This window comes from Nelumbo nucifera, chromosome 1 (assembly GCF_055504915.1).
Source record: "Nelumbo nucifera cultivar China Antique chromosome 1, China Antique-T2T, whole genome shotgun sequence".
Lineage (NCBI taxonomy): Eukaryota > Viridiplantae > Streptophyta > Magnoliopsida > Proteales > Nelumbonaceae > Nelumbo > Nelumbo nucifera.
In genome coordinates this window covers 53,254,948-53,380,000 of record NC_142649.1, presented here as the reverse complement: position 1 = coordinate 53,380,000, position 125,053 = coordinate 53,254,948, and the positions used below count along the sequence as shown (strand labels likewise).

Genomic DNA, 125,053 nt, shown 5'->3' with positions numbered 1-125,053 from the left:
TAATTAATGTAATTATAGTAATTAATGAGAGAGGGAAAGAAATTAATTTGAAGGATTAGCAAGAAAAGGAAGATTAATGAGAGAGGGAGAGCAATTAATTAAAGTAATTAATTTGCAATGTATCGTCCAGTACATTAGAGTATTGGCTCGTATCAGGCCTGTATCGGTTTATATAGACCGGAAACAATCTGATACAGTCCCATATCGAGTTCACTTTAATTTGGTTGTTTTGAAAAACATCCTGGCTGTTTTGAGAGCCTCAGCACATGATACCTGAGCTAATTCAGGTCCTCATTTGTCTTTTCAACTAAAAAAAATATTGAGTATAAATACTTTTTTGTCCATGCTCATTATGAAATGTCATTCACAGCAATCTACCAAAACAGCCCAGGCTGTTTTTTTTTTTTTACAAACAGCCAAAGTTTTTCCTAACTCCCATATGGGCCCGATATAGGCGAAAGAGGAATAAGACAATTGGTTTCTATATATTCTGTGTATCGGGCATTTAATGGAATGCTATATATCAATCGATACATTGCAAAATTTCGAACCTTAGTTTTAGTGAATATTAAGTTTTATTCTTCCGTCTTCGATCAAGAATGAGATTTCGAACCTTAGTTTTAACCTTCCAAATCATGATCTATCAGAAAAAGGAGTGATGTTCTAAAAGATTCTTTGTATTAAACCTCAATTAGGGCAACTTTAGAGATTAAACCTCTACCTCCTAAGAAAAAATCAATGTGGTGAAGAGAAAGTGAATGGCTTCTTTGTGTTAGTGACCACATTGTCGAATTGATACTCTCTTGGCAAACATTTTCTGATGGAAACAAGCTTGAGGTAATCCCAATTACTTGATCTTTATCTTATGTGTCTTAGTGTTCTGTTATGAACTTGACACATGAAATTAATTGTCCATTGAATAGAGAAATAATTCCCTCTATTCATTAATGCTTAAATTAGTTGTCCATTGGATTTCATCATGAGTTCATTTGGAGTCTAAGGTCAGCAAGAGTTTAGGTTCCCACTCTTTTTTTTCTTTTTTTTCTTTTTTTCTCACTTCTGCCTTTTTTTTCAAATTCCAAAAAATAAAAGATTAATCTAATGGAAGTTTTACCATTTGGTCTCACTTCATACATGTGGACAGGGTCAACACAAAACGTGTTCGTTTGTGATTCAAAGTACACCCCCACCTACACTATTTCAAGTGCAGGAGATCAGGACACAAGTGTTGTACCTTTATTTTAATTTTCAAGTAAAGGTTAAGGGCCCGTTTGGGAGGCTTCAGCTTTTGATGAGCTACTTTGGTTGAACTATTCATGAGTTCGGAATAGAGTAGCTTCATGGAAGAGTCACTCAACTAACTCAACCAAAGTCATTTGTTGGCTTTAGATTCTCACCAAACGTAACTTTTGAGCTTTCCATGCAGGGCCACCTTAAAATGCTACAAGCTACCGGTATTTCATGTTCATTGCAAATGTAGGATGACCTTTTGTGCTCATCGCAAGTGCGCCTTACATCACTTTGATAGAGGTGCCCCGGTTGAGATTTCTCCATATGGTTTTCTTTTAATATCTTCGTCATAGCACCAATGATGGTAAACTACATGTACTTACAATAATTTAATAATTATTAATTATTTAATTAATTAGTATCAATAAAATTAAAAAAATATTAACAAAATATAAATTAATAAAAATAAAACATTAATTAATATTAATGTATAATTAAATAATTATTATAATTACTTAATAAAATAATAAATAATTAATAATAAGAAAATATGCAATAAAAATATTATTAATAAATTAATAATTAGTATTGGGGCTGATTTTTCCACTATTTTCCCTTTGCAACCAAACAATAGAACATGAAAACTTTTCACCCATTCTCCCCTTTCTATGTTTTTCCATCCTACCGAAATCTTCCCTCAAAACAAACACAGCCTAAAATTATGTCTGATTTGGTAGAAAATGAAAGAAAAAGAAAAGGTTGAGCATATCTTCTCTTATTTTCTATCAATAACCAAATGTACTTATGTAATGCTTATATTGTAATGTCTTAGTTAGAAACAATGAATGTAATACCATGGTATTTTTTTATAGACCCAATTATAGATTAATGGGGTTAGTAACAGGTGCACATTAGGCACATGGATAGGGGTGTCAATTGGACTGGATTTGGTCCAATCTGATCCAGTCCAATGTGAGCCCATTACAAATGGAACAGGTTCAGGTCCAATCCAATCCAATGAATATTTTCGACTATTTTGAACCGGTTCAATTCAATGTTTAGACCATTTAATCTATTCAAATTCATTTTAATTTAGATTAATTGGTTTCAATCCAAACCTGATCCATTGATACCTATATTCTTATTTTATATCAATGGACCAGATAGTCTCTAACCTAATAAATATTTTAGACCAGATTGATCCAATCCAATGTCTTATTGATCCATCAAAATTGACACCCATACACATGGGCACACCAACGTGGAGAGCCTGGCTTGTGTGGCTTGAGCCCCCACTTAATACAAGGGGTGCTTTATGACGAATTCGACACTCAGTGGATTGACATGGTCCAGTCTTGAGATGCCTGACATTCGAATCCATACACTTTTTTATTCATTTGTTCTACACAATCCACATTTTCTGATCCAATCCAATGTCTTATTGATCCATCAAAATTGACACCCATACACATGGGCACACCAACGTGGAGAGCCTGGCTTGTGTGGCTTGAGCCCCCACTTAATACAAGGGGTGCTTTATGACGAATTCGACACTCAGTGGATTGACATGGTCCAGTCTTGAGATGCCTGACATTCGAATCCATACACTTTTTTATTCATTTGTTCTACACGATCCACATTTTCTGATCCAATCCAATGTCTTATTGATCCATCAAAATTGACACCCATACACATGGGCACACCAACGTGGAGAGCCTGGCTTGTGTGGCTTGAGCCCCCACTTAATACAAGGGGTGCTTTATGACGAATTCGACACTCAGTGGATCGACATGGTCCAGTCTTGAGATGCCTGACATTCGAATCCATACACTTTTTTATTCATTTGTTCTACACAATCCACATTTTCTGATGCTAGAATGCTTTTATCTTTTGAAAGGCAACTTTCCTAGACAAAAGAGATGAACATTGAGCATGCACCACACAGCATGGCCATTCTAACTTGTTTGAGGTTCATGAATCATTGAATGGACAGAAACTTCAATTAGGGTCAGAGTAAAAGGGATTTAGGTGGAAGCAATAAGAAATGATTTCAGCAAATATAATTTAGCAATGAATATGGCATTGAAGATAGTGGAATGGCAAAATAAGATTCATGTAGGGGATGCCATAGAATTGAGTTTAGATAATGATGATAATGAAGATACTTGATTAGGTGCATTTTATGGACACTTTTAACTGTAAACTGGAGAGAAAACTGGTGTCCTCTGGGTTCTTCCAACATGTGGCACACAAAATTTGTTTGAGACCCATATGATTTGAGGGGTTTTAAAAAGAACTAGTAAGTGCACATGCTCTTTGCACGTGATATTTTTTATGATGATAGCAAATAATATTTGCATGCCCAAATGATTTTTATAAAAGTTTTTGTATTTTTTATACTTTGTTTGTTTTCATCTTTTTAATTTTTATTATAATTTAATTATGACATCAAGGGTTTACATATTTGATATCTAAAAGGTTGAATTGTTTATTCGCCACCAAATATGAAAACAACTCCATTTTTTGGTTGGTTTTAAATTTGTATTTTATTTCTATTATCTAGAAAAATGATTATTCCTTGTAACACTTATTTTTTTTAATATTAATATTGATATGATCAACTAATATAAGATTCAATGAAAGAATGTGAGTTAATATCTTAAATATAAGACTTAAAAGGAATTGAATGAGGAGAAATTTAATAGTTTAATTGTGCCCCCATAATTAGAAAAAGATCAAATACAAAAATAGGGGGTATTATGGTCAAGAATAGGATTCAATGAATGTTAATGAGAATTAATACCTTAAATATAAGACTTAAATGGGAAGGAATTAAATGAAAAGAAAATGATTGTCAAAATTATATTTCTATCCTTACAACGAAAGAGAGACCGACCAAATTAAAAAATTAGAGTATGTTAATCAAACAAAAGTTCTACACTCACATTCATACTCTTAATAGTAATATTAATCATCACCCATATATTCTTAATCACCTAATCACCATACCCACCCAAGTACTTTTAGTCTGCCCTAACTTTTCTAATCCCTTCAACTTGTAATCGATCATCTTTCCTAACAGAGTAACAGGTGCAAACATGGAATTATTTATAATGTAGGTTATTGAAAACGTAGAAAATTGAGGTGATGAACAAATCCTCAGTAACTGTTGCTATTTCAAAATGGGAAAATATATGGGTTGGCTTTGATATTATTACCCTACATTAGCGGTGACATCCCCTGCAATCGATTTTCTAGATACTAAAGAAATGTGTATTGAGGGCTTCAATCTTTTTTCGTTAGTTTGATTGACAATTTGTCATAGGTCATTATTAGACCATGGTTTTGACCATTGTTTCAGGGTAATTCTAAGGGGCCGTTTGATGGAAAAAAAGAGGTTATTTAACTAAATGATTTGCTGTAGTGAATTTTACCTTCTTCAGTTTCAAATATTAAGGCTGAGTTTGAAAGGAGTATAAATGCAAATATGTAGAATGTAAAACTTTATATTTTGTATTATTTTGTATGTAATTTGTACTGTATATATTTGTATTTGTATTCTTTCCAAACGAAAGAGTATAAAATAAATGCAAATATAAAATACATACAAAATATAGTTCAATTAAAATACAAAGTTTTGCACTGTACATATTTGTATTTATACCCCTTCCAAACTGAGCCTAAGTAGTTTACGACTTCATTTAGAACATGCACAAACACAAAGGATTAAATTTTTAGGGTTTGTTTGGTTTGCAGTAAGAATTGAAATCAGAATGATCTGTTCCCATAGTCTGTTTGGTTCAAACAAGAACTGGAGTGGAAATTAGAATCAGTTGGAAAGAGATTTTATTTCCAAGGGAAGGGGAAAGAATGGGAGAATGCCATTCCTGATGAAATGAGAAAGGGATTCCGATTCCATCCAACCAAACAGTTGGATCCGATTCCCAAACAGGACCTTAAATTAAGCAACTTCGGCTTTTACCAAATGGCTCCAAGAAAGCAGCAAACAGTGACTCTGAAAATCAATACAATAACGATATTTTAAATCTTGACCAGCATCAGCATGTTGCAGCAAAGGAAACCTCATAAGATGTTCCCAAACTTGGCAAATATCCTTTGGGCGTGATTGTTGCTCCCCAATCTGTACAAAGTTTAGATGGTTGCTTTCATCTAAGAGAGGGTTAATACTTGGAATCTCAGGAAGTGGGCCTTTTGAATGGCATGGCTCCAAGGTTGTCTACTATGGTGGTTGCTTTGACAGAAGCATTAAGAGTCCGTTTGGTTTGCGGGAATAGGGGTCATGAATCGGAGTCAGCCTTTTCGATTCTAACTGTTTGGGTGGGAGGAATCAGAATCTCATTCCCATTTCTGTTGGATGGCGTTCTCCCATTTGAGGGAATGGCCATTCTCTCCCCTCAGGAATGAAATCTCATTTCAACTTATTCCTATTCCGATTTTGATTCCTGTTTGAACCAAACGGACTATGGAAATAGAGTCAGAATGATCATTTCTGGTTCCAACTATTTGGGTGGAGGGAATCGAGAGGGAATGGCCATTCTCCCATTTGAGGGAATGGCCATTCTCTACCCTTCCCTTGGGAATGAAATCTCATTCAAACTTATTCCAATTCTGATTTTGGTTCTTGTCTGAACCAAACATGTTATAGGATAGAGTTAGAATAATCCCATGGTTCAAAAGTTCGCAACGTATCTTGGGCCAATAGGTATCGTATCTTTAAGGGGCCAACACGGGAAATGCTACAAATCATTTGTATCGTGTCTTTTCATTGTGCCAAACCTGTATTGTGACCATATCGGGGCATATCGAACCTGTATCAGGGTGTATTGGCTGATACATTATGATTTCATGTAAGCAAAAAACAAATTTAAAATGTTTGAGAAAAAAAAAAAAGACTTATAGCTATTTCCAAAAGCCTTCTTTCTCTCCCAAATTCAACAAATCATCCTTGCACATTCTTGGATTGTAAAATCTTAAAAACAAGTACCCCAAAAACAACCTCCAAAACTCAAGATTTTTTAAGTTTTTTTCAACTTTTTACAAAAAAGTGCAAAATAAATATATTTTTTTCAATTTACTTGATAGTATGTTAAAATATTTTGTGTATTTTTAATGCTTATATATATTTATATATATACACTCTCCTTATGTTGAAAATCCTATATTTTTTGTGCTTTAAATAGATCTATTTAATTTTTGAAGAAATTTAGGAAAAATATAAAATAACAACAAAAAAACATTATATTTTTGGTGTAATATGCCCATGAAGAATAATTGTGTCATAGATCTATGGGTGATCTACCATATCCATAGATCTATTGAATTTTCTAAAATATTAATTTTTTTAATAAAAATATTTATTGTTTCATTACTAAAAATGAAAAAATGTTTATTTTTAAAAATTTTTGTACTTTTAGAATAAAAATATTTCATTCTATTTTTTAATTCATATATTTTTTGATTTTTTTTGCAAAAAAATTGTTTTCTAATTTTTGGTGTAATCTAACCATAATATTCACCTTGTTGTAAACCTATGGATGATCTATCACATCCTTAAAAATTATTTTTGTTACATTTTACTTTTTAATTTTTGTTATAATTTTGTAATAAAAAATAATATACTTGTTTGTGAAGGGAAGGAGATCCATCATATGGATGGCCGAACCATGTAGGGTGGATGGGCAAATTTTCAAAAACTTCTTTCTCCCTTTTGGGAATCTTATTCCCTAATTTAGAAAAAACTGCATTTTTCAAGGTTCATTCTTAAAACAAACCGGACCAAATCTGAAACTAAGATTAAGGGAGGGATATACCTGATACGGAATCCACGCAAGTAGCTCCCAATGTAGGTGTTCATGCCCACCAAATCCCACCTCCACTGAAGATGACACAACTTAGGATGAGGTAGGATCAGCAAAGCAATTCTTCAGCAAGAATTGCAATCCTTCAGCAAGGATCACGTAGGGGATGTGAGCACAACTTCAGATCTGATTCTTCTGGCAATAATCAATCTAAGACAATGGAGATCGAATTGGGTAGGGCGGCAAGAATAGAGATAAGATATAAGATTTGCAAAAAGTGTTTAACAAAAGGATTTAGCCCTCTATTTATAACCTCTCTGGATCAGCTTCCTAATCCTATCAAGAAAGGGTTCTTTGATACAAATCTTTATTTGGATCAGAACTCTTAAGTGGATAAGACATATCTTATCCTCTTGATGATCTAGAAGCAGATCTAATATCAAATTCGCCCATAATTAATTAATCTAATTAGCCCAATTCGAATTGGGATTTAGGCCCATTAAGTCATCAGGCTCACTTCCCTTTTAATTCGTTGGCTAACTTGGCTCTCTTTGTATGGCGTGGGACCCTAACATTGATCTCCACAAAAGACATATGGGTTCAACCTAACATCTGTTACAAGGCCTGGTCGAATTCACTACTAAACACAGTGAACCCCTAAGCCCATCAGTATGGGCTCTTAGCAGGCCCAACATTTACACTAAATGGTCCTTGGGTCCAGCCACCTTATGAAGGCCCAAGGACTATGGACTTAAGTGAGATTAGCCCTAAATAGTCTTACACTTAACCTCTCAGCCCATAATGATCAAACACTACCCAACAAGAGATGACCTCTCCCTCGGCTACAAGGTGTAGTGTTGCACTCTCTGCTCACATGGATTCCGGGAATTAAAACATTTTGCAAACAATTTGTGAAACCATAATATATATGTATATATCTCTATATAAATATATTTTGCAAAATAAATCTCAACAAGTTTGAAATCAACTACCGGCAGTTTAGGTTTCCATCAGAGAGAGTGCATTCCCCAATCATTCACTTTGTCCGACAAAGGGGCTGATTCTGTTAGTACAATCACCCACTCAGGTGAACTCTCAGACTGCCCCAACATACCCAGGTTTTGACCCCCGCTAAGGATCTCACTGATTGGCATATCAAAGACAACTCAATCCAACACCTAGTGCAGTACCATAATCGAGTCTAAGGGTTAGGTGTAACTTTCTAATTTTGCACATTTATCTCCAAGATCTAGGGCATAACTGGAAAATGGTCCGGTTCAGGGTTTCAAGCAAACCTACACTACATGTACTTCAGGTCTCACCCTGACAGCTGAGACAAGCCACCCCAACCGACTTGACAGCACATTAGTGTCAGGCTTGGCAGGTTAAACCTCCCTAGGTCTATCCAACGGCTATGAAAATTCTAAACTAACATAAGTCTCATAAGTGTCTAATTTAAAGGTACTATATAGAAACACACCATAGATAATATGAATCAATTATGTACTTTATTCATTTACAATAAATGTCAAAATGTACATCAATCTAATTGGAGCTAAGGGCATATACTGTCTTACAGTTTGAATAAGAAATAAATATGTTTAAAAACTTATAAAAAGTGTTTCGTTAAATAATTATTAAGCTTATATTTTATAGTTATAACATTACTAGAGAATACCCTTATGTTTCTGTATGTTGATCATATATATATATAATGTTATTGATGCATATTTACGACTCATTGGAATATTTATAGTGTTTCCATGTGTTTTCATGCATATCTTAATTTTTCGTTTGTATCCATGCATATCCAAGATATATATCTCAATACGTCTCTTAAATTTGTCTTTCTGATACATTTAGTATTTTTGATACTTTGAACTTTGAATAATGCTTTCCTATTCCAACTGTTTGAGTGGGGGAATTGGAATCTCATTCCCATTCCTGTATGAATGTTTGGGGGAATGAAATCTCATTCATTCTCATTCCAGCTGATTCCGATTTCGATTCCTATTTGAATCAAACAAACTATAGGAATTTGATAATTTTAATTTCAATTCCAAGAGATTTTGATTCTGATTCCAATTCCAATTGCAAAACAAATAGATCCTAAGAATTCATTGGAAAGTGGGCATCAATGCTCTGTGCAACAATTATTTGAATGATTGATCATCATCGTTACATCTGAGCCTTATACAATAATTATATGGGCTTAGTTACATGAATCCTGTACCACCATTTCGTTTAACGCTATATCCATTGTCAACGAATGAGTTTTCAATTATTTTTTATTACTTTGGGCTCATGTCTTATTTTGTTCTATACTTCAAACTTTTCTACTCCTTTCAACTCGTCAAATTACTTCTGATTACGAGTGCTATAGGTGATGTATGCAGGTGAAATTGAATTTGAAAGTTAACATAATAATCGTGTTTCAGGCATGGATTAGCCAGCTGAGTGTTTGGAGAGATGGCGGTGGTTAAAATCGAAAGTTTACATAATCTTGTGTGTCGACAGCTTACCTAGTAGTCAAGCCTAAAAGGGCTGCCATTATGTCATGGGACTAGTCGTTGGGGCCTTATGCGGCACTCGAATGTGACAAATAAATCTAAACAATAAGCAATAACATAAGAAAAGGCAACAAGATGACACACGAATTAGTCAAAAGGTTATTTGTATTATATTAATGGATGACAAGTACAAGTAAAGTATCGAGGGAATCTCATACTTAACTTTTACACGCTCTTGATTCACTCAATGACACAAAGAAACATCAAAATAGTGAAAAATCATATTACGAAATTACAATATTAACATTAACATTCCCCCATACAAAATACATACAATACCCCACTCAAGACACACACTTGGACACTTGAATGGCGACTACAGGCACAATGAATGGCACTTGATGGCGTGACAAAAAATACACTTGTGACAATTAGGCCCGTTACCATCTTAGTGGCCAAATTTACACAATATCTTTACACGATGGACAAGGCTTGTGTTGTAGTCAATGAGCCGAACAGAATAGAGTGGACCAAATGAAATTTCTTTCATTAAGGCTGAGTGTCTCCTTCCCTTTATCTCCTATTACATTCCGGTACAAGAAGTCATGGAATTCAAACACTAAAAATACTAATTCACATAAGAAGTTAATGCCACCAAATTTCATTTATGTAATTTTACTTGCCTCATTGAATAAATTTCAACTATATTGTAGCAATATATGTGAATCTTTGACATCAAAATGTATAGGCACCGTGAGCAGTCATACATTACAACACAGGCACCTACGCTTCCCAAAGCGTTAGCAAGGCAAAACTAAAGTTCATATTCTCTTTATTTGAATATATGAGACTGAAAATGCTTCCCTCATTCAGATTTCTTATAAAATACATCCTATGTTGACTGTCGTGTGCCTCCATGTCTCTCCCATCACTGAGCTTTCAAACTTCTCAGTAGTTCCCATCTAACATGAAAGGAAAAAAGGATTAAAAACATTATGCTGTGAAGGCAATTAAATAACTTCATGGCTTGTCTGAAACTACTGAAGCCATAAGTTTGTGGTTGTTTGAATTTGAATGATGATCGCCCATGGCTTGCTTCTTTTGAGCTTTCCCTAGCAAAGATCATTCATCCATCGTCAATGCTACGGAGCAGATGTGAACAGCAGGGATGCATTTGTCCCACCAAAACCAAAGGAGTTTGACAGAGCTGCTCTAATCAGCATCTCCTTTGACACAGTTAAAGGCATGAAACCATCACGAAAGATGGGATCAGGATGACTGAGATTGAGTGTCAACGGTACAATCCCCTGCAACAAGATGCCACAAAAGCTAATACGAGATGAGCAACCATTTTGGAACATGCAGGAGGATTCACTTGCAAGCTTATAAAGACAACAATAATTACAATTAGAAAAAGAATTATTTGCACAATTAACTGGAGTTGAGTTGAGCAGGAGAAATGCAAACTCATGAAGACAACAACAATTGCAACTTGCAATAATGAATTGTGCAATTCTAAATAACAAAGGGTACACGTATGCATGCTCAAAGTATGTCTTGTGTGTGGGGGAGGGATTGGAAATAAAATCTTAGAACTCAGGTGGGAGCAAACTACTGGAGTGTCAAATGACAAATCTGCTATTAGAGTTTAGTGAAAACTGTAAAATTTGAGCAACTTGCAATGTGACCAAAGAAAACTTATGTTTCATGCAAGTTCAACATTCAATATTAAAACTTTTTAATAGCCAATGTGAAGAACACTAATAAAGGTGGGGTATAGGGCTAATGTGAAATGGAGGATTGAACAGGTGGTCCAGAAGATACCCTACTAGGTGGATGGCTCATATAAGCCACATCATCCCTCCATGTGGTAAAAAAATGCTAGGTTGTGTAGGGAAGATCCCTACATTAAATACAAGGACCACAACAAAGGTAATCAGTGATTTGTTTTTTTGATGTTTATTCTTGAGCATTTAGCATTAAATAGAAAGGAATGATGAAACAGGATTCATGTAGCCAACTCCCCTGTATAAGGGCTTGGATAATGATGATTCTTCAGCATTATTGGTAATTTTAATGTGAAATGTGATGTGTGAAGCATAGTGTACATTCGCAAACGGGATGAGAGAGGTTGATTTTGGGGGTAGGTGGAAAATGATGGTATTCACTGTGGACAGGGATTCCATGAGTGTGTAAAGGAAGAGCAGTAGCATGTGGGCAGGTGTGCAGCATTTGTATTAGGAAAAGAAACAGGTAAGGGAGAAAAAGGTTGGAATCTATTGGACATTTCTGAATCACAAGTCAAAAATTTGTTAATCACAGTTTAATGATGTTACTGATTCAAACTTGAATCAGTGCAAGAGGCATATCAGTTACATGGAAGTGGATCTCCATGGTTGTGAGCAGTAGGATCCAGACATCCTATGTAGAAAACCCACGTGAATGACCAAGTGCAAGAGGCATATCAGTTACATATGTGGAATACAATAAGGTGGCGCTCGATAAATCTGAAGTCTGAAGTCTGAAAGGCAAAAAACCTCTAAAAAAGCTCTGAAAGCATTCAGTTGATGACCAAGTGCAAGAGGCATATCAGACATCTGAATACAGTGGATTTGTTAGGTAATCTGAATGCTTTCTGAAAAAGTTATATTTTACAAATTTACCCCTCAAATTATTTAAAAAAAGTAAACGAAAATGATTAAAGTAAAATGATATAATAAAAAATAGTATAAAAATAATAAAAATAAAAATATGATAAAAATCAATAAATAATATTAATAAAATAAAAAACAATGTTAAAAATGATAAAATAGTAAAATTTATTATAAAGTATAATAAAAATGTATAAAAAGAAAATAATAATGGTAATAAAAAATTAAACATATAAAAAGATCATTTAATAATAATAATAATAAATAATAAATAATATAAAATATAATAGAGAGATTTGCAAATAGTAAAATAATGTAAAAAAGATAAAATAGTAAAAAATTATAAATATAATAGTAAAACTTATTATAAATATACTAAATAATAAAAATAATATAAAATAAATAATATTAAGATAGGAGATCATTTTGGATTTTTCAAAAGTTTAAAAGGGTATCACTAGAATTCAATTTCCGTGCACTACCTCCGCATCTGCTCAGAGGTAGCTTAATGTCTGAAATATTCAAAGGGCTTTTTGGTGTTCAGTGGCTCCGTTAAGATGCACAACCAAACTACCACCAAACACTGGAAACCAAAATTTTCAGTGTTTGGTGGTCAATTCGGCATTACTGAACGTCACCTAAGTGGACTTTATTTGGAGATTGGAGTTTGCTTCATGGTTTTGTTGCTGCTTTCTGTTGACAGTTATAGAACGAGCTTTATGAGCCCAGTTTATGTTCTTTTTATCAGTAGTTATGTTGTTTTGTTTAGTTATTGGGCCTAAGACCACTTGATTGTTGTTTTTATTTCTTTTAGTTTGCAGTCCCTTTAGTTATAGCCACCCTATTAAGGGCTGCATGGTCTTTGTACCTTTTAGTTTTTTTTTTTTTATCAATAACAGAGTTTCATTAATTTAGAGGAAAATTACACAACAGAGGAGAGGTAACCTTTCTTAACTCTCCTCACCAATTTATACAAATTATAATTGTGCCCAAAGCAGTTGATTTCTTCCCACCCCTTGTTTTGCTAGAACATCAGAAAAAACATTAGCAGTTCTTTTAACCCAACTGAACTTCACCTCCATATTTTGACTTTTTGAGTTTCTTCTTCTCATCACTGAAGATCCAGAAACCACTTCCCTCCTTTTGCAGCCAATCCATTATCAGCTTTGAATCACCTTTTATAATCAGCTTTCTCACATTCATATCCTTTGCCTTTTGCACTCCTTCCATGACAGCCAGAATTGTCTCCCACACCAATTGGACCTGAGAATAAACCAAAACCTCTGCCTTCCTTACTCCTAAACACACCACCAATACCAGAAGGACCTGGGTTAACTGCACTACTCCCTTCAAAATTGAACTTGATATAATTATTAGCTGGTGGAGACCGTAAAGACCTTACATTGGCGTGATGACCTGAGAACTTTTTGCCTCTCCTCACCTGAGAACTTTTTACCTTTTTAGTTTAATATAAATGATAAGAGAGGAGGTGGCTAGAGAACTTTTTGCCTCTCCCCTCACTATTCTCTCATTCTTTCTCTTTTCTTCCTCTTCTTTTTTCTTCTTCTCCACAAGAACACTGCCACTCCTCTCAACATTAATTTGTCTACCATGTGACAGTTTTGATGTACAACAGCCCAGGCCTAAAAAGAAATTTTTGAGGACTAATGATTGCCATATTATGGAACTGGGGAAAGAGGAGACTTGCTGTGTTGGAGGATATCAATTGATTGAAAAAAGATTTAGCAGTAAACTGCCTTGATGAGTTCTTCACTTCCAGATTTTAATATCTTCTTGATCTAGCTTAGGTTCTACGGCCTGGATCTACTGCATGAGCTCCAACAAGGGTCCAATTTCCCAACCATTTAAAGGTCTTCTGAAACCTTGTATCCAGACAAATATGTTGTCATGCACATAACAGCAATCACTCTCTGTAGTTTGTCATGCACTTAAGTTGAGGGCATTTTGTTCAAATTGGGTGTTAGGATGTCACTTTGCTTTGAGGCAGCTATATAAGCCTCATATTTGCTTGTGGAGGCATCTTATATTGTATTTCAAGCCCTAAACACAGATATCCTCCATTGGAGTAGCTGCTTTAACCTTTATTTGGGGATTTTCTTGTTCCATCTTCAATTTGTGCTCTCTCTTGAGATTTTTCATGTGGTTCTTGTTTCTTCTAGCTTGACCTCCTTGCTGCATCACAAGGTGAACAACAAGAATAAGGATTTTTTGTGTGTGTGTGGCTGGGGGATCTATTTTTCCTTCAAATATTTATCCATTGAGAGATTATCTTTTATTTGATCCATTGCTCTCTTGGAACCCAAGAAAATCCCAAATCAGGCTGAATTGTCACTGACCAATAATACCATGTCTAACTCTCACCAAATCCTTCATGAAGTTAACAACACGAAAGCATTTTTGTTCTGAAAATAATGGCCAAATGAACCAAGAAAAAGCATGGACCATGAGATCAAAAACAAAAGGCAGATCCACCATGCTACAGTACTTTAGAACTCCCCCCATAATGGCTTTATAGACAAAGAATGGTTTTTAATTTAAGCAGTGAACACTTGAGGGAATATCCTTACGTGATATATAGCTAGCACTGCAAAGATTGCTTCCACTGCTCCTGCTGCTCCAAGAAGATGACCAGTAGCACCCTGAATTAAAACCAACTTATGATTATAATTTTTTACAAGGACGAAATATTTGTATTAACTGAACTTCCAAAGCCCATTTGTGTGTGTGTGTGTGTGTGTGTGTGTGTGTGAGAGAGAGAGAGAGAGAGAGAGAGAGAGAGATTCTGAATAGCATTGGAGAAAGATATGCAACCCATATCAAATTTTTGAATCATGGTAATTTTCTTCCAATTATTGCAAAAGTTTTTTTTCTATTTGAAGCAACAAATTCCCCAAGGATAGACATCAAAAATATATATCAACTTCTCAATCTTTTTTTTATGAATAATAAAGCATTTCATTAAAAATATTTTAAGATGGGTTTACAACTGATGCAGCATTTAGTTTTCCCTCCATTCAAAATCATCATATAGGATAAGGACATTGATTTAAAAGGCACACCTAGGTGCACAGGCAAGGCACATTTTAGGCTATGTGCCTTACCTAGGTCCCAGGCACACCACATTCAGAAGGCACATGCCTGATGCACCTTGTGGTTCAGCCAAAGTAACACCTTTTGAAAATTTGGGCATTTCTGTTTTTTTATGCCCATCATCTTGGCCTCCACCCCTAGACCCTCAAGGCAATCCCAAGCATGTCCATATTAGGGTCTTAAATTCTTAATCCCTATAAAAAGGTCCATATTATGCCTCTAAAAACCCCCTACTTGTTAACATTGCTCATTCACTCATCCTAATGAAAGATATTTTAAAAGATGATCCCTTGTGCCTACGACCCCTCTTCCTCCCAGTTCAGATCATCCCACAACTGCTCCTGTAAGTGATACTTCTCTTTTAGGATACTATTCGTATTTCAGATACCACTCTTAATGTTCCTCTTCATTAGTCTATTTGTATCTCTAGACCTCCTAACCGCTATGGTTTCACTTCCAACCATATCTCTTTCTCTGCTATTTCATCCTTCACAGATATTCCTTGTTCTTACTAACAAGCCGTCAAAAGTTGTCATTAGAGGGAAGCCATGGATGTCGAGATCAATGCCCTTTATGAAAATGATACTTGGGACCTTATACTTGCTCCTCCAAATGCTTCCATTGTTGGGAGCCATTGGGTTTACACTATCAAGCTAAAATCAAATGAATCTCTTGATTGGTAAAAGGCCCATTTAGTTACCTAGGGATATATAATCAAGAGTATGGCACCAATTATGAAGAAACATTTGCCCCAATTGCTAAGGCCACAACCATCCATGTTCTCTTAGCCTTGCCTATTGTTCAATCTTGGATCATTTATCAACTAGATGTGAAGAATGCACTAGATGAAAACATTGGATGACTTCCAAATCTTTCACTGAATGATATTTTGAGAACCTAGAAAGAGGTGACCTCTGAATGATATTTTGAGAACCTAGAAAGAGGTGACCTTCTCAACCCAAGTAAGGAAAAGGCCAATTATGGATTGGAAGGCCCCAACCCCAATTTATGGTCAACCCAAACCCAACCCTAAAATTTGGGCTTAAGGCCCAAGCCTGAACCAAGCCCAAGGTCAAGCCTAATCTTCCCAACCCGAGCCTAGCCCATATTGTAATTTGAAGCACTAGGGTTGGGCTCGGGTTGGTCAATGAACCCGCTCTAAAATCATACATGTATGTATACATTTTATGCAAATATGTATATATGTAAATATGTATTTATATATGTAAATACATATCTATATATGTATGTTTATAATAGGGTCGGTTTTGGGCAACCTAAGGGCTAGGCCGAAAAATAAAAAAATCCTGAATTCTTGGGTCCGAGCCCAGCCCATGTAAAATTTCGGGTTGGGTCCGTTCAAGCTCAGATTGGACCCACCCAAGTTGCACCCCTATTCTCAGGTAGTCATCTCTTGGACTAGATTCAGTACCTAGATTCCTTGGGTCTTCCAAAACAAATTTAGGGAGATTGAAAGCTTAATAAGGGAACTAAATGTCTCTTTCAAGTGGGTGAGAAGAATAGCAAATGGAATGACTCTTTAGCCAAACAAGGAGTTGTAAGACATACTATCGGGGGTGTGGGGTAGGAGATTCACATGCATCCTAAAAAGGAGCTGCAAGACATCAAATATTTTGGGAAAATTTTTATGTTTTGTTGTTTGGGGTGGAAGTTACACTCAACCTCTTGTAATTTGTATAAGTTTGATTCAATAAAGTTTTTTCTTGCTAATAGAAAAATGCCTTCATGGCCAGTTGAAGGAGACAGTCTACATGAAACCTCCTCCTGGATATTGCAATGATTCCTCTCTAGTCTTCGCCTAAAAAAATCCCTATATGAATTGAAATAGGATCCTCGGGTAGGGTTTAAATGTTTTCAAGATGTTGTTGCTACTGAATATAACCGAAGTTCCTCTTATCACTTGTTGGTTCGGCTGTTATTAGTGTTTAAGTTAGTCTTATAAGTTAGTCTTATTTGTGTCTTATGTTCTTAGTTATTGGGCCCAAACATGTTTAATGTTTTAATTGTTTTATTTGTCTAGGTGTCCCATCACTAATCAGGGGCATTCTAGTCTGTTCATGTAATTATTTTATAATCATTTATATAAACTTGTTGGGCTGGCTGAAGAGTACGTGCCGCCTCTCTCAGATCCTCTTCTCTTCTTCTTCTTCTCTCTCTTCTTCGACTGTTGTAATCCAGCAAACATGGTATCAGAGCAAGGTTCATTTGTCTGATTACAGCCGCAACCTTTTGACCCTTCTTTTTTCCTTTCTCTTCCCTTTCCTTTTTCTGTCTTGGTCACTGTGAAGAAACCCTAGGGCTGACTGTAGAGCACAGCAAGGTCTGTATCTAGGGTCCCTTGGTTGTAGGGCCCAAGGGGAGTTTGTTCCAGAGATCGATGCCCTACTAGACACCTTACAGCAGGTAGTAGCCATTCGGCTGCTAAGAGAGGTCTGTGTGGAACAGATCCAGGTGGAAGGGCTGACTTCGACAGTCCTAGTTCGGTTCGTACAGTTGGTCACAGTCTACTATAGCAGAAATCAAAGTCCAGTCCAGTCCAGAAGAGTTCAGCACTATACGGAAGTGGAGTGTTGTTGGTTTTAGTTCTGTTACATGGGTTTTTTCAGGCCTGCAACAGCTTTGGCAAGTCTGAAATTGTGCTCTTTGTACTGAGTTTTTCAATTGTGATCACTGTAAGAGGAAGGAGATGTCTTCAATATCGGGAGAAGTGTCTTCTAGGGATAATAGACCTGGTGGGAGGTCTCCTAATCTGGAAAATCCAAATCTGCACAGCTTGCAGATCACTAGTGTGCTGTTAGATGAATATAATTTCAAAGAATGGTAGGGAAACACTGTTAATAGCAAAGAGGAAAGCACGGAAAGAGGGTGAAACATTCTCATAGGATAAGGAAAGAACCATTAGGTGGTGTGTGGTGCATGATCTAACACCCTTCCTCTTAGCAATAGGAAGATCCAGATCACAATTATAAGTATCAATATCAATGGGTTCAGGGACATTAACTGGAACAATAATACCTAGATGCAGTGATGGATTCAACCCCTGAGAGTTCGATGGCATAGGTTGCACAGCTTCAGGATGCTCTGTGTCTATTGAACTTTGGGATCTAGCTTACCACGGGTAGGAGACAAATCATGGACAAAAGACTTACACCCAAAGACACGCATAGGAATAGGAAACAACGGAGTTGTAGGAAAGATGAGTTGATGAGGGGACTTGTACTCCAAGAGACGAGATGGCATCCGATTGATAAGATAAGCCGCAGTCATAATAGCATCCACCCAAAACCTTTTGGGAACATTCATTCATGTGTATCAGCAACCCCCGAGCAACTTCTAGAAGATGATGATTCTTTCTCTCTGCAACCCCATTTTGTTGAGGGGTTCTAGCACAAGAACTATGAGGAATAAAGCCACAAGTTTCAAAAAATTCTGTGAGGTCACCATGAAAATACTCTTTGGCATTGTCTGATTGGAAAATTTGAATCTCTGTTTGAAATTGTGTATACCATACGTTGGAAGGCTTTCATAAGTTTAGGAACTTTGTCTCAATAGTGCATAGGGTACACCCACGTATATCGAGAGAAGTCGTCAATGAAAGATATGAAGTATCTGTAGCCATTCTCCGTTGAAATATTTACAGGTCCCCAAACATCAAAATATGCAATGGAAAAAGAAACATTTGATCTTTTATTACGCAAAGAAAATGAAGTTCTACAATGTTTGCTTAGCTGACACACTTTACACTGAAAATCATTAACTGACATAACTTAAAAAATTCTGGAAACAAGCACTTTAAAGACTCAAAGGACAGATGACCCAAACGATTGTGCCACAAAGTAACCTGACTCTTATTTGAGTGACTCAAAGACTGCCGCAAGACCAACTTTATTCTCCAATACCAGTGTTTTAAAAGCACAAGGAGCAAAAAAGGCACAAGGGCCACTTTGCACCTAAGGCGCAAGGCAAGGCACGTGCCTTTTTAAGAAAGGCACAAAATTACAAAAAAAAAATCTAAAAAATAAAAATAAAAATCAGAAAATTCAAAAAAATGCCAAAAAAATTTAAAAAATCAAAAAATATTAAACATAATGTTAATAAAAAATAAACATAAATTTTAAAATAAATGTTTTAAAAACCAATTATCTGAAATTAAAATACATAAACATAACATGTAAAGCAAATGAAAAATAAAAGCGTATTCAAATGAAAATTAAAAAATAAAAGCAAACATATAAAGCATTTTCGAGCATGTAAAACCCACAATCTCTTTTTTTCCTTAATTGCATTGCTTCAAGTAGCTAATGTGATCCAAAACATATTGCATTCTTGATTCTATGAGTTGCCTTTGTACCACGCCCCTCAAGGCAAGCCTGAACTAGTGAGAACCCCCTATTTGCTAATGTTGTTCATTCATTCATTCCAATAAAATATCCTCTTAAAAGGCAATTAAAGTTATAAAATCATTATTTTTATGTGAGAAATAAGAACTTCAAACCCTAACATATGACTTTGTTTGGGCTTGCCTCGAGGGGTGTGGTCGGGGGTCCAGAGGCGGAGCCCCTGGCCCAGCCATTAGACTCAAAAAAAGGTAAAAAGCGCAAAATCAGCCCAGCCATTAGACTCAAAAAAAAAGGTAAAAAGTGCAAAATTTTAAAAAGGTGCACGCCTGGGCTAAGGTGCAAGGCACATCAGGCGCACGCCTAGGGGCACCAGGCGTGCGCCTTTTGAAAGGGGTGCAACTAGGACTTGGGCGAGGCGCATACCCCAAAATGTGCCTCGCCTGTGTGCCTTGGCATGCCTGAGGCGCGCCTTTTAAATCACTGTCCAGCACATAGAGACCATTCACCATGTTCCCTTTACCAATCGTCCTCCCGGAGGCCAAATCCTGAAAGACACAAGATTAAGGAAAAAATGTTACTAAGCAGTTCAAAGAGTGTATAATGCTGCTAATAGATAGCAAATTAATAGGTAGTTTTGGAACATGTAAAACATTTGATAGAGGTAATCCAAATGGCAAAGATATAGATCTTCGACCAGCAATGGAAGAGAAGGATCCATCAGCTAACCTCACTTTATCTTTGCCAGAAAAAAGGGTGTATGATTAGAAAAAGGTTGACTTACCAGTCATGTGATTGGAAGCACCAGAATCAATAATCCATGGAGATTCGGAGTATCAGTAGACACATGGAATGCAAAAGCTAAGTTACCTGGGGAAGAAGCAAAAGAGGTTGAAGGAATAGGTCCAGAATCTGCTTGTGTGAGAACCCTATAGTGCCCCAAATGGTCACGAAAGGCAATGATAATATTTTCCTTGAGATCAAACCTAGGGGAGGGGGGAAATCCTGAGAGTTCACAATAGTTCCTCCACTTTGCAACTCATGAGAGGCCAAGTTAGCCGAGGTGAACCTCTTCTCATTTGATTTCTTGTTCTGTTCTTGTGCTGATTTCTTATCTAGGTCTTGTGCCCACTTTGACTTGCCATGCAATTCCCAACATGTCGTCCATGTGTGTCGGGATTTCTGACAATGAGTGCACCACAGTTTATCCTTATCATCAACCCTTTTCTAACCGTCTCCCTTTCTTGCTGAATTGGTATTACCTCTTGCAGCTAAAGCAATGGTCTTCCCCTTGGGGGATTCATGGCAGATTTTCTACTTTCCTCGGATTGAACCAGTGCATACACCTCTTGGACAGAAGGAAGATCCTTACTACCCAAAATTTGAACTCGAATGGGTTCATATATGGGATTAAGCCCTAACAAAAAAGTAAACACCCACTACAGTGACACTAACTGTTTGTAGGCTTTGGCATCCTTTTCACTCTCCCAGTCAATGTTCTTATGGTAATCTAACTCTTTCCAGATAGATGTGAGGGCAGAGTAGTAGGTGGATAAGCTTCTTTCCCCTTGTTTACATGTTGCAGACTCGACTTGCAATTGATAGATTCTAGCATAGTGTCTCTACTCGGAGTAAGTTGACCTTGCTTGTTCCCATATTTTCTTGGCTGTCTCAGCCCACATAAAGTTTTGTTTAACTGATGATAGCATAGTAGTCAAATACCATGACACAATCATGCAGTTTTCCTGGTCCCACTTATCATATTCAGCAGTACCAGTCCTAGGTTCCTTCACTTTCCCATTGATATACACTGCCTTACCCTGGGCTGTGATGTACGGCCACATCTCCTTAGACCATGTCAAATAATTTCTGCCATCTAAGGGAGTAATGGTTGTTGGAAAACTCATAGAGTCAAGACTGTTGTTCATTCTTCCTTGGTTGAAAGAAGTTCCAGAGGTTGCAGAGAGTCTTCAGAAGCCATAACAAAGGCTGCTATCGGAAGTTTCAGACCTACAACCCTTCTCCTGCGATCCACACACTCACAAACACACAACCCTCAATGTAAGGTTTAAAATCAAATTGCAGTCACAGTAACACAGCACCTGCTGTCACAGATTTACAGGTCTAACTCATCTCACAAGGGCTAGTTTAAGCCACACATAGCATCTACAATTCTGCCGATGTATTTCTCCATCTGAACCAGGTCACACATGACCTATACAGGTTCTTCACCCACACAGTTTTGGATCACCAACCCACAAGAAGTTATTAAACAAGCCTACACCATTCGGCTAGGGCAGATTTTAGGATGTTCTTGGTAACAATACCAAGAACCAATGAAAAAAAAAACACTTCAGTCTAGGTTCCTGATCAGTTCGACTGACTTTTGGAAGTTACAGTCCAGAGAAGAATGGGAGAGAAGAAGAAAAACAACCACCGACCTCTATAAAAGCTCGGTCAATCATCTGCCGATCTTTGAGAGAGATTTTCTTTTCAGTTTCTGTTTAAAAAAGGATAGAATAGGGTCCACCAACAATTCTCAGTGCAAGGTCGAACTTGTTTTCCCCATTCTCAGTCCAGGTATGATTAGTAAGACCTTTGATCAGATAAGATGCCTTTTACAGAGCGCTGTCCTGCTCTGATACCATGATTTCGATAAAGAGTGAAGTAGAGAAGAAGAAGAAGAAGAAGAAGAAGAAGAAGAAGAAGAAGAGAGAATAGAGAAGAAGATTGAGACCAAAAAGTGTGGCTGGTGGCGCCAGTCTTTGTATTTAAATGATAGGGCAACAATATAAAAAAATAAAAACATGAAAAGACAAAAGTGCCCTTGCGGCACATAACCAAGATTACATCACATGGCTCAATCAGTTAGCTACGCTGACTTTGCCTCTTCCTAAAATACTGCCTGACAGTGGATTTGACCTGAGGGTTAGGGTCATGGATCTCCACAATAATAGCTTCTTTCCTGATTGGCACTAGGACCCCTCCTTGCTGGGTTTGGATCTCTGATGACTCGACTGGTGTCCTAACAATATTTCATCATGCAAACATATTTTGAATAACTTCAAGGATTGAATAATTGGAATGTTGGACTTTGTAGGCGAATGTAAAAGTATTTTCAGAAACAGATGAGGCTTAGTTCAGACCTTCAACAGTCATCTGAAGCTCAACTCTTGGCATCCAAGGCCTCACAGACAGAGATTGATGGCACTTATAGAGATGGTATACTTCCATTAGTTTGAAAGTAAGCTAATGGAAAAAGTATTTTAACATGTAGGGGAAACCAAGTGCCTCTAAGGATTGAAGATTTCCTTTTTCTTATTTTCCTTTTTTTTTGGTTGGGGGGATTCTTAGATAATGAAACTAAACTGATATTTAATCATTCACTAACTAGCCGTACAAGTGAAATAGCCACAGATGCAGCATACAGTTGTTAGATTTTAAATTTGATCAAGGACTGAGCACTGGTTAGAGAATGGATGAGAACCACCAGACATTTGTGCAAAGCAATGTATGAAAACACATGTTTTGGCTACAAGGATGTTTCACTCCTTTCTTTTTTAATCAGTATTTTGCTCCTTTTTTCTTAACAAAACTGCCTTCAGAGTTACCTTTGTGGACGACAATGCCAAAGCACCTGAGGTTGCATGATCAGAAAATACAGATTTGATAGCGTTGGCTTCTATCATATCACCTGCAGAGGTAAGATACTTTAGCAATATGGAATTGCACCTAAATCAATTCCTATGGATTTCAATTAACCAAATTTCACCAGTTCATAGTATTATCATGCATCAGCTTGTAAGGAACCAAAAAAAACACCTAGAGGTGTGGATGTAGCATGAGCATTTATATAATCCACTTGATCAAGATGAAGACCAGACTGCAATCATTGAAAGAAAGAAAATGACTTACTTCAGTACACCAGAAAGAAAGCTGCATATACATATATCCATAATTTAAGAAAAGACAGTTGCTTGTAGAACAATAAAATTATTGCTATCTATAACTACCTAGTTAGTTTTCAGGGTTGCATATTGTGTACCAAAGATTTTCTTCAAAAACACTGTTTGTTTACAAAAAGCAACCAGTTCAAAATCATTTGTTTTTGTTTACCTGCTTTAGTGCATGTGTCATGGCTAAAATCGCACCTCTCCCATCATTGTGTGGCTGAGTAATGTGATATGCATCACCTAGAAAATATAATTGTCCAGTTAAGAAACTAGTTGAGAATACTATTCACAACTATAACCATATTTGTATTCCAAAAAAAAAAAACATATTTGTATTCAAAAAGAGGACCTGACAACCCATAGCCTCGAATCTCTGCATAAATTTTTGCTCCTCGTTCTTGTGCATGCTCAAGTTCCTAGTTCATGACAGAACAGTATTATAATTATTTTAAACAACAGCAACAGCCTCAAGATGTTAAGCCACAGCCTATTTTTACCAAGAATGACAAAATGCAAGATTGCTGAAAAGAAAAGGTTAGACTAGAAAAAAGTTGAAATGAAAGAACTTGGCAACAATTATATGAATGTTCATTTTCAGACATTTGGGGTTCCTTATCACAAACAAAAACAAGGTCAAATAGGACAAAGCTTTATTGTAATTCATACCTATGCTGTTTCCTGAACCTTTTTGGGTGAAAGAAATACTAGAATATATGGAAACAAGGCTAGTTCAGAAGAGGTACTTTTTAGAACTATCAGCCAGCTTCAATCAAGGTGTCAAGGCAATTCTGGGTCATAGAGGGTACCTAATCACCTAGGTGATAAGAATTTTATAAAATAAAAAACTATATTTTACACCTGTGGGAGAGACATCCAATTTTACAGTTACAATGGGTCTTCACCAAGGCTCAGACTTAGTCCTTATTTATTTGAACTAATCATAGATGAATTGGCTAAACATATCCAGAAGACCAGAAGGAGGTTCCAATTGTTCTTATTGTTTCCTGATGGCATTGTATTAATTGATGAAACTAACAAAGGATTAAATGCATAATTAAGTTTATGGACAAATACATTAGAAACAAAAGGTTTTAAGATAAATAGGACCAAAACAGAATATGCTATGTAAATTAAATAATAATAGGAGTGCAAACAAGTGTACACCTAGGATTGGATACCAAGAGGTAAATCAATTTTACCTTTTTCGTTACCTTGGTTCAGTAATTAATAACAAGGGAGAGAATGAGGAGGATGCCACCCACTGAATTAAAGCAAGATGGACAAATGGAAGGTTGCATCCGGAGTATTATGTGATAGGTGAATTCCATTTACATTTAAAAGGAAGGTTCTATAAAACAGTTGCAAGGCCAACAATGCCATATGGAGCAAAGTGTTGGGCAGTCAATAAACATGTCCAAAAAATTAGTGTGGTTGAAATGCATATGCTGAGATGGATGATTGGAAAAACTACAAAGGATAGGGTCTCCAATTGGTGATAAAATGAGAGAAAGTAGACTAAGATGCTTTCACACCAATTGCCTAGATGACCATCTACAACACCTGTAAGAAGTAATCTATTGCAAGTTGAAGGGACTAGAAGGACTAGTGGCAGATATAAGGACACGGGTTATTGATCAAAAAAATAAAGGACATGGGTTGAAGTAGTAGGAAATAATTTAAGCACTCATAATTTTAACACTGGATATGGCACTAAACATCATGATGATGATGACAATGACAATGATTATGAAAGAACCACAGTAAGGATTGAATTGTATTAGCCTCAGAAAGCCCAAAAGACCAATCTGGACTAATTTAGGGCTGAGCCTGAACCTAAATCCCAGACCTGAGGTGCAGGCCAAGCTGGGCTCAGGCTTATGTGACCCTCATACTAGGGGGCATGCCCAGCCTGGGCTTGGCCCATGATCATTCTTACTGTCCACAGAAGAATAACCAAGATTAGACCCCCAGCAAGGAAGCACTCTAGATTTAGGAAGAAAGACGATAAAGGTTGCTATTGGAACATACAGTAGAATGATATCACTTAAAGAAATAAGTAGAGGGAGATAGAGAGAAAGAGAACAATGCATGGACATAACTAGAATGCACTCAACTAAACTTTTATTCATCAAATTGAATCAACACAAGGGCTTCTATGTTTACAAATGAGAAACAATTCCTAATTTCTTTATAACAAAGACAAATACATATATAAACCTAAGCACATTCAAATATGGACTTTCACTCCTAAACCAACTCTAAATCCACACTACTAATCTTATTAAAACTAAACAACCCAAATAAACTCCAAGACAGAGCCCAAAAAATTAAAATTTTCAATCATGTCACATAATAAGACCTCATTAACTGAATGGCACTAATAAACTACTTTCAGATGTAAAAGGTCTTGGTCTCATTGGATAGATAATCTAATGACATCACAATCTAGTAAAATGGACAAGTTTTGGCCCCTAAATAGGCTGAAAGAAAACTGAGGTGATTGCATCATAACCTTTCCAAAATTATATAAAGCTCTTTACTAAAATTCTAAACTACTTTTGCCCCTTTAAGACAGCTCTATTCCTAATACACTAGCAAACTAGAAAATAACTTCTAGAAAACTTAAATTAACCAAAAGTTGAATCACCCAAAAAATAACAAAATGCAGTGGGTGCACAAAACTATAAAGAAAATTGAGGTGATTGCATCTTAACCTTTTCAAAATTATATAATGCTCTCTACTAAAATTCTAAACTAATTTACCCCTTTAAGACAGCCCAATTCCCAAGACACTAGCAGAATAGAAAATAACATTCAGAAAATTTAAATTAACCAAAAGTTGAACTACCCCAAAATTACAAATTGTAGTGAGTGCAGAAAACTATAAAGATTTGATTTATTCTTTTGAAGTTTCTTTCCTTTGTTCCACACCTGCACCAACATGTAGCAGTTACAGGACTCCAAGTATGCCTTTTTCCTAAAAATGCTGAACAAATGCCTTTCACATTCACCACCCATAAAATGTTAATGCAAGTTTAACCAACACAACTGTTGTAACCAAATAACTAAACCAAGATCCTTTTTTACACTTTCAAGGTTACATGAACATCAGATTATTAACTCTTACAGAAACATGCATTTGTGCACAAGATCTTCTACCACATCAATGGATCTGACTCAATTTGTGTATATTTGATGAGATAAAAGACAACTTTATTCACTGCCTGGTGAAAGCATGCCAAAACTCACCTCCAATACCATAACACCAGAACCCTCACCTATCCTGTATTTCGAGGAAAATGATATGTTGGCAACAGAAAATAACCAAAAAAAATCAAGCCAACAAAAACAGGAAACAATTTAGAAGGGAATAAATTGAGTATTAGGAGGAGTTCCATAACTGCTTCAATAGGAGGCGAAAGCAGAAGCGGAAAAGTTTCCAGATTTAAAAATGTCTCATTCAGCATTTGAGCAACTCAAGAGGCTATTTGATAATAGCTAAAGTCACTAAACTGAATGACTTATCATTTTGCCTTTTAGTATATAAAACAATCAAACAATAAAATATTCAAGGGTATAGTAATCGACCCAACTTCAGACTCAGCCTTTAAGAAGCAAAAAATTGCCTTAATAACTTGTTCACTAAAAGGCAAAGCAATAAGCCAATCAGTTCAGCCACTTCAGCTGTTATTAAATAACTCCTTAATTGCAGGACAATGAAGGGATGAAGCACAGCATTGAGGTGATTATTTTATCCCTAAAATATACCTGGATTTAAGTCATTTTTAAGTTTGGAATCTTTTCCACAACCATTTCAGCCATTACCAAACACCACCTTAGTACTTGTGCACAAAAGATAAGTCCTGAAACACAAAAATTGGGCACTCATAACATGGGTAGCATGCACCCACATTGGATAGGTCATGTTTGAATTTTGATAAACATTTACCTAATATTTAACAGATAAAAACATTTACTTCTGTTGGCAAAAGAGGGAGATAATATACAAAATTCTTCAGGTATCTTTTGTTAAAACTTAAAGACATTTTCTATGATACCGGAACATATGAAACCTGAAGAACTTTATCCAATCAAAAACATATGTGAATTTGAACGAATGCCGGTTGATTGGTTACCAATTGGCTGATACAGGTTGATTGGTTGCCAGTTTTTTAGTTACCATACCTTTTTGGTATCATGGTTGGACTCTTCTTAAAATCATTTTTCCTTTTCTTCTTTTTCTCGAGGGGAAAGGAGATTGCTGAAGAAATGCTTTTATACCTCCTGGAATTTTAACAAAACTTTTTGTCTTGTTCCTCTGACATTATTTTGAGAACCTTTCCCCCACCCACCATGGGCAATTGGTAGCGACCCTTGGTAGCAACTTGCCTAAACCAGATGTAGGTGATAAAATCCCAGCCTAGCAAATGGTTACCTAAGCATTGTATTTTGTTTAAAGCATTGTATTACTATTAGTAATGCCTGGATCATACTATGGTGCCCATATTTTGTGGTTAAGGATGGTATGAGTGTTGAAATTCTAGACTTCCCCTTAAGAATATTACACAAATCCATCTCGACCACAATCAAAAGGTCGTGAAGCTTCTTGTGGGACAGAATTGCGCTTTGTACTCAAGGCCCTTAACCTGCATATTTAAAAAAAAATATTTGATTCAAGAGTAAGAAAAAGAAATAACATAAAAAAGTGAAGAATTCCAGAAAAAGAAGGAAAAAAGAGTGGTGGAACATGGAAAGCAGAATAATTTCAACATTGAGGATGTTATGTGCCCAACAAATTAGCATACAGATAAGCATAGTCTGATAACTAAATGAATGTTCTTTTTGCAATAAAGCAAGCTTTTGCAGCATGATCAGAGAGATAGATGAAACCAATAAACCACAAGCATGAGGGAAACCATGCTATGACATCTCTTAGAGAAACACTCGTAACTTTTTTTCTGTAGTGCACAACATAAAAGAAACAAGCCCAACACTTTTTCAACAATATTGTTAACCACGCCAGATAAGATGCTAATTTCTTTGTAGAGAAATCAGTGCAAGATAAGTTATTGACTGGTGCAGCAAGGTTATAAGATAGTTTCCTGCTCAAAATGTGAAGCTGGTAGATTTACATACCCTTCCTTCTGGGTGATAAAGCTCGATTCTAATGGATGTTCTATGGTGATTCCTCCCTTCCACCATAGGCATCACGTGCATGGATAAAATGGATGAATTATAGCATATTACAGCTTGTGGAGCCATCAGTGATGCAATTAGCGCCTTGGCTTCTACCCTTCTTTAATTTCTCAATGTCTCTTTGTCTATTGTTATCTACTTGCAGGTTACCACAATGAAGGTGATTTAAGAAATAAAATAATTAGGGCATCTAGTACAAGCCATAGTTGTTTTGCTTTGCATTCCTCCCTAGGGCAATGATTTAGCAAGCTCCTTATACAAGGAAGGGGGTGTTAAAGCAGAACTGTATAAAGGGTTTGGAAACCCACTTCTATATTGAGGTTTTAGGGCTTACCCAGTATGCCGACTATTTTTGTGACCCTTCTACTTCCCCTTTCTTCCCCAATGTAATCTTCCTCTTTTTTTTTTTGTTTGTTTCTAATAAAATATATCATTTTATCAAAAGATATTGAATAACGAATCAGTATTATGCACTATGATAACTATAATGTATCAAAAGTAGTAAATATTGGAGGAAAAGCACAAAAGACCAGTTTGATGAAAAAAAAAAAAAAAGAGATAAAAAGAACACCAAAACAGAACTCAAGGGACTCGCCATGAAGGATGGAAATGTAAAACATTTGTATCCAGAGAAGATATAAACCAGTGAATCAAAAGAGTTTATACACATATGGTACAAATAACAGAAAAGTAATGCAATTTCTGGACAATCATGGACTAAACTGTGCATCTTTGTTTACTTAAAATAGTTCATAGAGAAGATCAAACAAGATAGAAGGGGAAAAACAACTAAGGATCAATTCTCTAGTAAAGATCTCTTGAAAAGCACAAAAAACAAGTAAAATAAGATGGTAGATTAATCAATTTTTGTTACCTACAAAACCCTGCTATTGATAAAGCGTCAATGCTAGACTCTGTTCCTCCAGCAATCATAATATCCGCATCTCCAAACTGAATCATCCTTGCAGCATCACCAACAGAGTGGGCACCAGTAGCACAAGCTGTTACTGCAGCATGATTTGGTCCCTAGATTCATGTGCAAGACTTAGCAAAGTGTTTTTTGCATTTCAAAAAGGTACATCAATTATAAAGACTTAAAAATGAAGGCAATGAATCCTGCATGCTATTTACCAAGTCATTGCTCCCATAGATTAAATTGGCCGAACACATCCTGTAGGAGGTATCCCACAAACAATGGGCCAACCTATCTCACTTAACCACCCTTTTACAGACCTTGCCACAACTCTTAGAAATGATTCTCCAAGCCATCCATGTTTTAGAACTCATTAAATTATCAAAATTATTGGGAGTGTTCTATCACCATGAGTCATTCAAGAAATGGAACAGTAGCTGGATGGTCCCAAGCAATAAGTTGTAATTTGTGCCCGCTCTCATCAACAAAGACATGTTATATTATATATATGAAAGCAATGCATAAAATCAAGTACCTTGAATCCATATTTCATGCTCACGTGGCCTGCTGCCATGTTGATCAATATTCGTGGAACAAAAAAAGGACTAAGCCGGCGTAAATGCTGTTTTCAAAAAGCAGAGCAATCAGGTTATACTGTTGCAACAGCCATGTTGGTCACATAAATGCCTGTCATTAAGACCATGATAGATGCATCATTTCAAATAAAGAGAGATATTAATGCAAAGTCTTTATGGGTAGTAAATAAATGAACCAACCAACCTTCTCACAAACCATTTGGGATGCATTCAAAATGTCACTGATGCTACCAATGCCCGCACCAATTGAAACACCCTGGTGATCTTCAAGTTAGAAATGTAAAAGTAACCAAGATCACTAAAAAGATCTGAATAATATTCAATGATTACTAATTATCAAAAAAATATTCAATAATTACCGTCCTTTCTTTCTCCTTTTCAGTGGGAATCCAGTTTGCATCTTTAAGAGCTTCCTCAGTTGAGCATAGTGCATATGCTATGAACCTTGCAACGGATCTATGCTCCTGGGGGTAGAGGGTTACTTAAGTTTACTAAACATTTATGATTGTGAAACATCAAAGACTTTTGGTTCAGAAAATAAACTACAAAAGTCCCAAGAATTTGTTAAAGAAGATCTACTGTTCAATGAGCCTTATATTCAACCAAAAAAAACATTCCCAATTCACACCATAGATTATTGAGAATTTAATAATATTGAGGAAAGACAAAATTGATCTAGAAAACATAGAAAAGCCTAGAAACGGCTGATAGATGTATAGAAAGATTTGCTGTTTCTTTTGCCATTGCCCACCTTCATCCCACAGTCTCAGTTTCTCTTGGCGTTTCCAATCCATTTTTTAGCATTTCTTATCTGCTTACAATTTTCTGGATTTAGTAAAATATTTAGGGGAAATCCCCATTTCTCTCTCTCTCTCAACATTCCCAAACCCATTCTCATTTCTCTCCTTGATGACCATCAGTGAGTGAAAATATAATTAACAACAACAACAAGAGCCTTTAAAGGACCACCCAATGTTGGTGCCGGTTAACTGGGTCTTAGGAGGGGTAAACTGGCTGCGGACCTAACTTTTTGCATCTATTGTACGAAGTGAACAGTCTCAGATTCAAACCCTTATTCTCACGCTTATCAGCACAATGACCCCTAATAGTGATAACGAGAGGATCATCTGTTCAATATTTTCCCCGATGGTCAATAGAAAAGGCGGATGAATTGCACTAGTGTAAACAGTTAAAGTGTGAACAGATAAAGAGCTCGATCTTAGGGAGATACAGCTCTTATGAGTAAGGCTTTGGGAAATAAATTTTAAATTTTGAAGAAAATAAAAATTCTACTAAACACATCTGACATCTCTTATTTTTCAAAAGCCCAAAAGACCACATCTCTACACGATGTCCTCCAAGAGCACTATTTCCAAACTACTTCCGAAAAAGAATAAGAAGCATGTCATCTAATAAATAAAGAAATTTCCAGACATTAGAGACTTGAGAATGAAAACTGAAAAATTAGTGTTTTATGACAAATAAATGAGCTCCATCCAACCTTACAGATTACGCTTCGACCAAACTTATATTTGAACAATGGGCAATTTACCTTGGAATTTAACCATAATTCTTCATTAAATTCACCAGCATTGTCTCCACACGGCACCATGGCAGCCACTTTGGATGTCAATTGGTCGAATGTATGCAGTTGCGTTTCCCTGTCAAGTACATCCAGCTTGAGATCCTCAGGCGTAAGTGCCCTTATTCCGCAACCCCCCTCTACAAGTCGCTTCCACGTAGTCTCCACTCCGCAACCAAGCGGAGTCACCATTCCTAAACCTACAAGTTCCATTCCAATTCACAACTAAACCATCTAAGGGGAAAAAAAAAAAAAAAAAACGTTCCCAAGCCACAACGAATGAATCAAAAAGAAGCATCTTAACTTTAAGAACTAACGATAAGGATTTACCAGTAACAACTACTCTTCGTTGAGGAGCACGAGGAGGGGGACCAAAAACTTGAGATACAGATGATGAAAAGGATCTTTTGATTCGGAAATGAGATCGGAGAAATTGTGACCAGTAACTCTTCACCATCACTTTGGAAACTCGAATTTAATGCGAAGCCACAGTAGCTCCCAGAGGAAGCCAGCAACCGTCGCAGTAGTATGACTTCTTTGATTTCCGAGTGTCGATGACAGAACCGCAACCGCGCGCGTTCACAAGTCACAAATACCAATTTGGTGTGCAACTCGGGTCTCGGGTGGGTTTGGGCGGGTTGAAGACTTGAAGATCAACCCGGGCCCAACCCGAACTTAACCTAAGACAACTCGATTTCGGCCGGTATATATATTTTTATAACCATCTTCTATTAGGCTTTATGGCCAACGCAAGAATGAAATTGATTGAAAATATTAACAAATTTCATTTATAAATGTGTGCGTGTATATATATATATATGGGTCCAACTATGATATCAAAAGGATAAATTTCTTAAATATTGTCTTATGGTTTAGTTAATTGATTAACACTATCTTTATTGTTTATATATTGTCTTAAAGTATCTTTAAGTTTTCTAACAATTAACATTGTCGTTAAGTACTTACAAAAAAGTGAAATGCCGTTAAGTAATGCTTCAATTCTTCAAAGGAGAGCTGGCGTTCTTTAGTCCATGAAAGTCTTTCAGCTTCTTGATAGCCCAAAAGAAAGGAAGATAGCGGTCGGCCAACTTCGACATAAAGCAGCTGAGGGCGACCACTCGGCTGGTGAGTCTTTGGGGCTCCTTAACCAACCAAGGTGGTGCCATGTCTAGAATGGCTTGGATCTTTTCCAGGTGGATCTCTATGCTCTGTTGTGTGATGACAAAGCCTAAGAACTTGTCCAAGGTGACGTCGAAGGCACACTTGCTGGGATTAAGCTTCATCTTGAATCTCCACAAAGTGTTAATGGTCTTGGGCAGGTCCGAGGTGTGTTGGTCGGCCTTCAGGCTTTTCACCACCATGTCATCTACATAGGCTTCCCACATTTGACAATCAATTAGGGTAGTGATGTAGTGTACCTCTCAGATGAAGCTGACGTCGAGTAGCTTGTCAACATCTTCTCCTATAGCCTTCCAACACTCTAGTGCAAAGTTCATCTTTCTTTGTCAAACTAGCCTAGAGCTCGGGTCCATGCTCAGCTTGTGAGTAATGACTGAAGGGTCAATACCAGGCATGTCAACGGCAAACCAAGCAAAGATGTCGGCATTAGTTATGAGGAAACTTACCAGTTCAGATAGGCTTTCCAGGGAAGGTTGGACCCGACGTGGACTGTCTTCTTGGACTTGGCCTCATCTAGGGGGACCGAGACAAGGTCCTCGACTGGCTGGCCTTGGCTCGTTAGTTCCTCCCTGAGGTCAAGGCCCTCCCTCAAGTGGCAGGGTTTCTTTATTCTTGCCCTTCAGTGTTGCCACATAACACTGGCAAGCAACTTGCTGGTCCCCCTGAACGACTCTGATGCCGTGTTCGGTGGGGAACTTGAGGGCGAGATGTTAGGAGTAGACGGATGCCTTGAGTGCATGGAGAGTCAGCCTCCCTATGATAGCGTTGTAGGGGGAGCCGATCGTTACGACCAGGAACTCGTTCATCCTCATCACATGCCGAGGCTCTATTCCTACCGTGATGGGTAGGGGTGATTCTTCCTTCCGGCCTGACCACATTGCCGGAGAAGCCAACGAGGGGGATGTCAACCAGCTTCATCTTCTCGAATGCGTCATAGAAGAGGAAGTCGGCCAAGGAGCTATTGTCCACTAAGATCCTCTTCATCATGAAATTTTCTATGACGGCCGAGATCATGAGCGCATCGTCATAGGGGATTGTGACCCCCTTCAAGTCCTCGTCGGTGAATGCGAGGGCTTCTTCCTGCTTCAGCTTCTTGGGGGCCGGCCCCCAGATGTTCAACTGCCTAAGCCTTGCGGCCCAAGGCTGAGCCCCCGGTGATGACGTCTATGATGCTGACGAGTTATTGGTGTTATTTCTACTAGGGGCGTACTGCTTAAGGTGGCCATGGCAGATGAGGGACTCTATCTCGTTTTTCAACTTGTAGCAGTCCTCGGTGTTGTGGTCGGTGCCACGGTGGTACTTGTAGTACTTCTTTGGGTTTCCCCTCTTAGGGTTCCTCTTCATCTTATCGGGCCACTTCACGTACTCCTCTTTCTCGACTTGCATGAGGATTTGCGTGCAGGTTGAGTTGAGCGGTGTGTACTGGTTGTAAGCCAAGGCCGAGGCCGGTGGCTTTTTATGGTCCCGGTTGTTGTTGTTGTTGTGGTTGTCTCCATTTCTTCTCTTTTTCTCTGGGCCTCTGTGGGGACGGTCGGCTTCTCCTTCCTAACAGTCATCAATTGAGGCCTCCTCTGCAGCGATGTACTTCTGGCCTTCTTAAAAAATTCTACCTTGGACTTCGGTGGGGTCTTGGCTACCAAGCACTTGAGGGCCGAGCCGGGCAGGAGGCTGTTGATGGCGGCATGCATGGAGACCATGGAGTCGAGGTCTCAGACCTAGAGCTCCTCTTTCTTGAATCAGTCAATGTAGGACCGCAGGCTCTCACCACGCTTCTGCTTGACTGCCATCAGGCTCTCACCGCGCTTCTGCTTGGCTGGTTGAGGCCTTTGCTCGGCTTTCTTTGACTTGACGGAGCTCATCTTTGATGGCTCCAAGCTATTCTTGAAGGTCGATGATTTTTTGGTTGAGGGGTGCCTGGGCCCTGCCCTGGTCTTCTCGGACTCAGTGGGTGTCGGCCTGGACTCCCGAATACTCTAATGTGGGCCCGTTCTTCCTAGCTCGCCTGTCATTTAGAAGGTCTTGGAGGTCTGAGATGCATGAGGGAGAGGCACGACATCGGCCTTCGGCCCTCAAGAGGGGGGCTGTGGTGACCTGAATGTCTGCCATCATCCCGAGGATTCTCTCTTCGGCGGTGATGATGTTGTTCTTGGTCTCAATGATGGTCACAAGACTGTACTGATTGTTCCCCTCTTCGACTAGGGGGTTGTGCGGTCCTCGATGGCTAACTAGCACGTTGGTTGTTGCCAGACTCTAAGGAGTCGGCCCCATTAGGGTTGACTGGGCTGAGGGCTAAGGGGTCCAGAGATACTCTCTCGCAGCTATGCCCCAGGCTCCCAACAGGGCAGCCGCCTTGGGGGCGGCCTCTTGCCGGGCACCCCACCTCGTCCAACCTTCGGCCGAGGTCGTCGAGCCTATCGAGGACCATTTGGTGTTTCTGGCCATTTCGGCTGAAGCTTAGGCGTAGGAGTTAATTCTTTGAAGTGTCAAGAGTGTAGTTTAGGGAAGTCTTAGCAACGTTCCCACAAACGGCACCAATTGTTGATGCTCAACATATGCTGAGGTCAACACTGTCAATTCGCTCCTAAGTCGAGGTGAGATCAAGTTGCCCGAGGTCCAAGGTGGTCGAGGGCGGGTAGATCGGCCTTGCAAAGAGTGGAGAGAGAACACGTCAGAGGCCTCGGGTTGATACCAGAGGCAACGACTCCGGTGGTCAAGTTAGTACGAGGTTGGTATGAGATGACCAAGATCTGAGGTATGAGGATTCAAATGAGGTCGCAAGGGAGAATAAGAGTTCTCAAGTGTAGCTCAAGACTCTTAAGTTCTGGATCCCTTAGCTTGAGGGGGTCACCTCCTATTTATACTAGAGGCTACCTAGAGGCAGACGAGCTCAGACGAATTGACCGGGGAGGAAGACTTCCTCCCAAAAATCACTACAACAAGGGTAGATTTTAGACAATTGCCGAAGAACTTAAGTGTACTTTAAGACAATATGTAAACAATAAGAATAGAGTTAGTCAATTAGTTAAACCATAAGGGTAGTTTAAGAAATGTGCCCATACTAAAAAGATAATTAAAAAAAGTTAGATTATTTAAATGTTTTAAAGATTTAATATGTGATTTGGTGAGTCTCATTTGAGGCTATCAAACCACAAAAATAAATAAATAAATAAAATAGAGTTTTGGTCAAAATAATATATCAATACTTTGAACCTTGATAGAAGTAATGATGACTCGGGCAACTCAGTGGTTAGAAACCTAGAGAAGGAAGTGCAGCAATTGAAAAAAGAGTCTCATTTTTTAGACTGGTGCTTTTCCCGCATATGTCACTGAGCTGACAAGTTAGTCAACGAATTTTAAGCAATAGGGGATGATTCGATAGGTAGCGACTCGGGTAAGAGACAAAGGATGAAAATAGAGATTAGATTCTAGGATGGTGATTCAGGTTTGAACTAGGGAGTGGATAAGATTTTTTTAAATGATATGGGTCTAGATTATGGGGGACCCAAATGACTCGCTATTTTGACCTATAGGCGTTTTTTGGCTCAAACCTATGTATATATAACTTGCTCTTTTGATACTTCTTGGTTGATTTTTATGAGGGACTTATAGGAGAGTAGGAGAGTAAAGGGAACAAAGGCTTCTCCTCAATTGCAAGCATGTGTTTTCCTTTTTCTAATAAAGTGGGCGGTGGTGGGTAACTCATAACAGCCACACAGGGGCCATGAGAATTTGCAACTACAACTACCGGGGGAGTAGTCGACCTCTGGTAGTTCAAGGCCTGAAAGACTTAGTTTCTAGGTGGAGTCCCAATTTGATCTTCCTTAGTGAAACTAAGACTTTTTTGACTCAGACTTCTAAGTTAGTTTCCCTCCTCCGTTTCCCAAATTTTTCTATTGGTACTTTAAATGGTCTAGCAAGTGGGCTTCTTAGTTTTTGGAAAGTTGGTTTCAATATTTTTATTCATTTTGCTTCACAAAATTACATTATTTTGAAAATGATGATAGGTCCTACCTCCTCTCCGTGGTTACTTGTTTGTATGTCTGGGGAACCAAATAAAAAGCTCATATGAGCCTTTTGGGAGACCATTTATAAGTGTATTCCTAAAGTTGAACTCTAACCTATCTCTAATTCGAAAAGTTTGGGCCCTCATGGTGATTCCTATGTATAGGTTGTTCCTTTGGTGGTTAATGTGAGGCTTTGTTATTACCTCTGAGATCATAAATCTTAGAGGCTTTACTTGTTCTTCCATGTGTTTCTTTTGTAAGTCTAAAAATGAATCTCATCTCCATCTCTTCTTTTTGTGTCCTTTTGCAAGAGCAATCTAGTTTTCCTATCCTCTGAGTTTCATAACAAATTTGGTTGCAAATTCTATCTTGGAGACTATTTCTTCAATGTTAGCTTCCCTTTTCTTTTTTTGATCAATAACAATAGATTTCATTAAATAATAATAAGGTTACAAAAAATAGGGGAGCTAAAGAATCTTAACTCCCCAAGGAAAGGATAAATCTCAAACTAGAATAGAACAAAACAATTATATCTGAGCCCAGAACCCAGAAATCCTAGTCACTCCTTGCCTAGACAAACCATCAACAAACGAGTTTGCACTTCTCTTAACCCAATTACACTGAACTTCCATATTCTTGGATAACCATTCGAATTTCCTCTTCTCATTACTATAACTCTAGAGCTTAGAATTGTCTTCTTTCAACCAGTTCACTACCACCTCAGCCCTCAACGAGTTCCCCACTCCAATTGAACTAGAGAACATAGCTGTTATATTACCATTTTCATCTCGTAAAACCCCCCAATACCCGAGGGCCCTGGATTCCCCATGCTACTACCATCAAAATTTAATTTGATAAATCCATAGGGTGGAGGATTCCATGCAGTATTCAGGGTTTTCTTAGCCGAGACTGAACTTGCAATTTCTTTCCATTTTCTTAACATATCATTTGTTGAAAAATCTGTGAACTCATCCATTGTCTTCAACCAGTGTATTACCCTTATATGGATCACTTTCAACATATTTTCCAACCCTCTCTCCTTTTTTCGGAAAAATCCTTGAATTCCTTTCTTCCCATATTCTCTAGCAAACAACAACTCTCACACACCTCCACATGGTCCTTGATCTTTTTGTTGGGCAGTTAACAGAGGAAGAAGTAAACAAGCTTTGCACATTCGTTGGGGGATTCCACTTGCACCCAAACAAAGAAGCAAACCATTCCCAAATATTTTTTACCAAAACACAGGATATTAGTAAGTGATAACCAGACTCACCAGCAACTCTACAGAGAATACACCAGTGTGGAGATAAACAACTATTGGGTCTTTTTTCTTTGAGGTAAGTCACCTGTTTTAATTTTTTCGAGAAAAGCTTCCCAACAGAAACTCCCAATCCTCGAAGCTATAGGTCGACACCACACATCCTTGGCAGGGAATGACAAGCCAATAGAACTTTCCAGATGCAATAGGGCTTTAAAGAAGGAGGCATAAGTAAAGGATCCAGAAGGAGACAAGGTCCAGATCCTACTATCTGTTTTTGTCGGCTCCAAGAAACCCCATCAAGAAGGGACAGGAGATTAGAGGTACAATTCAGTTCTGTGTCCCTGAGGGCTCTTCTCAATCCCAAGTTCCACCCAAACCCAGAATTTGAATTTGAGGGAACAAGGAAAGTGGTAATTGTTTCATTTTTTGAAGGTGGAGTTTGCAAAAAGAGCCGAAAATTGGTCTTTCAACGGATGATCCCCAATCCACACATGTTCCCAAAACTTAATTGAGTTACCTGAGTGCAAATCATACCTGATCCAATGAGAGAATAGGGAAAAAATAGCATGGATTGATTTCCATGGTGATGCTCTTGTTGCCAAAGCCATAATCCCAGAGTCCCATCCATTCTCTACAAGCATGTGAATACTACCAATTATCTTAGCCCACAACTTTTCCTTTTCCAATGAGAATCTCCACAGCCATTTCCTTAGTAGAGCCAAGTTCCTCTTCCTAATATTCCCAATCCCTAAGCCTCCCTCCTGCTTACTTCTACACACCACTTCCCACCTAACCCTATGATCCTTTTTCTCCTCCCTAGGCTCGCACAAAAAATCTCCCATCAACTTTTCCAACTTGTTAGCCACCCCTGCAGGCACCTTAAAAACAGAAAAGTAATAAACATGCAGGTTAGCTAAGGTAGACCTAATTAGGGTGATTCTTCCTTCCAGAGATAAATAATTCTTCTTCCAAGATGCAAGTCTCTTTTCAAACCTCTCCACAACCGGAGTCCAAAAATTTCCTTTATGAGGATTATCTCCAAGAGGAAGACCGAGGTAAGTTAGAAACTAATCCGACACTTCACATTCCAAAATGTTTACACATGCAAAGATTTCACTTTCCCCCATATTCACACCCACCACACAACTTTTATCAAAGTTAACGGTCATGTCCCCTCCCTCAGGAAAAAGAATTGTATCATCTGCAAACTACAAGTGTTTGAGTGGTATGTTCTCCCTGCCTACCCTCCACCCTTTGATTAAGCTCCTACAGTCTGCCCTAGAGATCAATCTCCCCAAGACTTCAATAACCAAGGTGAACAAAAAGGAGAAAGGGGTCTCCTTGTCTTATACAACCGGGAAGAAGTCCACCACCGTTCCATTCACCAAAATAGAGTAATGGCAAGTCCTAATACACCCTACTACCCACCTGCACCATCTATCCCCGAACCCAAAATTGATCATCACCTCCAGCAAAAAGGACCAATTTACCAAGTCATAGGCTTTTTCCAAATCTAACTTACAAACCACACCCTTTTTCCTTGATTTCTTGAAGTCCTCCACACTCTTATTTGCTATAAGTATTTGATCAGTTATCTGCCTATCTCTCACAAAAGCTCCTTGATTATTTGACACAATGGTATTGAGTACTGTCTTATTCTAAGAGACAAGACCTTCGCAATGATCTTATACAAGCTATTTACTAAACTGATTGGTCTATAGTCCCTTGGGTGTGTTGCTTCTCTCTTTTTGGGAACCAAAGCAATTAAAGTAGAATTCAACATCGGATTGATCTCTCCTCTACTGTGAAACTCATCAAAGACCATCATTAGTTCATCTTTCAAAACTTCCCAACAGTCTTGATAAAATGCCATCGTAAAACCATTTGGTCCTGGTACTTTTGATCTATCCATAGAGAATATTGCCTCTTTGACTTCTTCCATTTCAAACTCTCTCCAACCACTCCCTATCCCTTCCACTTAGATTTGGCCACTCCATTCCCTCAATCCACACTCTATTACTTAAAGGCTTTCTATAGATGGATTTAAAATGGTTTGCAAAATTCCTAGCAATCTCACCATGATTAGAAATGATTGTCGCCTCCACTTCCAAGCTTGAGATGAGATTTTTTGTTCTTCTCCCACTTGGCATAGCATGAAAAAATTTGGTATTCCTATCCTCCTCCTTCAACCATTTACATCTTGACTTTTGTTTCCAACTAATTTCCTCATTGAGTAATTCATCCTCCAATTGTTTTTGCAATTTTCATTTTTGTTCTTTGTCCTCTTATGTAATACAACCCCTCCCTTCACATCCAGATCTTCCAGTTGTGCAATCATAGTTTGCTTCCTTTCTTCTAGCCTCCCAAATTCAAGTTTATTCCATTCCTTAATTTTTCCCTTCAAAAATTATAACTTCCTATAGAACCTCATCCCATACCATTCTACTGAGGGGTCACTTTCTAACCACCATTCTTTGATTTTATTAATAAAACCTGGGTGGTGTAACCACATATTTTCAAATATGAACGGGGTAGGCCTTGTATTTCCTAATTCTTCCTCTCCAATCATAATAGACCAATGATCTGAGGTTACCGTAGGAAGTGTCCTCGAGATCAAATTACCCCAATGTTCATCCCAATCTACTGAGAAGAGAAATCTATCAAACCTAGAACAAATAGAATTAACTTGTAGATTGGACCATGTGAAATTTCTATGCACTATAGGAATCTCTTTAAGTTCAAACACCTCCATAAACTGATTAAATTTCCTCATGCTTGTAGTCACCCTCTACCTAGGATTATTTGTTTCTTCTGTAAATCTGACTACATTAAAATCACTTCCTATACACCAAGGTCCTTCCCACAAACCCCTTATATCCCCTAATTCTTCCCATAGAACCCTCCTCTCTCTATAATCATTAGGCCCGTAAACATTTGTTAAAACCCACTCAAATCCATCCTCCACCTGCTTAAACTTCAAAGATACTAAAAATTGGCCTATCAACTCTTCCAGTCCTACGTAGACCTCATTTTCCAAAGTGTAATTATACCCCCTGCAGACCCCCAAGAAGGTGCAGTAACCCAACTGATCCCCCCTAGCTCTCCAAATACACCTGGCCCATCTAGCATCAAATTCTGCTCTCTTAGACTCCTGTAACATAACTATATTTGGGTTTATCTTTTTAATCACCTCTTTAATTACTGCTCTTTTCCTAACACTTCCCAATCCTCTATCATTCCAACTAACAATTTTCATTCCGCTCTCTTGTTTTCCTCCCCTAAACCCAATAGGTCATCACTTAACCCCCTTCCTTCTTTCCCCTTTGACACCCAAAAGCTTATCCCCCCCAGCATCCCTTATCAATCTTTCGGCCTTACTCAGTTTCCTCTTCCTCCTCCTCACCTTCCTCCTTCCTTTGCAAGAAAATCTTCAGATCATTTGGGTTTTTCAAACTACACCCCAGGTTCCTCACAAAAGTTGCCACGGAATCCTCACTATTCCCCCCATCACAAATACAAAACGTCTCAAGCTCATACACAAAGCGAATCCATGGGCCTCATCATCACTAAATAGGAGCCCAAATCCTCTAAGCATACACATAGCCCGAATGGCCTACTGGCATCACGCTCTGCCCAAAAGGGTCTACTAGTGTTGCATTCAGCCTGATAGACCCATTAACACTGCTGCTCTTGCCTCATGCATTATAAAAACCAAAAGGGACCACAATTAGCAAAAATTTAAGGAGAAATCAAATTACACAAGAATAAAACCAAATTCTCTTTCATTAAAAAATCTCAATGTTTTTTTACATGATATAATGTTACATATACATCTCAATCAGCATACCACTTGCTCCTCATACGGGCGATCTTTGCTAAACTTTGCATTTGCATTTCAATTCCTTTTGCTCCATTTCATACTACGATACTACCTTCCTTTGGTGAGCACACTCGTTAAGTAGGGCGTCTAACTTTTCTGTGGCTATCGCTAGATTCGATTCGACAACCTTGAGGCACTGACGAATCTCTTTTGAAGCTTCAATAGTTAGGGGATGGGACTCCTTGTAACCAACCTTCCAAAATACATGGGCCAAATGAACCACCCTCTCCTCGATATGGTCCATCTTGAAGCCCATAGCGGAAAATGACTCACAAGTCCTCAACTAGTGGGCAAACCTAGACCATGAAATATCATCTATGGATTGGTCCATGATGCAATTCATCACCGTCGCTATCATATTCAATGATGTCCCTATAACCACCGGAGGGATGTCACCAGATGGTAGCCAACCTTTCTGAATGATTAGAGTCGCGGTCTTCGCTACAAAGCTTGAAAAAAAGTACTTTTCGTGTCTGTGAAGACATTGAATAGAGACTAGATCTACGACGTAGTAGCCAAGAGGCACGACATCATGCTTTTTATAGTATTCTTGAAGCTCCCAGCGCACCAATGCAAGCTCTTCGTCATGTGATAGAGCCTCGGGCAACGATGATATCTCAACATCCATAAGACATGGCTAGTGGTTACAGGTTCCTCTTCATGATGAGATTCTAGTATCGTAGCCTTACACACCTACTCAGGCAAAACAACAATAGGTTTCTACTCTTGCTATTCCTTAGTGGGCTGCCCTGAAACAATGTCTGGCTCCTGGGTCGACGATTCACATCCATCGGACTCCCAAAGTGATGCCTTGGCATTGTAACTGTTGGTTGATCCCCTTGGACATCCTCAGTATGACCCACCGGACTACTGGGGGGCTGCTCCTGCAAGCCCATAGGAGTTTCTTCTTCTCGCGCAGGAGCAACCGATGCAGAGTCACCAACATTCTCCTTCTCATCAGCCTTGGCATCTCCCAAGCTGATGGGACGCTCCTCAGTTGCTTCTTGCTCCTCAAGAGGGAGTTGAAGAGACTTCAACTCTTGCACCAAACACCTAATAACAGGCAAAACTACCACATCAACAATGTTGACATTGAGAACTCCCCGCGATAGAACAAACAAGATGCAATTAATGTAAGGAAATAAAGAACAATGCAACATCAAATAAATATCTAAACGACACATACCTTTTTCACCCACAATGCCCTCAGGTGGGACTTGTGGAATTTAAACCTCGGGGTGAGTCTCACTGACCTCCACCCGCTTCAGTACAATGGACTGTAAAAATAGTACAAGTTAGCACACATAGTAAAAGAAATAGTAACCTAAACACATCACAAAAATTGTATAAACTTACCAAACCAACCCTCTCAGACTCCCTCCTACGAGGACGGGGAGCAAGCTTCTTTACCCACCCACTGGCAATAGGAACAAAAACAACTTTTTCAAGAGGAACTTGCACTGCAGACTGCATCGATTCTGCATTAACTACTTCCCTTGACTCAGAAGCTGGGGCTAGAGGATCTTGTACAACCACCTCAAGGTGGTCCCATGGAGAACCCCTAAATTGGTGCTCCTCAGTCCAAGATGATGCAACGTCAGACCTGGTTTCACGAACCTCCCCTGGTATTTGCAGCCATAAACATCTGCATCCCACCGAACAATGAGCACATATATTTTGAGTGCAAGGATTTGCACTGCTTGACCCTCTCGAAACCTGTGATAGGGAATCGGGAGACATTTGGAAACGCTAGCACATTTCGACGTCTCCAAAACACATTCTCACCAAAATATCTTAAAAACTACAAGCCCATACCATCATATTCGAACTATTGGAGAAGCTGATCAGGACGGTAAGCTGCCACCTGCGCCTCGCCAGCTCGATCAAGATACACAACGACACTAGGCCATACATAGCACAAGACGAGCCACAAGGGCAAGAGGGCTATCAGCTTCCACAATGCATTGTTGGTCGTCGTCCTCAAGAACATTGACACCAATGTAGAATGGCATTGAATTGCAGACTCCTCGTACAAGCCCCCCCTCTAGAGTAGCGATGGCAACAGTCATTGGGGACAAACGACGAGGGGTAACACTTAGTTGTAGACGCTCGCAAGATAACATGAACAAAAAGGGGTCCAAAACATAGTTTCGGCGCTGCTTGTAGCTAGGATCCATCATCTGATGGACAATGTCATCCATTTGGTAAAATAGATAACCCAAAAACATGGAGTCCAGCGATAGTTGATGATCGCCAACAGCAATAACAATAAGGGGAATCAGCATTGTGCGTAAGCCATAATCCAGGGTACTTGGGAACAAAAAACGAAATGCCACATAGAGAACAAAGGCTACAAGGTGACACAGGTTGTCTTCCCTTCAGACCATAATGCCACTTTGGCTGTTGGCATTTTCCCACGAGCAGCCGATTCGTCCACTTAAGATTTGAAATCTTGGACTTCCTTCATCAAGTCTGCACAAAGATTAGACAGGTTGGCAGGGATGAACTCCGTAAACTACAAATGATGGGTAGACACTGCCCTACAAACTAGAAGTGACAAAAGCGCAGCAATGTGTATAGGTACATAGTGGTCACTCAGACCAATAGAGCACAAAGGGTGTCGAATTAATACCACATAGATTCTTGTAACGAGTCCATAACTCATCACACATTTGTGATGGCGATAAAATCATACCTGAAATGGGTCGTGGTGATCTTTGGCCCGCATAAATCTGCGAACACAGACTTGCGATGAGCTTTGCACACGTGCAGATCTATGATGAGCTTCAAAGTTATTACAGAACCACGGTAAGCGCATAACTACTACGAACTAGGAATAAATGCTAGAAACACGTGTGTGATGGGATGCTTTGTGGGCCTAATAAGGGCGCGCCAGGTAAATAATGATGTCATTCACACCACGTTGGTTAAAAGGGTCACGAAATGAAGTAGCACACGCAGATTATGAGAATCCTCGAATGAAAGGAAAGTTCATCCTTGAGATATCTTGTGAAACACGTAGTGAAACCCTAGTAGTGTTCCCTGACAAACTGGCAACAAATCCAATATTCCCTTTCCCAGTGGGAATCAAATGCTTTTGGCTCCTTCCTTTCAGGACCTCGGGATCTCTCCCGATAAATAGGGGTCCATTTCATAACAAAATCATCTTATCATTCTTATTTACCATAGCCTTTTGCCTACCTCCCGCACCTAGTATTCCTTTGTCCTTCAAGGAGACCCTCGTACGTAGCCTCACCACCACACTTACATTAGAATCTTTGGTTAGTTCCTTAATCACAGAGGATGGTTGCTTGTAGGATTAACCTCTCTCCCATCCTTGAAGAGCATGAAAACACTAAGGAGAATGTTAACCCAAAATTTAAGGACCAGTATGGTGTGCAGTCAACCGAATAGGTTGACGTCGAAATACTCTCAAACAAGGTCTATGAGTTTAAGACCCATTTTGATCACTTAGAGGAGATGCAACAAGAGATGAGGGCCACTCTGCAACTTCTCCTCCAACAAACAGCCAGAACTGAACAGTCCCCTTTCACCCTAGCCGCTCCTCCTGCATCTGTCCCCACCAGCCACCATTCCACCAATTTAAACCCCATCGTGTTGAGCAACCCACTAGAGTCAACCCTGTATCCGTACAGACCAGTCAACCCACCATCGGACAATCCCGAGTCGCTCCTCAGATTGACCTAGTAACAGAGTCACCACTTAGTCGCGACGAATTAAAGGAGTATGTCCAAGGACTGATGGCGGAGAGTCAAAGCCGAGCCCAGTCCTCACTTGTCTTACAAAAGCCCTACTCTAACAGGATCCTCTATAAACCTTATATCCTGTTGGTTATGTCCCTCCCCAATAGTGGCCACAGTACGACGGGCAGAAAGGAAGCCCACCAAAGCATGTGAACAAATTTGAGGATGTCCTCGGGTTCTTTGCTTTCGACGAATACTTGAAAGTTAGAGAGTTCTCTAAGTCCTTGACAGGGTCGGCATACACCTGGTTCGTTAACCTCACTGCGGATAGCATTGACTTGTGGGCGGAGTTGGCCAAAAGGTTTTTGTCAAAATGGTTCACCTTGGAGTGGAGGCTAACGATGGCCGACCTACACAACATGGAGCAACATATGAGAGAAGATCTTCTAGCTTATGTGATGCGATTTCAAAAATTGACCCACTTTATTTTTGATGAACATGTTATCGATAAGAGTTTTGTCAAACAATGCGTGCAATGCATGCAACCCGCCTACAAGATAGGCATAGAGAACATGGAGATTAAAACCTTTAGCAAGTTATGGAAGTGCAAAGAAAGGACGACGCAAACTGTTAAGAGAACTGCACCCCAATCTACACCAACCTTGGGGTAGTATGGAAAGTGTAGGTGAGGTGGCTAGGCTACGTAGGAGTGGTCTCCTTGAAAGACAAAGAAATACCAAAGCCAAGAGGTAGGTTTGAGGCTAAGGCGAATGGGAATGATAAGAGAGGGTAGGATCGAATGAGTGATGGAATGAAGATCTTGTTATGAAATGGACCCTCATTTATACGGAGGGATCTTGAGGTCCCGAAAGGAAAAAGCCAAAATTATTTGATTCCCATTAGGAAAGGGAACATTGGATTTGTTGTCAGTTATTAAGGATCACTGTTAGGGTTTCACCACGTGTCTTATGAGATCTCTTAAGGATGAACTTTCCTTTTGTCCGAGGATTCTCATAATCTGTGTATGCTACTTCCTTTCGTGACCCATTTAACCAACATGGCATTGGTGACATCAACATTTAGCGGGCGCACTTTTATTAGATCCACATGGTGCCTTATCACGCGTGTAACTTAAAGACGCACGTGTAACCAATATTTATTCCTTGTCTACAGTGATCCCGCAGTTCTGTAATGGTCTCAAATTCATTGCAACTCCTCGCACGTTCAAATATCATCGTAGAACCGCACACGTTTAAAGTTCATCGCCGGTTCATGCTATCGTAGTTCATTGTAACCCATCTCAAGTACGAAATTGTCGCAATCGTGCAATGTCATATATTATTCATCGCAAATGTTTAATGAGTTATAAACTCATCACAAGCCACTGATGAGTTATGAACTCATCGCAAGCGTCCATGTGGTATCAATTTGGTATCCTTTGTACTTTGATGGTTTGAGCGATCACTATGTACCTACATTAACCCCCTACTTATCATCAGTAAGTGGAATCTTACTGATAAACATTTTGCCTTCAGATTTTCCTTAAGGTTTTGTGATGGATCAATGTAGAGAGGGGTCAGTGGCATGCTAATTTTTTGTGCGTTGGGCCTGGTGATTGTTCCTATTTTGATTGGGTCTTTTGCGGGTAAAGGAAAATTCGTTTGGATCTTTTGTTAGCCCCTTGCTTGTTGACAAACTGCGAGCTAGTCAACAAGCAGTCATGCATTTGGCTTATTGATAATTTCGAATGGGGATTTTGGGTGTTCGTTTTGGGTTCGTTTTTCATCCATTCTATGATTCGCCCCCCTATCTTTTGATAATTTTCTTTCTATCGGTAGGCAATTCTATGCTTGGTTTGTTAGCGAAGTTCTAAGCCCCCTGCCTAATAACAGGAAGGAATTTGTCAAAAGACAAGCAAAAACAATAAAGTATAGGCGTTCATCCCCCCTGTGTTTGTCGAAGTGGTGTCTGTTGTGGATATACAGTGTGAATTGGTAATTTTTCACTTTGTGACTTTTCGCATTCAATTACCGTTGAATGGGACGGGAAAGATGTTATGTGTCGATGACGTGGTAGTCATCATTATGACGTTTCCTAACTATCGTATCTTCATAAATGCAAACTGTCCATGCGTGTGGCTCAGATAAGAGATTAAACATTTAAAGTAGCAGTTTCTGACGTTGTGCCTCTTTTAAATTAATGTGTTGTTTTGTCTCGCCCTTTTGAGGCATAGTCATAAATTTATATACCTTGTTTTTTCGTTAAGCATTGGCTGAAAGACTGTAATCATGTCTATTAGTTTTCCTCGACGCCGTTTGGCATTCCCTACATTTGTGAGGGTTTTATAAAAGGGTGATACGCATTCTATAGTTCCCCTTTATATTCTTAGTTATTTTCGATCATTTCGCTTTCTCTGTTTCTGTCTTTAGCTTTCTTTCTCTATCAGTTTCCTTCCTTATTCTACTCCTTGCTCATTCATCCTTTGACCATGGCTCCTCACCAAAAGAACACTAAGTGCCCGTTCGTGGAATTTGTTAGAGTTGTTGATACAACAGAGATGCTATTCGAGCGAGAGGCGGCCAGGGTGGCCGACGGTGGTAAGGGTTTTTGGCCCCCTATGCCAGTAGCAAGGGGTGTGGGTGGGGTTTTTGATGCTGTTGACGGTAGTGAACTGATGTGCCTTTACAGATGCTTGGATCGGTCGATGTCATTCAGGTGTCTGGAACCAAGGACCGATACCTCAAAGTCCCTAGTGAGTTATTCGGATTGGGCGTGCTATGTGTTGGAAAATCCAATATACTGCTGTCTGCTGCAAGATGCTGAACTCCTCTGTTTTGTGGTTTGCTACATGGATCTTCCCGGCAAAGAGGGGGTATAGTATGTGAAGCCCCTTCTCGAGTATTGGTGTTGCCGGACCCATACATTCGTGGGGGCATCTAGTGAATTCACTATCTCCGTAGAAGACGTTGTTGCCTTGTTGGCATTACCCGTTGGTGGGTCGGTGTTTGCCCACCACCTATAGTTTCCCACGTTCAAAGCCCAAGTCGATTAGTCAACCGCCTAGGGTAAGATGCCACTCGAGGCATGGGTGGAGTATTGGTTTGAGACCCATGGTAGGGGGGATGTGATGGTACAAGGGGCAGATAGCCAGTGCCATCTCGCTGCTTTCATTTTGTACATTGCATCCTGTTTTCTCTTCCCCGAGTTGCTCGATTACGGCCTGTGCATGACATTGGTTTCGCTTGCCATGCTCCCTGCCAAAGGTCATCAACTCCCATTGGCATCTATATTCTTGGGGTATTTATATGAACAAATGGATGATACAGTCCAACAAATGATGGATTTGAGTTGTAAGAGACGGATCAGCTACATTTTTGCTCATTTCCTATTCATATACATGTGCGAGTGCCTTGACCTTTCCTATTCATAGTATGGGCTGATTTAGCAACATGAGTTTGGTCTTGGCTTAAGCCCAACCTAAGTGCATCAACTTCCAATCTGGTTGGATTTGGGTTTGACAAATTAGGCTTGGGCTCAGGCCTTATAGCTAATTCTTAGGGGTTGGGCTTGCGTTGAATTTAAATCCAACCCAAACCCACCCAACTTGCACCCCTAATGATTCAACTATTTGGTTAAAATGGGTCAACCAATGGTGTCATATTTAAATAATAACTATTAAGATATATAAATTTATCACATTAAACAAAAGATAAGTGTTATAAACAAGAACTATTTTTTTTTAAATAAATTACAAAAATATAATAAAAATTTTAAAGTTGCACAAAAATGAGATATTTTTTCTTTCAAATCAAATGGTTAACAAATGATGTCATTATAATACAATAAAAACTCAACAAATTGATAAAAACAAAAGAATAGAAAATACAAAAAAGTGTGCACATATCCAATACCATACATTTATCATATTAAACACTAATAGACATGTATTAACAATGAAAATGAAAATAAAAAATTTAAATCTACAAACACACAATACTTTGATTATTTATATTTTTATAATGAGTTTAGATAAAAATACTGAAATTATCATTTTTTTAACTATTAATGAAATTATGCACAATTACTGGTTCATTCGGATGGCGCAAGCATTGATGAATTAAGTCATGAAACATTTCTGCAGAAAAAAACGAAAGTCATGAAGCATAATGTACAAGGAATCTCGTGTAGACCCAAATTTGAGACCCACATGACGTCCATACACGTCGATCATGTGCGTTTTTTTTTTCCTAATTTCTCATCGTTCCAAAGAAAAAAGAAGAGCTCCCCATATTATTGCATGATTACATTACCGTTGGATAATCCGGATTTTTTGGACAGATAATCGGATACTGATAAAACCGTGCACGTTAATTACACCGAAACACAAAATCATTCTTTTCCGAAAACCCGGCTGGACCAGATCGTCAATCTGCTAAGCTGAGCCTCCTCGTGGGTGTTGAAAGCGCCAACACTGTACCTGCTTGACCAGTGGGCAAGACCAGACTGGTCCAGCTGACACTTTCAGTTCTTTTGTTTAATCGGGTTATACTGGACCGATCAAATCGAACCAGACCGGTATCTTTGAAGAGTGAAGACCTTCGATCGGGTAGTGTGGGCTTCCCCAGTCCCCACCTTAACGTGGATAGTTCCGGAGACGGTAGACCGTCTGTTGGGTCTACCATTGAGGGTAGTCTATGAGATCCTCTCCTGGTATGAATGGGAAGTAGTGAAGTATTAGCATGTGCAATAGACCTTCTCTTAGTTTTATTGTCAAGAAATACCCAAACTACCCCTCCTCGAAATAAAACCCATAGTCTTTTCGTGGGTGGTTGAACCGGATTTGTTCAGCTAACAGCTGAACACCCGTAAATATTAGTGTTTATTTTTCGAAATGCCGATGTGGTCGCTTCTGATTGGCGGGTTCAAATATCCCGTGAACCCACAGGTGCACAGAACGTGGACTTTCATAATCCAGGCTTGGGACCCAACTTTACACTATCTCGGCTTGGACTTCCGGCCGGGTCCATTAGAATTTTGACAAAAGCTAGCCCGAGCCCGACCCATCAACAGGTTTCGGACGTTCTAAAAATTCCGTCTCTTTTTCTGTCTGGCTGCTTAGTCCCGTTTTGATAAGTATTTCTGTCCGGCTGCTTTGGATGGAGGTGAAGGACGTGGTAATTGCCGAAGGCCACCACCGCTCGATTTCTTTCTGTTAGAATTTTAAACATAGCGTTGTAAGAATCGTGGTAGTTATTCTGCAACCTTTGTTACGCTTTGCCCTGTCTTTTAAATTGATTTTGTAACGGTCTAAAGCCCTATCAATCGACGTGATCATCTAGTAATTACTATAAAAGAGTTGGTGTTTTCCATTCAGAGAAGAGGTCGATATCATGCTTCTAGAAAAGAGAAAATAGAGAACAAAACCACTCGATTTCCTCAGACTTACCTGCGAATGGCGATCCATGGCTCCAGAGCCAGTTCACTCAGGTGGAGCTTTGCAGCTTGAATTCCTATGTGAGTAATCCTCAAAAACCCAAAAACCCAAGTAGCTTTCTTGTTTGTGGGTTACTTCGATGTTTTGTCTGTTTTCTTGGTCTTGCATTTGAACCTGCAACGTTGGCGACTGGTTTCTGCAGTTCCTCTCAATGAGGAGGGAGCTCGGGCGAGTGACAATTAGACACTTGCCTTCCAGGACGCCGAAGCTGAAAACCGTTGGAGAGTCTTTGACTGAGGAAGAGAGGGCTGCGTGTTTGCTTGAATCGTATCGGGACATGGACGAGGATGTAGAGGATTTTTAAGTCTTCCTTCGGGTGAGTACTATTATAGGATCTGCAGCTTGAATGCGTAACCGTTGAATTTGAATTCATTTTTTTTATGCAGTTTATGGTTTTGGGTTGAGAAATTGGTACTGGGGTTACGGATTTTAAGTAGAGTGAGCAAATCATATCGTTACAGGTCTATTTGAAACTGCAATCGCATGTGAATGCTGGAATTGGTAGCGGAGCAAAGAATTCGACTGCATTTCTGAAGGCTGCTACGATGACATTGCTTCACACCATCAGTGGATCTGAGAAAACGTCCTATGTTGCTCATATAAACAACTACCTAGCAGAAGATCAGTTCTTGAAGAGATATCTTCTATGGTGATTTCCCCGTTAAGCCCTTTGCTTTAATTTGAATTTGGAGATGGTTTTTCTTTCTTGGTTTTGGGGCTTTGTAATCTGAAGGCATATTCTTTGATGTAGTAAACTTATCAATGTGGCAGTCCCTGGGACCACCGATGAACGGGCAATCAATACAAAGAGGGTGCTGAACCCTTGGGAAAGGAATGAAAATCTTACACTATCCCTCATTTCTGCTAAGGCTATTGGGTGTACAGTAGTCAATATTGGCACGCAGGACTTCATAGAAGGGTAAGTATACATGTTGTTTCAGTTGTTAGTTCTTTTCAGTTTTCAAGATTATTTTGGTCCTGTCACTAGTTTTTTGATAGTTTTCTCAATATTCTGTTCCATGCCAAAGTACAAAGAAGTGAAACCTATTAACCTAATATTCTATTAGGTTCTTTTCATATGAACCCTGAAGATTATCTAAAAAGTGCATGATAGAAAGCCTGTAAACTTCAAACAAGATTGGAGTTTGCTATCTATGTTTATTTCATTATTCTGCCCTTGCTTGTACAATAGTCGATACCATATGCTTGTTAAGTACAATGTTAAGTTACATGTTTGGTGCTGTTGTAGTGCACATTCTTTTTTCTTTATTTGGTCCTTCTGATGACTTTGGTTGGATTTTTGTTATTTTCTTCCTCTATAATTACGTTGGTATATTGCAATCTATGAACAATGTATATTTGAGATGGATTTTTGTTGCATCTTGTTGATTTTGATTAAATTTATTTTTTCCCTCTACTAAGTTATGGAAGCTAGTAGGGTGCTCCTTACTTGCTAGCAGTTTCTGGTCAGTACGAATATTAGTATTCTCTGTGGTTTTTATTTTCACTGTCATCTAGTACTTGGGTTGATATCTCAAATCATTAAGGTATGCTCTGGTTGTCATCTATAAGTCACTATTATATGAATGAAGTTTGAGCTTTGTTTAGACTTTAGAGTGTTAAGTCTTGATTCTAGATTGTAATTATTTGAAAACCATTTTTCTATTTTGAGCACATGATGCTGATACAAACTGAAAATTATATAAGTAATATTTTCTGTAATTGAAACAGATACTTTGATGTTTTAACCTTAGATAAAACTATGGGCGGACCTCAACTTGAAGAAAACACCTCAGTTGGTGGAGTTAGTTGATGATCGTAAGCATAGTTTTCAAGGCACCAAGGCGAGGCTAGGCAACAAGGGGGCGCCTTGTCGCCTTGTCGCCTAGGCGATGGATTTTTTTCAAGAAAAAATATGTATCATAGGGTAGTTCCCTAGGTTCCACAATCATATTTCCTTGATAATTATCCATAATTTTCATGAGAAAAGTATAAACTTCATGTTAAAGTATAGAAAATCAACATATTCCAACATATTCATGAGAAAAAAAGAAGAAAAGAAATTTAAAAAAATATAAGGGCTGAACCCCTATTTTTGTTATAGGAAAAGAAGAAAAGAAAAGGTGGAAGAAGAAAATTGGTATATTGTATGGACACACAAAATTAGTAAAGAAAAAGAAGTAAGTGTGTTGATTAGACAATATTTTAAGTTCTTCCTTACTTATTGGTTCAGGTTGAAGTCTTTCAGGGTTCAATACAACATTTAGCAATGTGTGTTGATTAAAACCCTAACAAATAAGAAAATAATAAAAATAAATTAGTATTTAAACACACAAAATGAATATTTTAGTTTAAAAATGTCTATTTTAAAATTATAACCTCAACAAATTAAGAATATAAAAGTTTTGTCTAACACACTATAGAAAATGGCTTGGCGATTAGGTGAGGTGAGCCTCCAAGGGCGCCTTGTCACCTAGGCATTGCCTTGACAATTATTATGTGGAATAGCCTTTTTATAGAAGTTTTCTACTTATTTGTGATTTTTATGAAATGTTATTTGCTACTTTTTAGCTCATATGTTGTATTTTGTTCATAAATCATTAGGATGTGGAGGAGCTGATGAATCAACCACCTTAGAAGATCTTACTGAGATGGATGAACCTTCAACTGAAGAAAGTTGGCTACAAGAGAATAGTTACAAACTTATCATCTAATGTGAAGGTAAGTTAAAATTGGCTTAATGGATTCCCCTTTTCTTTATTTTGTTTGTGTGTTCATAATCACTATAACCTACCTTTGACTTTCTCAGCATCTTGAAAACTTAACATGGTAGTGTACTATCTCAATGTGGATATGAGATATCTGAAACAAGTGGTTGTTGATTCATTGAAACTTGGAATCCCATTTAGTTATATCTGGCAATTAGAACTAAAAGATGTTTTATAACTCAATTTTATTCCGTCCCACTTGGTGCTTGAATCCCAAAAACCAGAAACCAGAAACCAGAAACGAGGCTGAATGTTTCATTGAGTTAGTTGAAATCACTTAGCAGTAAGCACTTTCCAGTTTCCATACTTTGACCGCTAGAATAGGCCTCCTTTTCTGATCAGTAATTCAAAGGCCCTCTCCCTCCTCCTTGCACAAATATAACAAAAGAAAGTGTGCAATTAGTGAGCATATTCAATTGCAACTTATTTAAATCTCAACATTAGGACAAACTCTTTGTAGTAACAGCATCAAATGCATCTTTAGTTTATGCTAATAAGTCATTTGCTCTAATTAACTTTAAAAATTCTGAAATCATTGCTGTCCAAAACCAGTCTTTGGAAGATTTAAATAGCTGGTAAATTCTTGGGATCTCCAAAAATGGCAAAGTGATATATTGTCTTCTATACCGAAAGTATTCATTTGGCAAGAGAGAAAATCAAAGAGTTTTTAATAATAAGAAGATGCAAAGGGATGAAGTACTTAGGAATATCCTCTAGTATCAGTGGTAGAGGCTTCATTGAAGTAGGTAAGGGATGATAGCACATGCAATGAAGGAATCAGGTGTCTTGATGTGGAGGGCAGTGCTGTTCTTCAAAGGAACAACAATGTTTTCCAGTTGAGGAAGTTTTAATTGGACGGATTGGTGCCAATTTGGGAATGAATCCTAGAGGATTAAGTAAATCTTATTTGGTGCATGCTACTAAGGTTTTTTCGTGGTTAAAAGAGGGACTTGCTGGGATTGGACCCAGTAATAAATATAAGAGAGTTTTTTCAAGGAAGGTTGGTTCTAGAGCTACGAATCATAAGGTTCTTATTGATATTAACTCCAGTGATCAAATTAATATTGATGATAGTTCTGAAGTTGGGGAGTTGAAGAAAATTGGAGTCCTTGAGGTGAAAGGAAAGGAGGACAAATAATGGTGTTTAGAACTTAGATAGTGGGAAAAGGAAGAGTGGAGTGGACTTAAGGAAACTAGTGGAGAGGGATATTGAAGTTGGTAAATCTGTAGGCCTGTTCTTTTTGGGTGGTGAGGCTTTTGCTAGAAGGGCTTTTGAAAGAGTTTGAGAAAAAGAACAGGCGAAGTGAAAGAGCAACACTCAAGAGGAAGGTGGAGAGGCATGGGATGAGGGAGAGGGTCAGGATTTCAGGCGTGGAGGACTAAGTGCGATTTATGGGAGGAGTTGTGGAAGTTTGATCTGTTGGTTTTTAGAGGAGGCAGATGCTGTTGTTTGAAGTGTTCAAGAGGGTTGGTTGGAGATTTTCTCATCTTGATCAGGGCTAGTGTTGCTTTGTTTAGTTCTTGGAAGATGGTTTTAGTTTGGTTTTGTGTGTTGACCTTGGATTTGTGCTGTAATTTTATTTTATTTTATTTTTATCTTTTGCTGTTTATTGTTGTGGGAGTATTGTTTTTGCTTTCGGATGATGTTTTATCACCTTTTAATTGTAATCCCTTGTTTTCTTTTTTAATGAAATTTACTCGAAAAAAAATCCTTTGTTCTCTAAGCTCCTGCTCATATGGTGTTAAATGAGTTCAAAGACTACTGCTTAGAAGGTGTTCTTTTTGCAGATAATCTGTGGGGGTAGTTTTGTAGTTTCCTTGTCCACCTTACTTGTGTTTCTTCCATTTTTTTGAAATACCTTCTCTTTTGTTTTTTTTTTTTGTACAGTTAATGTATAGGAGTTCCTAGAATTTGGAGTTTTAAATAGCTATTGCCCATATGCCTAATCCATTCTCAAATATATATAAAAGGCGATGTTTGCATGAATTGAAACTCAATATTTTAAAAATTGCCTTGTTTACATGGGTATAGGAAGGTAAAATTAGTTTGAGAGGAAAACTTTGTTGGCTGATTTTTTTTTTGAAGAATCAAGAAAAAGTTTATTAAATATAAAAAGCAAAGAGGTACAACGGTAAGGTGATAAGGTATCACCAGCAAAGAACACCCTCAAAGAGCCCATAAAATTGAAAAACCCCATAGCAAAGATTTACCCAATTAATTCCAAGCAAAGGACAAAGAAAAAGACCCAATGATGAACTTCCATGAATACAAAGGCCACCCACCCAACAATTAAACCAAAGGAAAACCCCCTCTCTGCAAACCACCTGAACTTCAATCTTCATCTGTGTGAATATCCTCATGGGGAGAGTCATCGTCATCCCATTCCTTTCTTCCTTCTTGAAGGATTTTATTCTTCAATTTCTCTACTTTTCTTTTCTTCTTTCAAACTCCTCAGATGCCCTTCTAGCAAACTCCTCACCACCCCAGAAACATAGAACTAGGCTTTTCCCAACTAAGACCTCTCTATCCACTAATTTCTGGAGAGACACCCCACCTGAACCTCCATCAACACCCTCATTATTTCCTTGCAACCTGGTTGCACCAAAGCCAGATTCCATCCCACTCACTTTACTTTCTTATTGTCTCCTTATTGGAAGGGGAACAACCTTGAAAAGGCCTTTGTCATATGCACAACATTATGATTTCACAAGTTACGCAATTTCTTGCTACTTATCCCATTCTTCTGTTCCTTCTCCTCCTATTCATGTTTGCTCTTTCAACCTATGTCCACACTCAACCTCCACCTTTACTTCCTCAAAATGCAAACCATCCTCACAACCTTCAGCCTGACCTTCAGTGGATTTATCATCATTTGACACTTCCTTTCCTTTGGTCTCATCTTCATATTCCAACTCAAATCCTGCACTATTATTTGCTTTCCCATCTCCCTTCTCCCCCCTTTCCAGCCTCTCTGAATTGACAAAGGCACTCTCTTCCAAGGTCAACAAATTTCACCTTTCCGATTCACATCTAATCTCTAGTGTCTCGAGACTACAACCTTGGGCTCGATTTTGAATAGAAGATACTTTTTTTTGATGAACAACAGAAACTGATTTATTATAATAATAAAGAAAGTGTACAAAGGGGAATTCAATTATCAAAAAAAAAAAAGAAAAGAAAATGTACAAAGGGGATGAAGGGAGTGATAAACTCTCTTAACTCTCCCTTACAATACAGCCCAAAATAAATGATCCCTTTCCACCCCCTACTTTGCTAATGTATCAGAGAATGAATTAGCTTTTCTTTTCACCCATTGCTCATTGATTTCCATTCCCCGAGACAACCAAGTATTCCTTTCCTAATTAATATAGAATCACCATCCAGATTCCTCTTCCTTCAACCACTCAAGAACTAAATTTGAGTCCCCCTCAATTACTAGCTTTTGAATGTTAATTCTCTAGCCCTTTGAAAACCTTCCATCATAATCATTATTTCAGCCCTCAAAAAATCTCCAACATCCCTTGATCTCGAGGGGACAACAATGGTTCTTCCTTCCTCGTTTTTAAAGACGCCCCCTGTAGGGAATGAATATTGATTAAATTAAATAATGCCTGGTAAAAGAAATGTTGTAATGGGTAAGTTAGCTGAGGCTAGTTTAAAAGGGGTGCAAGCACGTAGCGTTGTATCGATATACAAGGAACATAAGGGTTGTATCAATATACTTCTTTCATAAAGTCAATAAAAAAGTACTTCCATAAAAGTATAAGTTTCATTTGTTCGTGTTCCCTTGAAAAGAAAAGCCTATACCAATTGGCTTCTTAGACAAGTACATTTGCATAATAAAATTGCAGATAAATAATGATAAATAGTAAAAAAACTAAATTAAATATAAAGCCCTTAAAATAATTTGGAATTTCAATAATGCCTTGCATAAGCCTGGAATTTATAGAAATGCACGAAGATCCTCCAAAAACACATTTAATTGTGATCAGAACTGCTTGTCTGTTAATTAAAATCTTTTGGAGGGCCCATAATGCACATAATACGAAACCTTGCTTTTGTTGAATCACCAAAGGTTGATGGAATCAAGGAGTTACCATGACTTATTTTTGCAGACTGAAGAGAATATTGCCAACATCCTAGGTTGTTTCGAGAATGACCATACAATAATAAGGACCAATAGCCTAGTCAAGAGGAAGTGATCCCATAGTTTTATAAAAAAGAACTGGGGAGAAAGGAATTGGGGGAGAGGAAAGAAAAAAAATGGGAAACAAAGGTCTTTTTATGAAAAAAAGGAAAACAAAGAAGGTTGAAATTGAAAGGCTTAAATGTGGTTTAAGTCATGAGAAAGAGGATAGTAGGAGGAAAAAGAGTAGAAAAGGGGAGAGGTAAAACTAGGGTTTTTTGGGACTTATTGATTGTTGAAATGAAGATAATAAGCTGGAATGCCAGAGCTTATTCTACAAGCTCCAGTACAGTGACAACAGTGTTGCAACAAAAGAGCTTACCAAGTCTTTTGGATGGGACACATATGATTCTTTCATGCAGCATGATGTGCAGGAACTTAATAGGGTTTTGTGTGAAAAGCTTGAAGACAAAATGAAGGTGTTTTTTGGTGAACATAATCTTTTTTTTTAGAAAGTTTCATCTCATTGCCAGGACTATTTTGATTTTGATTTTTTGTTTGGGTGTTTAGGGGACTGTTGTAGAGGGTACAATACAGCAATTATTTGAAGGGCACCATATGAACTACATTGAATGCATCAATGTAGATTACAAGTCTACAAGGAAGGAGTCATTTTATGGTATTTTTGTTTTAATTTTAATCTGAATTGTAGAATGGATTTTATTGCCCTTGCCAATCTCCTGTGGTGCTGAAGTGCCCATGTATAAATGACAGATCTTCAGCTTGATGTCAAAGGCTGTAAAGATGTTTATGCTTCTTTTGATAAGTATGTAGAAGTTGAACATCTTGAAGGTGATAACAAGTATCATGCTGAGCAACATGGGCTACAGGTATAAAGGCTGGATAACAATTTGTGTCTAAATACTTGAATAAAAAGTGGCTTAAGGCAATTAGTTGTTTTTTTGATAAATCTTAAGGCAATTAGTTGTTTTTGATTTTTGATGACCTTTTTCCCATCCCCTCCAAAATGCAGCATTTTATTTTTTCCCCAAGCAAATGGTACGTTAAATGCTAACATACCATTGATAGCATATTAATTTATCTTATTCGTTTGATGGGTAACTGTTAAATTTTATTAAACTTGAAACAAAAAATGTCACATATAATACATGCCATACATTCCTTAGCTTTAGACTAGTATTTGCCACCTAGTCCTTTCCTTTTCTCATTACATTCAACATTCAGACAATTGACTGCAAAATAGTTGAATCCCATTTGCCCCTTGTTTTTCCATTGCACCAGCTATACAGTTTATTAATAAGCTCTTTCCATTCTCATTAGATCATGGTATTCCTCCTTTGTGCTTTGCCTTCTTTGAGTGGATTACTCTGATTTGAAAGATAGAAATAGTTTCAAATGAAATAGTTTTCTTTTGTTGCAGAAATTGAACAAGAGGATAAAGGGAGAACATTGTTATAGTTGTTGTAGTCATCATTATCTAAGCCTTGTTTCAAGTTTCAACCATATGGGGTTGGCTACATGAATCCTGTTTCATTATTCCATTTTCTTCAGTTTCATACATGTTAAATTATTTGCCCTTAAATCATTTCTTACTAGTTACTACTACAATCCATGTTCTTCTAGCCTTTTCAAATTATGGGCCCTTAAATTGTGAGTCCTTAAAACATTTCTTGGGCATCTATTTTCTTTTCTATTTTTCTTCCATTTGGTAGCTTTCCTTTTGGAATAACAAGTCTTTACACCTGATTTATTTTAGTCTTGTAGTAAGGAAAAATCTATTTGACTTGAGTTTGACCCACTTTTAAATGCTATTTAGTGTTCATTCATGTGGAATTGTAACCTTTTTTATATTTAATGAAAGCCTTATTTTATTCTTCTTATTATTAAAAAATGTTATTAAATGTTCATTTATCAAAAAAATGTTGTTAAATGTTCATTCTTTTTAAAATGTCTTTAGTATTGTCATATTATTAGCTGTTACAGATTTTAAAACTATATCTCTTGTTTCATTCTTCTCCAATGACCATGGTTTAAAATACTGACATGCATGATGCACATTTTTTTTTTTCACATAATGTGATTCAAATAGTTGAAACTTTTTTTTTTTTTTTTCTGTCTGAGTTTTTTAGTGATGGACATGTTGGGGGTGTTTAGTGTTTGAACATAAGGAGACCACCCCCCCTCAACGTTGCAATATTTTGAACCTTGCCTCAAACCAAAATCCTCCATGCACATATTGTACCCTACACTTGCTTTCCCCACAAATCAATTTATATCTCCTTTATAATGATTTTCTATTCATTTGGAATTTCTTATATTATGAGTCCCTCCTTGCATAGAGGGTTTGCTGGTTGTTTGAGCATTTTTATTCTTTTTTTTGGGGGGTGGATAATAGGTTGTGATGGTGGTCGCATGCAATATTATCTAGTTATATTTGCCAATCAAAATAAAAATCTACATTGTATTAAATGAGAAAATACAAATGTCTTAATTTTTGATGCAGTGATTTGTTTGAATAACTTGTGATTTATTAAAAATAATAATAAAATTTTTTAGCTTTTAGCCATGTGAACTGATTTAGTTTAATGCTTAATTCTGGTAATTGAACAAAATATTATGACATTTAGCATCTTTTTATTTATCTTTTCTTTTCATTTGGATTGGATTAAGTATGCTGCTTGAAGATGGTTATTAAAGGGACTACTACTATTTGATTCTTTCAGGATGCTAGAAAGGGGGTCCTTTTCATTGATTTTCCTCCTGTCCTTCAACTTCAGCTGAAACGATTTGAATATGATTTCATGCGAGATACTATGGTCAAGGTTAGTGATATTACTTGAACCATTATTTGTTTAATTTTTTTTTGTGTATTCTAACTATTTTTCCACTTTTGGTGAATATATTAGTTTTGATTTTTTATTTGTTTTGGTTTTAATAGGAAATAATAGATTTCATGAACATACAATGATATAACAGCTATACTATTATACCAGATGTGAGGGTGGGCCTTGGTGCAACGGTTAGTTGCTCCATTGTGACCTGGGTGACCAGGGTTCAAATCTTGGAAATGGCTCTGTATGTACAGGAGTAGGGCTACATACATCTGTCCCTCCCTAGATCCTGCATTGGCGGGAGCCTCGTTTTTTGGGATGCCCTTTTTTACTATTACACTAGAAGGTGTTTCCTTATCATATGCATGTAAGGGAAAATAATATGTAGAAAGTTGTCAATCTTAGTGTCTAATGATCTCATCCTGGTTGCTTTTGATGTTTATCTGCATCTTGTCCAACAATCTGATTGCCAAGTGAATCAACATGTCTCTGCAAATTTTTTGGGAGTGATTGGAACATCCTTCAAAATTCCTTCTATTTTTTTAAATCAGTAACTGAAATGGGGTTTATTAATGTTCAAAAAGAATGTAGTACAAATTGCAATGTGCAATGGCACCCTTTTACATTTGGCTATCTCTTGCTTCTTCCTCTCTTCATTTTGTTTACATATGCCAATTGCTGTTTAAGCGATGACTCCCCTAAACAATCCACTTCTATTGGCCCTTGCCTGGCCAATACATTTGACAACTGTTAGCAGACCTTTTTAATGCAAGAGAAAGTTGTTCTTGTTTTCAAAGCTAAAGCATGTGGTTCTCTCATTATATGCCTAATGCCTGTATTTCCACGTACACAACTTGTTTACATGTCGCCTACGCGGGCGCCTAGTTGCCTAGAAGGGCGCCTAATTGCTAAAAGTCAAGGAATTTGGGCGAGGCGCCCAGCCAAGGGTGCCTAGTCGCCTAGGCGATGCCTTGACAACTATGTGAGTGACTATTCCTGATTGTACAAGAATACATGGTCAAGATGGACACCATTGTTTCTGAAAACTCCTTCCATTCCTGAAGCTCCCTGGTTGCCAAAGCTGCAACCATTGAATTTTAATTTGTTTAGATTATTTATTGGTGGCATTTCAAACATCCATTTGTTTCCCTTCGTGCCCTACACAGAGTTTGTTCGTTTATTATTCTACTAGTCAGGACCCGTGCGATGCACGGGATTTGTTAAGCGAAAGCTAAACAATAGAAGCACATAAGAGTGTAGAACTATTTTATATTTTTAACTTTTTAAATAGTTAATAATTATTTATATTTTATATAGTACTTTTAATGAATTTTTTACAATACAAAAAATAATAATAATTAATTTTAGCTAGGGTTGTTCATCGAACTAATGAAACCGACCAACCCAATCAACTCGACCCGAGCTAGTCAGTTTTCTAGTATTTCCGGTCGATTTTAGTCCAATAATCTCCCAACCCAATGAGGTTGGATCAATTTCGCTTTGGCCATTTGTAAACTGACCAAAATCGAACGACTTGACCATATATATATATATTAATATTATTTTATATTTTAAATATAATTTTTTAATACGAGAAAGTGGGAAATTTCCATATTTCTTAGTCTAAAATATTTATTTTATATCGTAAATTGAATTTTTAATAATGCCACTGTAATTTTTGAAATCTAAATGTTCTTAATAAAGACAATTGCTATTTTTTCAATTAACATACATGCTGAATGGTATTTACAACTAGGAAACTAGCCAAAAGTCGGTTTTTTATATTATAAAATTTTTATCGCCTAGGCGACTAGGCGCCCCAGTGTCGCCTAGAATTGCCTAGATGCCTTGAAAACTATGCTTAGTAGTGGAAAGGTTTGAGAGAAGGATAGCAAGCTGCAAAGGGAATTATATTTCGTTGGGAGGGGGAATTACATTGATCAACTCCACCCTAGCAAATCTTTGTGTACTACAGGTCAGTTTTTAGGATGCCCCAAGCAGTGGTAAGGACTGAAAAGATTATGAGAGATTTCATTTGGGAACATGGGGAAGGGAAGAAAGATCAGTTGGTTGGATGGGACAAGGTGGTGTAGTTGAAGGAGGAAGGGGGACTGGGCATTGGAAATGTTAAGTTGAAATATATGGCTTTGTTGAGTAACTGGCTCAGGAGTTTCCCTAAAGAAAATGAGAAGTCCATGGGCTGCCAAACAATGGGTGGGATGCAGGTTGCTTGCATAGAGCTACTTTGGCTGCTCCTTGGAAGGCTATCCACAACATTCTTCCTGTGTTTCTCACTCACATAAGGTATGACTTGTCTTTGGGTCAGAGAATTAGGTTTAACAATGGGTGGGATGCGGGCTACTTTGGCTGCTCCTTGGAAGGCTATCCACAACATTCTTCCTGAGTTCCTCACTCACATAAGGTATGACTTGTCTTTGGGTCAGAGAATTAGGTTTTGGGAGGATATCTGGGTCGGGGGTTTCCTTCTTTCATTCTCTCTTTGATCTCTCTAGATTTAAAGGAAAACTTGTGTGTGATTTTATCAGCTCATCCTCATCCTAATCAGGCTTGAATTGGAATCCGGTTTTTACTAGAAACCTTAGATAATCTTAAATATCTAGAGTTTCTGCTTTGCTTAGCCTGTTGAATTCAGTGGTCTTGGGGGATGGTGGTTCAGATTCTAGAATGTGGGCCCTTAATCAAACATGGGAATTTTCTTGCAAGTCTTTTCTGAACTCTCTTGTAGCCACCTCTCTTTCTCCTTTCCCTGTTAAGGAGATTTGGTCTCAGCCTATTCCTCCAGGAGTCAATGCTTTCTGTTGGGAAGTGTATCATGGTTCCATTAACACATGATTTGTTTTAGAGGAAAAGACCAAATTACTGTTGGTCCCCAAGTTGGTGCTTCTTATGTAAGTTGTATGGTCTGCTTTTCATCTATTAATATCCTATCCTTTTTCTATCTTTATTTGGGAGTGGTTTTCATCTCTTTTTGGTTTGCAGATGGCTTTCCCTTGATAGTTTGGAAAGATTGTTTAGCTCTCATAGTTTTAGTTGCTCTAAAAGAAGAGGCAGGATAATGGGGAGATGCACTAGACAGTGGCACATTGGATGAAAACTTTATTTCTCTTTGCTGACTTTAAGGTTGAAGATTTCTTCAGCTCATGGGGACTAATAGTTTACTCTTCTTCTCGAAGACAAAAAGTACATGAGGCCTGGTCACCTCCATTTGTTGGATGGAAGAAATTGAACTTTGATGTTAGCTGCATGGGTAATCCTGGACCATTAGGTATTGGTGGGGTAATCAGGGAAGAAGATGGAAACATTCTAGCCATGTATTCAGGTCCTATTCAACATGGAGATGTGGTAAGATCAGAACTGATGGCAACAGTGTACGGAGTAGAGAAAGCTAAAGAAATGGGGATTGATAGGCTGATTATTGAAGGTGATTGGAAAATAGTTGTGGGTTGGCTGAAAAAGGGGAAGGAGTAATATGGCAGCTAAGGAATGAGTTCAGGCACGTCAAATAGATATCTAAAGACATGATGATCCAAATAAGTGGATTAGGAGATCTGGAAACAGTATGGCTGATGGTTTAGCTAAACAAGGAATTCAGAGACAATCTGTGTTTTGGGCTGTTTTGTAAATATTGGGAGAGTTCTTCTTGGGCTTGTTGTCTCTGCCCACAACTTCTTGTTGTATTTCTTTATTATAAAATTAATGAATCAATTTGTGTTGCTGATAAAAAAAAGGGTTGCCTAGGTCCACAGATGAAGCTCAGCTGAACCTAAATGTGCCTTATTTGGCTTATTGTTATGTTCTGATGAGTTGACCTTAGGTTTGATGTTTCAGTAGGTAATTTCTGTATTTAGTTATTATGCTTATAATTTAAACCAGTGTTTTAAAAGGCATGGGGTGCGCCTCTAGGCGAGGCGCTCCCAAAACGCTCTGAGGTGTATGCCAGAGGTACACCTCTGAGCCATATGCCTCATGCACACCTCATATAAAAAGACAGAAAAAAAAGGAAAAAAGAAGAAAAAAGGGAAAGGAAAAGAAAATAAAGGGAAGGGAAGGGAAAGAAAAAGAAAGAAGGAGAAAAGGAAAGGGAAGGGAAGAGAAGAGGAAAGAAAGTGGTTTGCCCTCGGCCCCTTTGGTTGGGGGGCGAAAGGGACGGGAAGGGAAAGAAAAAGATAAGAGGAAAGAAAGTGGTCCGCCCTCGACCCCTTTGGCTGGGGGGCTTCGCCCCCTAGGCGCCCCCCTTTTCAATGCAGCCCAATTTTGTAGAGATTTATTTTTGGTTTGAAATAAGTATTGACTTGCCCTGCACCTGAGTGTTGGTTGAAGGAGATTTTGCTATCTCTGATTATATTTTTTAACAATTCTTTTCGTAGTTGCTATCCCATAATACTCTTCACTATTTTCTAGAAGTTTTGACTTATGGGCGTGCACATGCATGTCTATGCTTTATATACAAAAACGTGTACATGTGCATCAGATGTTCTTTTTTAGATTTAATCTCAGTTCTTGTGATGAAAACTGAAAGAGAACTTTATTGAAAGATAAAAAGGCGATGTGATTTAACCTTAGTTGAAATTAGTGTAGCCAATGCATCTTGCTAACATAATTATCAAAAAAAAAAAAAATGCATCTTGCTAACACCTAGGTGCTTTTTCACTGTCAAGGTGATCCATCTACAAGGCGGCCAGAATTCAACTTCTTGTAGGAGAAGGTTGCCTCTTTGAGGTCTACACCTAGAACTATGGCTTCCGCCTTTGATCTTTCTGTTGTTGCATTTAATAAATTCTTTTTGTTTTTGATGAAGAAAGATTTTTTCCTAATAGAATATAATATAGTCAAAATTCTGGAGAGTTGGCTGCCTGAAGGAATCACATTGCTAGAAACTTGAATAGAATCTAAGTTCCTCTTTTACTTGACTTAGAAAGTTAACTTAACTTTGACCTTACAGTGTCATGGATGCTTATGGGAGTTCATAGAATGGTCGCTGCTCTGTGATAGAAATAACAGGAAAGCCCAAAACTTGATTTTCTGCAATCTTTTTACCCAAAAGATGTTTGTTTTCTCTCTGTTTTCTGTATTTCTGCTTTGAATGCTACAACTGTTTTCATCATCTTTCCTGGTGAGATAAATTACACAATCTCTTGAAATGTCTTTTTAATCAATTTCTACTTGTTATCTCTGTTTTGTATTTGATTTCTACTTGTATTTAGTGACAGGTTTTATTTTTCTTTCGTTTTCTCTGATTATATCATTCCTTTCTTTGTAGTTTGGGGTGTAAGATGATTTTTCCCTTAAGCAAAAGCACTTTCTCAATTATACTTTTTGTATAGCATATGATTCTGTTGAGAATAGATTTAATTCCCGGAATTGCTTTGTTTGGTTTAGATAAATGACCGTTATGAGTTCCCTCTGGAACTAGACCTTGATAGAGAGAATGGAAAATACCTGTCACCTGAAGCCGATCGAAGAGTTCGCAACCTTTACATGCTCCACAGGTACCTTCATGATGCTTCCCCTACAATACTAGTTCTCAGAGGAGTAATTTATATAATTTAAGTTGGGATGGGTTGGTGAAGTATGATACCTTTGACTAAGAGAGGAGTATATATTTGTGTTTATGTCAATTTTTTATTTTGTTATGTTCAGGTTCTTACTTTTGTTTGTTTGCAGTGTTTTGGTTCACAGTGGTGGGGTGCATGGTGGACATTATTATGCTTTTATCAGGCCCACTCTCTCTGATCAGTGGTAGGTATAGCTAGAGCTTGTTCACTGAATATTTTTGTTTGGCTGTTGTTAACTTTGGGAAAAATTGCTGGTTAATCAAATGCATTCAACCGTAGCAATAAAAAAAGCATTTTTCCGTAGCTGCACTATTTTAGGTGGTAAAAATGGGCTATTAAGTGCAGACACCTGCAATGGAAGTATCCTACTATACACATGATTTTAAAAACTCTGTTTTCCTCATTTAGATTGAGGAATTTGATATTCCTCATCTCTAGCAATTGTTTCGATGCTGATTGAACTATAAGCTGTTTTTGATTGATCATCTGTACTATATTTATGGTTTTTTTCCCAAACATCCCCCTCTATCATTTGGTCTCTTTTTCTTTACTTTTTTCCAATTGTATTGTTCACCTTGGAGTTTTAAATGTTTAAAGTAGCTATTTTGCTTCCATATATTTATTGTTATGCATACTTTTAATACACCTTTGTTATTGAGGGCCATTGAATGGTGTAATGGTAAATTTGAGGTTAACAATCACGAGAACATGGTTTTGTGCTTGAGAGTGGCCACTTTATGCAAAAAATGTCAAAAGCAAGGATTAAAGTATCGGATATGGATACAGATACACTTTGGAAACACATCGATACAGACGAAAATATGGAAACACTTGGATATGTTCGGAAAATGCATACAAATTCCACAAGTCTATTAACATCACTAAATCTAATGTCAAAATAATCACAAATAGTGTATAAATACATGGATACAAACGAAAATATGGAAACACTTGGATACGTTAGGAAAATACATACAAATTCCATAAGTATTGTTAACATCACTAAATCTAATGTCAAAATAATCCCAAATAGTGTATAAATACATAGGAAATGTATATTTTTATGGTATATATGAAAAAATACATTACAATTATTATACTAGGATTAATAAATATCATACAACTTTACTGATAATACATACATTAATCAAGAGTCCAAGACATATATTATATAGTTTTTTTACAAATTAATACACACACAACTGTTATTATTTTATTTTCTATTAAAGTCCTAGGCAAAAAAACATATGCAACTATTATATTTGAATTATTATATTAATCATTTTATATTTATTTTTTTAATTTTAACATTAATAAAAAAGGTCAACTAAAAATTTAATTCTCAAATTTTTGGTAAATAATATTTTTTTATTTTTGTAAACAAAAAATGTCATTATAAAATGTAAATTAAAATATCAATTAATAATTTACAAAAATATATAATCTTAAAATATATCAAATTTATTAAAACTTCGAACATACATATCATATGTAAATTCATAATTTTTAATTACGAAAATAATTATTCCATTATTAATATTTTAATTTCTTTAATTTTTTAATTTTTTGATATAAATGTATATTCATTTATATTATATTCTCAAATAATTTGTAAATAATAAATACATTGTTAAATTTATAAATTTATAAATTTTAAGTACTAAAATAGTTATTTTGTTTATATAAATTTCTTGAGGTTAAAAATCATTTTTTGATATAAATTTGGATTTGATAGATTATATGTTCTATTAGTTTATAAAATATTAATCTTAAATATTATTCTTTTTAATTTATAGTTAGGGTGGTTGAATATAATATATGCTATTTATATGAATTGGTTGTGGAGATTAAATTGAATAAATGTTAATGTATTTCACTTATTATCATAAAATGAATGTTGGCTTAGTGGTTAAAGGTGTGTTTAATTATTGGGCGTAGGTGTCTTGGGTTTGAATCACACCACCCTTTAATTTTTATACCGCGTTTTATTACAGGCCCTTGATACACCTCTGTATCGCTGAGTATTGGACCGTATTAAATGATACTATATGATACACACAGATACGGTGGCGTATCGGGCTGATATGCACAGCTGAAAGGATACACTTCCAGTCATAGCGTATCCAGTATCAGTGCCTTCTGATACCCATATGATACACTCTGTATTGGGCATATCGTACTAATACCTTAATCCTTGGTCAAAAGTTATGTCTCTATCCAGCCCACCCTTCCCAAAACATCAGAGATATATTGAATCATTATTTGATAATGATCTTTATCTTAATTTCACTATTTAGGATCTCTATCTGTCATGTTTGGTCCTGTATCACTGTGACTGTGTTAGCGCTCTTTAGTGTTGTAAAATCTGATAGCGATTGAGTGATTGATGCTTTTAGGTTCAAATTTGATGATGAACAAGTAACAAAAGAAGATATGAAGAGGGCACTAGAGGAGCAGTATGGCGGTGAGGAAGAGGTGACACATTTTTAATCAAACTTACAAGTGCTTTTTGCATATAAAAATGCATCTCTATCTAGATAAGAAAAAATTGCGCTTCTCAATGGTAACCTTGATTACTGTTTTATTTTATGCTGCCTTTTCTCTTTTTGCTCGACAGTTGCCACAAACGAATCTTGGCTTCAACAATACTCCATTTAAGTTCACAAAGTATTCAAATGCATATATGCTTGTATATATACGCGAAAGTGGCAAGGAGAAAATAATTTGCAATGTGGATGAGAAGGATATTGCTGAACACCTTAGGGTAAGTAAGATACTTCTTCTATGTATCGTAGATTTGAATTTGTAACTTGACTGTTTCTGTGAAGATTTTAATAGAGGGTCTTCAATAACATATTTCAGATAAGGTTGAAGAAAGAACAAGAAGAAGAGGAGCACAAGAAAAAAGAAAAAGCAGAGGCACACCTTTATACTATTATAAAGGTTATGGCTTCCAAGATTGTCTTTCTTTGTTATTAGCTATCATTGAACACTCTATGCTAAAGCATTTGATTATTACCTCTAGGTTGCTCGAAATGAGGATCTTGTAGAACAGTTTGGAAGGGATATATATTTTGATATAGTGGATCATGACAAAGTTCACAGCTTCCGTATTCAGAAGCAGATGCCTTTCAACATTTTCAAGGTACTTGCTTAATGTTTCATTTGCATCTGATTTCAGAAAGTTTAATTTGTAGGTATTTTGTCAATCAAGAAATTAATTGTTTCCATTGATCTGTTATTGATAAAAAACGTTTCCATTGATAGTGGTTCACTAAATATCAAATTATCATCGTATCTTTTGTATGAGGGATGTGGGCAATGAAGTGGGTTTGTAAACTGAGGATGGTCCCATAAGGATGAGTTTTTTTTTTTTTTGATAAATGAGTGCAATTTTATTAACCATAGAAAGAGTGTATTGTGTACAATCAGCTTAAGAGGGGGCGCGAGATGTTACTTCCCCCTGGAACTTAGCATTAAGCAAATAAACACACACTAGCCTGAATTACAATTATTAGGTAGCCCAAAACAGGTCAACCCTTGATACCCCTTGTTTTGCCAAAGAATCAGCGGTTGCATTTGCAGATCTGCTAATCCACTGAAACCTAACTGCCATATTTCTTGTACGCCAGCTAACATTCTTTAAAAGATCCCTGTAACCCCACAAAACTATTTCTGGATTTGTCAGCCAGCCCACTACCACCTTGCTGTCTTTATCTCTTAGAATCCCTCCTATGCCCGAGGGCCCTGGATTTCCTTGACTGCTTCCGTCAAAATTCAATTTTACCATTTCCTACGGAGGGCGTTCTGATTCTACTTGTAGTTTGTTCTTTGTGGAGGCTATGGATGCCATTACTATGCAATTTCTCCTTAAATCGTCAAAAGAGAAATCCACAAACAAGTTTGAAGTTTTTAGCCAAGAGGTTGCCCTTGTAATTATAAACTCCTCTACTTCAGCAAGGCTTCTTTCCTTTTCTTGAAAAATTCTAGCATTCCCCTCCTCTCATAAAGTCCACAAGCTAGCTGCTCTAATGCATTTCCACATTAGCTTCCCTCTCTATCAATTTCCCAAAGGCTGATGGAACAAAAGACAAGCAAGTTCCACCTGCACCCAAATAATAATGAAACCCAGTTCCAAATATTGGCAACAAAAGAGCAAGATATTAGCAAATGGTGACATTCCTCACTCTTCACTTTACACAATGCACCAATTTGGGGACAAGCACATATAGGGTTTTTGCTTTTGCAAGTTTTCCATACCCAACAGAACACAACTATTTTTTAGAGGAATTGGCCTTGACCAGATTTCTTTAATAGGAAAGATTGGAGACTGGAGAGGAGAGGGTAGAGTAGAGAGAGGCACAAGTGAAGGAGCCATCGGGTATGTTTCAGAGCTCTTGTTCCTTCTAGGGATGAGTATTAGTAACTTTCATTGTGCTTTTCTTGCCATTATTAATTTGGATGGAAATATTAAACATTTTGTCATTTATTTATGTTATGGGAAGTGATTTAAAAGGCACGCCTCCGCACCTAGGCACACAGGCGAGGTGCATTTTAGGGTAGGTGCCTCGCACAGGTCCTAGGTGCAGCACTTTCAAAAGGCGTACAAGGGGTGTGGCACAAAGGTGACTCGTAGAATCAGGAATGTAATATGTTTTGCATCACATTAGCTACTTGAAATAATGCAATTGAGGAAAAAAGAGACTGTGGGCTTTACATGCTTGAAAATGTTTTATATGTTTGATTTTATTTTTAAATTTTCATTTGAATATGCTTCACTTGTTATGCTAATGTATTTTACTTTTATATAATAAGTTTTTTAAACCATTAATTTTAAAATTAAGTTTATATTTCTTATTAATACTATGCTTAATATTTTTGATTTTTTTGCATTTCTTTTGAATTTATTGGCATTTTTTGAATTTTCTGACATTTTTTTGTTTTTTAGCATTTTTTTAATATTTTTTTCGCCTTGCGCCTTGGGTGCAAATTGGCCCTTGTTCCTTGCACTTTTAAAACACTGGTTATGGTTTGAAAATTCCTAGCATGGGAGAATAGATTCTATGTTCAACTGTCACTTGGGTTTTTTTTTTTTTTTTCTTCAGACTTTATTCATTTAATGGACTTCTGTCATCAATGACTGCATTGCACCATTTTTTGTTATATTGCTATAATACTCCTTTCATGTTCTTTCTGTCATATGATCTGACTTGCATGTTTTCTTACAAAGACCTTGTTACATCTTGGAAGGTCCAAGGAACTGCATTGGAAGAGTTCCTCCTAACCACCAAGACGGGCTTGAACTTATGTCATGAACATTAAATTATTGTTGTATAACAAGAATCTGGCTGAAATTATGGGATCGGTGGTTCAGAGTTAAGCTGTTTAACTGTTGGGTTTTTGGCTTGACATAAGTTGATTTTATAAATATACTAGTAGTACATTAATAAACGCCATTGGGTTGCTATGTAATTTTATTTCTGTTTATTTCTGCTTATCCAGTTCTTAATTGATGTAATACTTTGTTAGAAGAGGTAACACCTCGTGCCTCTTCATGGGTTTCCTGTATTGCCTTATATTCTGATTTAATAAATTATTTTTATTCATAAAAAAAAAATTAATAAACATCATTTCCAAGAGTTCCACCCCATCCCTTGTGGTAATGGTTTTTGAGTTTACATGCCAAATACAATTATTGGATAGTTAGAATAATTGCACTGATGCAGATTTGTGCCAAATTCTCTCTTTTTCTCTATTTTTCTAAATAAAAACCTCTTGGTTTTCAAGGGGTGTGGCACAAAGGCGGCTCATAGAATCAGGAAAGTAATATGTTTTACATTACATTAGCTACTTGAAGTAATGCAATTGAGTGAAAAAAGAGATTAGAGGTTTTACATGCTTGAAAATGTTTTATATGTTTGATTTTATTTTTAAATTCTCATTTGAATATGCTTTACATCTTATGTTTATGTATTTTAATTTTAGATAATAGGTTTTTTAAAACATTTATTTTAAAACTTAAGTTTATATTTTTTATTAATATTATGTTTAATTTTTTTTTTGATTTTTTTGAATTTTCTGACATTTTATTTTATTTTTAGCATTTTTTTTTGTATTTTTGCGCCTTGCTTCAAAAAGGCGTGCGCCTCGCCTTGCGCCTTGTGCCTCAGGTGCAAATTGACCCCTGTGCCTTTTTTGAGCCTTGCGCTTTTAAAACACTGGGATTTGCCAACTTGTTTCTATTGTATTGATTTGAGAGCGAGGAATGGAGGGGGGAATGTGGAACCCTTGATCTCAGCCTTGGCCATAGGAGAAATCCAAAGTTGTACTCTGTTTCTGATCCAAATTTCCAGTGACACCAAACTTCGTTTCTGTATAAGCTGTCAGTTGGTCCTAGGAAGTGTCAAAGATGGGTCTGCTACTCAGAGTTACCATCTTAGCATTTACTTCTAACAGCCTGTGGTATGGGTGAAACTTCCAATGAACTACAGTTAAGCAAGTGTACTTACTATGCCTGTGTTGAAACTACTGTTTAGCATTGAGAATCAAAACTTGAGATTTGTCTTTATGATTAATTTTTAATAATTAGATTCCTTTACAAGGATTGGGACAATATTATTAGGATCTATTAGCATATATTAAAACAAAGATGGCCTCTCCCTTATCTCCTTACCCAATTGAGGCTTTTCCTTGCTCCTTAAAATACCATTCCTTACACTCTCAACTTGCCACTACAGCACCCCTGTTTTCCTAAAATCTCTCTCACTCTCACGTTTCCAATCACCTAAATCATCTCCTCTCCTAAAAATTTTCCTAAACCATCTCCCTACCTAATTTCTATTTATTTCCATCTCTATCTCTATCCACCTTGCAAAATACATGCACTTAATTTCTCATCAATGTATTAAAATATTAATGTTTATGTTAAAACTTTTTTGGAAGAAAGTTTAAGGAAAGTTTGAGTTAAAATTTAAATATTGAAATAAGATGAGTAAAACATATCTAAAATAATAATAAGGGAAAAATATATAATGCAATAAGACAAATAATAAAAGTAAGGTAAAAAATTAATAATTAATTAAAAATCTTATCATAATTATAAAAAATACAATTTCAAAATTAAATAGTCAATTAATTAGTTAGAGTTGATAATTTATTACTTAATTAATTATGGTTAATTAATTAATGTAAAAAAATACTTTTAATATAAGTAATTATAGTTAACTAATTACTAAACTTTCCGAAAAAGTACTTTAGTTTTAAATTACCATATTTAATGAATTACTTAAATTATAACTATTGTTATTTTTATTTCTGTAAAATAATTTTACAGCGATTAAAATAATAGTAATTATAATTAAATTATTACTGATAAATAACTTAAATTATTAGTTAAGTATAAATGTAATTAATAATTATGATAATTACCATAATTTTTGTAAATTTTGCTACTTAATTAGTTCTGAACTGTTTGAAAAAGTAATTTAATACTTAATAGTATAAATATAATTAATAATATTGATAATTATTTTTGAAAATTACCATAATTTGTGTAAATTTTGATACTTAATTAGTTACTGAACTGTTTGAAAAAGTAATTTAATAGTAAATTACCATATTTAATGAATTATTTAAGTAAAATATCAGTAATGAAAATAATGATAAAATACAATTAAAAGACTATGATATGGGTTGGTTTGGTATCAGGCTGAACCCTATAGAGTTGGGTGGGTTGGCACGGGTTTGTCTCAACCCTAACTCATCCCTCCCCTGCTTCCACTGAAGCCTAACCCAACCTGACTCAATACTATGCTGGTTTTTGGATTGAACCTGCCCTGGTCTACAGGGTACAACTTGATACCGATCCAACCCGTCTCACAGTCTTTCAATTATTTTTTGTGAAACATTTTGGAAACTCAAGAGTCATAATTTAAGTTGGAAGTTGGTTTATGGGTTCTAGGGTACCACTTCTCAAAAGTGGAAGAACAAAAAAGCTCAAAAGAAAATAGTGAAATAAAGCATATACTTTAAGGTTAGGGGGTAGAAGTCAGACCGAATTACAAGAATACCCTTTATATGTGTAGGGGTATTATGATCCAATGGGTGGGGGTTAGCCAAATCTGAACTCGATATGGGTTAATTAATCAAAACCCTAACCTAACCTCACACTTTTTTAAAACAAATATTGAAAGAAATCATAAACTTTAAGGTTAGGGGTTTGAAGTCTGTAATCTAATCTTACACTAGATTTGGGTTAAAACAAACATTGAAAGAAATCATAAACTTTAAGGTTAGGGGTTTGATGTCAAACCAAATTACAAGAATACCCTTTATGTGTAAGGTTATTATTGCTCGATGGGTCAGGTCAGCCAAACCTACATCCAATTTGGGTCAAATAATCAAAACTTTAACTTGACCATCTATGGGTGAGTCAAATTGAATTTACCATTTAAGTGGACCCACTGAGATCCCTATATGAGATTAGCTACTCTCACTAGGGTTTCAATTTGGATTGTGGTTGGAACAACTAAACATTACTCAAAAATATAATACTTGGGTTGGATTGAGTTGGTTGAATTAGAAATGTTATAAAGCTCTTTCTACTTCAGTTTTGCGTGGCATGGTCCGTGCATTGCACGGGTCCCAACTTGTATACTTGAGTATATCCTATTAAATAAAAGGGCAGACTAGAGAGCTACACAAGTCCCTCTCTTCTTTAGATGGGAAGGACAACTTTAAATCAGCACTTAACTGTGATCCCTCATTTAGTTGAGGGGGATGTTTATTCTAGTAAGAGGTGTGTGGAATGGTTAAATTACAACCCCTTCCCATTTATAAAAGGTCTCTTATGCTTCCTAATACTACCAAGGAAAATGAATGTTGAAGTGAGTCCCCAGAAAGAGAAACAAAGAGTGAGTGAAATATTGAGAAAGAAAGAAGAGAAGAGGAACTCCCAAAATCTTGTGAGATTTCTATGAGGAGAAGAGACATTAACTGATATGAAGCATCACAGGTAGGGAAAAAAGAAAAATAAAAGCCTTCCTTTTAATACATCTGTTGTTATCTTTCATTTTCCCCTAAGCATAAAATTCCTGGTTTCTCATCACCTTTTCTCTTGAGTAAACTGTCTATGGTTAGGTTATTTAAATCTGGCGGATCGCAGTTCCCTACGAGAGATGAAAAATATATGTGGGAGTTACCCAACTGTATATGTCCCTTGTATTCAACTTGGCTGATTGCTGTCTCCTGTAAGTTAAAGCTTTATATATAGGGTAACATAAAAGTTTTACAGCCCAATAAATAATGGGACTGATTGTGATATCTACAAGTGAAGTTTATTAATTAAAATATTTCTGTTATACCTTTTTTCTTTCCCAAAGAAAAACTCTGGGAGATATTTGAAGAGGAAATGAAATCAGTATACTTAGTTGAAGAATTCTGCAATACTGAAATTAAGTTCTCTGGCCTTGTTTTGTTTGTTTCTTTAAGTTAGCAAGGGTTTTCTCTGCCTCTCCATGGAGATGTAATCAAGGGAAGTACGAAACCATCTACATGATACCCTGAATTAGGGATGATCATGGCTGAACCTGTGCCTTTGCCTGACCTGAACCCTAGGCTGGGTTCCGGCCTACAATTTTTGTTTTGTTTGGGTAATGTGGGAAGAAGGAAAGAAACTTTAAATATAATACACGAGTACACTCACCTTCCATTCTGGTCAGTGCCATACCCGTTGCTAAGTTAGAGGGCTTAAATCGTATCTTACTACAACCCATGTCCTTTTCGATCTGCCCCTAGCTCTAAGGGTCCCTTCAACTTGTAACAGATCACTTCTTATGGGTGCTGTAGATGGTCTTCTGTGCATTTGAATGAACCGTTTTAGTCTACTATTTTTCATTTTTATCACGTATAGGAGCTACACTTTAGTTCTTTTCAACGACTTCATCTCTGACCTTGTCCTTTTTGTTTTATCCACTCATCCATCTCAACATTAACACTATCACACTCATTTTTTGGACATGTTTCTTTAGTGTCTTGCATTTCTGGCCTTACAACTGTTTAGCTGAGTGGTATCCCACCCATTGCAAGAGACTCTTGATTGACCTTTTGGCTTGTCCATCCTTTTGTAGATTTATGTGTTATACTTAATATCATATAAAATGTAATATATAGCACATACCAATGATTTATAGGGCATGCCTCAGGCGCACATGTGAGGTGCATTTTAGGGTATGCACCTCACCTAGGTCCTAGGTGCAACCCTTTCAAAAGGCGCATGCCTGGTGCGCCTGATGTGCCTTGTGCCTCAGCCCATGCATGTGTGTTTTGAAAATTGGACGTTTTTTTTTTGCTTTTTTGAACCTAACGGCTGGGCTGAGGGCTCTCCCCCCGGATCCCTGTGCCATGCTTTGATAACCCCTTATTTGGTAATGTTGTTCATTTATTCGTCCATCGTCCTACTAAAATATCTCCTCAAAAAGCAATTAAAATTGTAAAATCCTTATTTTTTGTGTGAGAACTAAGAATGTAAGACCCTAACATGGACTTGTTTGTCTTGCTTCGAGGGGCATGACACAAAGGCAGCTCGTAGAATCAGGAATGCAATATGTTTTACATCACATTAGCTACTTGAAGTAATGCAATTGAGGAAAAAAAGAGATTGTGGGTTTTACATGCTTGAAAATGTTTTTAGATGTTTGATTTTATTTTTAAATTCTCATTTGAATACGCTTTACATGTTATGTTTATGTATTTTTAATAGGTATTTTAAAACATTTTTTTTAAATGTAGGTTTATATTTTTTATTAGTATCATGTTTAATATTTTTTGTATTTTTATGCCTTTCTTCATAAAGGCATGCGCCTTGGGCGCAAATTGGCCCCTGCACCTTTTTTGTGCCTTGCGCTTTTAAAACACCAGCACTAACCTGCATACACACATTCTGGCCAGGCTAGAAATCATCACCCCTCTCTTGTATGGTCCTTATCTTAAACAATAAAACTCAATTATTTAATTGAGTGAATTATGTTGTATGAGTATCCTATTCCATCTTTATAAAAACGACATGTGTGTGTGTTTGCCGGGGGGGTGCTTAAACTGGATATTGTAAGTTGTTCTCGACCAGGTAAACAAGTTTCTCCATCATGATTCTGTTCACGTTCCTCAATATTGCTTGTTACAATGTTTGGAATTTCTTTGACTACGAATAATAAAGGGAGAAATAGGGAAGAGGCTAAATTGGAGAGAGCACATGACAAATTTCTATTTGTTAATCATAACCTAATGGTCCTCTGGCATTTATATCACATGCTGTTTACATGTAGGGGCCACATCTTGACCCTGATCCTTAATTAGTTGCTATAATTTATTTATAAGAATGGGAGGTAAATAAGAGGATTTGTTTAAATGTGGTGTGTTGGCTGCATACCCATACATATGATATTTCTAATATGATATCAACTAACAATGGTGCCTTTATTTGGTCACCCAATACAAAAGAAGTAAAAGACAAAAATCCCTTAGAATACATTGTATTCAACACTCCCCTTCAAGCTAAAGCATAGATATCTATCATGCCTAGCTTGCTTAAATTACTATCAAACTTTTGTTTGTGGTCTCCCTTCACGAGACAATCATCAAGTTGGTCTCTTGATCTCACAAAGGGTAGCAAATCTTTCAATTGGCTATCTTCTCTTTGATGAAATGTCTATTTACTTCAATATGCTTTGCATGGCCATTTTGACAAGATTATGAGCAATGTTTATAGCTGCTTGATTTTCATTGTAAAGTCTCATTGGAGTATCTATTTGAATTCCCATATCTGTCAATAAGGTCTTTAACCAAAGCAACTCATCAACAGATCTTGCCAATTTGCATTTGTATAATCCTCAACCTTCAGATTTCTATGGTTGGAATATAACATCCTTTACTAGGACATTTCTTCAAACATACAATAATCTTGTTGACAACTTGCATGTGAGAGGTCCTTGGCTGATGCTTATATTGGCTTATTAGACCAACTGCATGGGATATGTCAGGTCTAGTCAAGTAAAAGAAAAGGAGCCATAGTCTTTGATAAACCCCTATCAAGGAGAATATCTCCAATAGTAGCACTCAACTTGTAATTAGGACCAATTGGGGTTTTAGTAGGCTTGCACCTTAATTTTTCAACTCATGGAGTAGATCCAGATTATAGTTTCTTTGAGAAATGAAATTCCTTTCTTTGATCTTGCAACTTCATTCCCAAGAAAACATTTAAGATCTCACCAAGATCCTTAATTTCAAATTCAGAAGCAAGGATCACTAATATCCGTTTTTTTTATCCTTAATTTCAACTCCAATCCCAATAGAAATAATATTGTTAAAATAATGTTAAAATAATTTAGTTGCTGATGTTAGGGCCTGTTTGGCTAATTAAAGTGTTTATTTATTTCGTTTTTTTCCTGTTATGTCTGTTATTGTACTCAGGGGCACAAGGGTCTTTTCCCTTGTTATTTCTGCCGCCTTATATATATTAAAATAAAGGCTGGTGCCGCCAACACTGTTACATTGCAAAACCCTTCTTTCTTCCTTCCTCTCTTCCCTTCTCTTCTCCTCTTCTCTTCTCTCCTCTTCCTCTTAGTTCTGGCTGGCTACACTGTCAAGAAATATCATCAACATGCAGGATAAACATAGAGACACGTGCATTGACTCTTCCTATGAATAGAGTACGATCAACTTGAGATTGTGAAATTTCAAAATAGCCCTTTTAAATCTATCAAACCAGACTCAAGGAGACTATTTGTGTCCATATAGAGCCTTCCGTAGATGACAAACTTTCCCTTCACTGTTAGTGAGGTATATAAACTGCTTATTGTAGGTCCTCATTGAGGAAGACATTCTTTACATCTATCTGACATAGAGGCCAAGAGTAGTGGGCAGATAGAGACGTAATCACCTTGATAAAATGTCTTAACCATAGGAGCAAATGTCTCCTGTTAGTCTATGCCATAAGTTTGGGTATACCCCTTCGCCTCCAAACAAGCATTGTATCTATCAATTGAACTATCAACCTTGTGTTTAACAGTGTATACCCATCTGCACCCAATAGGAATCTTGTCCTTGGGAACGTAAACAATCTCCCAAGCTTGGTTGTTTATGAGAGCCTCCATCTCCTGGTTCATAGCCTCCTTCCACTAAGGTAAATGCATTGCATCCACAACAAAACGAGTAGAAATAGAATAAATAACGGAAATATAGACATAATAGGAGGGTGAGAGAGCATCGTAGGAAATAACAATGGGGTAATTGGTTTTGTATTCCCGCTTTCCTTTCCGGATGGCATAGGAAGAACAAGATCAGATTTTGAGACATTAGGTTCAATAGTAGATGCGTTTAGATTGTGTTGGACACTCAACATGAAGGGTCGCCTTCTTACTGTGCCTGATAAAAAACTACTGCCAAGTAGGAGAAGTAGATGGACAGGTAGAAATTGGAGCAGGAACAAGGAAGCAAAAGGGAGTCTGGTATTCACTAATACTCTCCCCTTGAAGATAAGGATGCGATGATTGGAAGAAAGGCAAGGACTCAAGGAAGGTAACATCCTTAATACATATCTCGTTTCAAAATGAGGTTTCTCATTCTAGAATGTGGACTGAAACATCTTTTATCCCTTATGAACATTAGAATAACCAAGGAAAATACACTTGATGGACTTAGATCAAACTTATGTCTAGAAGGATTAATATCATGAACAAAGCGACGAATACAATCAAAGACCTTTAGGGGTAAATTAAACATTGAGTCATCAGGGAAAAGGAGTTAGTGAGGAGACTGAAAATTTGATGTTCTTGATGGAAGTCATTTATAAGATACATTGCAGTCTCAACATCTCTCGATAAATGAGTGGGAATATGCATCCGGAATAATAGTCCTTGCACCACCTCAACCACATGTCTGTTCTTCCATTTAGCAACCCCATTGTGTTGAGGGGTATGGAGCACACGATCTTTGATGAACAATTCCCTTCTCGTCAAGAAATACTCATAAATGTTTTTCAAAATACTCTTGAGCATTGCCAGATCTAATGATTTTAACTCTTTTCTCAAACTGTTTCTGCCCCATATTCAGAAAATTCTGAAAATTGTACCTCATCCCAACTCTTAATCAAATACAACCACATATGCGAAAAAAACTCATCAATGATAATCAAGAAATGCTTATATTCACCCATGCAGGGAATAGTATATGGGCCCCAAACATCAGTATGTAGTATCAAAGAAAATGCAACATTACTTCTGTTACTCATGGAATATGTGGTTGTATATTGCTTTGACAAATTATAGACTTCACATTGGAAATTCAAGTTTGACACAATTAAACAATTTTGGAAACAAAAGTTTCATGGAACCAAAAGACATAGGGCAAGACGACAATGCCATAATTCTAAAAGACCCAAAATTTCATTAGGATGGGACTCAATCTGGCACAACAATCCTTGTTCAGATGTGTGATAAAAAGGATAGACTCCATCAGCCTCATGTCCACTTCCAACCATCCTCCCTGTGTTCAGGTCCCTAGAAGATACAATGAGTAGGAAAGGTCATAGAACAATTATGGGATTTTGTAAAGGAACAAATAGATAATAGGTTTTTATGTAACTGAGGTACATTAAGGATAGAGTCCAAGGTGAGGTTGTTGGTAAGTGTGGCTTCACCTAGACCGGAAATTGGAGTTTGAGATCCATTATCTACCGTAATTTTACTCTTCCTTGGAGCTATATGAGGTGAAGGAAGAAGACATACCAGTCATGTGGACACTTAGCCCTAGGGTCTACAATCCAAGAGTTAGAGGAGAAACAAGCAAGTGCAGTACCTGTCTTAGCACTAGAATGACTGGTATGTTGGGATGAGGAAAAGAGAATTCACTTGGTCAGTTGGGACCAAGTATGTTCCCAAAGGAAAAAGGAGGTTTGGGGGATTAGAAAGCTGAAATTATTTAATGAAGCCCTCCTAGGTAAATGGATCTGGACTTCATTATCCCTTGCTGAGTAGAGGTCTGATAGAGGGGACCAGTAGCAGCTAAATATGACACTGGTAGAGGGGACTGGGTAATCAGTTCTAATGTCACTTCCTTAGGGTTCTCTCTTTGGAAGAAGATCATGGACATTTATGCCTTGCTGAGTAGAGGTCTGGCTCTGAAGTTGGGAAATGGGCAGCGATTAAGCTTTTGGAAGGACAAGTGGTGTACTGAAAGGCCATTGGCAGAGATGTTCCCCCAATTGTTTCTTCTTGCAGACAATCAAGAAGTATTTGGAGTCCCATGTTCAGAAGAAATTTTCAGGATTGGGAAATCAATCAAGTGAGGGAGCTGTTTGAGCTGATATTCAATCAGGCCATAAACTTGCTTGAAGAAGACAGCTGGAGCTGGAACTGGAGTGCAGATGGAATATTTTCAGTGAGGTCCTTTGCAGAAACTTGTTAGAGGGAGACGGACCTGAACTTCCTGCTGCTATTATTTGGAAGTTGATAGCCCCCACCAAAAGTAAATGCTTTAGTTTGGGCGACTGTCTTGGATAGTAGATGCCTAACCACGAGCCTGGTGAGAAGAGGAATGCAGGTTCAAGAGTTACATTGTGTTATGTGGTCAACAGGATGAGGAAAGTAACCATTTGTTTTTACACTGTTCTGTTTCTGTTTGTTTATGGAGACACTTCTTAACTTCTGTGGGTTTATCCTGGGCCATGCCAAGTACAATGTTGGATCTGCTATGGTGTTGGAATCTCAAAGTTCTATCCAAGTTGGCTAAAAGTGTATGGAGAACTTTTCCTGCAGTTGTGATCAGCACCATCTGGGCAGAAAGAAGCAACAGATTATTCCAGAACAAGGCAAAAGATGTAGACAGTCATATTTCCATTTCCTTTGGCAAGTTGGTGTCTTGGATTGTTGTAAAAGGTCTCCAAACCAGGGTGTTTGGAGCCCTTCAGAGCTCTATAAGCCTTCTTGAGTTGTAATGTATATTGGGCCCCATGCCTAGCTTTGGCTCTTGTGTGGGGCCTCTTTGTATTCTTTTTTTATGATTTTAATAAATTTACCTTACATTTTTCAAAGAAAAAATCAGTACTAGTGAATGTAGATGTCCCCCACTCTTTTGTAGGTGTAGCAAGAGACTCCGAACTTTATCCATCAAATCAGAGTGGTCTAGGGAAGAAGATGAAGCAGAAATGGGCTGAACGCCACTGCCAACAGTGGCCAAATGAGCATTACCTTTCCTCCTTGTCTTCAACATTGGTTTCAAATAAGGATTTAATTTCCAACATCTGTCCTTGGTATGTCTAGGCTTCTTACATTACTCACACACCACATCTTTAGGCTTTTCATTGACAGTGTGCTTGTTTGTGCTTTACTTGAGTTTAGATGACATAAAGGTTGAGTGCTCAGTCACTAGAGGTTGCATCATTAGTAGCTCTTCTACTCTCCTTCCCCTGCAGCAGGGAGTAGGTAGCTGAAAGAGCGACAATATCTGCACTAAGAATGTGTTGCCTTGTAAAGTTAAACACAGGATTCAATCAACCAGAAAGTCAAATACTCTATTCTCCTTAATAAACCTATGGTACTGCTCATTGTCTATAGGGCCTTTACATTACAAAACCTTCAAGTGTTCTATTTCTCCCCAAAGTGATTGTAGGGAAAAAACACATGGGCACTGATCTCTCCCCTTGACGCATACTACAATTTCTCTTTGAATATGATGCACTCTAGTTGTATTCTTAGTTTGGGAGTAGGTAGCAACAACTCTATCCCAAGTATCTTTGGTAGTGGATAGGAACATATAGATACTGGCAATATGAGGTTGAATTGAGCAAACCAACCATGACATTACCAACAAGTTGTCTTTCTCCCATTTAGCAAACTTTGGATCTTCAGGCTTCAACTTCACTTCCTTGCCTGTAATAAATCCCAACTTACCTCTTCCTGTGATGGTAAGTTAAGTTGATTGAGACCACTCCAGAAAGTTTGTCCCATTGAGTTTCACTATTGTTATCATGCTATTGGAGGTCTCCACATTTCCAAGAAGTGCATTGGAAGTACTCGACACATCCTTGGTCAAAACACGGTTGAAAGCAAAAAATTAAAATTGGCTAGTGGCAAAATAGGAGAGAAAAATCTCCCCAAAATTTTCTAGGGTTTAGAAAAATATGAGGCATCTTCCCATTAATCTAGAAACTTAAAATGAGCCAAGTGAACTAGTTTTCATGCTGAAAAACTCCTTCAATATTATAGAGAAAGGCCCGACGTTGAATCTAGATTTTTAACCGATTTTTGCTGGGCAAACCACAGTATCTTATAGAAGCTTCAAATGACTACAAGAGTCATACAAAAATGTTTCTAAAATCAGTGGTCTGATGCCAGCTGGTTTCCCTTGTAGACGGAGTCAGTAAAAAATGTCTGCCCATGACCAAGAGGTGCTCAGATACCAAGTTGATACCTAGGAGCTCTGATACCAAGAAGAAGAGGATTTGTTTGATTGTGGTGTATTGGCTACTATTCATACCCATGGACATAATATTTCTAATCTGAGAACAAATTACAATAGTGCCCTTATTTGGTGGCCCGACTACAAATGAGTTTAAAGACAAAAACACCGTTACGATGCTATTTATTCTGAACGTATTTGATACTTTTGCACTCTAGCATCTGAGGGCAGTTACTTTGTGCAAAAGAAATGCCAAAGTTTAGGACCGTATCCAGTCTATCTCTCCCAAGACCCCATATAGCAGGTGCCTGGGACCAACATTGAGTAATGGCCTTCTTTTAGGCATTGTAGCAACAAAATTATCTAGCAATGCTTCTATATGTATTGTTAGTTATGCTTTTGCATCACAGATTTCTGTTGCAAAGAGTTGATCTGTGAACATTAATTTGAGGAGCCATATATCTTTGTCACTACTTGTCTGTTCATATGAGTACCACTAGTCTGATCATTTTCATTCTTGTTAATGTTATTCGTCATCATCATCTTTGACTATCATTTAATGTGATAATATGAAGCTAACTCTGTTAAAGAAGATATAAAAAGAAAAAGCTTATTCTGTTAGAGTTGTGGTCTTTCCTTGATGATTTGGTGGTTGTCAACCTAATATAACTGTCAACAGGAGGAGGTTGCAAAAGAGTTTGGTGTACCAGTGCAGTTCCAGCGTTTTTGGCTTTGGGCAAAGTGTCAAAGCCATACTTATCGCCCCAATCGGCCATTGACACATCAAGAAGAAGCACAATCTATGAGTACTTTCTGCTGTTATCTCTTGTCTATGTATGATATTCTACTCTTATGTTATATGAGTTATTATGAAGCAGAAACAAATATGACCTATAACTTGGGGGGGGGGGTTGAACCAAGTTTAGGCCTGACCCCATGACCTAAACCTTAAATCTAGGCCTAGTACAATCAAAGTCAATGCCCAAGTTTACCAACCCAAGCTTAGTTCAAGCTAATCTTATCACCACTTTCAGCTTATGTGAGCTTGGTCTGGTCTAGGCAAATTGGTTGGGCTTGAAAACCTTCCTGGAACTTATGTTTTGCATTTTAACTTTTCATTTAGGTTTTATAGTCTTTTATTTTTAATTTTTGGTATTGGGCTTGGGCTTTTAGGAGCTAGGTATGACCTAGGGAAATTGGTGGGCATGGTTTTCAAAACTGGACCAAACTGGACAATCAAACTGGAAAAACTAGGAACTAGTCAGGTGACCGGTTCTGTTTTACCCCAGAACCATTATTTCCCCAAAAAACGTTGATTTGGTCAGCAAACCACTGACCCAAGTGGTCGAACCGTTTAACGGTTTGTCTGTTATTTATTTATTTATTTATTTATTTTTTATTTTTTGTCAAAACGGGCTATCCATTCAGTTCGAATGGTCGAACCTTGACTTGGGAATCGGACCCCGATCGGTTCATTGTCCGGTTCAATTTTAAAAACATTGTTGGTGGGGGTTTGAAAGCCTTCTTGGAACTCATGTTTTTCAAAAGCCCAAGCCGAGCTTGCCCAAGTTGCACCCCTACCATCGTTCTAATAATTTTTAGGTTCCATAAGAAGAGGGAAAGACCATATATATGTAGCCACAGGAGCCTATTGTCTTCCACCTCTTCAGTGTCATTATTGGACACTCCAGCACACAAGCTCCAGTAGTTTAGTAGCACACCTACACCATTGAGAGGAGACCTTGGATGTGTTTGCTTCCCTGCTCAAGGGAAAGATGAAGAGGAAAAGAACCCCTACTAGATGTTTGACCCTCATCACCGAGGTGTTTCCCCATTTTTTGGACCACCCAACTTACCACCTGCCTGCAATCAAGGGGGTGCAACTTGGACAGGCTTGGGTTAGTAATTTTTTAAATTCTTCAAATCAGGTGTGTGACTTGCAGCCCTATTACAATGTCCCACTTCTTCCACAAAGCAGCCCACTAAACAGCACTTGAAGCATTTTCTTTCCTCCACCACCTTAGAACTAGTGACAATGCACATGGTAACCATGGCCAGATCCTAACTCACTGTTTCAACAAAGGATTATTTAGATGAACCCTGCAACCATTATAGCCTGGCCCACTGTTTTGGGCAACCCTTTGACAACACCGGCTGCCAATTCTAGGCAACCATGGCACAACCATTGAATCCTAAGTCAGGGCTACTGCATCAAATCTGTTTAGATACAAACAAGATACAAGAAGTGAATGCCATGACCTTTGTATCCGTTCAGTGTGAACTGTTGGTTGCTGTTTTTTCTGAATTAGCCATTATCATCTTGAGGATATTAGTAGAAGTGGTTGCAAATATTATAACTCAAAGTGATATTTAAAGTTACAATTTTCTTATATTGGTAAGTAGCTTTAAAGTATGTATGGAACACATGTTTTATTGCTCATATAACTTCTGTAGCTCTGTATTTTTAATATTGTTGAGCAAAGCAACTACTACAATCACAGGAGACCATGTAAGGAGAAATTTACATTCTTTATGATGACTTTTTTTTCCCCTTTTTCTTGGTAAGCCTTAATTAGCTTGTAGTTTTGGTTGGATTACAAGTTTTCAGCCAGCAACATATTTCCATTAATGCCTTTTCCAAAACATATTTCTAGCATTGTTTTTGATCAGTAAAACTGTCTGTATTGATGGTATGATTTTTAATCAATGTTTTAGCTTTTGTTATATATACTTTTAATTTTAATTGGTTTGAACATTGTACATACATGGAAAGCAGGTGTAGTAGACTATTCTGTTATCAATTTCTTTACCTGTTTATTATATCCCCAATTTGATTAATTTTATATATGTCAAAAGTTCTCAAGGATACAATCTTTTAGTATGAGCCTTTGATAATCTTAGATCCAGGTAAGTTTTGCATGCTTGCAGAGGGGGTGTCATTATATATCTATTATTGATTTATATATCTGTTGATTTTTTCTTTAATTGAATGAGTTTTATGTAAATCTCCTTATGACTATTATTTGAAATTTTAGTTTAAATAAGTGTTTTATAGATACCGAGATTACATTCTGGGGACGTCATTTAATAGGAAAATAGATACAATTCACAGCTAGGTGATTTTGTCTGTTTTGCAATCATATATATTTTGTTTTGGTCAATAACCGAGATTTCATTAAATGATTAAAAAAGTAGTACATGGAAGGGGAGCTAAAATATCTTAACTCCCCACAACTGTCACCCAAAATACAACAACAATTACAATGAGATTTCATTAAATGATTAAAAAAGGAGTACATGGAAGGGGAGCTAAAATATCTTAACTCCCCACAACTGTCACCCAAAATACAACAACAGTTACAATTGAGCCCAAAAAATAGAATTCCTATTCACCCCTTGTCTAGATAAACCATAAAAGAATTAACACTTCTTTTTATCCATGTGCATCGAACTTCCATGTCCTTGGTCAACCATTTATGTTTCCTTTTTTCATTGCTGTAACTCCAGAGTCTTGAGTTGTCTTAGTAGGAATCTTCTAAACTAAAAAATAATATGAAAGAAAGTAGTTTCTAGAAGAGAGAAGGAAGAGAGAAGGAGAAGAAGAGAAAAAGAGAAGTTGAGAAGAAAAGAGAGCAATAATCTGGCCGCCCCCTTCACTTGTTATTTATACTAAAATAATAGAACAATACAAAGACAACTATGCAAAACATAAAACAACATATATAACACTCAAAAACATAATAAAATTTGGACTCACATAACTACTGTGGTCCCCACCTCCTATCTAACAACTAACATAAAACATTTACTGAGAAAAACATCATAAAACTAATTAATCTTTAACACTCCCCCTCAAGTTGGGAGTAAATGTCACACATTCCCAACTTGCGTAGATCATGTTCAAGCTTGTTCTTTGCCACCCCTTTAGTGAGAACATCAGCCAGCTGCAACTCTGAAGAGGCACAAGGCAAACAAACTTCTCCGGTTGTTATTCTTTCTCTTATAAAGTGTCTATCAACTTCAATGTGTTTTGTCCTATCATGTTTAATTGTATTGTGGGCAATATTGATTGCAACCTGATTGTCATAGTATAACATCATAGGTTCCTCTACTTTCATCCTAATCTCACTCAAAAGAGATCTAGCCCAAATAAGTTCCGATTTATTGTTGCTCTCTAACACTAGGAACATTGATGACAATGTTCATCTTAAGTGTGGGGGAGTTAGACTGTGGCTATGCACTTCAATCAGCCCAACACTTATATACATGCATTGACAGGCCAAATAGACTGAAAATCCCCTCGAGATCATTGCTGCTTATTAGATGAATTCAAAGAGGGAATACAATGAGTTGAGGGAGACCACTGTATGTGTTAGTTTTTATTATTGTGAATGATCCAACTGAGCACAATGCATGAAGTTAAGGGAGCTGAATATGACTTTCATCATGACCAGCCCTAACTACCTTCATGTGTATGATGCACTTGATTGATTTATTAATGATCACTCAAGCTAGTCCATATCTGAATTGCTAATGCATGAAGTTCAACAATTGAAAAAGGTAAAAGAAAAAAAAAAGAAGAAAAAGGACAAAGTCCAATTGACTCCGCTGTCATGAACTGAATAGTAAAACTAGCGGTTTATGATATGAGTTTAGTCCCAACTCCACTATTCCGAGCTGAATAATAAAACTAGCAACTTGGAATACGAGTATTGTTATCTGCCTCAAGCCTGTGACCAGTGTGAGATGGAGCATAAAATGCACTCACACCAAAAGAAAAAAAAGAGAAAAAGAAAAAGAAGAAAGAAGAAAATACCCCGTGTGAGATGGAGCATAAAATGCACTCACACCAAAAGAGAAAAAAAAGAGAAAAAGAAAAAGAAGAAAGAAGAAAATACCCCATGTGAGATGGAGCATAAAATGCACTCACTCCAAAAAAAAAAGGGGAAAGAAAAGAAAAAAAAATTCGGTGACGGTTGAGGTTCAAAGGGACAAAAGTTAGTTGAACATTCAATGAGGTGTAGTGACAGATTTGAGACCTAGCAAAGTGATGGCTAATTTTGGCGGTCAAGGAGCTGATTTACATATTGAATGGAAGTGAATGTTGGAACTTGAAGAATCTCATATTCTCCCTTTCCTTGGCTCTTATGTATGTGATAAGAATGGTAGCTCATAGGAATTGATCAGAATACTTATACAAGTTTCTCGACTATTCAATGCATTTTCCTCCTAAAAATTCATCCGGTAAATGGTGAGAATAAGGGGGGATGATCACTTTATGGCTGATGTCTTTGCTTGAGGACAAGCAAAAGTGTAAGTGTGGGGGTGTTTGATGTGTGCACAATTTATATATAAATTCTGATGTTTTATGCATGGTTTTGGTGTTGATTTGTGTAAAGTTTTACCCCAATTCAGCTTAATTTCAGGAAATTAGCAAGGGAGACTAGCTTAGAGAAAAGAAAGCACAAAACCAAGAAAAATGAGCTAAATTGGAGGTGATTCAGCTCAGCTGGACCAAAAGCCCAGCTGAGAGATCAAAGGAGGGCCATTCGGCCCATGAAGCCCATGCTGCACTCTTTGGGAGAACCCAAAGAGAGCTTATTCGGCTCAACAAGGTGGAGAGGCCCATTTGCAGCTCAAGAGCAGTCCAAAGTGCAGCCCAAGGAGGCTAAGGGCGGCAACTTCTAGAGGATTTAAGAGAGGCTAAGGGCGACAACTTCTAGAAGATTCAAGAGAGGGCCGAGGGGAAAACTATATAAGGAGAAATCTTGGAGGGAAAAGGGGTTCAACTTGAGATTTAAACACTTCTTGGCTGGTTCAAACCCTTGGTGTGCAATTCCTTGGGTGAAAACTAAATTGGTTTGAATTCTTGGAGGGAGAAGAGAGAGAGAGGCGAACAAGAGAGAAGAAAGGAGAAGATTCAAGAAGCTTCAAGAGAGGAAGAAAAGTTGAATTCGAATTTGGGAGAAGAAGCCATTGGAGGAGATTAATCTAGGTGTCCTTCCTTGATTTCTGCACATTTGGTAATCAAATTTAGCTAGGGATTATGTGTAATTTCTCCATTAATTTTTCTTTATTGCTGTAATTGAAGCATGATTTCTGTAATTTCAGATCTGTAATTAGCTTTGTAGGTTCATTCGAATGGATTAGATGCAATCTTGATGTTTCTTGATTAGAAATTTCATTGTTAGAACTGCTAGCCGAATTGATCTTGATTTTTGTAATGTCTGAATTGCTTGAGAAAGAATTTAGGCAATCTTAATTCTGTTTGGTCAAACTGTTCTTGATTCTTGGATGTTCTAGAGTGCTTGAGAAAGACTCTAGAAATTCGGATCTGCTAATCAAGAACCGAATTGAGTGAAGGTTAGAGATACCTTGCACAATTCAGTTGGTGATCATTCAAGCTGAATGATGCCCTAGAATGTTTAGATCTTAATGCATGCATGGGGATTAGATTCTTGATAGAGATATAAGAATCATCACTCATGCAAAGATTGAATATGCGCTTGAGAGAGGGCTGTTCATTGCCTTGGGGTTTCACCAAACCAATGCTGAATCCTAATCTAGTCGAATGACCTAGAGAACTAATTGCTGAATCAATTTTGTGCATATTTAGCTTGTCTTCTCAACTTACATGCAAGGTGTTTGATCCAATATGTTAGAGATAGTTTGCTAGTTAGGAATTCGGTTTTAGGTTAGATATACAATTTTGTTTATTAGATAATAGAAGGCTGATTTATTACTAGTAGTTGGTACGTAAGTCATCGTGGGAAACGATACTCTATTCATCACTTTATTACTTGTGTGGCTAGTGCACTTGCTAGTGTAACAGATATGCATCACCTGTGCTCGACCATCATATAAAGCCCAGATTGAGAATATGAAATTTTTATTCTTTATTTTTCTCACTTTCATGCCTAATTATTTATATATTTATGTTATATAGTTAAAAAATTTATTTATTTAATTTACTATGTTATTTAATTTTATTAACAAAATTTAATAATTTATTCAATTAATCAATTATTTATTAAAAGGTTATGGTCAGGGTTGGGGTTAATCCTATTCATGGGCTGGGCTTTGTCTATCAACAAAACATATTCAAGCCCATGTTTGAGCCCAAACCAACCACCAAGCCTAGATTTGGAGTTGAGCCCAGCCAAGAAATTAATAATCTTTATTATTCTCTAATTTCCTCGCCAATTTATTTATATATTTAATTTAGTAGATTAAAAATTTTATTTATTTTACTCAACTATTTAATTTTATTAACAATTTATTTCCCTCTCTCTCTCTCACCCTCTCCAAGTTCAATTAAGGTTGACAATGGGTTGGATTTGGATCTAGATAGCTTGAATATTTATTTATTTTACCAAAATTATGTAAACTATTATCCGTTGATTTTATTTATTTACTTAACTAAATTATTTAATTAATTAATAATTTATTTCACAAATAAATTACTTCTCTTTGTCTCTCCCTTTTAGGGCTATCAACGGGTTAGTTCTGGTGTGAGATAGGTTGTACATGTCTCGTCCTTATTTATTTTACTAATTTAAATCACTCATTTATTTATTTTAAGAAGTTAAATAAATTATTCTCTATAAATCATGGACAAGTAGGTTTGGTGTTGTGTTATAGGTTGTGACTCAGTTTTTTGATGAGGTTGAAAGGTGTTCCATCACAGAGGGATGCGACAAGTTTGTACTGGATTTTTTGTAAGGGGTTGCGACAGGTAGAAATGTTGAAGACATCGAGTGTGAGGAGGAAATGATTGTGATGGGTAGAAGTGCCACAGGAGGTTGAGAGAGGTTGTGATGGATAGAGTAACTTGGTCCTCAAGAGGCAATGGGTTGATGGTTATGGACTAGTCTGGGTTTCAGCTAGGGTTTCTAAAGTTGTGATTGAGATAGTGGCCAAGGCTTTGTTGGTTTAGTGGGGAGCGATATAAGGTTGGCGCTATGGAGCAACCTCCAGTTAGTGTTGTGATCTTGAATCTGGTTTCTGAGGGAGGTTAAGGGGTTGGTCCATTGGGAATTCAAGTGTTCATTGGTGTATTCCCATCCTTTACCGCAACTCCATTTCTTTTTGAGTACCAAAACTTGACCCACTTGTGAAGGGTTCCCTGACAATGTTTTCCTGAAGGTTGCAATGTTTACCTTCATCTCATGGGCACCATCGCCCTATGGAAGACACTCAGCATAAGCGAACTATGCTCGGGTGACAATGCCCCTTATGCGCAATGATAAGAGAGAGGACACATCCTCAGCTGATATCCCAATCTCCCCAAAACTTTGGTAACTAGGTAATTCTTTTGGTTCTCAATTTTATTTTGATAGGCAAGTACTGTCTTTCTTTTTTTATTGATCGTTTAGAGATTAGTGATTTTAGTCTGAGTTGGTTCCGAATGATGTGCTTTGTTTAAATTTTCTAACTCAGTTATAATACATTTTTTAGTCTTTTTTTCCTAGTTACACTAAGAATAGTTGTTTGTGGTATTTTGCAACAATTTATAGAGGTTTGAGATAGTTTTAGGGACTTATTAGATGCTTGGATTTCGTGGTTTTTATTCTATTTTCCTTTAGAGCTTTGGTTCAATTGTGCAATCTCTCTCCTATCTCTCTCCCCAGGTGAAGTGCTTGTTATTTTTTCTTTTTGAGTACCAAAACTTAACCCACTTGTGAAGGGGTACCTTTCCCCTATGCCAGTCCTTGCCAATGTTTCCCTGAAGGGTGCAATGCCTACCTTCATCTCATCATACAAAGGCACCATCGCTCTATGGAAACTCTGCATTGGCTAACTATTCTTGGGTGATGGTGCCTCTCATGTGCATTGAAAACAGAGAGGACACATGCTCTGCTGATATCCAAAACTCCATCACCCAGTAATGGGTCCATACCTTTTTGATGATTATGTGCACCTTTAATCTTATAATGTTGGGTTTTCTGCCAGAATGGCAACCTATATTGTTGGTGATGATGGAATCAGGTAACCAGTTAATGATTTTGGTTTCAATTTTATTTTGATAGGCAAGTACTCTCTTCTTTGTTTTTCGGTTGTTCTAGAGATCAGTGATTTTAGTTTGAGTTGGTTCAAAATGATGTGCTTTGCCTAAATTTTCTAACTCAGTTATAATACAATTTTTAGTCTTTTTTCCTAGTTACACTAAGAACAATTGTTTGTGGTAGTTTGCAATAATTTATAGAGGTTTAAGATAGTTTTAGAGACTTGTTAAATGCTTGGATTTTGTGGTTTTTATTCTATTTTCCTTTAGAGTCAAAATTGATTTTGGATTAAATGGGTCCAATCCAAAACCGGTCCATTGACACCCTTATATATAACTAAAATTGGGGAAAAAGATAAAAGAATTTACCACCAGCTTCACACTGTTTCTTGATAATAGCACCCTCAGTAGTTTGATTCTGTCCCTAGGCAACTTTTTAGCTTTCTAGCTCCCTTTTGAGTTCAAATCAGTATGTCGAATTTTCTCACCGGTGCTTGTTGGATGTTAGCATGTAAAAGACCCAGAAAATGCATTCTATCATGAAATTTGTGCCCACATGCTGGTGTTGACAAAGTACTAGAATTTTAATCCATACCAACACTAGCAAAGAGTTGTTTAAAATTCAAAAGTTAACCAACCACATGGTATTACTTGTGCATCTTAGAGGAGTATCTTCTAATTCTCTTTTTATTTGGTTACTTGATTGTTGTTTTAGATTCATGTTTAGAAAGAAACACCAGGGATAGGGGCATTGTGTTACTTTTCTTGTCAATATCTATACCCAATATGTTGTAAGTGTGAATTTTGAAAGTGAGAATCCTTCAAGATTGCTAGAATGTGGTGTATTTTTGTTATAAGGTGTGGGATATCCTGTACCTATCCCATCCCAATAATAAAATTTTACTTATTTATTTTACTAAACCAAATTATTCATTTATTTGTTTTAATAAATTAAGTAAATTAGATTTCTATTTATTTAATTTACTAAATTATTCAAGTAGTTAATAATTTATTTAACTAATAAGTTATCTCTCTCTCTCTCTCTCTCTTTCTCTCTCTCTCTCTCTCTCTTTCTCTCTCTCTCTCCCCGAGTCTAATATTTAGGGCTATCAATAGGTTAGGTCTCAGTTGGGATTAAACCGGTCCACGGGTTGTGCCAGGTTTAAGTTGGTCTTTGCCTTCATATCAGCAAAAAGCCTGGGCTGCCCATCAAGCCTAGACCTTAAGCTTGAGGCCGACCCTCATATAAAGCCCAAAGCATGACTAGGAAATTTTAGTTCTTTGTTTCTCTTATTTTATTGCCTAATCATTTATATATTTATATTATTAAGTTAAATAATTTTATTTATTTATTCTTATTAAAAAAATTTGCTAAAAATCCCTCTGCCATAATTGTTGCTAAATATCTAATTATTTGTAATGATGCCATTAATAAACATCTACCATTTTATTAAGTTAAAAAAATATTTATCTAATTTAGGCCAGGTTCAGGCTGGGCTTTGTCAGGGTTGGGATTTTGTCAAAATTTCAATAGGCCCAACCGGAAGCCTGAGCCCGAAACAGTGCAAACTGTTAACTCAGGACAACCCGACTTGCACCCCTAAAATTTCCCCTCCCCCACTCTCCACCCCAATGGGGTGTCCCTCCTTTAACCATCCATATTTATTCCCCCAGATTCCACCTTAGGTTTTGGCCCCCTCATGAAAATTTCCTAGCTCCACCCCTGCAAAAGAACATATTCAAGCCCAAGTACGAGCCCGGCCCAACCATTGGCTTTAAATATTGAGTCGAGCCTGGCCAAGGAGATTATTATTCTTGTTGGTGATGATGAAATCAGGTTATCGGGTAATGCTTTTGATTCTCAATTTTATTTTGATATGCAAGTACTCTCTTTCTTTGTAATCTGAGTTGGTTTAGATTGATGTGCTTTGCCTAAATATAATAAATCTTTTATAATACCTTTTTTAGCTTTTTTTTTCCTAATTAGACAAATAACTGTTGTTGGTTGTATTTTGCAATAATTAATAGATGTTTGAGATAGTTTTAGGGACTTGTTAGATGCTTGAATATCATGTTTTTTTTTTCTTTTTTTATTTTCCTTTTGAATTTTGGTTCATTCGTGCAATCTCTCTCTTTCTCTCCCTGGGCAGATTTTTAGGGACTTGTTAGATGCTTGAATATTGTGGTTTTTTTCTTTTATTTTCCCTTTGAATTTTGGTTCATTCGTGCAATCTCTCTCTTTCTTCCTCTCCCTGGGCAGATTTTTAACTTTCTAGCTCATTTTTGAGTACAAATCAGTATGTCCAATTTTCTCACCGGTGCTTCTTAATTTTCATTGGTCATTTAATTGTTCAGAAGGAAAAGGTTTGCGTTTTGGCAACAATCATGAATTTTTAGCAATAATGGCCCTGTCCAGATCTTTATTCACATCTCTCTGACAAATCAATGTTGGACACATTACTTTAACTCCTCAAAAAATTACCAATTGAAACAAAAATCTTTTCTATTGGGTTTTTGGATGAGATTGAATGCAATTAGTTATTAATTGGAGATATGCTCAGCTTGGTTGTTAGCCTGGAAAAGACCAAGAAAATGCAATTTGTCATGTTTGTGCCCACATGCTGATTTTGACGAAGTACTAGAATTTTAATCCATACCAACACCAGCAAAGAAACATTTGAAAGTTTACCACATGCTTTGAAATTGATTTATTCTTGTTTAATGTTGTGTGAATATCTTCTTGTCAATATGGGCACTCAATTTGTTTTGCAAGTGTATATATCTTCTAATGCTGTTATTATTTGATTACCTTAAATGGATTTATTTCATTTAAGACTCATCTTTATAAAGAAACATCAGGCGTAGTATGCATTGCTTTTCTTGTCAATATGGGTGCCCAATCTCTTGAGTGTGAACTTTGATAGCAATTCATATACTTTTCCCATATGATCTGCAAGCATCTTTCCAGATTGCAAGAATGTGGTGAATCTTTATTATAAAAATTTGATTCAACAACTAATGGTTGTCTGTACTCACTAGATGATTTGCAATTTTTCCTTGTGGAATTATGGTGGACTAATCCAAAACAGTTAACACGAGATACCCTTTCCCATGGCAATAAAATAGGTGGATCTTTCAATTCCAGCAGTCTCTCCACCTCTTAAGCTCTTCCAACTCCCAGTTGTTTGCGTTCCTTCTGAATTTGGTAGCCCCAACTACATTATTTCCAATCTGTTCATAGCAGTCCTTGATAAAACAATGCTCCTTGGCAGCTTTTACCAAGAATAACTTTTGATCATTGGCCAATCTCTTTGTCCAAGGACAAATTAAGGGGAAGGGGTCCATCTCCTTTCCAGTTTGAGAATATGTGGCTTTATCACCCAGGATTCAAAGAAAAAGTTAGGGAGTGTTGGACAAAGAATAACCCAAGGGTTAACTGGGAGGGTATGAAGTTCCATCTGAAGATAAAATAGTTGAGAACAAAAATGATCTTTTGTACTGGTAGATGTTATTTATGGTGAATATATTGATGGATTTTATTAACAAGTGAGACGCATGGGGTTCTCTCTAATTCTTAATACTGCCTTTTGGGGAAAACCTAGCACTTTAAGTCATTGAGACCTGATGCTGGTAAGCTGTTTGGCAAGCTTTTGCGGATATTTAATATTTTTCCTGAATATTCATCATTGCTAAGAGGTTTGAGAGATTAGAAAGGACTCCTATGGAGAGGGAGAGTGCTCCGCCTCATGAAAGTGAAATGGAGTTTGTGGGCCTGAAAATCACCATTTAGCATTTGACTATATAGAGCTGAAAGAAAGTAGGAAGGTGTTATGGTGGAAGTTATTATAGATAAATATGGGTTGGTGGTCAATAATGCCTGTAACTTAAGAAATAAATAATAGACACTTCAACACTCCCCTTCAAGTTGGAAAACAAATATCATAGAACTCCAACTTGTTGCTATATGTTTTGGTCTATAGCCATCTTTTCTTCTTTATATGTCAATTATTGGCTATTTTAACTTTTTTCCCTTTATTGTTACTAATTTGCTTTAATACATCTCTATAGCTCCACACTGCTGCTTTCTCATCTTTTGCTTTTTCCCACTTATTCATCTTGTGCTTTTTCTCATTTTTTGCTTTTTCTAACCTGGAATATTCATATGACCTGTAACTTATGGAGGAAGTTATTATAGATAAATATGGGTTGGTGGTCAATAATGCCTGTAACTGAAGAATATTCATATGACCTGTGGTTTCATAGAGTAATTATTTGTGTTCCTGAATTACTGGTGTGGTAGAAACTGATGTTGGAAATGGTGACAGGGCGACTTTTAGATTACTGCCATGTGAGGGAATTCGCCCAAGTCCTTATAAGTAGTATAGTGATCAGCCAATTTTCTGAAATCAAAGGTTAATATTATGCAGTGTCCAACTTTTGGACAACCCGTCTTTTATTGCCAGTAGGAATACATTATATTCTCACAATTAGGGGTGTCACAGATTGTTGTTGGAGCCAAGGATTTGCAGGTATGGGAAAGATAAAAGGGTTGTGGATTTGTCCTGGCTGGTTGGGTTTGGTTGTTTCTTGTGGCTGTTTTCTTTGGTCAGAAAGCTTGATGTATGAGGTGCTTTTTTATCTTGTTTGGTCTGGAGTTGTGATTCGAAGGTTTATTGTTTTTTCCTTTTCTCTTGGCTTACTTCTAGTCACCGTTCTTGCAGTCTTCTTATTTTCTCTTAATAAATTTTATTCCTAAAATGAAAGAATAGAGAGAGATATGAGAAGAACTAGGGCCGAAAGCAGTAGAGATCGAGAGCCAGTTTGTCTCTCTAATTGCTGCCTCTTTTATTGATTTACTAATGAAATTACAAATTACACCTTTGCTCTTAACTAAGAAAAGAGATAAATTATATAACAAAATATAAGTAAAATACCAACTATACCCCCATTGAAGATAAAATAGAAAAGAAATAAATAATAGACACTTTCTCTCTCTCTTTCTCTCCCCCTTTGCGAGTTACATTGGCTTTAGATCTAGATAGCTTGGATATTTATTTATTTTACCAAAAGTTAGTAAATTATTATCCATAGGTTTTATTTATTTACTTAAATAAATTGTTAAAATAATTAATGATTTAATTTATGAAGAAAGTATTTCTCTTTCTCTCTCCCTTTTTAAGACTATCAACGGATTAGTTCTTGTGTCGGATAGGCTATACATGTCTTGTCCCAGTAATAACTGAAATTTTATTTATTTATTTTACTAAGTTAAATTATTAATTATTTGTTTTAATAGATTAAATAAATTATTCTCCATAATTTGTTTTAATAGATTAAATTTTTAGGGCAATCAATATGTTTGGTCAGGTGTGTGATAGGCTGTACCTGTCCTGTCCCAATAATAAATGAAATTTTATTAATTTATTTTACTAAAACAAATTAATCATTAATTTTTGTACAAAATTAAGTAAATTGTTATACATAGATTCCTATTTATTTAATTTATTAAACTATTCAAGTAATTAATAATTCACCCTGCACAACCTGAGCCCAATATTTTGGGTTATCAATAGGATAGGTATCGGTTGGTCGGGCCACGTTTAGTTTGGGCTTTGCCTTTATATCAACATAACTTATTAAAGCCCAAGTCTAAGCCTAGGCCAACCATCAAGCTGAGATTTAGAGCGTGCCTGATCATATAAAGCTCGGATTGCGATAAGAAAAGTTTTTTTCTTTGTTTCTCTCATTTCTTGGAAATCTTTCTTCCATATTTGTTGCTAACTTGTAACTATTTTCAATGATGCCATTAATGAAGAGCTAACTATTCTCTCTTATTTTCTTGCCTAATTATTTATATACTTATTTTAAAAAGTTAGAAGATTTTGTTGATTTATATTACAAGATTATTTAATTATTTCCCTCTCTTTATTACTGCTCTGTGTCCAACATTTAAAGTTGTCAATGGGTGGGGTTTGTTCTACCTAGCTTGGATATTTTATTTATTTTATTAAATTAAATTATTCATTTATATATTTTACAAAATTATATAAATTATTATCCATAGATTTTTATTTGGGCTTTGCCTTTATATCAATAGAATATATTGAAGCCCAACTTCAAACCCAACACAACCATCATGTCTATCTCTTGAGTCGAGCCCAATGAGGAAATTGTTATTCTTTAGAACTCTTTTATTTCCTCACTAGTTAATTTATATATTTAATTTATTAAGTTAAAAATTTTATTTATTTAATTTGCTAAACGATTTAATTTTATCAACAAATTTTTTCACTATATCTCTCCCTCCCCGAGTCTAATATTTTGGGTTATCAATGGGTCGTGATAGGTTTTAGATAGATTGGATATTTATTTATTATTTTACTAAATGAACTGAGTCATTATATATAGATTTTATAATTTATTTTAATAAATTAATTAATATTTCTCTCTCTTGTGTACCTATCTCGTCCCAATTATTAATGAAATTTTATTTATTTTACTAAACCAAATTATTCATTTATATATTTTAATACATTAGATACACTATTATGTATAAACATTTGTTTATTCTATTCAACCCGATACCAATAATAAATGAATATTTAGTTATTTTATTAAATTCAATTATTGATTTGTTTATCTTATAAAATTAAGCAAGGTATTATCCATATATTTATATTTATCGAATCTACCAAATTATTCATGTAATTAATAATTTATTTAACTATGAAGTTATTTCAATCTCTCTCCCTGAGCCTTCTATTAATTTAAAAAAAATTATTTATTGAATTTACTAAATTAATTACTTTATAAACAAATTCTCACACTCTCTCTCTCCATTAGGGTTGTCAATGGATTGGGTTTAGATCTAGATAGGTTGGATATTTATTTATTTTACTAAAAGTTTGTAAATTATTATCCATAGATTTTATTTATTTACTTAACTAAATTATTAAACTAATTAATGATTTAATTTATGAACAAAGTATTTCTCTTTCTCCCTCCCTTTTTAAGACTATCAAAGGATTAGTTCTTGTGTCGGATAGGCTATACATGTCTTGTCCCAACAATAACTGAAATTTTATTTATTTATATTACTAAATTAAATTACTCATTATTTGTTTTAATAGATTAAATAAATTATTCTGCATAATTTTTTTATTTAATTCAATCCGTGACCAATATTTACGGTTGTCAATGGTGCGGGTTTGGATTTGGATAGCTTGGACCAGTGTTGCACCAATAACAAGTGAATATTTATTTATTTTTCGTTAGAGTTAATTATTGATTTATCTATTTTACAAAATTAAGAAAAATATTATCCATAGATTTCTTTTTACTTAATTTACTAAATTCTTAATTAATGAATTATTTTCCTAACAAATTATTTTTCTCTCATCCCGGAGCCTATTTTTAGGGCAATCAATATATTTGGTCAAGTGTGTGTGGTAGGCTGTACTTGTCCTGTCCCAATAATAAATAAAATTTTATTAATTTATTTTACTAAAATAAATTATTCATTAAATTTTGAACAAAATTAAGTAAATTGTTATCCATAGATTCCTATTTATTTAATTTATTAAACTATTGAACTAATTAATAATTCATTTAACTAATAAGTTATTTCTCTCTTTCCCTCTCTTTTTCTCTCTTCCCCCCGTTTCTTTGTTTCTCTCATTTTGAGCGTGCTTGATCACAATGATGCCATTAATGAAGAGCTAACTATTTTCTCTTATTTTCTTGCCTAATTATTTATATACTTATTAAAAGTTAAACTATTTTGTTGATTTAATTTACTAGATTATTTAATTATTTCCCTCTCTTTATTACAGCTCAGTGTCCAACATTTAAAGGTTGTCAATGGGTGGGGTTTGTTCTACGTAGCTTGGATATTTTATTTATTTTATTAAATTAAATTATTCATTTATATATTTTACAAAATTATGTAAATTATTATCCATAGATTTCTATTTATTTAATTTACTAATTTATTCCATTAATTAATAATTTATGAATAGGTTAGGGTCTAAGTTGGGATTAAACCTATTCACAGGTACTAGCATGTTCGGGAAGGGCTTTGTCTTTATATCAATAGAATATATTGATGCCCAACTTCAAGCCCAATCCAACCATCTAGTTTATCTCTTGAGTCGAGCCCAGCGAGGAAATTGTTATTCTTTAGTACTCTCTCATTTCCTCACCTGTTAATTTATATATTTAATTTATTAAGTTAAAAATTTTATTTATTTACTATATCTCTCCCTCCCCGAGTCTAATATTTTGGGTAATCAATGGGTCGGGATAGGTTTTAGATAGATTGGATATTTATTTATTATTTTACTAAATGAATTCAGTCATTATATATAGATTTTATAATTTAATTTAATAAATTAATTAATAATTCATTTTTCTCTCTCTTGTGTACCTATCTCGTCCCAATAATTAATGAAATTTTATTTATTTATTTATTTTACTAAATCAAATTATTCATTTATATATTTTAATACATTAGATACACTATTATGTATAAACTTTTATTTATTCGATTCAACCCGGCACCAATAATAAATGAATATTTAGTTATTTTAATAAATTCAATTTTTGATTTGTTTATTTTACAAAATTAAGCAAGGTATTATCCATATATTTATATTTATCGAATTGCCAAATTATTCATGTAATTAATAATTTATTTAAATATGATTTTATTTCAATCTCTCTCCCTGAGCCAAATATTTAGGGCTCTCAATAGGTTAGGTCTCATTTTGGATTAAAATTATTAATTGGTCGGGCTAGGGTTGGATTGGGATTTGTGTTTATATCAACGTAACATATATATGCCCAAGTTTGAGTCTGGATCGAACTTCGGGCCTAGATCATGAGCATGAGCCCGACGTTCATGTAGAGCCCATAGCACGGTGAGGAAATTCTTTGGTTCTCTCTCATTTTGTCACCTAATTATTTATACAGTTATTTTATTAAGTTAAAAAAATTATTTATTGAATTTACTAAATTATTTACTTTATAAACAAATTCTCTCTCTCTCTCTCCCCCATTGTGAGATACATATTTAGGGTTGTCAATGGATTGGGTTTAGATCTAAATTGCTTGGATATTTATTCATTTTACCAAAAGTTAGTAAATTATAAATTTTATTTATTTACTTAACTAAATTATTAAACTAATTAATGATTTAATTTATGAACAAAGTATTTCTCTTTCTCTCTCCCTTTTTAAGACTATCAACGGATTAGTTCTTGTGTCGAATAGGCTATACATGTCTTGTCCAAAAAATAACTGAAATTTTATTTATTTATTTTACTAAATTAAATTATTCATTATTTATTTTAATAGATTAAATAAATTATTCTCCATAATTTTTTTTTTAATTCAATCCGTAACCAATATTTACAACCGTCAATGGTGCGGGTTTAGATTTGGATAGCTTGAACCAGTCTTGCACCAATCACAAGTGAATATTTATTTATTTTTTGCTAAAGTTAATTATTTATTTATCTATTTTACAAAATTACGTAAATTATTATCCATAGATTGAACCGGTCTCTCTCTCTCTCTCTCTCTCTCCCTTTGCGAGTTACATATTTAGGGTTGTCAATGGATTGGGTTTAGATCTAGATAGGTTGGATATTTATTTATTTTACTAAAAGTTTGTAAATTATTATCCATAGATTTTATTTATTTACTTAACTAAATTATTAAACTAATTAATGATTTAACTTATGAACAAAGTATTTTTCTTTCTCTCTCCCTTTTTAAGACTATCAACGGATTAGTTCTTGTGTCGGATAGGCTATACATGTCTTGTCCCAACAATAACTGAAATTTTATTTATTTATATTACTAAATTAAATTACTCATTATTTGTTTTAATAGATTAAATAAATTATTCTGCATAATTTTTTTATTTAATTCAATCCGTGACCAATATTTACGGTTGTCAATGGTGCGGGTTTGGATTTGGATAGCTTGGACCAGTGTTGCACCAATAACAAGTGAATATTTATTTATTTTTTGTTAGAGTTAATTATTGATTTATCTATTTTACAAAATTAAGAAAATTATTATCCATGGATTTCTTTTTACTTAATTTACTAAATTCTTAATTAATGAATTATTTTCCTAACAAATTATTTTTCTCTCATCCCGGAGCCTATTTTTAGGGCAATCAATATATTTGGTCAAGTGTGTGTGGTAGGCTGTACTTGTCCTGCCCCAATAATAAATAAAATTTTATTAATTTATTTTACTAAAATAAATTATTCATTAAATTTTGAACAAAATTAAGTAAATTGTTATCCATAGATTCCTATTTATTTAATTTATTAAACTATTGAACTAATTAATAATTCATTTAACTAATAAGTTATTTCTCTCTTTCCCTCTCTTTTTCTCTCTTCCCCCCCTCCCAATCTGAGCCTAATATTTAGGGTTATCAATAGGATAGGTATCGGTTGTTCGGGCCATGTTTAGTTTGGGCTCTGCCTTTGTATCAACATAACTTTCTAAAGCCCAAGTCTAAGCCTAGGCCAACCATCAAGTTGAGATTTTGAGCGTGCTTGATCATATAAAGTTTGGATTGCGATAAGGAAAGTTTTTTTCTTTGTTTCTCTCATTTCCTAAAAATCTCTCTTCCATATTTGTTATTAACTTGTAACTATTTACAATGATGCCATTAATGAAGAGCTAACTATTCTCTGTTATTTTTTTGCCTAATTAATTAAAGACTTATTTTAAAAAGTTAAAAGATTTTGTTTGTTTAATTTACTAATTTATTGAATTATTTCCCCTCTTTATTACAGCTCAGTGTCCAACATTTAAAGGTTGTCAATGGGTGGGGTTTGTTGTACGTAGCTTGGATATTTTATTTATTTTATTAAATTAAATTATTCATTTATATGTTTTACAAAATTATGTAAATTATTACCCATAGATTTCTATTTATTTAATTTACTAATTTATTCCATTAATTAATAATTTATGAACAGGTTAGGGTCTGAGTTGGGATTAAACCTATTCACAGGTACTGGCATGTTCGGGAAGGGCTTTGTCTTTATATCAATAGAATATTTTGAAGCTCAACTTCAAGCCCAACCCAACCATCAGGTCTATCTCTTGAATCGAGCCCAACGAGGGAAATGTTATTCTTTAGTACTCTCTCATTTTCTCTCTAGTTAATTTATATATTTAATTTAGTAAGTTAAAAATTTTATTTATTTAATTTGCCAAATGATTTAATTTTATCAACAAATTATTTCACTATATCTCTCCCTCCCCGAGTCTATTTTTGGGTTATCAATGGCCCGAGATTTGTTTTAAATAGATTGGAGATTTTTTTTATTTCACTATCTCTCTCTTGATCCTTATTTTTTGGGTTATCAACGAATTAGGTCTAGTGTGGTATAGCATGTACTTGTCCTGTCCCAACAATTAATGATATTTTATTTATTTTTTTATTTTATTAAACCAAATTATTCATTTATATATTTTAATACATTAGATACATTATTATGTATAAACTTTTATTTATTTGATTCAATCCGTCACCAATAATAAATGAATACCTAGTTATTTTATTAAAATCAATTTTTGATTTGTTTATTTTATTTGTTTATTTTACAAATTATTCTTGTAATTAATAATTTATTTAACTATGAAGTTATTTCAATCTCTCTCCCTGAGCCAAATATTTAGGGCTCTCAATAGGTTAGGTCTCATTTGGGATTAAAATTATTAACTGGTCGGGTTACGGTTGGATTGGGATTTGTGTTTATATCAATATAACATATTTATGCCCTAGCCAAAGTTTGGATCGAACTTCGAGCCTAGATCTTGAGCATGAGCCCGACGTTCATATGGAGCCCAAAGCACGGTGAGGAAATTCTTTGTTTTTATCTCATTTTATCACCTAATTATTTATATTGTTATTCTATAAAGTTAAAAAAATTATTTACTTTATAAACAAATTATCTCTCTCTCCCTCTCTCTCCCTTTGTGAGTTACATATTTAGGGTTGTCAATGGATTGGGTTTAGATCTAGATAGGTTGGATATTTATTTATTTTACCAAAAGTTTGTAAATTATTATCCATAGATTTTATTTATTTACTTAACTAAATTATTAAACTAATTAATGATTTAATTTATGAACAAAGTATTTCTCTTTCTCTCTCCCTTTTTAAGACTATCAACGGATTAGTTCTTGTGTCGGATAGGCTATACATGTCTTGTCCCAATAATAACTGAAATTTTATTTATTTATTTTACTAAATTAAATTATTCATTATTTGTTTTAATAGATTAAATAAATTATTCTCCAAATTTTTTTTATTTAATTCAATCCGTGACCAATATTTACGGTTGTCAATGGTGCGGGTTTGGATTTGGATAGCTTGGACCAGTGTTGCACCAATCACAAGTGAATATTTATTTATTTTTTGCTAAAGTTAATTATTGATTTATCTATTTTACAAAATTAACAAAATTTTTGTCCATAGATTTCAATTTACTTAATTTACTAAATTCTTAATTAACGAATTATTTTCCTAACAAATTATTTTTCTCTCATCCCGGAGCCTATTTTTAGGGCAATCAATATATTTGGTGAAGTGTGTGATAGGCTATACTTGTCCTGTCCTAATAATAAATGAAATTTTGTTAATTTATTTTACTAAAACAAATTAATCATTAATTTTTGTACAAATTTAAGTAAATTGTTATCCATACATTCCTATTTGTTTAATTTATTAAACTATTTAAGTAATTAATAATTCATTTAACTAATAAGTTATTTTTCTCTCTCTCTCTCTCTCTCTCTCCCCCCCCCCCCAACCTGAGCCTAATATTTAGGGTTATTAATAGGATAGGTATCGGTTGGTCGGGTCATGTTTAGTTTGGGCTTTGCCTTTATATCAACATAACTTTTTGAAGCCCAAGTCTAAGCCTAGGCCAACCATCAAGCTGAGATTTTGAGCATGCTTGATCATATAAAGCTTAGATTGCGATAAGAAAAGTTTTATTCTCTCTTATTTTCTTGCCTAATTATTTATATACTTATTTTAAGAAGTTAAAAGATTTTGTTGATTTAATTTACAAGATTATTTAATTATTTCCCTCTCTTTATTACCGCTCGGTGTCCAACATTTAATGGTTGTCAATGGGTGGGTTTTGTTCTATGTAGCTTGGATATTTTATTTATTTTTTTAAATTAAATTATTCATTTATATATTTTACAAAATTATGTAAATTATTATCCATAGATTTCTATTTATTTAATTTACTAGTTTATTCCATTAATTAATAATTTATGAACAGGTTAGGGTCTGAGTTGGGATTAAATCTATTCATAGGTAGTGGCATGTTCGGGAAGGGCTTTGTCTTTATATCCAGAGAATATATTGAAGCCCAACTTCAAGTCCAACCCAACCATCAGGTCTATCTCTTGAGTCCAACCCGGTGAGGAAATTGTTATTCTTTAATACTCTCTCATTTCCTCACCAGTTAATTTATGTATTTAATTTAGTAAGTTAAAAATTTTATTTATTTAATTTTATCAACATATTATTTCCCTCTATCTCCCCCTCCCTGAGTCCAATATTTTGGGTTGTCAATGGGAGGGGTTTGTTCTATATAGCTTGGATATTTTATTTGTTTTATTAAATTAAATTATTCATTTATATATTTTACAAAATTATGTAAATTATTATCGATAGATTTCTATTTATTTAATTTACTAATTTATTCCATTAATTAATAATTTATGAATAGGTTAGGGTCTGAATTGGGATTAAACCTATTCACAGGTAGTGTACTGCATGTTGGGAAGGGCTTTGCCTTTATATCATTAAAATATATTGAAGCCCAACTTCAAGCCCAACCCAACCATCAGGTCTATCTCTTGAGTCGAGCCCAATGAGGAAATTGTTATTCTTTAGTAGTCTCTCATTTCCTCACCATTTAATTTACTAATTTAAAAATTTTATTTATTTAATTTGCTAAACGATTTAATTTCATCAACAAATTACTTTGCAATATCTCTCCCTCCCCGAGTCTAACATTTTGGGTTATCAATGGGCCGGGATAGGTTTTAGTTAGATTGGATATTTATTTATTATTTTACTAAATTAATTGTGTCATTATATATAGATTTTATTATTTAGTTTAATAAATTAATTAATAAATTATTTTTCTCTATCTTGATCCTTATTTTTTGGGTTATCAACGAGTTAGGTCTAGTGTGGTATAGCATCTAACTATCCCGTCCCAATAATTAATGAAAATTTATTTATTTATTTATTTTATTAAACCAAATTATTCATTTATATATTTTAATACATTAGATACACTATTATGTATAAACTTTTATTTATTCAATTCATCCTGGCACCAATAATAAATGAATATTTAGTTATTTTATTAAATTCAATTATTGATTTGTTTATTTTACAAAATTAAGGTATTATTCATATATTTATATTTATTAAAATTACCAAATAATAATTTATTTGACTATGAAGTTATTTCAATTTCTTTCTCTGAGCCAAATATTTAGGGCTCTCAATTGGTAAGGTCTCATTTGGGATTAAAATTATTAATTGGTCGGGCTATGGTTGGATTGTGATTTGCGTTTATATCAATATAACATATTTATGCCCAAGTTTGAGTCCGGATCGAACTTCGGGCCTAGATTTTGAGCATGAGCCCGACGTTCATATAGAGACCAAAGAACGGTGAGGAAATTATTTGTTTCTCTCTCATTTTGTCACCTAATTATTTATATTATTACTCTATTAAGTTAAAAAACTTATTTATTGAATTTACTAAATTATTTACTTCATAAACAAACTCTCTCTCTCTCTCTCTCTCTCTCTCTCTCTCTCTCTCTCTCTATATATATATATATATATATATATATATATATCTCCCCCTTTGCGAGTTACATATTCATGGTTGTCAATGGATTGGGTTTAGATCTAGATAGCTTGGATATTTATTTATTTTACCAAAAGTTAGTAAATTATTATCCATAGATTTTATTTATTTACTTAACTAAATTATTAAACTAATTAATGATTTATATATTTTACAAAATTAAGTAAATTATTATCCATAGATTTCTATTTACTTAATTTACTAAATTTTTAATTAATGAATTATTTTCCTAACAAATTATTTTTCTCTCATCTCGGAGCCTATTTTTAGGGCAATCAATATGTTTGGTTAGGTGTGTGATAGGATGTACCTGTCCTGTCCCAATAATAAATGAAATTTTATTAATTTATTTTACTAAAATAAATTATTTTACCAAAAGTTAGTAAATTATTATCCATAGATTTTATTTATTTACTTAACTAAATTATTAAAATAATTAATGATTTATCTATTTTACAAAATTAAGTAAATTATTATCCATAGATTTCTATTTACTTAATTTACTAAATTTTTAATTAATGAATTATTTTCCTAACAAATTATTTTTCTCTCATCTCGGAGCCTATTTTTAGGGCAATCAATATGTTTGGTTAGGTGTGTGATAGGATGTACCTGTCCTGTCCCAATAATAAATGAAATTTTATTAATTTATTTTACTAAAATAAATTATTTTACCAAAAGTTAGTAAATTATTATCCATAGATTTTATTTATTTACTTAACTAAATTATTAAAATAATTAATGATTTATCTATTTTACAAAATTAAGTAAATTATTATCCATAGATTTCTATTTACTTAATTTACTAAATTTTTAATTAATGAATTATTTTCCTAACAAATTATTTTTCTCTCATCTCGGAGCCTATTTTTAGGGCAATCAATATGTTTGGTTAGGTTTGTGATAGGATGTACCTCTCCTGTCCCAATAATAAATGAAATTTTATTAATTTATTTTACTAAAACAAATTAATCATTAATTTTTGTACAAAATTAAGTAAATTTTTATACATAGATTCCTATTTATTTAATTTATTAAACTATTCAAGTAATTAATAATTTATTTAACTAATAAGTTATTTCTTTCTTTCTCTCTCGCCCCCCTGCACAACCTGAGCCCAATATTTTGGGTTATCAATAGGATAGGTATCGGTTGATCGGGCCACGTTTTGGGCTCTGCCTTTATATCAACATAACTTATTAAAGCCCAAGTCTAAGCCTAGGCCAACCATCAAGTTGAGATTTAGAGCGTGCCTGATCATATAAAGCTCAGATTGCGATAAGAAAAGATTTTTTCTTTGTTTCTCTCATTTCCTGGAAATCTTTCTTCCATAGTTGTTGCTAACTTGTAACTATTTTCAATGATGCCATTAATGAAGAGCTAACTATTCTCTCTTATTTTCTTGCCTAATTATTTTAAAAAGTTAAAAGATTTTGTTGATTTAATTTACAAGATTATTTAATTATTTCCCTCTCTTTATTACTGCTCTGTGTCCAACATTTAAAGGTTGTCAATGGGTGGGGTTTGTTCTACCTAGCTTGGATATTTTATTAAATTAAATTATTCATTTATATATTTTACAAAATTATGTAAATTATTATCCATAGATTTTTATTTATTTAATTTACTAATTTAATCCATTTATTAATAATTTATGAACAGGTTAGGGTCTGAGTTGGGATTAAACCTATTCACAGGTAGTGGCATGTTCGGGAAGGGCTTTGTCTTTATATCAATAGAATATATTGAAGCCCAACTTCAAGCCCAGCCCAACCAATAGATTTATCTCTTGAGTCGAGCCCGACGAGGAAATTGTTATTCTTTAGTACTCTCTCATTTCCTCACAAGTTAATTTATATATTTAATTTAGTATGTTAAAAATTTTATTTATTTAATTTTCTAATCTATTTAATTTTATCAACAACTTATTTCACTATATCTCTCCCTCCCCGAGTATAATATTTTGGGTTATCAATGGGTCGGGCTAGGTTTTAGATCAATTGGATATTTATTTATTATTTTACTAAATGAATTGAGTCACTATATCTCTCTTGATCGTTATTTTTTTGGTTATCAAGGAGTTAGGTCTAGAGTTGTGTAGCATGTATATTTCCCGTCCAAATAATTAATGAAATTTTATTTATTTATTTATTTTACTAAACCAAATTATTCATTTATATTTTAATACATTAGATACACTATTATGTACACACTTTTATTTATTCGATGCAACCCGACACCAATAATAAATGAATATTTAGTTATTTTATTAAATTCAGTTATTGATTTGTTTAATTTACAAAACTAAGTAAGGTATTATCCATATATTTCTATTTATTGAATTTATCAAATGATTCATGTAATTAATAATTTATTTAACTATGAAGTTATTTCAATCTCTCCTTGAGCCAAATATTTAGTGCTCTCAATAGGTTAGGTACCATTTGGGATTAGAATTAGTAACTGGTCGGGTTAGGGTTGGATTGGGATTTGCGTTTTTATCAATATAACATATTTATGCCCAAGTTTGAGTCTAGATTGAACTTCGGGCATAGATCTTGAGCCTGAGCCCGACGTTCTTATAGAGCCCAAAGAACCGTGAGGAAATTATTTGTTTCTCTCTCATTTTGTCACCTAATTATTTATATATATTTATTCTATTAAGTTAAAAAAATTATTTATTGAATTTACTAATTTATTTACTTTATAAACAAACTCTCTCTCTCTCTCTCTCTCTCTCTCTCTCTCTCTTTATCTCCCCCTCCCTTTGCGAGTTACATATTTAGGGTTGTCAATGGATTGGGTTTAGATCTAGATAGCTTGGATATTTATTTATTTTACCAAAAGTTTGTAAATTATTATCCATAAATTTTATTTATTTACTTAACTAAATTATTCAATTAACTAATTAATGATTTAATTTGTGAACAAAGTATTTCTCTTTCTCTCTCCCTTTTTAAGACTATCAACGAATTAGTTCTTGTGTCGGATAGGCTATACATGTCTTGTCCCAATAATAACTGAAATTTTATTTATTTATATTTATAAATTAAATTATTCATTATTTGTTTTAAGAGATTAAATAAATTATTCTCCATAATTTTTTTATTTAATTCAATCCGTGACCAATATTTACGGTTGTCAATGGTGCGGGTTTGGATTTGGATAGCTTGGACTAGTGTTGCACCAATCAAAAGTGAATATTTATTTATTTTTTTGCGAAAGTTAAGTCTTGATTTATCTATTTTAGAAAATTAAGTAAATTATTTTCCATAGATTTCTATTTACTTAATTCTTATTTAATGAATTATTTTCCAAAAAAATTATTTTTTCTCTCATCCCGGAGCCTATTTTTAGGGCAATCAATATGTTTGGTCAAGTGTGTGATAGGCTGTACCTTTCCTGTCCCAATAATAAATGAAGTTTTATTAATTTATTTTACTAAAACAAATTAATCATTAATTTTTGTACAAAATTAAGTAAATTGTTATCCATAGATTCCTATTCATTATTTTATTAAAATTTTCAAATAATTAATAATTCATTTAACTAATAAGTTATTTATCTCTTTCTCTCTCTCCCCCCTCCCAACCTGAGCCTAATATTTAGGGTTATCAATAGGATAGGTATCGGTTGGTTGGGCCACGTTTAGTTTGGGCTCTGCCTTAATATCAACATAACTTATTGAAGCTCAATTCTAAGTCTAGGCCAACCATCAAGCTGAGATTTTGAGTGTGCCTAATCAAATAAAGCTCAGATTGCGATAAGGAAAGTTTTATTCTTTATTTCTCTAATTTCCTAGAAATCTCTCTTCCATATTTGTTGCTAACTTGTAACTGTTTACAATGATGCCCTTAATGAGGAGCTAACTATTCTCTCTTATTTTCTTGCCTAATTATTTATACTTATTTTAAAAAGTTAAAAGATTTTGTTGATTTAATTTACTAGATTATTTAATTTTTTTCCCTCTCTTTATTACCGCTTTGTGTCCAACATTTAAAGGTTGTCAATGGGTGGGGTTTGTTCTACGTAGCTTGGATATTTTATTTATTTTATTAAATTAAATTATTGATTTATATATTTTACAAAATTATGTAAATTATAATCCATTGATTTCTATTTATTTAATTTTCTAGTTTATTCCATTAATTAATAATTTATGAACAGGTTAGGGTCTGAGTTGGGATTAAACCTATTCACAGGTAGTGGCATGTTCGGGAAGGGCTTTGTCTTTATATCAAGAGAATATATTGAAGGCCAACTTCAAGCCCAACCCAACCATCAGGTCTATCTCTTGAGTCGAGCCCGGTGAGGAAATTGTTATTCTTTAGTACTCTCTCATTTCCTCACCAGTTAATTTATATATTTAATTTAGCAAGTTAAAAATTTTATTTATTTAATTTGCTTAATGATTTAATCTTATCAACAAATTATTTCACTATATCTCTCCCTCCCCGAGTCTAATATTTTGGGTTATGAATGGGACAGGCTTGGTTTTAGATAGATTGCTTATTTATTTATTAATTTACTAAATGAATTCAGTCATTATATATAGATTTTATTATTTAGTTTAATAAATTAATTAATATTTTATTTTTCTCTCTTTTGATCCTTATTTTTTGGGTTATCAACGAGTTAGGTCTAGTGTGGTATAGCATGTACTTGTCCCGTCCCAATAATTAATGAAATTTTATTTTTTATTTATTTTACTAAAGCAAATTATTCATTTATATATTTTAATACATTAGATACACTATTATGTATAAACTTTTATTTATTTGATTCAACCCGGCACCAATATTAAATGAATATTTAGTTATTTTATTAAATTGAATTATTGATTTGTTTATTTTACAAAATTAAGTAAGGTATTGTACAAGTCTTAGTCCGGATCGAACTTCGGGCCTATATCTTGAGCATGAGCCCGACGTTCATATGGAGCCCAAAGCACGGTGAGGAAATTCTTTGTTTCTCTCTCATTGTGTCACCTAATTATTTATATTGTTATTCTATTATGTTAAAAAAATTATTTACTTTATAAACAAATTCTTTCTCTCTCTCTCTCTCTCTCCACCCCCCTTTGCGAGTTACACATTTAGGGTTGTTAATGGATTGGGTTTAAATCTAGATAGCTTGGATATTTATTTATTTTTCCAAAAGTTAGTATATTATTATCCATAGATTTTACTCTTTTACTTAACTAAATTATTCAATTAACTTATTTGAAAATTAAGTTATTTCAATCTCTCTCCCCGAGCCTAATATTTAGGGCTATTAGTAGGTTAGATCTCATTTGGGATTAAAATTATTAATGGGTTGGGCTAGGTTTGGATTGGGATTTGCGTTTATATCAATAGAATATATTTAAGCCCAAGTCTGAGTCTGGGTTGACCTTCGGGCCTATATCTTGAGCATGAGCCCGACGTTCATATAACGGTGAGGAAATACTTTGCTTCTCTCTCATTTTCTTACCTAATTATTTATATAGTTATGTTATTATGTTAAAAAAGTTATTTATTGAATTTACTAAATTGTTTACTCTATAAACAAGTTATTTCTCTCTTCCACCCCGAGTTAAATATTTAGGGTTGTTAACGGATTTGGTTTAGATCTAGATAGCTTGGATATTTATTTATTTTACCAAAAGTTAGTATATTATTATCCATAGATTTTACTCTTTTACTTAACTAAATTATTCAATTAACTAATGATTTAATTTATGAGCAAAGTATTTCTCTTTCTCTCTCCCTTTTTAAGTCTATCAATGGATTAGTTTATGTTGTCGGATAGGCTATACATGTCTTGTCCCAATAATAACTGCAATTTTATTTATTTACTTTATTAAATTAAATTATTCATTTAGTTGTTTTAATAGATGAAATAAATTATTCTCCACAAATTTTTATTTATTTAATTCAACTTGTGACCAATATTTATGGTTGCCAATGGTGCGAGTTTGGTTCTAGATAGCTTGGACTAGTTTTGCACCACTAACCAGTGAATATTTATTTATTTATTTTTGTTAAAGTTAATTATTGTTTTATCTATTTTACAAAATTAAGTAAGTTATTATTCATGGATTTCTATTTACTTAATTTACTAAATTCTTTAATTAATTAACTATTTTCCTAACGAATTGTTTTTCTCTCTCCCCAAGCTTATTTTTAGGGTAATCAATATGTTTGGTCCGGTGTAGGATAGGTTGTACATGTCCTGTCCAAATAATAAATGAAATTTTATTTATTTAATTTACTAAACAATTCATTTAACTAATAAGTTATTTCTCTCTTTCTCTCTCTCTCTCTTTCTCTCACCCCTAACTCGAGCCTAATATTTAGGGCTATCAATAGGATAGGCTTCGATTGGGTTATACCTTTTCATTGGTCGGACCACGTTCAGGTCGGGCTTTACTATTATATTAACGAAACTTATTAAACCCCAAGTCTAAGCCTAAGCCAACCATCAAGCCTAGCTTTTGAGCTTGTGCCCGACCATCATATAAAACTCAGATTGCGATAATGAAATTTTTATTCTTTGTTTCTCTCTCATTTTCTAGAAATCTCTCTTCCATATTTGTTGCTGAACATGTAAATATTTACAATGATACCATTACTAAAGAGCTAACTATTCTCTCATATTTTCTTGCCTAATTATTTATATACTTGTATTAATAAGTTAAAATATTTTGTTGATTTAATTACTAGATTATTTAATTACTAGAAATCTCTTTCTTACCTCTCTTTCTTTGTTTCTCTCTCATTTTCTCACCTAATTATTTATATAGTTATGCTATTAATTAAAAAAAACATTTATTGAATTTACTAAATTATTTACTTTATCATGAAATTATTTCTCTCTCTCTCTCTCTCTCCTTTCCACCCTCCCTCCCTCCCTCCCTCCCTCCCTCCCTGAGTTAAATATTTAGGGTTGTCATTATGTTTAGATCTAGATAGCTTGGATATTTATTTATTTTACCAAATGTTAGTAAATTTTTATCCATAGATTTTATTTATTTACTTAACTAAACTATTCAACTAATTAATGATTTAATTTATGAACAAATTATTTCTTCTTCTCTCTCACTTTTTAAGGCTACCAATGAATTAGTTCTGGTGTTGGATAGGCTGTACATGTCTTGTACTAATAATAGCTGAAATTTTATTTATTTATTTCACTAGATTAAATTATTCATTTATTTGTTTTAATATATTAAATAAATTATTTTCCATAAGTTTTTATTTATTTAATTCAACCCATGACCAATTTTTACGATTGTCAATGGTGTGGGTTTGGTTCTGGATAACTTGGACCAGTCTTGCACCAATCACAAGATTTATTGTTAAAGTTAATTATTGATTTATCTATTTTAGAAAATTAACTAAATTATTATCCATAGACTTCTATTTACTTAATTTATTGAATCTTTTCTTTAATTAATTAATTGTTTTCCTAACAAATGTTAAATAGTTACGCCCTTAGCTCTAATCAGATTGATGTACTTATTGACATTTATTGTAAATGAATAATTTGCATAATTGATTCATGTTATTTTGGTGTGTTTCTATGTAATGTTGGACACTTATGAGACTCGTATTAGTTTAGAATCTTCACACCCGTTGGATAGATCTTGGGAGATTTATGCTACCAAGGCTGACACTGTGCCGCCAAGTGGGTTGGGTGGCTTGTCTCAACTGCTAAGGTGAGACCTGAGGTACATATAATGTGGGTTTTCTTGAAACCCTGAACTGGACCAAATTCCAGTATTGCCCTAGACTGTAGAGATAAATGGGCAAAAATGGAATATTACACCTAACCCCTAGACTTGATTATGGTATTGCACTAGGTGTTAGATTGGACTATCTTTGATATGCCAATCAATGAGATCCATAACCGGGTCAAAATCTATGTATGTTGGGGCAGTCCGAGAATTCACTTGAGTGAGTAATCAAAGTGACAAGATCAACCCCTTTGTCGGACAAAGTGAATGACCAGGGAATATGCTCTCTGACGGAAATTTAAACTGCCGGCAGTTGATTTCAAAGTGTTGAGATTTGTTTTGCAAAATATATTTATATAGAGATATACATATATATTATGGTTTTATAAAATGTTTACAAAATGTTTTAATTCTTAGAATCCAAATAAGTAGAGAGTGCAACACTGTACCTTGTAGTCGAGGGAGAGGTCCTTTATTGTTGGACAGTGTTTGACAATTAAGGACTGAGAGGTTAAGTGTAAAATCATTGAGGGTTATACCTTGGGCTAATCTTGCATATGCCCACAGTCCTTGGTCCTTCATAAGGTGGTTGGACTCAATGACCATTTAGTGTAAATGTTGAGCCCATTAAAAGCCCATACAGATGGACTTAGGGGTTCACTGTGTTCTGTAGTGAATTCGGCCAAACCTTGTAACAAAGGCTGTACTTCTGGTTGATGTGTAGATCAATGCTAAGGTCCCACGCCATACAAAGAGAGCCAAACTAGCCAACATTTAAAGGGTAAAGTGAGTAGTGTGAATTAATGGGTCTAAGGCCCATTTCAAACTAGGCTTAAGTGATTTAATTAAATGAGCGAATTTGAGTTTTTAATCTAATTAGGATTAGTAGTTGGATAAGATAAGTGTTATCCACTTGAGAATCTAGATCCAAATACAAGATTTGGATTAAGAAACTCATTTCTAATTGGATTAGAAAGCTGATCCAAGGAAGGTTATAAATAAGGGGGCGAATTCTACAGAAAGATCACTTATTTTTTGCATTCTTTTTCTCCCTCTGCTCTTGCTGCCCTGCCTAGTTCGATCTCCACCTCTTGGAGTGACCAAGAACTACTCTTCATATTGTTTATTGGTGAAATAACAATCTGAAGTCATGGTCACACAATCCTACACGATGTTAGATAGTGTATGCCCTTAGCTCCAATCAAAATGATGTACATTATGACAAATGTACATTATGACAAATGTACATTATGACATTTAATGTAAATGACATCAAAATGATTCATGTTATTATGGTGTGTTTCTGTGTAATACCCTTAAACTAGACACATATGAGACTTGTGTTAGTTTATTAGAATCTTCACAGCCATTGAATTTTCACATTCTGCTGATTCTGCTTCATCTGACACCGTGTCATCTTCGGTGGAAGCAATCTTTGGATCTATCCTTGGGCGTGAACATTTTCATTGGAGGTTATTGTTACTTTGTATCAGGTATAACCCTCAACTCCCTTTTAGTTTTAGATCTTTCTGGTTTAGGTTTAAGATTGATCATTGAAAATGCAGTTTTCTAAAATAGGGAATGTGATTCCCACATGGGAGAGAAATTTTTGAAGTTTTGACTAACCTACCTCCAAGGTTCGTCCATCCATATGATGGATCTCTCATCCCTTCAGTGGTATCAGAGCCAGGTTCAAATCTTGAACCAAAATTGACCAGATCTGGAACTGCGCAAATGGGCAGAAGGCGTTCTACCTGATTTGCGCAGATTATCGATTAACTAGGAAATCGGTTCCCAGATTAAGGGCAATTGATATGAAATTAAATCCTTTTAAATCTGATTTATATTAACAATTGTTCTTTGTATTTATCTTGATTTCTGGGCTATTCGTACGGTGGAGATCGAAGTCTTGATTGGCGCAAGAAAATTGCACACATGTTGTTCTATTCATTCTTGTATGTAGTTATTTTTTTTTAATTTTTAGACAGAATGTATAGGAGTTCAATTTGATGTAAATATTAATAGAAAATTAGGGTTTTCTATTTTATTTCATTTAAATTCGAAGCAAATTGTGCAAAAGGAAGGAGTTTTGCAGATTAGGGTTCGACTATCTACGATTTGGATCTACGAACAACCCTTCTATTGATTCTTGAATGTCTTGCATCAATAATTTAATTTCAGATCAAAATCTTGAATTAAAAATCAAACCCTAGACCCATTCAAACCAGATTGGACCAAACTGGTTGGACTGGATCTGTGGTTCGATGGGGGCTGTTCTCAGCCATAATTTTTCACTTTTGGATCCAGGAGTTGATGGTTAATTGCAAGATGCAATTCAGCCCACACTTGTAAAACCTAGTTTTAATGTGTTAAAACTGTTTTAGGTCATTAACTGCATAAAAGCTATATGGGCCGAACTGCTCTTTGCAATTCAGCCCATATACCTAGATAATATTATGGATAATTATGGCCTTTAATTATGGGTTTTACAAATATTAATTGATTGGATCAATTCTCTTTTTAATGCATGTGATGTATGGATGTGTGATGTGCAACTTTCATGGGCCATAAGTACTTGGCCCATGATGATACGATAGTGGCTCTTACGCACACCATGGCTGAATGCACACCATTGCCATGGTGTCCTTAAGATCATTGGATGATCTCCCTTCGTGGTGGGACCCACACCAGCTTCCTCCCCAAGAGGAACTATGCGGAACCCTAGCCATTTAGGGTCCATCTAAATATGACTTTATGAAAGTTAGTGGGAGCCACTTTGGTTTGACCTAAATTAAACTAGGGCGTAATATTTCGTTCTCTTCGCTAAAATATGAGTTTATATGATAGGGAGATTAATATGATAAACTCTCTAAAGGCCTTCCATCATTAGCATGAAGATGAGTCCTTTAGTAATGAGGAAACACACCATAAAATTGGGCTATCCATTTGCTATTGGATCTAAAAGAATGTTTCATAAGATGATAGGGGTGTCATAGACTGATGTGGGAGGAGCCTATCCTAAAATGGAAGACTCTCTCACGGTACTTTGGCGTTCACGAATATGATGGGTGAGCACTCACTAGATAGAAATGTTTAACCTAAAATGGCAATGAACTTTGTATGATAGAGGCCAAAGGAAAAACTCATAAGATGAGTGGATATGATCCTTCACAGAAAGGTAGTGGGGTTGTGCAGTTGAAACAGTTGGATCCATGCACCCTATGTGATTTCCCATATTTCCAGAGTCATAATTCGCAGTCTCTGTAACTGAGATAGGAGGGAAATCTCGGAGAGAATAAATGGGAATGGAACATATATTAAAAGTCATATCTGCGTAGATAACATGAATCAAATAAGGTTGTGAACTAATATTTGCTTTTTATCAGAAATGGAAAACGGACAATTCGCAAAATTGTTGGATGACAACAAACTTAAAGGCCCAAACTATACTGGCTGGTACCATAACCTTATGCTGGTCCTGACATTTGGCCAGCCCCTCGATCTCCATTAGAAGGATTTCTATTTCAAAGCAGATTTGCTTTCCTAAATTAAAGGGATATTCATTAGTTAGGAGTTTCCTTATAAGATTAGGAGTTTCTTAATAAGATAATGATGTTTACATGCCCATATAAAGGCCACAACTATGTAATACGAAAATCAATCAATAATATAGAGGTATTTTCAGCAAGCTTAGCTTTGCCTTCTTGTGTTCTTGGTAATACAATATCTTGACTTATCAAGGGAGTGATCAACCTTTGTGGTGTCTTCAAGATTGGGGTCTTTAAGGACTTAGTTTCCTTAAGGTTCTAATCTGATCAACTACAGCTTGTTTTCTAGGTTCTGGGTGCGCATAACAACTTGATTCAAGAGTTCCTAGAGCAGATCGTCTAGTGGATTCTTATCATTTGGTATTAGAGCCTTGGTTCTAGAAATATGTTACTTATCCTTTGCTTATCCTTGTTTTGTGTTTTTTTTTTTTTTATCTTTGCGCGTTTCTTGTGTTGTCCTTGCATTGTTTCTTTGAATTCTTCCATTCGATTTCTTTGTGTTTTGAATAGAGTCAATTTTGTTTTGTGTGTGTTTAGTTTGGCAAAAAAAAAAAAAAAAAAAAAGAAAAAGAACATCCAATTCGAAAAAAAAAGGAGGAGGAGTTAGATTGCAGATCTGATTTTTAATCTTTTTCCTGACATGAATGGGATTTCTTGAATTGCAAGATCATATTCATATAAGTTCTCATTTCCTTTTGGGTTTGACTAGTTAACTAATTCAAGAGCCATCTGTATAATCAATTTTGAATTGGGATTTCTTTTCCTTAAAGAGTTGTTTTACTATATTAATTAGTGCTAATCCTTATCAAATAAGGATTCTTGTGTCTAAAATAATTTAATTTCGTGCTCCATTGTGCAAGGCTGTTTTGGTGTATTCTAGTTATTTCTTTTGCATGTCTTTTGTTTCCTTTTGAAGTTTTCTTATTTTTTGGCTCCTATAATTGATTTTTTTCCTTCCTTATTTCTTCTGTTTGCCTCAACTAAGTTTTTAAAGTTCTGATTTTGAGATTTGCCACCATCTAACCGATTGCTCCTTGAGATTTGTTGATCTTGATTCTTTTAAGAACATAAATGGGGCTGGCTTGAGTGAAAAAAAAGGGCAAAGAAAGGTGAGATCATCATCGAGAAAAGTCAACCATCTGATTTGAGTGCAAACATGTGAGGGAGTGTGTGAGGAAAAAAAAAGAAAAAAAGAAAAAAAAAAGAGAGGTGAGGAACAAAATTCTTTTATTTCCAGCGAGTTTCTGCAGGTTATAACCATGAGCATTGAAGGAGAACCACAAGAGGTCGACATGAAATTATTCATAAGGGTTGTTAATGAACAATTTAGAAAATTGAATGTGAGGCTAGATGATTTGCAATCCTCATCTATTTCTAAGTCCACTAGAAGACGTGTATTTGAGGAAGAAGAGGATGATGATTCGGATTTGGAGGAATCAAGTTCTAAACGAGGCAAGAAGGTTGTTTCCAAAAGAGATAGCAGTTTGGACAGCATAAAGATAAAGATTCTGACCTTTCAAGGAAAGAATGATCCCGAACTATACATGGAGTGGGAAAGAAAGGTTGAGCACGTATTTAATTGCCATGATTACTCCGAGGTGAAGAAAGTAAAACTAGCAGCCGTGGAGTTCACAGATTATGCAAGCATATGGTGGGATCAATTGGTGATCAATAGGCGTAGGAATGGAGAGAGGTCAATTCGGTCATGGGAAGAGATGAAATTGGTAATGCGCAAGAGATTTATACTTAGCCATTACCATAGAGATCTGCATAGAAAGTTACAAGGGCTGGTTTAAGGTTCCATGAGTGTGGAGGACTATTACAAAGAGCTGGAGATAGTCATGATTAGAACAAACATAGAGGAGGACCGAGAAGCAAGAATGGCTAGATTTATTGGCAGCTTGAACAAGGAGATTGCTGATGTGGTGGATTTACAACACTATGTGGAGATGGAGGAGCTATTGCACAAAGCCATTAAAGTGGAGAAGCAAATCAAATCAAAAGGGTTCAGATCTGGTTCATCATGGAAATCTAATTGGAAGGACAACAAAGCTGCCTTAAAAGCAAAAGAAGTAAAGCAAAAGGATTCAATTGCTGTTCATAAAGGTAAAACCGAAGCAAAAACTTCTTCTAAGTCACGTGATGTTAATTGTTTTAGGTGCCAAGGATTCGGGCATATTGCTTCTCAATGTCCAAACTAAAGAGTTATGATTGTGTTGGAAAATAGAGAAATAAAAAGTGCTAGCTCAAATGAGGATGAGATGCCACCATTGGAGGATTGCTTTGATGTTGAAATTGCAGAACCCGTTCATGGTGATTTGCTGGTTACAAGGAGAGCCCTAAGTATACAGTCTAAGGATGATGGTGATGAGGAGCAACGTGAGCATATTTTTCACACAAGATGCCATGTGAAGGATAAGGTATGTACTATGATTATTGATAGTGGAAGTTGTACCAATGTTGCTAGTACGATGTTGGTAGATAAGCTGAATTTGCATACCATAAAGCATCCTAAATCGTACAAATTGCAATGGCTGAATGAATGTGGAGAAGTGAGGGTAACTAAGCAAATTCTGATTTGCTTTTCAATTGGCAAGTATGAGGATGATGTTCTATGTGATGTGGCACCAATGCATGCTGGTCATATATTGTTTGGCTGACAATGGCAGTTTGATAGGAAGGTTACACATGATGGGTATAAAAACCGTTATTCTTTTGGAATGAATAATCGGATTGCTGTACTAACCCCTCTCAAACCTTTGCAAACTTATGAAGATCAGATTAGAATAGCAAGATAGTGCAAAATGAGAGAACAAAAGTGTGAGCGAGAGGAAAAGAAAAAGAAAGAAAGTGAACATGCAAAAGCAAAGAGAACAAGTGAGACCGAGAGGAAAGGGGCAAGTGGAAAGAGTGAGGCTGAGAGAAAAATTGGGGAGAAAAATGTACAAAAAGGAGAGGAAAGCAAGGGAATGAGTGAAAAAAATGAGGTTAACAGTGTCATGATTGCAAGGTAGTAACTACTTATACTTATGTACAACGATGTTTACTTTTCTACTAATGACCCAAACCCCTCTTTGCCTAGTGTTGTTGCGTCTTTATTGCAGGAGTTTGAGGACCTATTTCCCGAGGAGATTCCCCATGGATTATCTCCCTTAAGAGGTATTGAGCATCAAATAGACTTCATACTCGGTTCCGCCGTACCAAATTGACCTGCTTATAGAGCTAATCCCGAGGAAACAAAGGAGATACAAAGGCAAGTGGATGAGTTGGTGCAAAAGGGTTTTGTAAGGAAGAGTCTTAGCCCATGTTCGGTTCCTGTCATCTTAGTCCTGAAGAAAGATGGAACATGGCGTATGTGTGCGGACTACCAAGCCATTAACAAAATAACAGTTAAGTATAGACATCCTATTCCTAGATTATATGATATGTTTGATGAATTGAATGGCTCTTATTTGTTTTCTAAAATTGATTTAAAGAATGGCTATTATCAAATTCGCATGAAAGAGGGATATGAATGGAAGATAGCATTTAAAACTAAATATGGATTGTATGAGTGGTTAGTAATGCCTTTTGGTTTAACTATTGCACCTAGTACATTCATGAGGTTAATGAATCATGTCTTGTGTGCTTTCATAGAAAAATTTGTGGTAGTTTACTTTGATGATATTTTAGTTTATAGCAAAAATTTGGATGAACATGTGAAACACTTACATGTTGTTTTTAGTGTGTTAAGAGAGCACCAATTGTATGCTAATCTTAAGAAGTGCAAGTTTTGCATGGAATATGTTGTGTTTCTTGGATTTGTTGTCAGTTCGTAGGGTATTAGTGTTGATGAAGAGAAGGTAAAGACAATAAGGGATTGGCCTACACCTAAGAATGTGAACGAGGTAAGAAGTTTTCATGGTTTAGCAAGTTTTTATCGAAAGTTTGTTAAGGATTTTAGTTCTATTGCTGCACCTCTGAATGAACTTGTTAAAAAGAATGTTGTGTTTAAGTGGGATGAAGTGCATGATCGAGCTTTCAAAACTTTGAAAGATAAGCTAACTAATGCACCTTTATTGTATTTGCCTAACTTTGATAAAACTTTTGAGGTAGAATGTGATGCATCTGGAGTTTTGATGCAAGATTCCAAACTAATTGCTTATTTTAGTGAAAAGCTAACTGGGGCAGCCTCGAATTACCTTACTTATGACAATGAACTTTATACATTAGTTAGGACTATTCAAACATGGCAGCATTACTTGTGGCCAAGGGAATTCATCATTCATTCTGATCATGAGAGCTTAAGGTTCTTGAAATCCCAAGGTAAGCTTAATAAAAGGCATGCTAAGTGGTTGGAGTTCATAGAAACGTTTCCTTATGTGATCAGATACAAGCATGGAAAGGAAACTGTTGTTGCTGATGTATTATCTAGGAGGTACGCCTTACTTACATCTTTGCAAACTAAGTTACTTGGTTTTGAATTGCTTAAGGATTTGTATGATAATGATTCTGATTTCAGCCAAGTATGGAATGCATGTTATAAGTGTGCGTTTAATAATTTCTATATGCATGAAGGATTTTCTGTTTAAGAAAGATAAATTGTGTGTGCCTATTTGTTCTATTCGTGAGTTACTTGTTAGAGAAACTCATGGAGGCGGTTTGATGGGACACTTTGGTGTACAAAAGACTTTAGATATATTGTGTGAGTATTTTTATTGGCCTAGTATGAAGCATGATGTACAATCTGTTTGTGATAAGTGCATTACGTGTAAGCAAGCAAAATCTAAAGTTAAACCGCATGGCTTGTATACCCCTTTACCAGTGCCTAATCAACCTTGGATTGATATTTCTATGGATTTTGTTTTAGGATTACCAAGGTCTCAAAGTGGTAAGGACATCATATTTGTTATTGTTGATCGATTTAGCAAAATGTTTCATTTCATTGTCTGTTCTAGAACCAATGATGCAATACATATTGCTGACTTGTTCTTTAAAGAAGTTGCTCGTTTGCATGGTTTGCCTAAGACAATTGTTAGTGATAGAAATGTTAAGTTCTTAAGTCATTTTTGGTGCACTTTATGGAATAAATTAGGAACTAAACTCTTGTTTTCTACTGTTGCCCATCCTTAAACAGATGGTCAAACTGAAGTAGTCAATATGACACTCACTACCTTGTTGCGTGCTATCATTCAAAAGAACTTAAGGCAGTGGGAGATGTGTTTTCCACATATTGAGTTTGCATATAGTAGGTCTGTTCATTCTAGTACTTCTTTTTAACCTTTTGAAATTGTTTATGACTTTAATCCTTTAACTCCTGTGGATATTTTACCTTTGCCTACTAATGAACATGCTAATCTTGATGGTCAGAAAAAAGGCAGCTTTTGTGAAGGATTTACTTGGCAAGGTTCGGGCTAACATTGAAAGGAAGAATGAGGAATATGCTAAGCAAGCTTATAAGAGACGTTTGAAGGTTGTTTTTGAACCTGGAGATTGGGTTTGGGTGCATATGCATAAGGAAAGGTTTCCTACACAAAGGAAATCAAAATTGCAGCGTAGAGGAGATTGACCTTATCAAGTCTTGGAAAGAATCAATGGTAACGCCTACAAGCTAGATTTGCCAAACAACTATGGTAATGTTA

At 35.7% G+C, this 125,053-nt stretch overlaps 2 protein-coding genes and 1 long non-coding RNA gene across 4 annotated transcripts; 2 read left to right on the top strand and 1 right to left on the bottom strand.

The window, feature by feature from the left end:
* Positions 1-10,197: 10,197 nt before the first annotated feature.
* LOC104590208 (Beta-ketoacyl synthase) lies at positions 10,198-32,500 on the bottom strand. 2 transcript variants are annotated; one of them, XM_010248778.2, is made up of 15 exons: positions 32,250-32,500; positions 31,890-32,119; positions 30,697-30,801; positions 30,522-30,593; positions 30,277-30,363; positions 29,703-29,854; positions 28,198-28,278; positions 26,882-26,915; positions 23,982-24,048; positions 23,796-23,872; positions 23,502-23,562; positions 23,291-23,373; positions 20,106-20,227; positions 14,799-14,870; positions 10,726-10,866 (listed from the first exon to the last, which is right to left on the bottom strand). In XM_010248778.2, exons 1-14 carry the CDS (start codon positions 32,374-32,376, stop codon positions 14,810-14,812), a joined length of 1,359 nt encoding a protein of 452 aa, XP_010247080.1. In that variant the 5' UTR covers positions 32,377-32,500; the 3' UTR covers positions 10,726-10,866; positions 14,799-14,809. The 2 variants fall into 2 exon arrangements, with proteins under 2 accessions (XP_010247079.1, XP_010247080.1); XM_010248777.2 differs by lacking the exon at positions 20,106-20,227 and having other exon boundaries at positions 10,198-10,866; positions 32,250-32,499.
* Positions 32,501-51,321: 18,821 nt separating this feature from the next.
* LOC148803273 (uncharacterized) lies at positions 51,322-54,178 on the top strand. The gene is made up of 5 exons (XR_016081451.1): positions 51,322-51,461; positions 51,584-51,757; positions 51,903-52,090; positions 52,193-52,360; positions 54,046-54,178. It is a non-coding gene; the product is annotated as an uncharacterized LOC148803273 (long non-coding RNA).
* Positions 54,179-57,841: 3,663 nt separating this feature from the next.
* Positions 57,842-72,101, top strand: LOC148803272 (ubiquitin C-terminal hydrolase 12-like). The gene is made up of 12 exons (XM_088894818.1): positions 57,842-57,845; positions 58,643-58,815; positions 58,907-59,015; positions 59,111-59,226; positions 61,081-61,179; positions 66,589-66,698; positions 66,874-66,948; positions 69,161-69,239; positions 69,382-69,528; positions 69,627-69,707; positions 69,790-69,909; positions 72,015-72,101. The coding sequence occupies exons 1-12, from the start codon at positions 57,842-57,844 to the stop codon at positions 72,084-72,086; spliced, it is 1,185 nt and encodes a 394-aa protein (XP_088750944.1). The 3' UTR covers positions 72,087-72,101.
* Positions 72,102-125,053: the final 52,952 nt, after the last annotated feature.

What these genes read in the sequence shown, in the direction of transcription:
- LOC104590208 (XM_010248777.2), bottom strand. Translation starts at nt 32,376, where the DNA reads ATGGTGAAGAGTTACTGGTCACAATTTCTCCGATCTCATTTCCGAATC. An exon ending in TCGAGGCTATGGGTTGTCAG is followed by an intron (nt 23,873 to 23,981) that starts GTCCTCTTTTTG and finishes TATATTTTCTAG; the next exon opens with GTGATGCATATCACATTACT. An exon ending in CAGTGCTAGCTATATATCAC is followed by an intron (nt 10,867 to 14,798) that starts GTAAGGATATTC and finishes ATCTTGTTGCAG; the next exon opens with GGGATTGTACCGTTGACACT.
- LOC148803272 (XM_088894818.1), top strand. An exon ending in CCCACTCTCTCTGATCAGTG is followed by an intron (nt 66,949 to 69,160) that starts GTAGGTATAGCT and finishes TGATGCTTTTAG; the next exon opens with GTTCAAATTTGATGATGAAC. An exon ending in TGCCTTTCAACATTTTCAAG is followed by an intron (nt 69,910 to 72,014) that starts GTACTTGCTTAA and finishes ACATCTTGGAAG; the next exon opens with GTCCAAGGAACTGCATTGGA.